At 41.2% G+C, this 122,435-nt stretch overlaps 3 protein-coding genes across 19 annotated transcripts; 1 reads left to right on the forward strand and 2 right to left on the reverse strand.

Annotated features, from left to right (window-relative positions):
* Positions 1-63,052: 63,052 nt before the first annotated feature.
* On the reverse strand, positions 63,053-68,502 carry nasp (nuclear autoantigenic sperm protein (histone-binding)). Of its 6 annotated transcripts, none has more exons than XM_076088391.1 (15): positions 68,330-68,502; positions 67,869-67,913; positions 67,644-67,757; positions 67,303-67,383; positions 67,082-67,188; positions 66,426-66,764; positions 66,127-66,167; positions 65,979-66,049; positions 65,722-65,795; positions 65,191-65,379; positions 64,914-65,065; positions 64,627-64,716; positions 64,464-64,538; positions 63,865-63,984; positions 63,053-63,399 (listed from the first exon to the last, which is right to left on the reverse strand). In XM_076088391.1, exons 1-15 carry the CDS (start codon positions 68,365-68,367, stop codon positions 63,136-63,138), a joined length of 1,800 nt encoding a protein of 599 aa, XP_075944506.1. In that variant the 5' UTR covers positions 68,368-68,502; the 3' UTR covers positions 63,053-63,135. The 6 variants fall into 6 exon arrangements, with proteins under 6 accessions (XP_075944506.1, XP_075944509.1, XP_075944507.1 ...); XM_076088394.1 differs by having other exon boundaries at positions 63,053-63,251; positions 68,330-68,498; XM_076088392.1 differs by lacking the exon at positions 68,330-68,502 and adding an exon at positions 68,124-68,218.
* A 5,166-nt stretch (positions 68,503-73,668) lies between these two features.
* Positions 73,669-77,526, reverse strand: LOC142946831 (WD repeat-containing protein on Y chromosome-like). The gene has a single exon (XM_076088397.1). The coding sequence runs from the start codon at positions 76,553-76,555 to the stop codon at positions 73,745-73,747; it is 2,811 nt and encodes a 936-aa protein (XP_075944512.1). The 5' UTR covers positions 76,556-77,526; the 3' UTR covers positions 73,669-73,744.
* Positions 76,775-121,515, forward strand: LOC142946832 (glypican-5-like). 12 transcript variants are annotated; one of them, XM_076088406.1, is made up of 16 exons: positions 76,775-77,049; positions 77,173-77,232; positions 77,327-77,348; positions 77,752-77,943; positions 78,658-78,824; positions 79,560-81,280; positions 83,734-83,895; positions 87,535-88,082; positions 89,505-89,687; positions 90,913-91,067; positions 91,248-91,307; positions 91,903-92,025; positions 99,516-99,636; positions 105,389-105,533; positions 119,110-119,219; positions 119,317-121,515. In XM_076088406.1, exons 6-16 carry the CDS (start codon positions 81,103-81,105, stop codon positions 119,410-119,412), a joined length of 1,881 nt encoding a protein of 626 aa, XP_075944521.1. In that variant the 5' UTR covers positions 76,775-77,049; positions 77,173-77,232; positions 77,327-77,348; positions 77,752-77,943; positions 78,658-78,824; positions 79,560-81,102; the 3' UTR covers positions 119,413-121,515. The 12 variants fall into 12 exon arrangements, with proteins under 12 accessions (XP_075944521.1, XP_075944524.1, XP_075944518.1 ...); XM_076088409.1 differs by having other exon boundaries at positions 77,783-77,943; XM_076088403.1 differs by having other exon boundaries at positions 76,775-77,232.
* The last annotated feature ends 920 nt before the right edge of the window (positions 121,516-122,435 follow it).

Genomic DNA, 122,435 nt, shown 5'->3' on the forward strand with positions numbered 1-122,435 from the left:
TTTCTGACTTTTGTTATTCAGGGTTATCATGTATAAATGTCCCTGCCATTTGTGAGTGAGTGTCTCTTGATAGAAGGTAAGAGCCATGGTCACACACTTTGAAAGCCCAACCATCCACATTTAGTCTTGCAGTAGTGACGGCAGAAAATGACGTCATCACGGCTTGCGCGCCAAGAGCGAAGGCTTTCGTAATTTGTCGCAGCACTTGGTCGAGCACCTCTTAATTTTTCTAACTAGGCGTGTGCTGTGCACGCGCTCCGGGCTTTTCAGACATGACTGTCACAATTAGCTCACTGATAAAAGCACTGGTAACATTTTTTGAGGTTTGTCTTTAGAAGCTTCAGAAACAGGAGGTCTTATACATTTACATTTAAGTCTATATTTCGCAGGCCAAATCAAATTGTTTACAGGATATTCAACCTATATTTCTTTATAATACATTTAATACTTGACGTGTTTCTTTACAGGGCTTGTATAAAGGCAATAAAGTAGTCCTTGAATATGCGATATGTGTTTACAGTTACCTAAAATTCCTGCTTGGCATTGTGGAGGTTGGTTTATGGCGCTTTGCCGGTAACACTCATTGACTTCTTGCTTCTTCACAGAAGGCCTACTTTTTTTTTGCACGCCCTCTGGCGTTTCATAAAATACTGCAACGAGCCGCGCGGTGAGCATAGAGCCTGTGTGCGTACTCGTTGAGTGGGCATCTCCTGTGAAAGACAGGGGGAGCCATCCACCTATGCTACTGAGGGAATTACTCACAAAGTTAGAAGAAAATATAACCATATGCCATTTTAAGTATTTAAATGACAAATACATTATTTTTCCTGGTGAGAACAAAGTCTCACCAGGAAAAAGCACACAACTCTCAATGAATCACGGTCCGGGGCGTTTTCACACTCGCAGCCTCTCCGATCCGTCTGCCACAGTGGCTCCAGGTGGCATTTCTGTAAAACTCAATGACCCCTTACATCACTGACACTAAAAATAACAATTCGACTGACACAACAAAACACAGAGCAGCTGACAATTCACCCGCACCCAAAATATGGGAATCAATTCCGCTCAGATGCACGAATGAACAAATAAAACCGAGACTCCAGCCCCAGAATGACCTGAAGAAAGCACTTTCACTCTGTACTGGAAAGTTGTGACAAATCCCAACAAATGACAGACAGAAAGTTAGACAGACAAACAGAGGGATGTATAAATAGAATGCAATAAAGGCAAATAAACAAGCAGTCAGGCGGAGAGAGGCAGCGTGACAGAGAGTCGTGCCGACAGAGACGAGCATATCTGGGTTATTGCAGGGCTTTTGTGTTTGCGTCTGTCAGCTAATGAGAGTATTCCTGAAAGGATTCATTTACTTATCAATTAGCTTATTGACACCTTTGCCCTGTTTGGGACTGTCAAAAGACTCCCACTGAAAATATTGGGGAAGCGGCTGTGAGCTGCACTTTATCAGAGGTGGTGAAGTTATTATTTGTGTGGACAAAAAGCCACACAATGGTGAGATTCATGCCTGATCAGAAGTGTTTTTCTGTCTTTCTACTTCTGCAATAAAGACAGAGGCGTAGAGCAGTGTGCATCTGCTGCTCTAAACTTTGTCTGTCAGAAACTACCACATCAGCAGAGTGCAGAGCAAACGTCACGCACAGCAGTAGAACAAGTATTATGACTTTATTCTCATCAAATTACAACTTTATCACTGCGGGAATTTGGAGGGGCCTGACCCATAGGTTGGGCACCACTGACCAACAAACAGTATAGGTAGTTAAACCAGGAGCTGAAATACTGCTTACTCACTGACGCATCAGTTTTTGCTTTGAAGCATGTATACTTTTGAAATGTTAAGTACATTTCATCGTACTTCTGTACTTTTACTCAAGTAGGATTTTAAATGCGGGACCATTAATCATAATGGAGAAGTTTGACATGAATGTAATGGTAGATCTACTTAAGTAAAGGATCTGAATACTTCTTCCATCAGTGAGTACCAAGGGGCGTGCCTTTGCTTTGAAAGAAAAAAAATGGGCAAAACAAACATAAAACAAAAACATAGGATCATATAAGACGTTGGAATTACCCTTTAAATATCAGAGGAACTATAAAACTGTATTAGGTGTCAATGTTAAGTTATTGTCTTCATCAACAGACAGTCAACTGGCTGTTTGTCATCTAAAGGCTTCCCTCATCCAACTGTTCCTCAGTATCTGCCAAGCTCACAGAGGAGAGACTTTATTTGAGCCTCTACTCTCCTTCTGCCGTCTCTCTCTCTCTCTCCCCCCCCCCCCCCCTCTCTCTCTCTCTCCTGTTTCCAGGCCAGTATTTTCTTTTTTTCTCCTCTCCGTTCTTACAGGGTTGTGCTCAGTGGCCCAGATCTGCCTGAGACGCCCCGGCACATCTCCTCTTTCTGTCCTCTCTCTCTCTCTTCCCTTTCAGGCTTCTCTTGCTCCGTCTGTCTCTGTGTTTAACTTTTTTTCTCCTCCTCCATCCCAACCCCTAGCAAGAGACAGAAAGGGAAGCCATCTTAAATCTAGCACTTTTTTCTTCCGCTCCACGGGAGCGTCTCGATCTACATCCATTTTTAAATTCTTTGGAAAGATGAAGTTATCATCTTCTGTTTGAGAACGAGGAAATCTCAGCAGATTGTGTGTTCCGGTCTTAATCATCAGTTTGCCAGGAGAAAAAGTAAACAATAACTTTACTCGGGCATTTTGCTAAACTAAAAAGTTTGTCTTTTCACGTTGACCAAACTCCTTAATCGAGCACATGACAGACGCATTCGTATCTTCACGGTGACCTTGTTAGTGCTGTGCAATGTATAAATTAGAGGTCTGCAATCTCCAGGTCATGTTCAAAATAGACATTACTTTTATAACTATTAGAAAACATTGCTAAGTACATTTTTGATTATAATACATACATGTGCAACACGTTGTGACTTGCCAGCTCACCAGCTACTTCAGTGGTGTTTTGGATGGTTATTCTTGGAGAAAATAAATGCTGAAACCTAATAAGAGAGCACTTTAGACATTTCTTTATCGCACCGTGAGCCCTATGGACACAGTTCCACATGTAAGAAAATAAAAGAAACAGATGAACTAATCCTCGTTTTACTAATCTGTTTCTGTAATAGTCCCAACTAGGACAAACTGTCCAATATAAACTTATATCACAAATGTTATGCTTATAAGTGTAGTCAGGTGTGCTGATAACCAAATATTCAGAGGTGACCGACTGAACTGAAAAACACACTTGAAGATATTTAAGATGTTTTACGAAGGCAAATTACACTTTATAACAGATACACAGTATGTCTGTTGATCACACAAACACCCTCTGAGGAAGCTAGTAATGAAAATAACTAACTGTTGCTTTCAAGCAACTACTCACTGTGTTCATTTGTAGTTTTATAACCAAACACGGATGAGAAAACATCATCACATGAAAGGGAATTTGGATTACTATTGATGACTAATCTGAAACAGACAGGACGGACAATGAGGCCTTTAAATTGACTCTGGATGTCAATGTCGGTCTGTAAGAGTGTGTTTCTGTGGGCGTGTATGTGTCGGTTTGTGTGTTATTTAGCGGGTTGAGGTCACCTTGCGTTGCTGGTGAGCCAGCTGCTTGTCCAACGCTCAGAGCCCCGAGGAGAGAAAAGCAATAGAAGACACACATATCTACTATTACAATGTCACGTCTGACAGCTTTTGACCTAGAAGCTTTGAACTATTCATAGATCATACTAAGAACAGAGGGACACTAGTTATTACAAGTTTTAGGTTAATTTGGTTAAACATTTGGAAGACTGAATATGAACCCTTTGTCCTCGAGGTACAACATACAATGTGCCAGTTCATGTAGAGTACAGACTGATCCACATCGCTTTACAGCGTCGACCATGTTTACCTCTCCAATCCATGTAGCACATGAGGTGTAAACCAGTGGATTTCCAACGTGACTTCGGACTCAGCTGTCCACTTTTATTATGAAATACTAGATAGTTTCACTACTTCAGGCCTCTGAAAAGAATTAAAATGGAAAAATCTTAAAAGGGAACATCGCTCTTCAGTCCCGCCTGTGACGCTGAGATATTGTCAGCAGACAAAAGCCTACTGTCTTGCATACACAGAATAACTGTGACTTTGTGTTTCTTTGTGACTTTGTGTTTCTGGCCACCCAACTAATTCAAGTTCAATATTCACTCTCTTTTAGCTCTGGTTTGGTCTCCTGGGGGAGAATGCTCCACTCTCTTCACCAGCTACAGTCTGTTGTTTGGTGCTGGGCAGGCAGTGAACAGTAGGGGTTTTTTAGAAACATAACCGAGTCATGGTTTGAATCCTAAACCAAGGCTGAAGCCTTATGTAACTTAAAGTCCAGTTTTCTTCTCTTACAGCGTGATGAATACAGAATGCACAGCGTCCTGATTGCAATAGATCGGTTCACCTTCACCTGAAAAACTCTCTCTGTACACACTGTGAAACCTGCTGCTATCTGGAACAACCTCTCTATCTTTCTGTCATCCCTCTCTCTCTCTCTCATTCTCTCTCTTTCGCCCTGGCGAGGAGTCAATCTCTCTTTTTTTACTGCCAGCTAGATAGCTGTGCATGACTGTCTGGATCTCTATCCATGCGTTCGCTCCATCTATCACCTGCTGCTGCCTCTGTCAGCCCTCTATCGTCTGCTCCCTCCTTCTTCGTCCCCTCTCTGCCTCTTTTCTAAATGAAAACAGATAAGATGCTGTGGCTGTTCATCTCTGCATTGATATCTTTCACCTCATGCCCTTGTCCTGAGAGTGTCTGGTTCACTGTCCTGCTCGAGGTCACTTCAACGCTGAAGCACACTATCTGCTACAGGGATTGAACCCGTGAAGTAACACGGCCTCTCCTGAAGCAAACTCCGCTAGTTTGCAAGGTTTTAAAATGTTTTTCTCTGACTGCACGACAGCCTCCATTTACATAAACACCCTTTAGTAAGTTTTTATCCCTAAAGCCTTCCTTAACAGTCCGTGGAAATTGCACTGTGAGCAGCTGCCATGGTAACCGGGGGACTCAATTGCCCCAAATTACCATAAAACACTCATTAAAAAGGCCTGGCTAAGAGCACCATTTTGACAGCTTTATGCAGCGCTGCTGAACCAGTCCCTCAGGTGAGGAAAAAGGACTGAGAATGGAAATAATTTCAACCAGCCACTGCATAACATTTTGTAATTCTGTGGACTGACAACTTAGTGAGTCTAGGTGTAAAATGTGTGTAAAATATGTCAGCTGATGAGCCAGGTTTTGGGCTTTGTATACTGGACAATATTTTGTGTATGAGTCTATGAGCATTCTTACCAGATGTAAGAGTACACAAGTTGCACAGCTTCCAGCACACCAGCAGTATTGCATACACTAATGGCCATAGCCCACAGTTAACCTTGCATATCGAGAGAAAGTAGTTGTGAAAGTGCAGTAGCTGGGATGTGCTGATCCACAGAGCAAATGTCAGAGAATTGTTGTTTCTGGAGTATTGACGGGGTATGGGACAATCAGTGGGTGTCCTGGGGATTTAGGGGTTTAAGATGCTGACCATTTAATCCCAACATGGGGTCCTGTTGGGGACCTTTGTTGCACGGCATGTCTCCTCTCACTGCACATCTGTCATCTCTCAACCCTCACTATCAAATGGCACAAAGGCCTTAAAAAAAAAAACCTGCACAAGGTTTCTGTTATTTTCCTTAATTTGACTGGTTAAAATGTCTTCTTTTTAAGTTTGATGTAGTAGATATATCCGGTGTTGCTATGATAGCAAAGGATATTGCTCCCTAACAGGAGATCCTATTGATATGGGAAGGCCTTTGAGTTGTTCTCATTAGTGACCACCATTCGGATGCTGCTGGATATATGGGCCGGGCTAACCTGACTAGCATGGTTTAACTGACAATAGACGACTTGCACAGCAAGTACATATTCATCTTCACACCTTTAAAAAAAACATTGATTCACCTGAAGGCCAGTCACAGCGACTGACTCATTCTGATGAATTTTGGAGAGGTGATGCATCATCATCATCTTTTCACCTCCATATCAGCAGCAGTCACCACCAGTTATCATCAGCGCCAACAGGCCACAGACACCTTTCCTGTCTGGACGGAGAGAGAGAGAGACAGTGGGAGACCAGTCGGAGCGAGGAGGCAGCTCCATGACAACACACTGGTGTTGAGCCCACTAGTCACGACACAAAAGGCGCTCTGGAAAAATGTTGTAACACGATGCCTTCGCCACAGCGACGTGGGCTTCACAAGGCAAATTCAGGCCAGTCAGTCAAGGGTGAGACACTTCACTCCCACACACCTGGGCACCGTCGGACTTCGCCATCACGATTCAGAGCGCATTCAAAAGAAACACAAATCAGGCATTGTTCTTCGTCAAACTAATGAGGAATAAAGTTTGTGCTACTGCGGGAGCAATTAACTCTGAATCTTCACACTTAAGTTGCGAATATTCTCATAATTAAAAAGGAACAATACGTCATTGCCACAAATGCTCCGTGATACTGTCTGTACTTGCTGTGTGTCACTCCCCCACCCTTCCACCTCTCTCTGTTTCTCTGTCTTCCTCTCTGGCTTAAGCTTCCTTATATGTGGTTCAGACTTTTAAACCAACTACCTCAATGGAGAATTACATGCCAATGAGGGGTAACCTATACCCAGATGATAGAAAGATGGTCATCGTGATAACTTTTCCAGAGTTGAAAGATTCTCTCTCAAAGCATTCATGAACTCTGGGGCATTGTTATGGCATCGGATAAGCCTTCAAGCTTTTGTGGGAAATAATATTTGAGATAAAAGCCGCCAATCCATTATGAAACAATTTAAACCAATATGTATCATCATGCTTCCATCTGTCCGTCCATCAATACATAATCCATTTCTATGCCAATCTTTATCCCATCCCATTCAGTGCCACTACACATGGATAATACCAGGGTATCCTAGCTTACAAAACAACAGAAATTTCAATGAAAAAGTGCAACGTTAAAAGAAATTCTATAACAGTGGTTCCCAACCTAGGGGTTGTGACCCCTAAAAAGCGTCACAAAATGAACCTGAGGTGTTGTGAGATGATTCATGCATTTCTTTTTTTAAAGCAAAAAGGTTGGTAAGTGCTGTTCTTGATTGCTTCCCAAAACCAATATATGGCATTTGTGTAAAGAAAGCACAATGTTCAATCACATGGGATCCCTGACTGAAAACGATGTAGTGTATAGGTGCACAGTCAACAGGCAGAATTGAATTTCAAATGAGCCCTGCAGACTGCGTGTTTAAGGCAGCAGGACAGCTGCCATGCAGGCACTGAAATGGACACCTATAGAGCCCATAAGACCTGTGGGGGCTGGCCTACATATACTGATGCGATATATAGGCCCAATCCCAATCTCCACACTCACAGACTGAGGTGTGAGGGTTTAGTTCTGTCCCACTGTCAAATCATTGAGTGTTTGAGAGCTCAAAGACATTTTTGAGCCCTTTGTGAACCCTTTCCGTAAATTTGCCCAAAGGGAATTACTCACAATTTATAGCAATGTGATGTTAAACAGGGGCTATTAGTGGAAGCATGGAGACGTAAAAAAAAATTTAAACAGAGAGGACATGCATCACATGGGTGTTTAGTCTGGCAAATTACATTTACTCAGAAACATTAAGGATTCAAGATAGAACATAAAAACACATGAAATCAGAGGAATGGAAGCAGAGATTATAGTACACAGATTCATTCGTCAAACATTTCATTTTGTCATTGAAGCTGTTTGACAAAAGTGAGTAATTCGATTATTTGAAATGACCTCTCATCTTGTGAGGAAAGAGCCTGGAAGACGTTCAAATCAGGGAATACAAAGTATAAAATAAATACCCACAATTGTAACGTGATATGTTGCAGCAAAGTGCTGTCCCATTCGTATTTACACCATTTCAAGCCCTCACAGCCTCCCACACTCAACCATTTACCAGGTGACATTAGTAAGTCTCCGAGGGTTCAGGGTTTTAGGCCTTAGAGGGAACATTGGGATTGGGCCATAGTCTACGCTACGGGCCGAGAGTCAACAAGAAGAGGAAAGAAGGCAATAAAGAAGAAGAAGAAGACAAAGACGAAAGAGTGGAGATGAAGAGGAAGTCAATGATGCATTAAGCAGTAATGGTTTGGACACACACATACACACGTATATATATACTGTATATATATATATATATATATGTGTGTATGTATAGTCACATGCTGCTCTACACACTCATGGATGGGCATACACACACACACACAGTGACACAGTATGTTGCGCGCACACACACTGGTCTAATGCTCTCACGTGTTGTGGAGTGGTCTATCAACATTCTCCACACATCGGTGCCTACAGTGAGCTGGGGGACTTTGCTCTCAAATGTAAAGAAAAAAACACTGTCAAACAAAATTACCGCACCACATGTCATCCCCGAGATGAGCTCACGAAAGGAAGAGAATCATTAAATGGAGCATCATTCAGATCGTGCTCACTGAGAGAAAATGAAGCTCATCTCGTCGTGTCTCACAGCGCTTTCACATTGTATGCGTTCCGTTAGTAATATTATAGGAAGGACTGTTTGACCTGCTGTACTAAACTCTAAGCCAAAGAGCGGCGTGTGGAGCCAAAAATATCATTAAAATGTCACGTATTATTTCAAAGTAGTATCTTCTTTTCTCTAAAATAACAATAAACCCTTTTGCCATTAAAACGTAACAATAGAAAAATTCTCCGGCAGACACTTGTCAAAGCACAAGAAGTTTAATAATGATGGCTCTGTTCCATTAATGTTATTAGTCACACCTGAGTGTTTCCTGTTATGACAAATCAAAAAAGGTCCATTTGGGGGAGGCATTTCTTATTCTTTCTTTTGGGGAAAAGTAAGTGGTTTGAGGAGTTCCTTGCTGTCAAATCATTCATTACCGACTGCTACTGAAGAGAGGGTGGAACATAAATTTCCCTCCTCTGAGCCTAAAAGGAAGTGGCATCATGCCAAGTCACCACTTCCCCTTCTGATGCTGCTGGTGGAAGCAGCTCAGTTTGGGCAAAGCAGATGACCTCACTCTCGCCCCCCGTCTTATACTAAGCTGTGGTGGACTACCAATGTCAGCGAGACAAAAAGATCCTCGTGAATGCAATATTAAACAATCACAATGCAACAAAAAAAAAGCACTGTTGTCTGACAGCAAGAGGAGGCCGGGCGCAGTTTGCATGTCCTGTCCCCCCCGTCTCAGTGTGGGTTCCCTCCGGATTCTCCAGCTTCCTCATACAATCCAAAGACGTACAGCTTAGGTTACCTGATTACTCTAAATTGCCCGTATAGGTGAGCGTGAATGGTTGTCTGCCTCTGTGTGTTGTCACTGCGATAGTGTGGCGACCTGTACAGGTTGTACCCTGCCCCCCCTTTCCTGATTGAAATAAAGTAATTCAATTAGCCGCACTTTTACCAGCTGCAACATGAAAGTGATGAACACATTAATGCATCTATAATCACAGTTTAACCCAATAATATAATGTGCTTTATTCTGAAATGGACCATTCTGCACAATGATGTTTTTTGGTCTTGTCCAGGGATTTGTTGACAGTAAAAAAAAGTTAGAAAAATGCCAGACTTCCTCTTTAAGGAAGAACCTAAACACATAAACGAGGAGAGATGGTGATTACAGAGGAAAAAGCTGTGTTATTGAGATGATGAAATGGCGAAGAGCAGCGAACCCCGGCTTCCACTGACACAAGCCATCTCTCACGTCTCTTCCTGTCTTATAGCCCATGACAGCTGAGGCGAGACAGACAGAGCAGGACAGGAGGCAGATGCTGTGGATTTAGAGCGATTACTCTCTTGCTCTCAACTTATTCTTCTTCACTGCCTTTATTTGTCTCTCTGCTCACTCTGCTCTTCTGTTTTTTTTTTAAAGTTTCTCGAGTCGCAATTATCCCAAAATGCTAAGGAAAACTGAGAATGCTACTAATTCTAAGCACACGTTTTCCCATCTCATCGGTGCTCTTTCATTTATGGAGGCCGTGGCTATTTCTGCTATAATAACACGGTCATTATTAAAAGACTCAATAGCTTCAAATTACCTCCGTGATAAAAGCTATGACGGATGAGAGGATCTTAAAGACTCTAACAGAGGCCCGAGGGTCGCTCTCTGTCTCCCGTACTCAGAGTCGTCGAACAAAGACCTCAGACCGGAGGCCTTTGTCCCAATAAGAGGAGACTGGGTCGCCTACGGCAACACGTGGACCAACCAGCAAAGGATGCAGGCAGACCCGCCTCCTCCTGTGAGACCGTCACACTTTGCATCCCATTTCCAGGAATCGCTGGATCAGTTCCGACTTGGCACATGTTTTGGGAAAGCCAACAATTTTGTACTTGCATCAGAAGGAGTACTGACTTTTTACATAATTTAAAGCATCTGTAGTGGGCATCCTGACAGCTAAGAGGTTTTCAATAGACTGCGACAACGTTTTGCACCCAGTGCGAAACTGCCACTCAAACTCAAAGTTAAATCTGAGAGTGGACAGCTGTGTTCTACAAGGGACTGACTTTTCAAACATCCCAGTCAGCTACAGTACTTGTCTGCTGTATAAACACATTTGCACTGCAACAAAAATGATTTAATTTAGTTTTTTTTCCTCTATAACAGGGTGTGAGAAACCAGAAAGGGGATATATCGCTTTGTTTCAATGCTGTCTTTGAGCTCATTTTAGAGCTTTGATAGGAGTTATTTTAGTTTACCATCTACTTTGACGCAAAGCTTGTGGTTTCCATCGAACAGAAAGCTGGAATAAGAACACAGCTATCAATCAAAGCTAAGTGCGGTACCTTGGTAATGATTTATGACTGGACTGGAGACGGTGCACATTTCCCAGAAAGGTGTCATGCATGTCTGAAAGCAGCCACGGACAAGTTTTGGGCTTAAACCCAGAAGTCCTGCGCCTTACAGTGATGTCACGGCTATTTTACCAATAAAGGTTGTTCAAATGTAAAGACTTCTTGTTCAGAAGACTTGATGTCCTGCAAAATGGTGTCTTGAGTAACATGCATGCCTTTCTTTGAATCAACTTCCTGTCACTACTGCCTTTCATGACATTTTTGCGAAAAAGTGAAACAAGCAGAAAATAGATTTCCCAACCTATAGGATCATTGGCTACATGCACTCTACTTGGAGTGTCATCCACATCCACACACAGAACAGTACGTACTATATATGATGCCCTAACTAGAGTCACATGACGATTTCTCTCTTAGTGGTGAAAACTTGAGGCATGGAAAGAGAAACCTTGTCCTGTAGGCCATGGGGGTAAATAAAACTGCACACACGTACACAAACAAACCTCGCCGATTCAGCAGAAACACTGGGTCACACTGTGAGACACATTGGACAGGTGTCAAAGACTCAGCTATCCACACACACACACTGAGCCTATCGCACAGTGTTAAACACCTTGCTACAGTCCTGCCAGGTTACCTATGGTTTCTGCCAAACTGTTAATTTGTCCATTATCAACATACAAGTGCAAAACATACTGCCGCCACATTATGTGAATCCCAGCAGCGGCTCCTTGTATTTTCTATATGAAACAGCAGTGAGGCACATATGTTGCCACGCTGCCCCGCCACTGTCCCCTGAGAAGCTGCATTACCTCAGAGATGGACCCCTAACCCGGCTACACATAGCCTTGCTTGACTTCCTCCTTGTCAGTGACAGGTCCTTTTTGGTGTTCTTGGAGCTGTCACGATGGATAAGGAAAGACCTTTTGTGTGGCAGAGACATACAAGGGGCTCTGTGACCTGTCCCGTCACTGTATCATAAGAAAGATGCCTGCTGAGCCACAGCTGTGGACACTGGATCTTGAAGTGAAGCCTGAGGAATCACATGACACCGCTGCAACGGGCATTTCGAACTTCAGGGTACGACTTTGGCTCAGAACCACTCAAAACAACTGGGGGGAAAAATTATAATATAAGAACAATGACAATATAGGAGATTGTTAAAAGACTTCTGAACAATGCTGCAGACATAATATTTCTGGTATGTATTCCAGTTTGAAATAAAAATAATAGAAGTTCAACTATGATGCAACATATGAGTAATGAATCAATTCAAATGCAATGCAAACTGTTCAAATGAATATAAGAAATAGGGCTGCACTTATAGTGATCGATTTATTTGTTGTTTTTTTAATTATTAATTGACTGATCATTTTCGTTATAAAATGTCAGAAAATGTATATGATATGTTCCCAGAGCCCAAGATGATACAAGTCTTGTTATATCAGACCAACAACAACAGAAACGTGACTGCTACTGCGCTTTGTTTCTACATAGTTTACCTCTCACAATGGCCATTTCATTTTATTATAAATATAATTTATATTTATGTTAGATGTTAAATAGTTAAGAAGCTTATTCTCATTTGTAAATAATAATAATGTTGTACAGTTAAAAGCATGGTATTAATTTATGGAGCTGTCCTGCAAATATTTCCGGAATAAAAGTCGAACAAATGAAGGGATCCTGTCCTCAAAAACACTTTTTAAAGGGCTTTTTTTGAAATGGGAACAGCAAGTGTCTAGTTAAAAATAACTGGTAAGTGTTTCATGTCTGTGACATATTCCACAGATATAGACATTGAAGCTGTTGGCACGATGTCAATGGACTGTCGAAAATATCATTTTCACTGTGTTGTTTTTCAGAATTGTAACTTGAATACATGATGTAGTATAGAATGAACAGCCAGAGCAAAAATAGCACTGTTAGCATTGGATGAAGTACAATCCTTCTCCTGTTAGACTGTACAGGGCTGTCCATCCTCTCTTATTCGAGCCAAAGAATTATGTCACCCTGGAGAGAACAATGTGCATGATGCAACCATGGCAACACTGTCACGGAGACTGGAGAAGGGACAGAACGGATGCTCTCACATGAGTCGGTACTCACAGAAAAGAAGAAGTCACATTAAACCGTCTACATTAACAAAATGGATGAGATGAATTCATCCTGTGAGAGAGCAGCTTGCAACATGCAGCCTGTGCGAATCTACAATACAGTACGTGCTGTGACCAAGAGGATAATGTTTCTGTCTGTTCGTCCTCCTCTCCTCTCCTCTCTGCTTCTCTAAAAACCCTGCAAAGGTTCCCTAACATGGATTTGGAGGTTTTAGAAAATGCAGCAACATTGCATGACATTGTAAGCGTGTGGTTTCTGCCTAAACATGGCGCAATGCTTCAAGTCCATCATCCAAAATCGGACAAAAAATGCCGTCCCCATATCGGCTTCAATGGCTGTGAAATGTTTGCAGCTTTGGTCAGATGGAAGTCAAGTTACAAAGAACTTATGACAGAATAAAATATCACAATCTCTTCTCAGAAAAAATGTTGAAACTTGGAAAGTGGCCCGTAACTCACGATAGCTTTCATTATATCGATTAATCTGAGCATCATTTACTTGATTGTTGATTCAGAAAATACTGAAAGTGTCCATAAAAAAGCTCAAGCTGATGCTTTGGAATATCTTCTTTAGTCCAGACACAGGTCGAGAACCAAAATATATTCAGTTTATGATGATATAAAACAGGGAAAAAAGCTGACGTTTTTAATATTGGAGAAATTGGGATTACATCATTTTTAAAGTGTATTGCTTAAGAAATGACTTCAATGATTAATCGATTATCTCTCATCTCTATCATAAAAAAAGATCAATCAGCCAATTGTTGCCGTATATATTCATCACTCTATCCATCTATAAGTTCAGAATGTGCCAAACAATCAACGTTTTGTGAAAATATCCTCAATGCTTAATTGCTTCCATGTTGAGACGTCTCACTCTTCGAAGACACGACCATCAGAGACCGCTTTCTGTGGCTTCATTAATCCAACTAGACTCTTCAGCACCAATACATCACAACCATACCCTCCCCCCCCCCCCCCCCCCCACACACACACACCCACCCCGCACCCCCCGGTAACATCACATTTCATCCTCATCATCAGAACACACACACACACACACTGCAGAGGGGCTGGTATCTCTGTCCCCCTTCCCTCACTGGGTCTCTTTCCCTTGGCCCGTCACCATGGCGATGGGAGCCGATTCCATGGATACAGTCACTAGGCAACCAGCAGCATCAGCAGCAGCAGCAGCAGCAGCAGCAGCAGGAACAGCAGTGTCCTGTCAGAGCTACAGTGGAGCAGCACAGAGAGCGGCCTGCAAGTTTGCTCTTTGAAGAGGAAATGTTAATGCGTTTATCGTGTCTTGCATCTGAAGCCTCTTACATTCCTCTCAACACTAGAGGTGCTGACTGCCATTCAGACACAAGACATGAGAGGACTCCGACGAGCGAGTACAGCTATAGCTAGACTAAAATGGGTACAGTGTAAAAGAATATCCATAAACCTTATAACAACTTCCACCATCATTACTGTCTCACATATGGACTCTGCTTCTCTTTCTTAATCTCACTGTATGCTGTTATCTCACATAAAAGGGATCAACCAAAGACATAACAGCAATTGCATCCTACTTTCATTATTATTGTCTCGATCAATCAATAATCAGTTTGGTCTATAAAATGTCATGAAATACTGAATCACAGTCAGAGTCACCTAAAGCCCAAACGTTACCTCTTCAAAACGATTCATCGGACAAACAGTCCAAAACCCCAAAATATATGTTTTATATCCTCCTGGTTGAAAAAAATACTTTAACAATGAATCAATCATCAAAACAGATGCAGATTACTTTTCTGTCGATTGACTGATCAATCAGTGGACTAGCTACACTGCCAATAACAGCTGGCATCCGAACAGCTTCCTAAATACCACAAATACTCATGACAAGTGCCGCAGGGTGGAAGTGTCTTCCATTACAAGTAAAAGTCCTGCATTCAAACTCCAACTGAAGTAAAAGGACAGAAGTATATAATCAGCAAAAGTGCTTAAAGTATAGAGAAAAAGACGTTGACCAAATGCTGTTATGTATAGGATTTTATATTCATATTTCTTTTAGATAAATTTCTGTAAAAGATGAACTCCTAAAAACCTTATTTTTCAAACGTTTTTTTTTCATTTAAACTAACTTGTTTAAAATATGATTTAAGGCATGAGTGTCTGTATTTTGAATCATTAAAGACCAAAGTGCCATTGCTGCAATAGAATCATGAAAAAGTTTCAAAAATTCTTGAAGCAAGTTGATTGGTGTTGAAAGGTTGAAATATATTCCTCCAGCAGAACATAAGGGACTCAATTTCAGACTGAAATAACTTGATAAGAGGGATATCTTACCCACAGATAAATGGAGTAGACATTTAAAGTAGCACACAATAAAGTACCTCAAATCTGTACAGAGCTTGAGTAAATGTACCTGGTTGCATTGCCCCTGGAGCACACTTCTAGGTAATTCAATACGTTTTTAAAAAGTTGGTGGAGAGCACAGTCTTAGTATCAATTTAGAGTCTCCAAAAAGTAACTTGGGAGTCTGCCATGTCTATAAGCCATCAGAGGGCATACGGTTACAGACTGTATACATCTTGGAAAATGAGGCAGATTACACTACGTGTCTGAAAAATGATATGTTGTCCACACAGACTACAACCATGGACTTCTGGGCTCCTTGATGCCAAAGAAAGAGACCAAACACTGAAAACACATCACGGCCTGTTCGTAAAATGATACAAAATACGGCTATTAGCATGTGGCTGTAAACCCCTGCTCATCTTAGTGGCAACACAGACGGAGACGCTTTGAAATAGGTTGCATTGAAGATTGTGATTAAATATTCCCTTTGATTAGAAGAAGCCCTTTTTTTTTTTTGCTATGTTGCTTTAGTGCCCCGGCTGCAAGTCAGAAAGACGCTCGCTATGTGTGCTGTTTAGCGATAAGGCTGGGCAGAAAGAAATTACAGCACATCACTCCGAAAATTATGATCAGACAATAAAAGTGTTGAATCTCGTACAGGTGTATAACAGCAGCAATAAAGTATTTAGCCGAATGGTTAACAAGCATTTGTCATTACAAGCGTGACTGATACAGCTAAATAATGGGCAAGATATAGGCTAATAAGCTACAACACCTCAGGCTGCTGGATTTAACAGGTGTGTGTGTGTGTGAGTGTGAGTGATAATGTATTATAGGATGAAGCTATCATAGCAGAACAGCTGGAGGCTACATGTCAAGACAGGAGGGTATGTGACACTGCACCATATATCATCCTTACATACTCACACACACACACACACACACGCGCACACGCACTCCCCGCTCTCTCTCCCTCTCTTCCTGCAGTCATGGCTGTTTCATTAGCTCATCACAGAGCTTGAGAGGCCCTTAGATGAGGGTCTATGAAATGATGTATAGGGACCATTTTTATGGAAATGAAAGTGGGGGGAAAAAAATCGAAATGATTATATATAGCCTGTAGAGAAAGGAGTTGTTGCAAATATTAACGAATGTCATTATTTGTCGCATGAGCCTAATTAAACATTTATAATCAGGAGAAAATCATGTGTATGACAGAAAATCGATAGGATATGTTGGATAATAAAAAATGTCATTTTATGCAATACGGTCAGGATGATGAACCACAGATTCCTTATATGTCGATATGAATTCGATTATTCTTTAAGGGGTCATTAACACACACTGAATGACGAATACTGCAGCAGGTATAGTCAATGCCTTACGTTGTAGAGTAGAGTAGTTATCCATCTGGCAAGCTGCTGGTGGCGGATCCGTTTTTATTTTATTTTTTCTTAAATCACTCTGGTTGCCCCCGTGGACACCGCAGCACCGGACTGGATCAGTCTACCGGGGCGAACCGAGCCGGTGTGAAACCAGGACAGGTACCCGCGCGACCAGCAGCATCTTTAGTAACCCCGGGGCCAGAAAACGGAGGAGGTGAGCACATGTCAGGATCGCTCGGTACGGTTTAAATCCAAGTCGGTTCCACAACGTTTTCAGTCAGATCTCTTCGTTGCAAGATGCCTCGCTCCACCTCCATGTAAAAAAAAAAATGCCAAGATGCGGGCACTCCAGGTAAGAGAAAGGTCAGTGTGCGGTTATGAAAATCACACCGGGTGAACGGATCCGTGAGCGAGAGAGGAGCGGGTGCCCTTCTTCTTCTTCTTCTTCTCCTTTACCGTAAACCCCGCTGCAGGGAAAACACATTCAGCAGGAGCGTCTCCTCCCATCTATCCCCCGTAGAGAGAGAGAGTGAGAGAGCGAGTGAGAGAGAGAGAGAGAAAGGGGGGGGAGAGGAGGGGAGAGAGAGATGGATGAAGATGGAACGAGGACGCCAGAGTTTGCGCGTGCGCATGAATGTGCGCGCCAACGTGTTGTAAACCTAATTGTGCACGCGTGTGTGTATGTGTGTGAAAAAGATACACAGAATGGAAGTCATCTTCTTAGCTCATTGTGGTACCTCACTCACACACTCACACACACACACACACACACACACACACACACACACACACACACGCACACGCACACACACTCACAGAGCGTGTCCCTGAGACTGTTGCCATGCTGCCTCCATCTTTTCCTGTGAGAAAAAAATGTTTCTTTTCTATGTTCAAAAATAGCTCAATGTTGAAAAAAAAGAGTATTTGAAATGATTTGCTTTGGTTGTTGGATATTTTACGACACTCGTTTGTTATTCTAAGCATAGGCCCTATGCAGACTATGGGGCTGTTTTCATTATCGACTAATCTGCTGAAACAGTCACAATTTCCAGATCCTCCAAGGTGACGTCAGCTTACTATCCCATCGATCCCTATTTGAGAAGCTTACACAGGAGAATGTCTGGATGTTTAATTGTGAAAAATGAAATAGTCGTTTAATCAATTATCAATATAATTGCTGATTCATTTTCTGTCCACTGACTAATCAGTTAATCAACTTACCGTTGCAGCTGAGCTCTATGTAATAAAATGACTGCAAATACTCATATGTCATGTCTTATTTTCCAGCCTCCTGTTAAAGAGTTTTGAGGTTGTTTATTAGCAAAGTTAGAAAAAAAAAAGAATATGCACTGTTTCTATATACATGTATTGCACAATTGGGAGTCTTGCAAGATGGTCAAAATCAAAGCTTGAGAGGCAAAGATATCCAGACTTACAATCTCCTGGCGTATGAGTCCAGCTCCAGACACGTCTCACACAACTTCACAGCGTCTTTCATTGTGCCACGTTCATGTCATATCAGAGCTATCGAAGCATAATAAGCAGTTTCTGACTTGAAGAAGTCACATCGACATCAGCGTTAAAATTATGACTGGGAACGTTTGTTAAAGTTGGCGCTAAACAAAAACAGAAGTCCACTGAAAGCTCAACTAACACAGGTGTCTGTCATTCAAGATAATTAAAACCTACATTTAATGAATACAGTGTTAAATTCCAAATGCACAGTACTTTTTTAACACTCACACGTCCAAGTCTGCAATTATACAACCGTCTTCAGATGTCCAACAATTTGATCGCTTGAAAGTCTTACATTTTTCCAATCTCTGCAGAATCAGACCCTCCCTGCCTCGTAAACACCCATATCTTTCAAAAGTCCGCTCAGTAACGCAGGCTGTCATGGTTATTAGCGTCTCCAGAGCCACAGAAAGACCTTATACAACTGTTTGCAAAGGCCAGATAGTACTCACGATGACAAATACACCGATCTTCAAGTGTAAAATCTGTAGAGTGCCCCTTTTAGTGTCAACTTTGTTTTTTAAATGGACTCCGCAAAGACATGATCAACCCTGCAGGTCTTCCAATCTGACCAGCGACAGCAGCAGTGACACGTTTGGATGATCAGATGTGCGTTTGAGAGTCAGTTTGCAAAAACATCCCCGACATGATCAACAACTGTCTCCACTGCCAAAAAGACTCTAAGTGTTTGGACTCATGCCCAGGGTAAATGTGCCCCCCCCACCCGCTCCTCATCCTCCTCTTGACCGCGACACTCCAGCTTCCAAAATTAAATCTGAATCTGAAAGGTCATGGTGCCATCTATCCCAAGTGATGATCACACTGTCATTGAAGATATAGCTCATTAGTTGAATTTACAGGGAAGGACTCGGTGAATGTTGAGCAAGGTAACATATCATTTACTTGTCCAAGTAAATGATAGCGCTCTTCTGCAGGAAGGTTCTTGAAAATGTATGACCCGGAGGACGTTAACTAGCCTCAGGTGTACCACAGTTATGATTGCATACAGTGGTGTTGAAATGGGCATCATAGATGTTAGTGAACAGCCAGAGCTCAGAGTTCAAAGCATGCTGCTCGTAGTCAGTAGCCTATTGAGCGGATTGCTGTTTTGCGCCTTCCTGAGCCCAAATGAGCTCATCCCCAGCCGGCATGAGGCCAATTAAATTCTATTTGATGCCTTTAATATCTGTTTGCAAAGTAACAAATCCGCTTCACATACAGGTGGCCGTTTCTTCGGTGTTGGCAACTAAATGATTAAACTTCAATGTGCAGTTCGGAACTGTTTATCTCCTCAGCTCAGAGGCTGAATGTGTAATGTGTTGCCTGCAGTCTTTCACCTCAGCTAAACATTTTGGGTTGATCAGCAACTATTAGCAATTCAGACAAGAACATCAATAGATGTTGCAGATTAGGTCCAATTGTAACTCATTTTTCCACACCTGCACATGGTGACTACAGCGTTTAAATTCAGGGAAATATAGTGGTTACAGCAAATAAACTATTGTTATGGTATGGTTAGGGTCAAAAGTTGGACACTTACTTCCTGCCCTGCTTCCTGAATAGCACATTATTTCCTGCATTGGTACTGAGCAGCGCTGATGGACATAAATTGCATAGCATGAACCATTGCACCCCTCCCACAATGGTCCGTTAAGATACACTATACTCAACACTAAATACATACGAATCAGATCAAAACACAAATAATAGTGCCATGAAATCACCATGTTGCTCACGGACAAGCACCAGCTCATTTATGACCACATCACCGTTAAAACCGGTTTCAACTGGAGTTTGAAATGCTTGTAGTCATGATCCTTTTTAAATTGTGTGGAATCATCCAGTATGGTCACAAATCCCAGGGATACTGAGCTGAGATTACAGAAGTGGGCTTGTGGCGTGAGGGAGGTCATGTGTCATGACAACAGCAGTAGGGTTATAAGAGGAGCAGTCCGTCACCATTGTGTTACCGCCATCAGTGCCTAAACAGATGTTTATTTAAATGAAAATCTTCGAGAATGCCACTTTAAAGGAGCACGATACGAGAGAGCGTTTCAATTGCCTCTCAACGGCTGTCAGCGTGGTGATGGTGAGCCGGCGCTGGGACAACAACAACACACACGGAGGGAGAGCTCCTTCATTCTCTGCTCAGGAAGACATTACTCAACTATACATTTAGCCAGTGGCGGGCCGTGCATTTTATACCTAGGCCTTCACTGTTGTCCTGCAGCTGAAATACCACCTTATAACCACATGATGGCGCCACAGTTACTATTAGTTTGTAAGGCTGTAAAACTATGTACGTATTAAATGTACGTACCTATGTACGTACCGTTCGGTACGAGACTTGCAATACGTTTGAATAGTACTAGAGCATCTGGAAAATGCAGAAGCTTATATTCAGGAAAACATAATGTTTTCTGCGCTCATGGAGGACAGTGGTTCTCAGCTGGTCTGGCTGTGGGACCCACCATCATTCCTTAATGACAAGTTGCGGCCCAAAGAGATCGTCTTATGATTTTACTTTCACAACTTGAACGTTGAACGTACTCTTTCCTCGTCTCAGCCCCCTGTGTCATGGTGTGTGGTACATCTTACTCGGGTCAGAATGCCCATATTTGATTGGCTGAGCTGCATCACGTGATGTGATTCACTACCCGACTAAGCCTCTGCTGTTAAGTTTCGTTTCACGATAGTCACGTGCTCGCCGACTGACCAATCACAGCGCACTCTGCACCTCGCGGCAGAGCTGTACATGGACACTGAGCTGCACGTAATGCTGACGTCATTATAGGCCGGCTAGCAGGCGCTGACACGTCAAAGAATACGCCCAACGTGTCAAACTAAAGATCTGATTGGTTGAAGAATATGACAATCAACAATATCGTCCTCATTCACTTAAACTGCACATGGATGCACTTGTGAGTCTGCAGGCCTGGGGCCTCTGTTCTTACCTAGAGACACAGAGGTGAGATCTGATTGGATAAAAGCTCTACTTAAAACAAGCTGCACTGGAAGCAGAGCAACTGAGGAAGACAGTAGCTGTGCAATGAGAAAATAAGATTATGGGGAAAATATTTGTATAAATTATAATACATGTAGTGTATTTAAGAAAAATTATTAAATTATAAAATAGATATAGCTTTGTGATTCTGTTTAGGCCAGCAGAGAATGCCTTGCAGGCCCTGACGGCCCGCCACTGCATTTAGCTCATAGTTAGCTGCTATATTAATGCTCTGGATGCTAAATCAAGCCTCTTTAAACTGACTTCAGACACTTGATAACTAAACACTAAACATGACTGAGGACATTCAGCTCAACTTCATTCCACTGTGCTCAACTCCACTCATACAAATGACATAGTATCCTTATGCCATCTGTGCCAGTTGGCAGAGCCATGATGAAGCTCTAGTTAAACCCAGATGGCAGCACCGGGACTCTCCAAGATTGACTGAGTTTAACAACAGTCTGGGAGGAAACAGGAAGCTGGCCAGCCAGTCACTCTGTCACTCTACAACTCATCTCCCTCTCTTTCTCCCTCCCTGTTTCCTGGGTCACCTTGAGGATCGTCCAAATCCAGAGTTGATAGGACACCAACTGAAACATTCAAGTGTTTACTTCCAGGGATACAACTTCCTGAAACTGAATTTGAAAAGGTTTACATCGCCTGTTTAATCACGGCTGCAACAATTTAGAGGGGCCTTGGTGTATAGAAGAAGTTTGACTTTGAAACAATCAAACCTTTAGTTTTCGTACAAAAACTTGAGATACTTTTATAAAATGGTCGACGGCACAAACAGTAAAAAGTATAGAATTGTAGTGTAGGATGGTAAGTAGCATATTTTAAAGGCTTGTGTCCAAATGGATAAACGTGTGTATTTCTTGGAAAAAATGTGAGTCTCATCTGTTACTGACTGCTTATTTAGTTTAGACTGATAAGAGTTGTTACATTATATTGTGTAAAATGTTGAGGGATCCTTAAACATTCTTCTTTTTAAAATTCCTCGTGTTTTTTCTACATGCAGCTGTGCACTCTTGCACTGGCCCTCTGTTATATTACAGTGATGTTACCACAGTTTTATAAAAGCATTCGGCCACAAGAGGCCAGACGGTGATTTAAAATCAATAAGAGGAGCTTTGTGTCTTTTTCCGAATAACTGCTTTGCTTAAAGTCTAATCCCAAATGTAATATCAAACACAATATTGGCTCTAATTGATAACTTTATAGGAATGCAAATACTTTGCTGCATTTTTTATTTATTGACCAATCACTGTCAAAACATATACCAAACCAATATTCAACAATTACAGACTGTGGACGGTGAAGGAGAAATTAAATACTGTACAAGAAATGTTTTTTTATTCTTCTTTCAGGAGCAGAAACTCACGAAAGGCATTTTCACTGTAACATTCTCAGATTTTGCTCAAAATGTAAGCACTGCAAGACTAATAAGGCTCATAAGAGCCTCGTTGTCAAGTAACTCAGATGAGAAGTTATCAAATTCAAACACAATGCATGAAAAGCAGCACATTTTACACTCCGTGTAACACTTTGGTTGGCCAAACTCATTCTATGAGAGCCAGGTTTTGCCTACAGCTCCTATTTCAGGCAGCTCAGATTCAGCAGATTTTGCCCACAGGTCCTATTTTGGGCAGCTCTGGTAGAGAGAGCCAAGCATAGCTCCGCTATGAAACACAGGTTGCCCTGCTGCTGTACATTTAGAGAGCTCGCCTATTTTTGGTACCAAATTGCTGCTCCTTCTCAACACCTCACATCTATTCTGTAAGTGTTAGATGGAAATACAACAGTGATGCTCATGTTATCACAGCGCCAGGATTTCACAGCTGAAACTGCAGACGGAGTACATTTTGGCCAGTTCTCACTATACTCTGAAGGGCTGTTGATGGGTTGGACGTGGTTTTAGTGTTATGTTTGACTTAAATTAGGACTCGGGTTAGGTTGGGGTTTTGGCATGTAGTTGTGATAGTTGAGGTAAGGGTGAGGGGCAGTGACGGTTCTGAAAAGCATATAGATACAAACATGCGTGTCTCAGGGGAGGATAGTTGCTGAGAGAATTTTGTATTCGCAAGCAGCTTGAGAGACTATATCTTCAACACACACACACACGCACACGCACACACACACACACACACACACACACACACACACACACAGACACACACGCTTCCCAAAGAGACTATATGAGTTTGAGATGGTGCCCTGCAGATAGCAGGATGTCACGCAGCGAACTGACAGCCTGGTGCAGAGCCAACAAAAAGAGTTGTGTCATTAAATCACTGAAGCCTCAATAGTTGCTTCCTGTTAAGATGCTCACTAAGTTCATGTTGCCAAGCAACAATTGCAATTCTAGCCAGTAAGAGGAGCTTTAGCCAAAATCACTTGGCAACAGAAATTTGCAGGGAGATGTTAAAAAAAGGGTCCAGGCCTGCCAAAGAATGAATAGCTTTGCAAAGTCACATTATGAGGCCACCATCAAGGCCACCTGGGTCAAGTTCGAGTCATTTTAATAAGCTTTCTGTGTACAGGTCTATTATTTTTTTTAAACCTGAATATAACTATGACAGACTATTCACAGGGTAAAGAAACGTGTGTGGGACCAGGAAGAAAATTAGAAAGTACTGAATGCACATTATTCTGACACAAGCAACCGCTGTTTAACTGACATTGTTACATCCAACATTCTGTCAGATGTGAGACCAAACAAATATTCACAATCATTTACATGCCCTTGTTGGATCATTATTGGTATGGTGCTGTGTTATTTGAGCTGTTTTGTTGATTTTGCGATCTGTATTAATTAAGTTTTCCTTCAATCTGTCTGAGGCTAACGTGTCGCCAGAAAAACATTCTGAGGAGCTGAAATGTATTTTACTTCATTTTATTCTTGTGGACTCCGTGTGTCTTCAAGATTGTCCTCCAGCATCAGTCCTTTCAGCTAGTGCCCCGTAAGAACTTGTGTTGATGTCCATGTGAAGAAAGCAGTAGTAGCGGAGGGAGGTTCACCTGGCAAAAAAGTTCAATTGGCTGACCCTTTGCTGGACCACAAGGCCACATCATCCGGCAAAGCACTGGGGTGGCCAATCAGATACATGCAAATGTGCATTCCTTGTAGATTACTTTATGTGAGCGCTGTATTTCTTCTTTTAACCTTCTTTTTTTTCCCCATACCTGAAGCAACACACCCCCACCAATGTAGCCCCTCACATTGTTTTTCAAAGCAGGGCTAATCTGTTGTATCTCTCAAAAGTCAGCAGGTATCAAGCGAAACTCCCACCTCTTCCTCTGTGGTTTTGGTTTAGTTACACTGACTCATCAACAGTACACATTGGTTGCAGGATTGCAAAACATTTGTTCATTTTTTCAGATTTCACTTCCAGAGGGGAGACAGCACAGCAAAACGACTGTGAACATGGTAGTGATGGATCAAGTCCAACCACATTGTACCAAACCAAACCCCACAATACTGCCCACCACTGGAGAGCAGAGCAACGAGTGTTCATACAGTCCACACCAATGCACACATGAACCGCGTGACGTTGCATGTAGGTGAACGATTCATTGAGGTTTCTATAATTCATAGGTCTATGAATAAGTGATAAGAGATCATAATGTGATTCATTGGGACACTAACTCCATTCCAATCACCAAGCAGCAAGGGACACACACACACACACACACACACACACACACACACACACACACACACACACACACAAACACACACAGAGAGAGAGCATAGGCTTTCCCAGAGCTATTCCTGAGCACCTAAAGAAAAAGGAGAAATGTGTCTTTTTCCTTGCATGTGGTAAATTATAAATCAATGCCAGTCTCTCCCTTATATTTGCGTAATTGAATTTCTTCTGTCTCCACTTCAACTCCACTCACTTTAGTTGAAGCTGTGAAGGAGAAAGCCACTTACATGACAACACCAGCAATAAGCCTTCATGGATTAGACAGTGTCATAAATGACTATGAAAGATAACACCATGGGGTTGTAAATGTGGTTTACTAAGGTATCACAACAAACCTGTACAACAGCATTAAGGCTGTAGCTTAGGAGAAAATAAACTCAAATGTAAAAATAAAACAAAAACTCTTCAACGCAATCTCACTTTTATGGAAAGGGCAAAAATAAACATTGTGCAAAAAGGATAATATTGTGCAGCAACCGTAAATGCATCAGCTGCACCAATATGCAATTTGTGCTGTATAAGCAGACTTATTAACATTGTTGGTCAGAAAAACCCTCAGGAGCAGCTTTTGAGAAATATCTTTCAAAGTCCCTAAATGTTGCAACAAAGGTTGAAACAGAAGTTCAACGCCGAAAGCTTTGGAAATATGTATTTCATTCATTTAAATACATCTATTCACATTTGAAATGGTGGCATATGGGTCAAAGTACTTTGAGTGCCGGTATAATCTGTTCCTCCACAAGTCTGAAGCCGCGATGATCTACTGTGCGTGCAAAACAATGATAGATTAAAGCAGAAGAGAGAAGACAAGGGCAGAGCACCACAGTAGGCTGTCTTGTCCCACTGTCTTCTTCCTGCCAAATATAAAATATCTATGGTTGCCATGGAAACACAGTTTCATCAATCACTTGTGTTTTATTTTATTTTTCTGGGGCCAAAATCTGCAGTTTATGTCGCGGGTCTTGTGCACGGTGCTCGTTACCGTCTGCATTGTACGCCCTAAGATCTGCTGGGTATTAGGTGTGGGAAGAAAGAGACCAGGTTTTAGTCTGCTCCCACTGAGATGACTAACTGGCTGGCTCGTTGCTTGGCCGGCTGACCAGCAGGCTGAACGACTGACTGACAACGGAGAGACGTAATGAGGAGAGACGGGAGGTACAGGGGATCACATGGCAGGTATAGGAGCTGGTATTTGGATGACGTGGTAAGCTGCAACAGTACATGACAGAGAATACACAGGGTGGGATGCAAAAGCAGCTCCATCTTATGTTGGACTTTAATTGACTGTGTATCTTGCATCTCTGGACTGTTGTCAAGAAAGACAATAATTGTGGCGATGAGATAGTGTGACTGTTTTGCGGTCGTTAGACATGAAAGCTATAACTTGCTCAGTTACCAGGAGCCCCTAATGTTTCTTTAGAGGCCTCGACCACACAGTACATATCTTCACTTGTTTGTGATTTACTCTGAAAAGCCACGTCTCTCTAATGTCCTCTCCGACTGCCTCTCTCTAATTCGGAGAGTACATTCAGCCTCCACACTGCGATATGCCTTATATGGCATTTTGTGAATGGGTGTTGCTAGGTAACTGTACAAAGTGCAGTAAACCATGGCGACTTGGTTCTGGTATTTAGGATGATTAAGGATTAAGACAACAGCTTTAAGCACTGGAGCTGCTGAACTAACTAGAGGAATTGCATGCAAAGAGAAGCCGTGTTTTTTTTTAAGTTTGAAGTTTTACTTTGGCACAAAACAGATTTTTTTTCTTTCCTCGATGGCAAAGCATCTCAACATGTGTAGCAGTGTTTGGTAACGCATCAGAGAACGTTCTTAAATTAATGATAACTCAGCAACTACTACTTACTGGCAAGATTTACTCAATCCCAGCTCTGCGGTTAAGTTGTATGTTGTGTTCAATCTCAAGTGAGACAAAAACTAACGGGAGTTAAACAACGAATACTGTCCTGTTAAAAGTTGTTTATTCCTATACAGTATAATCTTCAAAACAACGTCCATCTCAATCCATCCTGCTCATTTGGAAGTGTTGCAGCTACACACACACACACACACACACACACACACACACACAATGGAGAGAATCTTGCATAAACCAATAGGAGCTCTGACAAACTGTATTTACGAATGCATTACATTGTCCTTATATTATAAGTCAATCTCTAAATTATTAGCCTTAATAACTCAACTGACTTCATCTGTTCCTTACTTGTTACGGAAGACTTTGAGACATCTACTATGAAGTGGGACCATTGCTCTATTGCAGTAGTGAGCAAAGGCCTTCTGTTGGAGTTGTTGGATAGTGACCTCTAGTCATACAGCACTGATTCACCCGTCAGCTCCTTTGGCATAGACGTCTACCTCGGCACGGGAGCTGGATGGGCTCTGCACTTGTGCTTGTCCAGACACACTTCCTGAAAGTGCATTGAAAACCCACTGAAACTAATAGAGAACGCCTCCTCAAGTGAATGTTTTCACCTGCTGTATGACTTCCAGTTCTGTGCAACTTTGGTTCATGTGGAATAAATAGACAGAAGCCCCTCGCATGTATGTTCCGGAAAAAATTTAAATCCCTACATGCTAGGACGTTTTAGTGTGCCCAACGACTTATGGTAACAAAATGGATGTATCTCAGAAACTACAAGGAGCACAATCAGGTATTTGGTAGCTATGAACTCATATCAACTTGATCATACATGATATGCACACAAAAAAAGAAAACATATAATAGACACAATTTTAGCGTTTTTCAAAAATTCTGACTTTGACCATTGACACAGTAAAAGTATGACTTTTCATGTGATCTAAACATTTCTAAGCTGTACTGTTAGATACTAGCCCAAAGAATATCCAGACCAAATGGCAAGACTTTAGACCAATCAGAACAAATGTTGTGGCCTTTTGACTTATCATACTTGTCTTTGGGTGCATATGGGTTAAATTACTTTCCAAGCACACATAAACACACGTACAAACTAGACACCCCTGTATACACAAACCCATTAACACACCACACACACACAATATCCTGTGAGCATCTCCATGTCATGTTCACTAAGTACCCAGCACGTAATCTTCTTGTTAATACTGTACAACAGCCCTTTACAGTTGTAAAAAGACGATGGATGTCACACCTAGTTAGCCGTGAGATTCAGCTAGCTGTCCACAGTATGGACATGCTCCTGATGAATTATGGGTAGTGACTGATGCGGTCATAGGTCAATAATTTGTCCCGTCATCCTTTTATCCATCCTCCAGTTTCTATCTCATATCCTCCCCTTGTCCTCATCTCTTGTTTCCATCATGTCTCTCTCCTTTGTTTCATTTCTCTCTTTAAGTTGTCAGCATAGACACAGCAGAGAGCTGGGTACACTGTGATGTAAGCTTGCAAGCTCAAATGCATTTGTGGACAGTGCGAGTCAGTATTAACAATGTTATTTTGGTCCGCATTTGAGGATTTATTTGCCCGTTGATCCAAAATAAATGTTATAGAAATAAAACTCAGAGAAGAGAAGAAAAGGGGAGTGATTTTCCCTGACCTCTTTTCTGAATGTCTACATCCCCACATTCACTATTCATCTATGTGTTGTATGTTTAATGTCTACATCAAACATCACTATTAGCACTCTGGATGGATGGATGGATACATTTCTGGATTTCTTTCTCCTCTTCACTTTCTGCCTCTCACTTCCATGCCTCCTCTCCCTCTCACTTGCGTCAGCACTTCTGCCTGCTGATGAATATATGAATGAGATTAAAACAGACACACACACATACAGTATATATACACACTTTTGTTCTTTCTCCAGCGCAAAGCCTACACCACACATAAACATTTTATCATTTCCATTTCGGCGGTGAGAATGTCCACTGACTTTGAGGTAAAACCTTAATCGCTGTTACTTATTTAAGAATATCATAGTTTTCAGTGGATTTCGCCTTTAAGGAACTTGAAATCACAGGATTGTAAGTATAACGAAAGCCACCTAAAGATGAGACAGCCTCCCAGCGTGAGACACCCTGTGTGACTTTGATTCTCTGCTTTAAATCAACCCCACAACATCGCAAACAAGTAAATGAATAATGCAGCTAACAAGCACTTTTTACCTCAATCAAGAATCTCATCCTTCCCTGTTTACAATGGAGGAGGAGTCTTGCTGCTTATACACACGCACACAGGAGGGAGTGTAGTTGTGTATATCATGTTTCTTAGACCCAGAAGGTATAATTGGCCCTTAACTCAAGGACACAGAGGAATAGATGAAGGATTAGAGTTAAAAGGTGCAGGGATAGATGAACGAAACCTCCAGGAAACCAATCTATGTGAAGACGAAAAGAGAAGAAAACACAGATGTAGAGAGACCGACAGATGCTGTGAGGCAGAGATGGATGAAGTGCAGATTTAAACCTTAAAGTTCCCCCTTTCTCCTTCTTTCCTTCCTTTTTCAATCTCTCTCTTTTCCCTCTCACTCACTCTTTTCTTTCACTTCACTGTAGGCTCTCTGTTGCTATGGCGACTGTTTCTACCATCGCTGAGGAAGAAAGGACACCTGGAGAGAGGAAGAGGAGACAGCAGAGGATCAAACCAGAAGATGAAGATGGATAGAGGTGACGTGGATGAACACACTTCTGTGTAGATTCCAGATCATGTTAGTATGTGCACAATAATCACAGTTGGTGATGACTGTTTCCCAATATGTTGTCCAATTTTGTTTTCGGGGGGGGGAAATATGCTCATTCACTTTCAGGCGGCGGACTGAAGCTGCTCTGCTGACGAGCAGCTTTCGTTACACCAATTGGTGCATGAATGACACGACAATTTGTAAGTCATTTTGCGTGCTTTTTGGTGTCATTTGTACGCCATGTTGTCTGCACAGAGTGCAATGCAAAACACATCCGCGTGAATACGACCAAGCGATGTAATATTAAATGTGAGAGTGACGAGAGCGGGAGGGGAAGTGAATGGGTCAAACAAAGACAGGTCTTGCAACCAGGATACCAGTGTTTGAGACCAGTGTTGGGTTTATTTTTTTAAGTTAAGTTTGTGACGTTAGTGATGTGTTTTCCTGTTATGCTGTTTCCGTGTTTATTTTACTTTTAAGTCCAGTATATGTCCTGTCCTGTATTTATTTATTTTTCCAGCCATGATGCTTTTTCCTAAACCTTACCAAGCTGTTTTGTTGCCGTTAATGTTTCTCTGTGACAACGTGGCGTTAAATGACATTGATAATGACGCAGACATGTCCCCGCTATTTATACGCCTTCCCATGTGATCGTGTTGGCAGACAAGGTGTTAGAGGTGCTATTGTTAAATTACACGAAGGTAAACGTATAGTCTTCAAGGAAATCATCAACACGTCCTCACTTCCCCAACTCCCAACACTGCTGGAGGGTAACAAAACAGGTTTAGATCAAATTCAACGAGAGCTGCATGTCTCATTACAGGCCACCCTGCAGAGGATCACATAAAGACTGACAAACCTCTTCAAATACCGGTAATGACAGCCGAGTGTACAGAATTTAAATAACTGCTCAGAGCTGTTGGCTTCATCAATGGCCCCTAATGGTCGCACAAGGTCAGCAGCAAAGGCTTTGTAGAAATGAGACATACATTTCCTGGAAAAACCTGAAGCAATAAATACTGCGTTCAAGAGCAGCCTGCAATAACATGGCACCAGTATCAGCTGGACAGACAAGGGAACAAACTAATATATAAATGAAAATGAATGTAAACAAAATCTGGACAACAGTACACTCAACCAACATACTGTTTGAACAGTTTTAATTATCGTATTATCTAATTGTTTGTCCCCTGACTCCCTGGAAAGCAGTATTGAAACTGAGATGATTATCCTGGTAAAAATACAGTTTTGGGCGACTACATATCTACAGTTTTAAATTTGGTTGAGAGACTCTACTTCATCGCTGCTGCTCATCAAACCCTTGAAAAATAATTTGTGCAAACTCCAAAATCCATGTGGGCCAAAACAGTTTTTTTCGTTTTACTTTAACGGGGAACTTTCCAGGCACTAGTTGCCTATAATCTGGCAAAACAGGGAATTCCCTTAATGATTGCAGGTAAGCCAATAACAGCAGGCAGCTCTGTGTCCCAGCCCTTTACTATCACACCCTCTCTACCGTGTTAAAGGACTTCTCCGCACCGCTTTTCCATTAATTTCCATGCATGAGCTCTGCCGTACGCTCCTGCAGTCCAAATAGGCTTTGAGGTTGTTGTTTTTTCATCCTGTCCCAGCAAGTGTCTTCTCATGCAACTGTCACTCAGCAACAACAATACGTTATTTGATTATGCTTCTACTTCAACTAAGCGCATAATCACATTACCCCACTATCACAGTATGATAACAATAGCTACGCCTGACCCACGTTGTTCCTTTAATCAGATTACAACTATAATGTGTGAGCCACATCAAACATGGCCATTCATCAAGACATAACACCTTCTGCTTCATGTCGTTACAACATGCAATAGGATAGCATCACTATCAATAAACACTGGTATAATGATGCTTATATTATGTGGAAATTCACACAGTGTGTCATAGAAAAGTTCTGCTTATGTTTGGTTGTTGTGTTGCAGGTGTAAATGGACTTAGATTGGGCATTTACCGTATAATCTACATCTCTGCAGTTTCCACTGGAAGTCAGACTGAAGTCAACGTCCTGGAGTAATGCCAAGGGAATTGCAAAATACTATTACACATAATTGTGGCATAGCGCATAAGCGACTATTCACACAGCTCAGTAAAAGTTTCACACATTCCAGTTTTAAACAAATGTTTTGGAGCATTTTGAAGATGTTTGCAATTATGAGGCAAATCATGACTTTGAAATTCCTGACAAAGCAGTGACAGGTGCCCAAATAGCTCGGGGAGAAGTCAGTCTTTGCTATCAGATGAAGTTATCTGTCGCCTCTGCAGCAGATTGAGGGTGATTTACAGATTGTTACATTGCAGCATGACTGACAACTGACATTGAATTCAACAACACCCCTTCTGTCTTGGGAAAAAAAACCCTCTAAATTGCTTTCTTAAGTGGGATTAAGATAGGATTTTCTCATTCGGATGTTACTGTAACGTGGCCCGGGAAGGAATCGCACAAGAGTTGTTCACAAAAGCCATTTGCTCCGTTCAGTTCAGCTGAGACTGAAGACACAGTCCCATGGGATTCATTTGCAATTGTTTCAATTACTGTGGCCTTGCCCAACTGTTCTCTGCGTTCTACTGTCCTCGATGGAGAAGAAACTGCAATCACAAAGGTGTCATTATTGCAAATGCCACTCACAAAAAGGAGCTATTTAAAGCAGCAGTCTGCCCAAAAAAATACAAATATTGCTAATATAATCTTGCACACACCCCATTGACTCTATGAGAAAAACATAGTTCCCAAGGGATGAAGTAGTTGCATACTTTTTTACATTTTTGTGGCAAAATAAACACAAAATATGTTTTTCCAATTTTTTCCAAAATGTTGAAGTACTCTTTATTTTGAGGTTATTTCACATCGCATGGTCTCGACATTTAATAGTAATGGATTCATAAGTGTAAGCCAGTGGGATATAAATTATGGAAATAAAAAAGGAGAATGATATATGATGCAAAGAAAGGGGGGGGGGGGGGGGGGCTGTTAAAATATGTATGATGACTCAATTTTGACCCTATGTGCAGTGTGAGGACACTACTGAAGAAGCAAAAAGTAACAGTTTTCCTGGTTGAAGTGTCCATTTCATCTTTCATCTTGAGATCATTGAAAAAATGAATATCCTGGCATAGCCTACATTATAGAATATAGAAATATAGGAGCTACAAGGACAAATGAGACATCAGTGGAATGCTGCTTAAGGGGGGGGGGGGTCTTTTCCCTGAAAACAAAAAGCCAACCAGTCTTCCAGAGTGATTTCACAGCAGCTAGATGCTGTTTGGTAGATGGGTCTGAGATGCCACCTAGTGATTCTGATAGGACCACCCCAGTCCAACGATACCCTCCTTTTCCTGACTCAGCGAACAGGGATGCGTAGGACTGGTTTCCATGGCAACAGTAGACAGAGTGAGAGAGAGAGAGAGAGAGAGAGAGAAACACAGTGAGGCGGCTACACTCACATGACCATGTACGCCTACAAAGACATCCACTGAGAAACACACACACACACACAAAGGGTGTGTTTGAGCGATACATATCGAAGATCACAGTTTAATAATGACTCTGTTTTTAATTCCTTGTTGGGAGCCCAAAGACTCATGAGGGTAGAGCATGTACTCACTCAGCAAAAGTCAAGCAGGAAGAATCCATAGTTCTGAAGTACAAACAACTTACACAGAGATTCTTGCCCTCTGTTTAGCTTAGCTTACAGCAGACTGCTCTGAACCATGTGAAAAGAGCAAGATGGGGAATAATCTTTCATTTGTCAGACATCCAACTGGTGATCGACGTTGTGGGCAATGAGCTTTATTCCCACAGCTGACATTTGTAATTTAATGAGTAATTTAACAAGAGTAAAGTAACGTACCTGTCGGGTTGAGTACCATTTATCATTTCACGGATCCTCTACTGAAAATGTGTCTAAATCTTGAGCAATATGTACATATTACAATAATATAAGCCCACCATGGTTTGATGGCTAGTTGGATAATTATGACGAGTGTTTGGTCTTTTACAAGTTCTTCTTCATGCTTTCAAGTACCTGTTTAATCTTTTGAGTGAGATCTCTCACCCATAATGTGGTAGAACTGTCTTTTTTCATTTATTTCATAACTGCAACAGCCACAACCAAAGTTGTGACCCTAAAACGATCGCACACTTGCTAAGTACTGAACCATTTCCAAAGGCAGCTACGCTACTCTTATTACATATGCATCATCAGCCTACAAATATCTATTATTCAAACATCACATTTGCAACATTCAGGGAAATAAAAATGATACAGATAAAAGCAGTGGCACCAAAAATTTCAATTTTTCAGAGTCCTCCTAAATTGTTAAAATGAAGCTTTCTGGGAAACTAATGTCTCTTTCAGGGGAGCCGAGCTCCCCGTAGCTCCCAGGTATTTTAAACCCAAAACCTTTTAAATTTTGGGCACTTCATGTGCTTCTTTTATGGCTTAAACGCATTAATGCTTCCAATTACGAACCGTTTTAGTATTTTCCTCAAGTGCCTCCATAGAAGATTTGTCCTTGTTTAACAGATTTGAATTTGAAAAGCGTTCCAAACAACAGATAATCCCCATTGTTTCAGCATTAACTCTTTGCTTTCACGGCTTGTCTGATTTTAACCGTTATCAGCATCCTAGTTTGTGTTTGAAATGTTCTCCTGTGCCTCAGTGCCAGCTGCTTCTGGTGCCACAGCTGCAGTTTCAGTGTCACCAGAGTACCTGCATGCTTGTGCTGCTTATCATCACGTGGTGTGATGTCGGTCACAGGAATCAGGGGGAACAATAGCAGCTTGGTGATTCATTCAAATTACATAGGAACATGATTTCCATAAATCGTAGAGCCCTAAGTTCTTCTTCTTCTTTGCAGAGTTTCTGCCAGTGGTTGGAAACCCTGTTGTGCAATGTGTGCGTTGTTTTGTGTATGTGTGCGTGTCTGTTCTGCCACCAGCGGTGGTTTCAGTTGAACATTCTGTTGTTAGCAGCAGTGAAACTGACATAATTACATCCAGTCTTTTGTCAGATCTGGGGCCAAACAAATATTGAGAGACATTGTTTTTATAGTCTCCTAAAATGTCCTGGTTGGAGCCTTATCGGTAGATGCTCTTTGTAAGATGATTTGTGATCAGTTTAGTGCTAACCAAGCTAGCCATTATGTTAGCTCTCTAAGGCTAATACTGCTAATACAACATTCTGATGCTGTGTTCACACCAAACACGGCACCAAATTATTTTCACGCGAGCAGATTACATACAAAGTCAATGCAGAGACGGGAATGGAGTAAACGTAAATTTGTGCCAGGCGCAAGTTAAAATTGTTTTCACTGTGATGCTGTGTCATGAAAGCCTTTCAGCGTTGAGATGCTCCTCCTGTCATCACCCTGCATGCTGTTGTTGAATCAGGAAAAAAATATTGTAGATTAATCCATTCAGAAAAACAATTATTTTAAAAGGTATTTGCTTGTCGTCTTGCAGAGACAACTAACACAAATCAATTCAGATTTTTTACAAATCGGCTTCAGTATGTAGTTATTTCGGCATCCCTTTTTGTCCTTGTATTGCAATTAAATCGCAGCAAAATCTGTTTATTTTGGGTTCATACAGCTGTAATAAACCAGCCGACGTGTGGCTTGATAGACACAGTGAATACAGCTCGATGAAATTCACGGAGATGAATGAACATGTTATGAACCCAGACAAGACGTCGTTTAGTTTCCCGGGATATCTGGGACTTCTACAACAAGTAGCACAAATGGTGGTTATTTCTTCCATGTTTGATAGCGGAAATAAAGGCTTGGTTGATAACAGCTTCCATGGAGATAACACACTCCTCCTCTCCGACACGTCTAGCGCGAATGAGGCGAATAACCACAAATGATCCCGCGAGTAATGCAACGCGACAATTCGCTTCGCGTTTGGTGTAGACGCAGCATGAGGAGCAGTTCACGGTCCACGTTTTTTGCACTCTCAAATCCATTGTTGTCAAATAAACACGCGGAAGCTCAAAAGTGAGAGTGAGCGCATTCGGGTGCGACGATATCTCAAATATCTCAAAAAAGTTATAGACAGATTGTAACATGGGCCACTGATGATGCTGAGGGAACATAGGCCCGGGGAGCCTCAGTATGCTCCAAATGAAGTCTGAAATCTCCTCCCCCCCACACCTATACAACATCCACATTGGAAGGACTGTGTCTGTGACAGTTTTACTTTCAAAAACCAAAAATCACACCCACTTCAAACTGAATTGTGTAGGTGCAGAGGTGAGAAAGTATGCAGGGTTATAACTTCTAAAGCTTGATTCACACTTCACACAATTACTTTCAATCCCCCTTTTCTGTGTTCAACCGAGTGCAAAAACCATGAATAGCCTACTTTCAAGGACGCTGTCTGAAAGTATGTGCTATTATCCAAAGTTTTATGACTGCATTGAGACGAGAAAAGACAGAATTTGTGAATTAAGCTCAGGGAGGCAGTGGGATGCAGCCGTGATTAGGCAAAAGGTATAAACACTTTTGCTTTTAGATGCGGTCGACACCTCCTTTCACCCTTATTTCCTCCTCTTTCCTCAACAAATATTCATGTCCCATTTACCTTGCTTTGTTAAACCTCTTTAGCCACTTCACCCTATTCTCTACCTTCCACACCTCATCATCCCCACCCTTCAGCTCCCCTTTCCATCACCCGTCCTCCAGCTCCATAGTCAGGGTGATAATTAGGAAAGAAGCTGATGCAGACAAACAAGTTTGAGCTCTTCCGCTCGTTTCCTACCTGTACTGTTGGCCAATGAAAGTTGAGATGCCGACGTATAAGGCGTTGGTCCAGTTGTCAGTTACCCTGAAGATCAGTGGTGGGTGGAGCTTATATCCCCAGGTGACGGCCTGTGGTTGGTCAGGTTCATCTCTGCCTCCTTGTAACCCCACCCACTGGGCCCCTGCAAGGCCTTATGGGTACCAAGCTTTGCTGAACATGTTTGAGTCGGTTTGTCGTTCGGTTAAGCAGTCAGTAGCAGTCTTCTCGATGAATCTTCTTGTGCCGTCTTCATGTAGGTTTCCTGTGCAACCAGACAATAAAGAAAAAACGTTCCTGTGAATCAATAGCCTTTTACTAAGCCCCTTTAATAACCCCTTAATAACAGTTGGTACAAGCCTTCTCTTCTACCTCACCACATGAGCAGAGTACAATAATGATGGTGGAAGAAATTCGTAGGCTTGAATTTGTTGCTTTGTGCTGACTCCAACCCCCTTTCCTTTTGTCACTTAAAAAAAGAAAATACTTGTCTCTCATCATCATTTACATAATCAGGATAAAACACGCATACAATCTCAGTGTGACAATGTTCGGCTGATGCTTTGTCACATCTGGGTAATAAAGTGACTGTGTTGATACTAATAGAATACAATAGGCGTCTTCAGTCAAGAGTAAAATTAAGGGTTATACTAATGATATTCTGCAGCTGCATCATGTGATTTCTTTCATCAGCCCTCTGCATGCATGCTCCTTAGACTATGATACAGTTTTACAACACTGATCACTGACAATAAAAGCCTTGTCTGGTGGGATTTTTGCACTGAAAGTCAATTAGACTCAGTAATAATACCAATAAATCATTGTGCAAGTCATGGATTTTGCTATTTTCTTCTGAAGTAAATTATTTTACATTTTAATTAGGCGTAATATCCTATTCTATGCTTCGTGCCCCCTGTACTTCATGTTGGATATATTGCAGTTCTATAGGTTGCATGCAAAGTATAGGAAGTTATACTTTGAGTTCAACATAGCTAGATCTAGATAGTGTGTTTGAATATATCTTAATTGTTCATGAGACTTTGTCTCACTCTAGCTTAGACGTGGTCTCAACCCCTAAAGATCTTGGTCTTGACTAGAATACTAACTTACACAAACTAGCATCTCTGGTCACACTACATGATGGTGTTATTTGACTGAAGAACAGATTGAGAATATTATTGAAACTGGACTCTTTACATTACATTATTGTGGACTACAACACAAACGACACACACACCACTTGCTTCCTTTCACACGTGTGAGGCGCTCCATGACTACTTGTGCCCTCAGCACAGAACTCACACGGCGTTCTTCCTTGTTTACAGTCGGTTCATTAACACCAAACTAAATCTCCACAGAACACAAAGGACATGGAATTATTGCTCGGCAACATAAAATAATTGTTCACTCGTGGCCGAGATTGAACAGAAACTTGAACCGACGATGATATAACAACCACAGCTGCCTGCGCGTGTGTCGGTTTGTCTGTCCAAGCAATCCAAATGACACCCGATTAATGTGGGGATGCTCGTCACCATGGCGATGCAGCATGAGTCATAGTGACGCTCGTTATGGAGACAAAGGCCCGTGTTGAATGTATGATTATGATTAGAGAGAGAGATACCGGCACACACACAAGTATTGTATATAAATAAATTGTATCAAATAGTCACAGCCGACTCTCAGCTTCTCCTTTCCAACAGGCAATTCAACACTTGTCAATTATACAAAAGCCCCTTTGCAGCCTAAAATTGCATCTGTATACTCTCACTCTTCGGTATCTCTGTTACCAGCCATATCCTTTTGTTGTAACTATTTGTTTTGTTACTGCTGCTGTAGCAGTCTTCTCTTCTGTCATAGTGGCTGATGCAACCCGTCGCCTGAGGGATCCATTTTTTAATTCACGCTGGTGACTCTTCTGATTTTAAACATTATTTTACAGTCCTTGAAATCTCTCACAGTCATGGTATGTGTCATTTGTGATGAATAAAAATAAGAAGATGGGCTCAGGCCCAGGGGCGTCGTTAGGCCTATTTTAGGGGGGCTAAAATAGTTCTGGTTTGTATGTTTTCTCCCCCTTCAAATTACAATCCAATAGCCTATCATACTTAACGATATAAACCCCGGGCACTAGGACCTTGGGGAGGCTGCTGCGCTGGCTTTCTCACTCTGCCAAGTAACGTCTCTCGTCAACGACAGCCAGGATTATAGCCAAGGAGTTTAGCTCAAAGTAAATGATGCACGGAGTGAAATTGTAAGCACAGGTAGTTACAGAATGTGGCTATCTGTAGTTGTTAACGATTGTTACCTGCTTAAATTTAGGTTTACTTGAGGCAAATGAAAGGGAATATTGTAGTGGGCTATGTTATGTATTTTTTTTATCTGCCTCTAATGCTATCCTAGATCTAGTCCTATAGTGTTTTTCTCTGTACATTGCAATCCTAGTTGGACTTGATTATAGTGAATGCATTGGGTGCCTTCCATTTCAGCCCATCATACAATATTTATCATTCGATAATTAAGATGTACTTGAAATGTGTTTTTTTATTTTTGTTATTCATGTTTATTTCTCCATTGAATGGTATATTTGACACTGAACTAGTTCATCTTTATCTCAGTGATAGTGTCCAAATGAGCATAAAACATCACTGGTATGTAAAAGCTACACGGACAACAAAACAGATGTAAATGTTGATCAAAATCTTATTCCCTTCTGCTCATAATAAAACAAGTAAACAACTCAAAAGTTGACACTGTCAGGTCCATTCTCCATCCATTGTGCGGTCCCTTTAAGAATTAGGATTTGGGAGTGAGGCGGATATGAAAGCTAGTTTATCCGTCTTTCCTTTACAAGCAGGAAAATTATTTCTCGCTCTTTATTTGAGAAAAGTTCATATTTGTGTTGTCAAATTTCACTATGACCCTGAAATTCTGTCTCTTGTGTTATCATATACTGAATGCAAGCAAAACTATAGAGCAAAATCACCCTCTTTCTGATTGAACCAATCTATGAACTGATCCAATCTATGAACTTTTTGGGGCCCCAAATGGGCCCCAAAAAAATTGCGCAACCATGACTCACTCCCCTTGGGGCTAAGCCCCCCCTTTCTTTGAATCCTAGAAACGCCCCTGCTCAGGCCCATAATGCTTCAAAATACAGGGTTTCCTCCAGATGTTGGTTAGTGGTGGGAAGTGAATGTACTATCTGATTGATCAGCCTATACATCACTATAAATGTTGAGCTGAATTAGACACACTTGTTATCAGTGTAGTGTCTGTATCATGGTATAAGCATTGCTACCTGCATTAGGACCAGTCACTCCAGTTTCAGATCTTCTAATCCTGTTTTCAGTTTTCATACTGAGCGTAACTTCTTTGGAGACATCTTGATTGTGCCTTAAGCTTTATTATGCTACGTTTATGCTACAAACAAATTCAAGAAGAGCTTAAAAAACTGATGGAAATAATAATCTATCATTTTGGAAAAACCTCATTGTGAAAGCTTTACAGTATGTTGATGAGATGTATGTATATGAGATTTCAAATTGTGCAGATTTTCCTAAATGAATAAACACTTCATTACATATTACCCCATTAACCACAACAGATGCTTGTGTTTACTTGTGATTCATTTATTTGTACAGGCGTGATAATGGGTGTATTAAAAGGGTGGGAGGATGTTACATATGTACGTGGCCCAGATTTTTGTTCTACGGCACTGGTCCTTGGAAATAAATTTACACCGACTTTGGGTAAAAGCCTTTTATGGCATACGTTTCACCAATGCACAAGGTAAAAGTAATTACGGAGGTCCCCAACAAACTTTGCAGCATTGAAGCAAGCATCGTTCCTGAACGTGTCCCTAAAATCTCCACATTTTACACCAAATAAATGGAGCAACAGACAAATGAATGGAAGAAAGTTACTCTGTGGTCCTTCACAGTTTTAAAAAGCTCCCACAGACAAGGTCTTTTTCTCTCTGAATATTCCGAATGCTGACTCTCCTGCCCACCCACAGTCTGTTGTGATCCGCCCTGTTCTTATCTGTGGAAAATAAAGAAACAAAGCCAGTGCCTCACGTTGAGGCATGATGAAAAGCTGCAGTCTCTCAAGGACGCGAGGAGTGATTGGTGATGAAAATGGGTCGCTTTTAAAATAACCACAATATTCAGAGTCTTTCAAAGCCATGCCCTCATGTCTAATTTTGACTTAATATACTGTAATTTCTGAATGCAAGAGAAACATCAAAAATGACTTCACTAGCTTTCTCAACTCTCCTTTGAATTCATTCACTTGTCCTCCTTCTCATTTTCTCTCCTTCCATCGCGTCCATCCAGGCAAACAGTGTGGGAGCGAAGGGTGAATTAATAAAAGGAGTGAAAGTGGAGCACAACTCCCTCAGGTCCGCCATTTCTGGGACGCTGACACAGAGAAACACAGAGGCACACACACACACAAAGTGACACCACAATCTACATGATGACCCTGACACACACAAATGTAAGGCAAAAAGCCACATGCATTCTTCTCGTGCATCACTGATGAGACGGGGAAGAGGAGACAGAGAGAGAAAACAATCCATACATCACATCATCTGCATGCCAATGCCTTAGATTGGGAGGGGCATGAAGAGTGGAAGAGATTGAGGAAGAAGGAGGAAGAAGAGGAGATGGGAGGGCAAGAGCCACGTGAGGAGGGATGCATGTAGAGTGTCGCCCAAGGCAACGAAACTTACAATGGTCCCATACTCCCTGTGATTCCTCCTCTCATCTCCTCTTTTTTCCCCCTCTCTGGTCATATTTCCTTTCATCTCCCTTTCCTCTCTCCTCTATCTTTTGCATTTCCTTTCTTTTTAATTTAACAATGATCCCATACTCCCTTGTTCCTTCCTCTCCTCCTCTCTCCTCCTCTCCTTCCTCCTCTCCTCGGGGTGAATAGATGTACAGTGTATTGCATGTTGAATACAAAAAAAACCTTTTAATGACAAATTGGAGCATGATGTTTTGGGTCCTCACTCATTTAAGCAGCAAAGGGAAGTCTTGCATTGATGCTACAGTTAGACTACAGTTACAGTGTTGTCAGACAAAGCCATCAGTAGAAATCTGACAGCCTGAAGTGTTAAAAAAAAAAAGAAAACAAGAAAACAATTGATGTAAATGTGGTGCACCAAATTCGAGTCTCTTTTCCTGCTTAAACAAAGAAGAGATTTGTATTGACAATCAGGAAGGGAGGTATTGTTTATTAATGGCTTACACTAATAAAACCTGTTACTAATTAAGCCTCCTTTAGCGAGGAATAAAAAGCCTCCCTCAGGAGTTTCGTTGTGATTCAGAGTGTTGTAGCATGGTCAGGCACTGGGGATAAAGCCAGCAACTAAATAGATTCCCTAACAGATCTGCCAACCAGTGAGCTTTCTCCCTCTACTCCATCCATCTTTCTTTTCTCTCTGTCCATCTCTTTGGTTTCATTATTTTTTTCCTACAATCAGCTGACGGAAAAAGAGACAGAAAAAGAGGAAGAAAGGAGCACATGCGTGACATTAATTGAATGAATCACTTAGTGAAACTAAACTAACGTATGAATGAATGAATGAATGAGTAAACGTTTAGGGTTACAAACGCTTCAATGACTTTACTATCTGCTCTACTGTCGAAAGGAAGTGAAAGGTGGATGTTTTTTAGTTAGTAAACTGCTGTGAACTGTTGACACATGTTGACACAGGCTAATGGTGGCAGAAAAAAAAAGATTTAAGTTAGTAAAAAAACAGACACTAGTTAGACAAAGCAGCCCTGGGTTTCATTTGTTCCATTCTGAGAATGATTTTACTTTACATGAAACTAAATCAGTGATATTTTGGAACATTTGTTTTAAGTTCATGGCATTAACAACCAGTAGTTGTTGACTTTGAATGCAGTGTGCAATATATGACTGTTACAGATTTGACACAAGCACACATGCCCCCCAGTGGTGGAAGAAGTACTCAGATCATTTTTATAAGTAAAAGTAGCAATACCACAGTGTACAAATACTTTTGTAAGTAAAAGTCCTGAATTCCTGCATTCACTTTAGTCAACTTAATAAAAAGGAGTAGCATCAAGATTAAGTATAAAAAGTTAAAAAGGTACTTATTCTGCATAATGAGTTTGTATCAATAATCTGAATCTGTAAAGTAACTAGTGGGCTAACTAAAGGTAGCAAAAGAAAATAGAGTGGAGTAAAAGTAGAAAACTGGGTTGTGTAGTGGAGTAGAAGTAGCATAAAATGGAAATACTTTAGTAGCTCAAAACTGCACTAAAGAATAGTACTTGAGTGAATGTACTTACACCACTGGTGCCCTCTGAAATGATTAACATAAAGTACCATGCTTATTTTCCAGTGAGGAAGTCTGAAGTGATGAAATCACCTGATCATTAAATTCTAGAGATTACATGATAAAAGATCAAGACATTTCTTTGAGTATTTCATCCCAGAGAAGAGAGATAATGTCTGTCTTGACTCCGCATAGTGGCAGAGACTGGAACAAGAATCTTACAAAATGAATGAATGAATGTAAAATACAGCAGGGAAAGAAATCTCACCAAGCTAAAGGTAACAACATTTACAACAGATTTAGATATGAAACTTTTGAGACTCTGCATCTGTTTAAAAAAAACATCTTCATGTGGTATGTGTGAGGGATCACCTCTTTTCTCACTTTCTCTCTTCTGCACATGAATTAAAGCAGCGATAAAATCAGTGAGGAGGAAGAATGCAAAACACACAAAACACACAAACAAGTGAAAAGAAAGAAAGAGAAGCCGCGAGAGGGAGAAAGAAAGAGAGCCTCTTGCAGAAGCCCAGGGGGTATCCTGCTATCCCAGAATGCTTTGCTCTAACCTACTTTGGTATTTCTGTTTCTGTCTTTGTCTCTGCAGTGCTCTGAGTGGGCTAGCTACCACACACACATCATATTTAAGTTTTGTGCATGTGTGTGCTCCTTCGATTTCTATCCTTCCGAGAACCAACTTGATAGGAATGTATTCCTGCCTGCATGTGTCTGCGTTGGGGACCACACGGCTGCCAGCATCTGACCCACTGGTCTTACTATTCCTAAAGACTTGTGTCACTGCTTGGGGGGAATATATAGACAAACACACGAAACTTCACACCCAAGAATGCGTTCAAACACACACACACACACAATAAAAGTGATAAGGGTTGCCTTCTCACGGAATAAAAGCCTTAAAACAACAAAGCACTTGTATGAGTTTAGCGTGTGTATATATGGATGTATGTGTGTCTACGCAACTCTGGCATCATTGTGTTGTGTGTCCTTGAGTCAATGCAACTGTAATACATATTTGTAGGTATCTGTGTGTAAGTGTATTTACGGGTGAATGAGTGTGTGTGTGTGTGTGTGTGTGTGTGTGTGTGTGTGTGTGTGTGCGGGCTTGAGTGGGCAGCCTGACGACCAGCTCAGCAACACTCTGTTACCATGGAAACTAATGAGCACAGCACAAAAGTGTGATGAAGAGAGGAGAGGCAGTAGTATCTACCTATCTCTCATATCATATCCCATAACCTGCTGTATTTATTTTAAACGCCGTTCGATTTCACACATCAGATGACGCTCAAAACTATCAAAGGTCCCACTTTTACTCCATGTTCACGTGAAGTAAAGATGCCACAGAGATATTGATCACTCAGCTAGCAAGTTAGCAGGATTGCTCATAACATCATGACAGTAATTCATCAGAAATGTATGGAAACAGGCTACATATGTAATGTTATCTATTATTTAAATGTTAATTAAATCCCTCCCGTTAACTCTTAATCTTAACTTTAATCAATGAGATATTGAGCACTGGAACCAGGGCTCCACCTGCTGCATGCATGGAAACACACACACACACACACACACACACAATATAAAGCCTTCACTCTGTCACAATCATCAAACCTTTTCCTCATGACTCAATTCATAACAGTGATGCATTTGAAGAAACTTCACACAACTGTCATCCGCATGACTCACAACTGCCCACACAAATCCCTCATCTCATGGTTCCTTTCAGCTGCATGTTCAGAAGCTGTTTTTTGGTAACCTGTTGTAACCCGTGAACATTAACGCCTAACTCCTACCCTCACACTCTCCATGCATGCACATAACTTTAACCACATCAGCAAAGAAGTAGCTGTGTTTTCAACTTAGCTTGCTGGATTTGATTACACATATTTCCTCTCTACCTACCGACACCTGTTGTGTTTGTTTGTGCTGAACAACTGAGCAAAGCTCCATTAACATTCTGACCAACGACAGCCCACGCCACCTCACAGCGCGTTTTACATTTGCTGTTAAAAACACCAACAGCATAAGCCTTCGTGGCCTAAACTGAATCCAGGATGTGTCACTGCATTTAATAATCAGGCTCAAAACTGACAGTGACCACGAAAAAGAAATACGTGGCAAAGAAAAATAAACACATGATATGATGTGATTGAAAGGTATATTTATCGTGTTTCTCACTAAGCGTGTTGTTTCCTTTAGATCTAACCTTCCTCATAACAATAAAGCCAAGTTTGGTTTTGTTTCCAGAACTGCCCAAATAAAAAGAAATTCAACATTGAACCAATGATCATCAGCAGTGAAGCATCCTGCTGATCGCTATAGGCCACATAGATTATTTAACACAGCGAATACTGAATGGAGCAGACAGCAGATGGTATTCTGAAAGATCACTGGGAACACCATTGGACCAGTGGAAGGACTGCCAGAGCAGGCTGGTTTACTCTCTTTTACCTCACGCCTTTCCTCTAGTTCTTTGTCCTCCCCCTGTTTTCATCTCTTTCCCCTCACTCCCATTTATGTTTAACAGAACTCCATGGAGTGACTTGGGAACATCTGTCAGACTTTGCGTATCTTTTTACAACTTACGCAGTAGCACATGTAAACGGACTTTGATGTGTAAAAAGGGGGAGTCTCCCTTTTAATATAGAGGCTGTTGTATGTTGCATAAGTTAAAAAAAACACCCATTTGTGATGTTGGGCTATCTGACTATCACTTATGCACATACAAGCACGTCGTCCATGTAAAAACTGGCCATGACACAATAACCGCAGGCTGTCGTTCAATCGCAACTCCAAACCGCCTCATCTAATTGGCTAATGGTTGTCTCTCTCTCTCTCTCTTTCTCTCTCTACACACAAACACCAACCTTACAAACAATGACGCACACCAAATGTGCAATGAATGCCGTGTCAGCAATTACACAGACGCAGTTACCAACACTTCGCTATTCAGAAAGCACTAGATAGAAACAACAAGCAAACACAGAAAACGGAAGATGTCACACACATTAGCGGCTTGTTCTAGCTTGCAACTGTCAATAACTTTGGAGAGTCTGGAGGGCCCAGTCAGAGCCCACTCTCTCCTGTGGATCTAGGAAGTGTGTGTTTGTCTGTGTGTGTGTGTGTGTGTGTGTGTGTGTGTGTGTGTGTGTGGGCGGACAGTGAGGCTGAGTTGTCATGTTGGGCAGAACATAGCTGCATATTCATACCCAAGCATCTATGCATATAAGCCGGCACACACTCACTCACTCAGGTGAACACAAATGTCCAAAATTCCTCGTGAGATGTTAACAATATTATGGCGTCTTGGTGAGGAGAACAGCAGGAGACAGGACAGCGAGAGAGAGGTGAGGTAGACAGAGAGAGGGAGAGAGCAAGAGGAAAGACAATGGCAGACTAGAACGAGAGAGAGAGAGGAAGAGAATGAGTGGTAGGCAGGAGACTCTGTGTGGGTTGACTTTTTCTCTCTTGGGTGCTATGGTAACCTACCGAGCTGCAGCTAATCATAGGAGGAGAGAGGAGGAGAAAGAGGAGAGGAGAGCAAAGAGGGGACAAAAGGGAAGGATGAGCAGAGAGGAGAGAGGAGGCGAGGAAATGAGAAGGAAGGAAACAACAGGGAAAGGAAAGAAAATGAAAGGAGAGGAGGAGCAGAGAGGAGAGGAGGTGAGGAAAGAAAAGAGGAGAGGGAAGGGAAGGAGAAAGAGGAAAGTAAAGAGGAGATGAACAGAAAGGAAATGGGAGGAGAGGGGAGGAAAGAAGGAAATTAGAAGAAAGGAAAGGAGATAAAGGGGAAGGAAAGAGAAGATGGCAGGAAAGGGAACAGAGAAATGAAGAGAGCGGAGGAGAGGAGGGTTTCACTAGTTTTATGTCTGAAACTAAAATAAAGCTGATGGAGATAAGACCTCTTTGGAATTAAAGCCTTACATTTAAAGACATTAATAGTCCTGATTTATTTCCAAGTCAAATCTTACTTCAAGTAAAACCGTAACTAAGCAACCATCACTGAAGGACAAAACACATCGTTTTATGCTATGCTGTGCTATGCTATGCTATGCTATGCTATGCTATGCAGCGTGGTTATATGGACGGTAATGCCATTCTGTCAGTTGGTGCAGACTGAAATATCTCAACAACCGTTTGATGGATTGTCACAAAATGTGGTGCAAAGTGTCTATGTCTCTAAACTTTAGTCATTATTAGTCGAGTGGGTTTTTGTTGGCAGATATCAGATGCAGAGGCGCACACACTTGTCAGGTGGATTTCCGCCCCTGCAGCTTTATTTTTAGATCCTCAGTGAAGGGTTTTGATGGCTTGTCCTGATCTAAAATATATTGATTCTTCACAGAGTTTGATTGTCTCCACTGTCAACAGGAGGAACAGGCATTTAACAAGTCATCAATCACAATAAAGGATTTTTTATTTAACCAACATGAAGTCAGTTTATTTCCTTCATTTCTGTCCTTGATTTTCTTTTCTGCACATCAAATCAAATACCAAAAAAAAGTGTTTGTGGGCGGACTTGCGTTTTCTTGCTGTAACAGTCGATGATATAAACAAAGAAACTGTACGGCTGTAAAATAAAAGCCCTTTGTTCCATAGCCCGCTGTATTATGTTCGTCCTGGAGCACAATTACTGCAATATTAATCACAACATGATTCAGCCTCATGAAATAATGAGGTGAGCACTCTGTCAGCCCTGATGGAGAGGCACCATCTTCTCACCTTCATACGGCAGAAACAGGCACAGAGATAACTAGGGATGAAAAGTAACTTCGTATACATTCACTGGATTACTGTACTTAATTACAGTTTGAGGTACTTTACGTATAGGGCTACTAAAGATTTTTGCTCCACTACATTTATGTAACTGACAAAAGGACTACTGGCCTTTTATTCATCTTAAATTCCTTGTTAAAGAATCAGTGGTTTTGCCGAATTAATCATCTTGCGACTGCCTAAGATTAACGTGTGACCCTCCTTAAGCTACGACTGTAAAATGTATGTATGCACAATCTAATTATGTCATATATAAAATGATATCAGTCGCAGGGGACAACAGTGGTGCTAAAGTGGCCCTGTGGAAGACAACCGAGAGGACGTTTGCTCGAAATAATACAATTTGTGAGAGTCAGTGATGACTGAAAAATAGTTTCACATATGTGAGATTAAAGTCTTTTGTCTCTAAAATGTCAGAGCCAAACACATTATAAAATCAAAAGCATATGGATTCACCAGTCCAATGATGGAACTGATTCCTGATTCTGGACAGCAGTATTTGACAGACACTGGTTATATCTGAAGCTGCAGGACAATCATCACAGACATTGATTATGAGCTAGTTGATTGCATTTTAAAATGCTTTCATGTTGTCTGATAATGGAAACAGGACATAGCTTGTCCTTTCGGTGAGTCACTCTCTCTGAGTCTCTTTACTGTAGTTGTGTCATCATTTCTTCATGCTGTTTTCTTGATTTGGGGTAGATAAAGTAAATATCTGTCAATGTTGCCATCAGCGTGTCACGAAATCAGTGGAAACGTAGCAAGCTTTGTTTATCCATCTCATCTCTTTCTCCTCTCTGCTCGTTTCTCACCACTTCAAAATCCTACCGAGAATGATGCAACCATACAGTAACTATACAGAAAGACAAACAAACACACACACACACACACACACACACTCTCTCTCTCTCTCTCTTTAAGAAATATTCTAGACTTAAAAAGATTTCTATTTGTGAATGAACTCAGACTAACAGTTTTTCTCTCTGTCTGTTTTTGTACGTCTGTTTTTTAACCTGTCTGTCTGTACATGTAGGTCAGGGTGCCCCACTTGTTACTGGACCTACTTTAATTTGATTGGTTTACAGATGTTTCCTGTTATTCTGGCTAATTAGACCGTTGGTATATCTATGCTGGCAGTTCATTGGTTTCATACCAATCTCCAACAACCATAAACAGGCTCATTCGAGATGAACTGCGCCTCGCCTGGACAGTGGACGACATCAGGGAGCATTGAAATAAAAATTATAAAAATATTGAATCGTACACTTTCCACCAGCCTTCAAATAACATGAAGCAAGTCACAGAGATAGTTACAGCCTGGTAGATCCTATTTGTAGGATACTTGTAGTTTGCAGACTACGTTCAGATAGTTTGGAGTACACATATATATATATATATATATATATATATATATATATATATATTAAAAATGTATCTGCATTGTATTCTATCCTTTATTCTTCAGCCTTGTAAAGTACTTTGTAATTGTTGCTGTATAAATAACCTTGATTATTATCCATTTGATTAACCGCGAAGGATATGCTTGATAAACGATTTGACCTTCATTGCACAACACGAGACTAATAGCCAACAATATAGATTTAAATATTACAATTACACAGAAAATTCGAATTTTCTACAAAACGTTTGTTGTCAAAACTAAGAGCCAATCATCTCTTTGATCATACGAAAGACAGGCGTTTCCCATCATGCCCTGGGTCTTGCATTCGGTGGAGAGCAACTGCAGCACCTGGCTCTAAAAACTGCTGACGCCTCGATCTCGAGAGGTTATCGTTGCCCACGTGTGCAAGGACGTCAGAGCAAGTCAGGATCAAGTCGGACACAAATCGAACCGCCATGCATTGTGCGCCGATCGCCGGTGATGGATTCTGCGCAGGCGCGGCTCATCTCAAACAGGCCTAATGTGTATATTGTCCTGGCCAGACAGGTTCAACAGCAGGGTCACATTAAAATCATACTTATCTCTCTAAAGTCGAGAAGGTTGTCGATCAGCACTAAAGGAAGGTATATCCAGTATCAAAATAATCTAATCTGATTCTCGAGTTGCAACTCCGTCTCATTATCCCTCCAAAAAAAGACGGTAGCTGCAAGCGACATCTCCTTCTGCAAACAGGCCTTTTCCACTGCAAACATTTTTTTGACTCGTCATAGCAGGAAGAGCACAGGTGTTACTGATAACAGTAATGATGTCTCAGTGTTATTTGAGAGTGAAAGTGACCCTGAACCCGGAGCGGCTGGTCAAAATTCCTTCTGTGGAAAATGGCTATTAAATGCTCACATTTACATTAGTCTATATCAATGTTACTTTCCATCATTTCATATTTGCGTATTTCGTAATACTTGGTTTTTGAAGGACCACCAGGGACATGTCTCACACAGGAGAGGCACAAACTGGGGTTAGTTTGATCTGCAAACAGCCAGGCTGTCCTTAGAGCAGGTCTAATCAGCCAAAAGTAGAAAACAAAACGTGTGTACGATGTGTGTGTAGGCACTTTAATCAAGTTGTCCTCCGCACCAGTCATATCCCTCCACCTCAGGAGTCCCTAACCTTTTCCTTCATAGTAAAATATTCTGTTGTAATCAGAAACCATCAGACAGTTCTCCAAGAAAGAAGGGAAAGACAGTTTGATTTACTCCTTGTATTTACTGAGGCTTTTAATGAGGCTTTTTGGACAATATGATTAATGATGTTACTCTGTTGCTGGAGTGATGATTATTATTTGCAGATCTATGGGATGATATCAGCTGTCAGTTGCAGTCAAAAACATCATTGCACTTCTTCCTCAGGCAGATGGATCAAATCAACTAAGTAGTTAAAATACTACAAACTGCTTCAGACTCTATTGACACAGGCGGGCGTGACATGAGTATTTCCCAAAAGCAATTAAACTGCTGCCCAATAAGGACGTTCAATCGGCAAACGTTGCCAGGAAACAATTTCAGTGGCAGCGTCCATGCCTCATATTGCTTAGCAACTACATGCGTTTGTAGGATGTTAAAACTGAACCTCAAAGTGCGCCTTTAAAAAGACTGTGTTACCTTGATTCCAGATGGGATAATCATGTGGAAATACTACACGTACACAAAAAACAGGTACATACACATACTGGACATCAGTTGATAACAATATTTTACAGAGACTATTTTCTGTATCTGCTTGTAGAAGCTTTTTTTTTTATTTGCTACACCATGACATCACTTCCAACTATTCTAGATGTCTTCTGCATCATTTTCTATATTACAAGCAACTCCCCATGATGCACCTCTCCTGAAGATGGACCAAATACTGTGTCAGTGTCAGGGTCTAAAGCCACATTTTCACAAATCCAACTCATTCACAGACACATGTATTTTCTATTTAAATATATTAGCTTTTGTTTTTGTTTTAAGTGTATTGTTTGATGCTCCTGAATTAAGGCCATGCTTTGACAGATCTTCACATGAATATGATTAAGATTAAGATATAGCTATGCAATTAGAACAAATGTATGTGTACAACTTTCTATTTACTCCTTATTGGGCATTTGATACCTATTAAATAGTCCTCGTATGACTGCACTAACAATGCCATATTGTTGAACATTAAGATTTTTATCCTACAAACAAGTCATTTCCGCGTCATTTTGCGATTGAATTTGGCATTAATTACAGTTTAGCACCTCTTGTTGACACATTGCAAATGACAAACTCTCACTGATACACTGCCATCCTGTGATCTTACAGGCTGTGCTAAAACATGATGGATTCCAACGAAACCTTTACCAGGTCCAGGCAGTCAGGAGAGATCCCTGCCACCACTCTGCATGCAATCTAATGAAGCAGAAACAAATCCCACAGCTTTATACCTGCAGCAGACAGAGCTGTGAAGATGAGATGTTTCCTCCTACGCAGGCAGGCAGACAGGCAGTAGCTCGAGAGACCCGAACACCTCCAACTGTATATGTTATGGAACATCTGATTAATTCTCACTGATAGCGAGTCTGAAGCCTCCATCTGAGCCGTTAGCTACACTGATGGATTCATATCTGCAGCGAGGATCTGCTTTCATAGTGTGGTAGTGTGATATCAGACCCGTAGTCACTGTGCGGCTTCATAACAAAATCAACTGTATATACAGAATCTCTTTAGTTTACCTATGACACATTCTGAAACCTGTTAGGCTGCCGTGTTAGTCAGTTCTCCGCCAGTTGACAAGATGGAGCAGAGTTTCGTGAGCAGAGTGAGTCAGTTACATCAAGATTGTTGGAAGGAAAATGTCTCCATTGAGGAGGAGTGCGTAATCACAGGGAGAGAGAGCACGCCATCTTCTTCAAAAACACATTAGAAACAAGTCAGTTCCATTTATTGACTATCTATATCATGTTTTTGTTTGATTTTATTATTTAGATATGTAATAAAATATAAGATTTTCAAGGGTTTTGATGGTAAAATAGTTTGCTTTTTGGGAAGCATACATTTCTGTTTTAATCAGGAATAAGCTAGGCTCATGTTTGACTCAAGATTTTTAAATTCCCCATAGACGTTTTGGACTAGCTACCAACCAAACTGGTTAAAAAATAACTTTTTTTTTACATTAGATTTTTAACTTAAGTTTAAGTTTCATATTCTCTGTAAAATGTTCCTTCCTACATTATTGTATAATTATATTTTTCAAAGCCGTCTCTACACTGCCAGGTAATTCTGGTGGATAAATACCTAATCCTTTATATTGTCTATGTTTAACAGATAATCAAAAGGTAGAAAAATAATCCAAAACTAATTATATTTTGGATTGAATTATCAGTACCTTCCTAAATCTGTGATACTATTTAGGAGACACACAATGATTATATTTTACAGAAGTACAAAAACACACCTGTGAGTGTGCATTTGTAACTTTCTATGAGGTCTCAAACTTGTTCCCTACAGGATACCTCAGCACTAAATCTCATTTTCAAATATCGGGTCTCGGAAAAAATGATCTGCGGGTCAGCTTTTCTTTCTGTAGCCCAACACCAATCTCACAAAACCCAACAGGAGAAGACAAACAAACAAAAAAAACATTTCCTGCAGATGAAACTTTTTCACACCTGATTTAAAAACAGCCTAAGAGTTTGAGGGTCCTCAGGTGGCCGGAGAGAAAACTCTCTGCGGGAGAGCAGCCAAGCAGAAAGCCATGTCCCCTGATTGTACACAGCTGAGTCCTGTGGGCCCAGAAGAGCCTGCTGTCGCCTGACCCAGGGTGACTAATGGAGGTTTTAGGGAGTCCTGGTGGCACACAGGGCTGGCACGAATGCCATTTCACTGACGGCCATTTGAACCCAACGCGTGGCCTTTGCCTCACTGTCTCTTTTTATGCTCTTTACAAATTGCAACACAGACATGGGGCATCAAAAGAGTTTTTCACCTGCCCACTTGTTAACTCACACACCTGTCCACACTAACGAAACTCTTAAAATCCTCCAGACTACTCCACTGGAAGCATACAGCCTCTACGTCTTTCCAGGTTAGAGAACAGACAGCTACACTCCTCAAAACGACAGTAGCAGTGAAGCTTTTCTGGTCTAGCGTGATGCTGCACAGCCCTGATACAGGGGTATAGATGGAGCATTATGTAATTAATACTCCTCCTCCTATGCAGATACAGTAGGCAAGCCTAGAAATCCTCAGCTGTAAATGTAGCCCCAAAATGAATGACACAGCTCATATGTACGGTGTCATTTTGAATCACTCTGGCTCCTATATTACCGTATAGACAATCAGCTCTTGACTCAGCTAAAGTCTTTAAAACAGGCATCCGATGTAATACACAGCAACACCAAAACCTCCTCTATAGCCACGCAGCATGCAGAAAATCTTTCTTTCTCTCTCTGTCTGTCTAACCCGCACATTTATATATAACATACATACATGTATATATAACATACAGCCCAAAGAAAACCCCTGTTTACCTGCTATCCCATAATTCACAGTGCTGGCACGGACAGGTGACTGGTGAAGCCAAGACAGCCAGAGAAAAGTGGTGAGGGGCTTCTCTTACCAACAAATCCCCCTTCTTCAGCTGGCTTCTTCCAGCGCTCCAGCTTTCATCTTTCCAGTAAAGAGAGCGGGAGGAAGACAGCGAAGGACTTTAAACAATTAGCATTCCTCCTGCGCTTGTGTTTTTCTCTCCGTCTCTTCCTCTCTCCCAGATTTCTCCACAGTGTCCGGGGGGGAGCAGGAGCATCAGTGATACACTGCTGCGCGCTCCGCTGCAGGAGGCTGAACGTCAATCACGCAGGTAACCTAGGGAACCGCTGGGCCCGCCTCCTCCCCCCCCCACCTCCCCTTCCAGCCAACACCGATTGGTCGGCTGACGGAGAACCAGAAGTCCTCGCAGATCCACAGATGGTAGCCTATACTGAGAGCTGTGGTGGGATCATGGAGAGCCAAACAAACAGTAGTGGATTGCGGTACTCGTGAACTCTTTCTCTCCTCTCGGTCTCTCTCTTTCTCTGACTTCAGAGCATACAGCTTTATTTTACAGTTGCTTAGCAACAGACTGGCGTGTGTGTGTGTGTGTGTGTGTGTGTGTGTGTGTGTGTGTGTGTGTGTGTGTGTGTGTGTGTGTGGATGTGTGTGTGTATGTGTGTGTGTGTGTGTGTGTGTGCGTGTGTGTGTGTGTGTGTTTCGGAGCATGAGGAGAGATGTGGGAGAGAGAAAGGAGTTCAAGTCCTCGACTCTCTCTGTCTCTCTCGCTCTCTCTTTCAGAAGTGTGGATGGATGTTGAATATTTCAGCTCTCAGCAGCAGCCCGTCTCTGTTATGGAGGCTGATGTTGCTTCAGAGCAGCCTGATGGTTCAATGCGGCACTGAGAGTTAGTTGACAGGGGAAGCTTTGGAGTGAAGGAGGTGATTGAGAGAAAAGTTAGTATTAGTGTTATTTGAGATAAAAGGGAAAAGACTCTCATTTTAGTCTTTAATTATGGTGCATAACATCTTTTGGCACAGGTCTGAGAGATTGAATACTCCTTTGAGTCCACAGTTTAAATTCATATTCAGACCAAAATCAATATTGTTTGACCCAATAACTAAATTCACATTTGAAATCGCAAGTGAATCTCTATGGTTTCAGTTCTATAGTTTCATCTCGGATGGATGCCAGAAGTTACCCTCAAGTATCAAATAAAGACAGCTGGGGACATGTACTCGTCGTTACTGCAGCGATGAAGTTGCCACTACCTTCCGTATAACAGTAAAGTCAAGCTTGTAAACACTGCTGTCAGCTATAGGAGCAGCCTTTTAACAGACTTGAGTAAAGGAGAGATGTGAAAATGTACAAGACAGTTACGTTTTGAAGGTGCAAATTGATGGTTGAATGTTTTTATTCACAGCTAAAGACTTTCTCAGATATATTCTGAGATATATTCAGATATATTGTGTGAAGTCTATATATAGTGTGCAACCCAAAACAGATTATTAATATTGTGTGTTGGGTTCTGAATGAAGGCCGTACAACATTTAAAATTTAACAAATTGTATTTGCCTGGGGTAGAAACAGACCCACATTTTATCTGCCTATTATTGTTATATACCAATACTATATATATATATATATATATAAGTATATACCACTTGAGTTTGTTATGAGTTTACAGTGTCACATTTACATGTTGCAATGACGATGAGCTGATCGTGTCATACTTTTGTGAGACGCAAGTTTGCCTTCTAGCTCGTGACACATTTAAAAAGAGTCTGCAGTTAGATGTGAGAAAATCCTCTCAAAGGAACTGACCTACTAGTCCTTGTAGAGTCCTGTACTAAAAAGATGTACAGCCAAGACTTTCCATTACACAGTCCTGTTATTGAACGCGACATACTACATGGTATGGAGTACACGGTGACAGGTGAGTTTTGTCACGCAGGTCTTTCGTCTTTATACGAGTTGTGAGAGTGAACATGCTCACTGAGGTCAGGGCCTTTTTCTCTGTTGATGCTTTGGATGCAGACGTCCTCTGCACAGCTGCAGTCAGCCTCTCAGAGTGCTCACTCGAGGGTGAGAAAACATCAGGCAGTCTGAGAAGAAAAAAAGAAAGACATGTTGTGAATTTTCAAATGGGTAGAAGAAAACATATGGGTAGTGTTAATGTGGCGGGAGTGGAAAGTGTAGAAAAGGAGAGCTTGCTTCAGACAGAAAATCCAGTTTCACTGTTGAAACACATTGGTGTACAGTATAACGTGACATTGTAGAATAGGCAGGGGTAATGGGTGGTATGTTTCGAATAACTCATCACACCCCTGCAACAAGCATGGCGACCTGTGTGAGAGGACCCTTTTATTCATTTAGAATAATACAATTGTTGGATTTGTGTGGTTATTTTCCCCCCACAGTATTTCAGTCATTAAAAAACATTTTCAATAGATTTGTTTTTAATCTCGATAAACACCAGCTCTGATACCAGATGGAGATGGAATTGATCTGCGCAGACTGTAACATGGTGTTTCGCTCCACTGAGCTGCTTGAGAAACACAAAGCACTGTTCTGCATTGGGAACGAGGTGGGACACCTTCTGGTGCGAAGAAGCAGCTCTGAACTTCTCATGAGAGACAAACCTGAATGGCGGGACCCTGAACAGACAAGAACCCCGGATCTCCCTGAGGTAAGGAAGTCATACTGATCTAGTGTGGGAGAGCAAGGTGTTAGCAGGTGGATAACGTGAAAGAAGGAATCCAAAGAGGCAAATTATGTGAACAGGAAGTGTTTTAACTTACCTAAAAGAAATTGCTACATACATTTCTCATGATTCATGCAGGAGAAGCCCATGGAACTGTATTATATATTGGTTAAAGGATGGAGTCATAAGCTTCCTGTAAAGTTGAGAATTGTTGATTAGAAAATGATGAAATGCACTAGAGTTATAAACACCATGAATTGTTATTTCAGACAGATTTTTGCACATTCCTTATTGTTGCTATTAGATTTAAGGGCCATCTCTGTCATTGCGAATTTAAAAAACGGAAGTGGTGGCAAACGCTGCATGTGACTTCATGTGTGCAGCTGAGAGGTCAACGAAGGAACATCACCAGGTGGAGAAGAGCTGATGACAAACCAAAGTCAGCGAGAGCACAGGACTTACCAACCAGTCAGACAGGAAGCGCTGTTCTGCAAGATCTCACACATGAGGTGAAACTGAACCGCTGCACGACAGCTATATCAAAGTCACTATTGTTTTACCTCAGATAATGAGAACGTTTGAATATCATTAAGTCAGTCAAGATACACCGTAAGTGCAACTTCAAAAAGGGAAGGAAGTATGATATTACACTATATGGATATGGAAATATACACGTGTGCGTTAAAAACGAATACATATCAAGGATATTAGGAGTATATGTTAATGTGAAATACAAAAAAAAGACTCTTACTTCTGACTTTCAGTTTCACAAGTTGAGGATGTCCATTGAAGAAAATCTGCAAAAGTGGTCAAAAAGGAGCACAGACACTGAGGTGGGGTCTATGTTTCTCGGTGGCGTTTGTCACTCTTTTCCCCTCTTACCTCTCTAAGCCCTTCATGTTGTGGTACCTGGCGAGCACTTCAAAGTATGTCAAGGTGTTAAATGTAAAGTATGCATTTTTCTATTCAAACGTTTCGTCCCAATTCCAACACAAAGCTGCAACGCTTTCCATAACCGTCACAAGTCTGTTAAATAGATTATGTGTCGATTTGACCATAAATATGATGACGTTATAGTCGGTTGTTGTATCTTTACTAGTTACCGTGGTGCTAATGCTGCAGCTAGGTGGATCACGCAAACAAGCAGTGGCTGCGCTCGGGTCCCCCCTACACTACTCTGGCTCAAAACGACGTCCAAGTCTCAAGATGGCAGCTCCCATATCCGGGATATTTTGGCTTCACTATTGGTCCAGAGCATAGGTGTATAAAGAGGGCCAAAGCCATATAAATGCCTGTCCTACTACTACTATCTGGCTCTGCTCCGTTGACTTCCACATGCTGCTTTTGATTCTTAATGATTGTAACAGTGAATACAGTCCTATCCGATTTTACAGGAGCAGTACTGTTTGTTATTTTCTGTGATCTCGTTATCTTTTTAACTTGTTTCCGCTGCTGATTTAGTTTTAAATCCTGGATATATCCTTCAAATACAAAATGTAGACCCTTCTGTCTGCTTCTCTCTGAAATAGCTTCTCTTTTATTTTTCATAAGTTAGATAATATTTATCCAGAGTTCAGTTAGTGACAGTGTGGGCTCCATGGTAGCACCGACAGCTTGAAGGAGTACCAGCGGGGCCTGGGGCCAAGCGAAAGGGTCGTCGTGCATCCAACAGCCTATCATGTGAAAACATGGTTTATGTCTCCATCCGGTGGATGAATCATCCAGCGGGTTATGGGTTTCTTTGAATGGGAACACACATAGAGGTCTGTTTGATTGATTTTTCAAAACAAAGCCAAACGCAGTTTTATTTAGATGGATTTTATTTGTGATTGTAAACACAATAAAATGAGTTTTACAGTTTCCGGAGAACATTTAAAATAGCACAGATGGTATCCAAATGACCAATTTGAAGATTCCGCCTCAACGTGCCTCTCCTAAAAACCTCACCAACTTTGCTCTGCGTCACTTAATTAGCAACAGTCTGTGCACAGGTAATGCTCAGATGTTGTGACATGGTTTGCAGGTTTTGGCTTCAACTGCATTATTCCAAAAGGGATATTCACTCTAAAGGTGTAGGTTTCTTTAGGCGAAAATTAAATCTTGCATTTTTGCTGTGTTCCATCTTCATTTAATCTGACCCAGTAACATGTATACTAATGCTTCCACCTCTGCAGAAATCTCACACATTTGACCTTTATGATGCCATATAGATTTAGTAGTTGCAGATATATATACTCGATTTATGTTGGGAACGTCATTTTTGAGCAGGGCCCCGAGCCAGAGGCCTATGGTTCATGAGGTGTTAAATAATGGATTAAGTCATCAGCCAGTGGTGTCAGAATGAGTCACAGGTCACTTGATAAAGACAAAAAGAAACAAGTCATTTGGCTCCAGGTTGTAACGTGTTTGAGAACCAATTCTATGCATGACTCTATTCATTTTTAAACATGGTCTTTAGACGAGTGGGCGTCAGTTGGGTTCCAGTGAGAGACTGGAAGAGATGAGGGAAATGTCGACGCTCCACGAGCACCAACTGGCCCTGATACATGCTCACAAGCAGGAGCTGGAGCAGCAGAGAGACGGTGAGGGACAAATACAATACATCTCTTGAGACCTTGTAATCCGACTATCCTCTTCAGCCTTTGTGCAAAATGTCATCCTCTCAGATTTACACTCAATGTTGATGTCAGAGATTGCTCTAATACAGTGTGAATGTGCTGATGGAGCCCAGAGAGCATGAGGAGAGAAACGAGGCGATACTGCAACAACTCTTCCAACGTCCCTGTGCATCAGTAAGTGTGTACTATATATGTGTACTGATGTTAATGTGTTACATGTCAGGCTTTTAGTTGTTCTTGTCAAAACATGACTGCTGAGAGTTCAGCACCGACTGTTGAATTGTGATAAAACCTGCAACATTTCAGTGTGTAACCACTAACTGTTCTGCCTGAGCAGCAATGGATACAACAAAGAGTTTATTTAACGTGTAATTGTTGGGGTAAATTATGTCGGATGGAGCATTAAAAAAAATAAATTACCGCTTCTGTGGTGCTCTGCCACTAAGATGAATATTTAGTGAAATACATTTTTTTGTCCTCTAGCTGCTGGATGACTCACAGCATCAATTATGTATTTTATTATGCCTGGTGGTTCCTCGTTGCAATATTTGTGGTAGAATAATTTCCTATTGTAAGGTGAATTACGGATGGTAAACTTTCAATAGATGCCACAATATTATAAAATGTAGATGATCTACTGCGTTTCTTTTCTTTTTTTTAGTGAGCAAGAGGTCTCTGTACATGCTAATCAGCCGGATCCACGCAACAGTAAAAAGATGCATCATGACAGCTACGAGCTCATTTCTTCTGCGGATGGCCCTCTCTCTACCCAGATAAAGTACGTAACTACATCATTAAAGAGCCATATCTATTTGAAAACAAAAAACACCATATTAGAAAGGAAAAACAATCAGGTTATTTAGGCTGCGTGTGATTACGAATTAGTTCTACTTAGCTGCCTGGTTATATGAGGATATATCTGGTCTCTTTGTTGCAGAGCCCCGTGGCAAGCATACATGCAGTCAGGTGGGTCGGATCCAGCCATTGTGGCACAAATGATTGACCTGCAGGCGGAAGCCCAAAGTCTGGAGAAAAACCAACCAGCTACATCCGGCGAGTCCAAAGAGAAGAGTGAGACTAAGAGTGAACAGCTTGCTAGTGTCAACACAGCTGTGCTCACTGGAGCCTTTATTACATTTACTCACAATAAAAAAACTGATTGCCTACACAAAGTCCATGATTATTAGATTCTGGTCAAACACTTCTTTTCACATGATCAGCTATAGCATGCAAAATGCAAAACATACACCCCGAATTGAAAGTAGATGATTTGAATTCTTGGTACACTCTCCAGACATAAAACTGAGGATGAATTACATTTTGGCCCTGAGCCACATCACTGTTGTCCTCTTGTCCAGAGGGGAAGCCTCCTCGGTGGAGTCCGAGCAGGGAGCTGCTGGCTGTGGAGCAGGGGAATCAGAGACTTGAGGAGGAAATCCTCCGAATTCCAGCTGGTCAGGCAGCGACACCACACATGCAACGGTCAGAGAGTTCTCACAAATAAAAGTTGTTGTTTTGTTTTTTTAACTTTGAAAAGCAAACTACTGACTGATTAGCTCAAATTAAGTAGTACAGTCAAAACAAATTATTTTCTACTCTACTCTATATCATGTTTTAATTTAAGTAAATTAAGAAACGAGAAGTGAAACACAGAATCCTCCAACAGCTTTATAAAGCCTCTCAAATCCTTCCACCCTGTGTTAGGAATTGAACTCGTTTCTAATTACTATTCATTGTGTGATATGTTGCTCATACGTTGTGCTGTGTACCACAAACACAATCAGGGTGGTGGTCTCCTGAGCTTGAGCTGATTCAGAGGGAGAACCTCCTGCAGATTGCCAGTTTACAGGCAGAGATGGAGAGAAGCAAAGAGGCTCCCAGGCACAGGAAACCGCCTCCTCCTCCGCAACTCCAACCCCAGACTCACATCCATGCACCTCTTTCACTGGTAGATAATTTACAGTTGTAGTCACTCAGGTAATTTACATTTTTTTGTCTGTGACATTGATCCAGATACTGTACCTCTACATGTGTCCCTCAGCTCCAGGCGAGATCTCTCTCCTCTCCACCAGGAAGATACTCTCTGGGTCCCGCCCCCTACGACCCTGCGTCAGTTTAATTCACCACAGCGTATCGAATTGGAATCGATTTGTATCATCAAAACCTCTCAAATAGCCCATTGTGAGATCTAAGTACTAATAAAGTGACTGTTTATCATGTTAAATCATCTACTGCTCCGTCACCGTTTTAGTACCTTTCTTGAAATGAAATGGAGTCGCCTGGCGTTTCAGAGCTGGTTTCGTGGTTTTCTACGACCTGATGCTGAGAGTTGATGTCTATCAGAGGGCGCTGTGCATGGTGGCAGCTTTCTACTCAGGTCAGGAGGTGGGACCGCCAACTCCCCTTCCACCTGTCCAGTGCCTGTCGGGAGTGTCCCTGCCCAACACCCACAGCCTCACCCCTAGAAACTACGCCCTCCTGTCGGTCAAACAGCGTGTGCCCAGGTAGAAGAGATATCTAGAGAAGAAAAGCTGAGTTGACTAATATATAGAGCAGTGCGGTCACTTAAAACATCTGCGGACAAACTCTCCAAAACTGGGATTGGCAAATAAGCAAAAAAAAAAACTGCAAAAGATCTGTTCTGTGTGTTATAATTGACCATATAAGCAACCAAACATGAGACAACTCTACCCGAACGCTCATGCATGCCTCCTGTAAAGGGGTATCTATAGTGGCCTATAAACTCAACCCCATAAAGAAAATGAGCAAGTGAATGTTTTTGTCACAACCCATCATAGTATGAAATGAGTACACAGCTATTTCAAGGTGTAGAAACGTTCAATTAGGGTTCATTTTCCTAAGAAGAATCAATCAGTCGGCCCTCATTAGCACACAAACAACTCAAAGTGCTCGTGAACCCTTTTCCCCTGCAGGATCCTGCCGTCACCCTCCCTCCCTCTAGTGCTGGAGGTTCAGGCAGCAAGACATCTGGATGTTCCCAGCCAGCAGATCTTCAGACTGGCGTCCTGCGGCTGGACACGCATGGATCACTTTGACAAATACAACCAGGTAGAAAAGTGAACAGCTGATACCGTAAAGAGAGTTCACACAGTTTCGCCTCAATTAATGTTGTTCCTTTTGTTAAATCAAAAAAAACAGTGTATAAAGGCTGTGGGTCAAAATGGAAACATCACTGAACTTCCACTTCATTCAAGATCAAATGCTCAAACCACTGCACCTGCAGGGATAATTAATACATTACTTGCGCCATCTGGCACCGATATGTTTGCATAGTGTGCAATTATGTCCCATTGAACCATTACAAAATACTCTGCTTTATTGTAAAATTTTATTATTTTCTCTCCACAAACAGCTCCGTAGTGGCCACTGGAGGGCGACAGTGTGCAATCTGCCAGTTAGATCCGCCTGGCCCAGCTCAACTCAGTACCCCAGGTAGAAAGACAGACGCCGGTACGCAGTAGATGCTACATCAAAGGATTAAGTTAAGACCTTATCAGGTGTCCCATTTCAGGCTGATGTCCTTTTTTGGTAGAGGATGAAGCAAGGAAGTCAATTACACAACCGACCGTTTCTGTAAACTTAAGGTGGGCAACATGGAGCTGTGTGTACGTTTGGTCAACGGACAAGACGGAGACGTTCAGACTCTGGCAAAGCCTGACCCGACCAGCACCAGTCACTATACATATCCAGCTGTGGCACGGTGCTGAACATGGCCTTAGAGGGAAAAAAAAAAAAAATGTGTTCATTGCCAGGTTTGAAGCATAATATCTCCCATTCTAACTTTAAAAAAAAATTAAAAATAAAAAACGACTTTACTGTGGTGCTGTTTGTTGACCAGGACAGGAATGCCATGCAGAAGACATCTCCACAATCAGGATGCAACGTGTGCACTGTTGTGGCAGTTTGAATGAAGGCTCCTCACCCCGCATTTACTTTTTGTTGCAGTCAAAATATGCAACTGTCTACAGTAGAAGCCTAGTTATGAAAGACACACGTGTAGCAGCACATTGCTGGACAATAGCACAAGGATGACGTTAATGACACATTTAGCTACAACTAATTAACATGACTTTATCTACAAATTGCTTGGTATTTAAACACTTAAAGATATTCAGAGGTGTGAATAAAAGGAGTCCTTTTTCAGTGTGGGAGCCCAACTATCACAGTGCATGCGTCAATCCTTCTAAATTGGAAAAACTGACAGAAATGAAAAGAATTCAGTGATACAAACTTGCATTTGCAATTCTTTTTATTTATTAATTTTTTTACTACAAGTATACAAAACTGGACAGACAAAACTCTATGAAAATGATCTTATTTACAAAAAGTAAAGTGTTGAAGGGCGGTTGGGCTGGACAGGCATCCTGTACTGGTTTCGAAGATCGGGAAAGCGACGAGGATGGTCACGCTGAAGACCCGCCAGAGGCCGGCTACAAGAAACAAGCAAGAAAAACACAAACAAACACTTAACAATGACAAACAAGGATTCAGCGCTGCGCCCATCATCTCAAGAGAACACGATGGCTGGTTTGTCCTGCATGGCTCTTGTGAAGAGCTCTCACCACTGCAGGTTGTTTTCTACTAGAAATTAAAAACACTTCCAGTTACATACTGCAGAAAGACCAGTTCACCTTTAGTAACAGCAGTGAGAGCCAATGCTGCAGATCTAGTTACAAATGCTCTGTGAACAGTATTTGGGTTTGCTTGTATACAGATAAAAGCCAGTTCAAATTCATTTGAGGAAGTGATTTTTGGAAGAAAAAAAAAAGAAAAATTAAAGCCTGATCATTTTCAGCTCTTCTGCCGAGACCTGCAAAGCGCCAAATTACACAGGACTCCTCCCAACTTCATTGTAGGCTTTTTCAGATGACTTGCATGTGCTGAAAAACAACCAGAGCCAAACTTGAGACCGGACCTCCAACAAGAACCGTATGCAAGTAGCCACTACTGCACATCTGGCCATCTCCTCCCATCTAAGCAGGGCAGTCTCTCTTTGCCGTCTTAGAAACGCAGCAGTTCACAAGACATGAGCCTATCACTCGCCTCCTGTGATTTTCCCTCCTGGACTCCATTGCTGGCACTAGAGTCAGCGCCATTAACTGTGGCTTCCTGTTTCGCTTGTTTAGCATCAGTGTCCTTTACTGGGCTCTCCTCCGGTTTCCTCTGTGTAGAAACATAAAACCAGTCAAAAAGGAGAGGAACGCGTCTGTGCACGACTGTATCCAATACAACAACCTTTAACAAAAAACATGTTGACATTCAGAAGAGGGGAATGGGGAGACGTCACGGTCAGTTTTAGTCAAGCATGCACACAAATCTGATAAAGCAGATCGACCCAATGCAACCACCTACACACGCATGCCACAACTACAATAAGGTAACCAAAAGCCACAACACAAGCTAAAGATTAACAGACAAGCCATAACCAAAGCAGGCAAGCACATGGACCTTGCAACATAAAGTACACAACCAGTTCCAACATACAGAGGATTATAAATAAAGTATGGAGTATGCCGTTAGGGATTATTAAATTGTTGCGTTTCCGTAGGTGGAATGGTCATGTTGGGCCTCTGAGCCTTCACTAGTGTGAAATTGGCAGCAATTAAGAGGATAAAACACACACGGCGATTAGTGGGCGTCACCTTTTTCCTGACGAGATGGGAGATGTTGGAGACCGCTTTGGAAGGAGAGGCACCGCCACACGACTTAACTGGGATCTGAAATAGAAAAGTTATGTTTGTAAGTCATGGATAACAATAAACTGGGTATGAATGGTTTTAAGATGCACTAATACAATGTGCTTACCTGGCTGGCTGAGGCAAATGCTGAAGATGAAGAAGGGCCGCCATTTTCACATAGGAATGCTGAGGAGGCCGAGGAGGTTGAGGCTCCGCCCTGCAAGAGGATGGTTGGTTACCCAGGAGCAGATGATGTTTTTAAGCTTGTGTGGCTTCTATGCTGCGCTACAATAAGCTCAAGGTGGATTTGTGACACGGAAACATTTACCGCCAAGACTTACAAAAATGCTCTTTAAATGTTAAACTAGTTGTAGCTCTGGATCGAGTTACATCTCGTTTGTCCGGTGTACTCACTAGTGTCTGCTGGATGGCCTGGGAGGCAGCGCCAGCTGTTCTCTGGCTTTCCTTGGCATCCTCAACCTTCTCCCTGATGTCAGGAAGAAGCTGCTTCAGCTCTTCCATCTCATTCTTCTCTTCCGCAGCCCCAATCGCCTCCTGCAACATGGCTGTACACAGACAATGACTGTCATTTATGCCAATTTAAAAATGAAACGGCACTTATGACAAAAGAGGTTAAGTGCACAACAAAGCGGCAGCTATGAAAAATGCTCCAGAGAAAGGAAACTGGTACCCAGGCGGGCCTCGATGACTGTTATGGAGCTGTTGTAGTGCTGGATGGCCTGGCTGTACTGATCCATGTAGCAGAGTGTAGTGGCCACATGGTAGTGGGTCTCAGCCAGCAGGCGACTGTGGGGAGGCAAGTGCTTGAGCTGCAGGGCCAGACACTCCTGGAAGTCTTCTAGCGCCTGGGGATAGTTACCTGGGGGAGGGAACATGTGACAACTATGTCATCATGTTTATCTTGCCCTGAAGTGGCACTGGGAGCCACTCCAGTGATAAATGTTTCATGATAATGACCGAGACATTTTAAACACTGAATTGTTTTTTTTGTTTTTTTAACTGAACGTAAATCATTAGACACTTATACAAATGCTTACATTCATTAAATGAGGACAAACTTGCATCAAGTATTAGAAGGGTGATTAACAGAAAACCTTTTTGATGGGCCAACGTCAGATACCACAAGACGCCATGGTAGAATAATGTAGAGTTTAAGTCAGAAGATAGTCTGAGAGAAAACAAATATATAATTAAACCTTACCGGATTCAGCACTGACTTCTCCGAGTTTCAGATATGCCTGGGCTGCCATCAGCTGGTCGTCTTTGCCTTCCTTCCTGTGGAGATAAATAAGAACAGACAATTTAGTGCACATCATCTCACATTCTCAAGCAGCACCCTCATTAACTTTATAGAAATTCAAATTTGTCTCAAGTGCCTGAACTCACTTGTTCAGTATGAATCAGTCACTTCATGCAGAGTGACTTGACTTTGTGCCATTAGCTTCATCTCGTCCCTACCTTTTGTAGATTACTTTAGCAACCTCCAGCATCTCCCACGCCAGCTGCAAATTCCCAACTTCATCTTCCTCCTGATGAGACGAGGACGGCATACATCAAAATAAAACCACTCCTAATAATGTCAGAGACTTCCATGCAAGGCCCTTACCTTCTCCTGTCCATCTTCATCCTCATCATCATCTTCTTCATCTGTTGAAGCAACAGGAGGACAATTACAGAGGGCTAGGTAATAATGTTTCTATGGTGTGACTGAGGCGGCAACTAAAGGCAAATGTTCTTAAAAAAATAAAGACAGGTTTCTCTGATGTGCAGTGAAGGAGTGCTACAGTGAGTGTCCCCTTTGCCTTTCTTAATACCCATTAATGTAGCCTGGTTTATGTCACGAAACACCGACATTGTGCACCACCCTTCAACACAAACGGTGCTCTGTATGCAAAGATCTACTGCCCTCTGATTCAGACTCTGGCTCGGATTTCTCGTCTTCTGAAGCCTTTACCGGCTCTAGTGCAGCTTCTTTTACAGGAGACGCAGTAGGACTTTCCCCCAGAGCAACGGGGCTCTTCTCGTCTCCATTCACGTTAGCCTTCTGGACTGAACCATTTTCTTTCCCATTTGAAGATTCCTCTGATCCACTCAGATCACATTCGCCTGCCACACTGTTTTCCTTTTTCACCTCAGTGTCGCCCTTTCCATCCTCAGACTGCAACTCGTCGTCAACTGCCTCAGTATTCTCCCTCTCTGCCATCGCATCATACACCTGCTTCCGTAGGTCATCTCTAGTGTTTTCTGCACCAGAGTGGCATGAGGAAAATGCGTTCACATTAGATAGTTGAACCGATGTTTGTGTTATTCTAATGCCGCATTTGTAAATTGTTGCTTGGCTTCCTCCCCGCGCTGGGATTTAAGATGATTGAAGACACCAGAAACAGACAAACTTGCAATAAATGCACAAAACAGTCATGACCCATCAAACTAGAACCACTGCTTACATGTGCCCCATAGGGAGTCAGAAACATCACACAAACAGTCTAAAAATCCATTTGAAATAACTTCTGATCCCATCCCCTTAATCAGGCAACCCTTTATATAAACACTTTACTGACCATCAAGATTGTTCGCACTCTGAATATTTGAGCTGCTGGGCTGCTCCTCTTCCTCCGATTCTTCTGGGACTCCCTCCAGGGCATTACCGAGGACGCTGTTCTCCATCCTAACCAAAACACGCGGAGGAAAAGAATTATGCTGAACTGAAAGTGCCTGATTCAACTTTGTTTCAAGTGTATGACTAGGTTTTAATAAAAGGTGAGCAATGAAGTTCACCAACCTGGCCAGCTCCAGCAGGGACTTCCCACACAGGAAGAAGGCCTCGCCACACTCTGCTGCAGTGTCCCCGTACTTCGCAGCCCTGGCAGATAAACACACAAGTGTTGAGGAGCAACTTTTGTTCAAGGAGGTGGTGATCAAGGTACAGACTATGGTCACATAATCAAAATCCCAATACTGGAATGCAGTTATGAGCTGAACAAAAGGTCATTGTGCATCTCAGCCTGAATAGAAAAGTATAAAGAAAGTGTGAATACATTGTCACAGCCTCAGGAGACACAACAAGTGAATGCCACAGATTAATAACACAATTGAGTGAAATATAACTTTAGTTATACTCACAGCATGCTGCAGGCGTCCTGGAAGACACTCACAGCAGACACTACATCTCCCATCACTAGATGCCTGTTCCCTGTGCCAATCAGCTTCTTTGCCTCCTCCGCGACGTCAACGGAGCTGCAGGAAAATAAAATAGACGCTTATATTTAAAAAAAAGAAAAAAAAAGAAATCCAGCGTTGAATAATAATCCCAAAATATGAAGCGCAGTTTTCTAACTGGATACTCACCAGTCTGCTGCTGCTGCTGAGGAGGAGCATGGCCTCTCCTCCACACTGAGAGTCAAGGAAGACTTGAGGTCAGTCAACAACACAAGCGAACATGACCTGATTCTTAAGTACAACACTTTACTTTTTAAGGTGGACCGATATCATTTTGGCTACGCGTACAGATGTTTTTGCTGGACTTTATTGTTGTTAGCACTGTAACGACTGTTAGCTAGCTAGCTACCACCGACAGAGTAGGAGGATAGTAGACTTTGTTACCAGCGTTTGCAGCCAAGTACAGTTCAGCGTCACTTTTAGTTGCATAGGCAATGCCATTGACAAGTACGCACAACCGAACCGTCGTGCAACCTGGAACGTTACTAACCACGCAAGGTCGTCGGCGTTAGCCGCGTTATCGAGCTAAAGGGTAGCTAGCCGCGTTTCTCCGGTGTACGTTGCAGTGAGAAAATACAAGAGAGTCTTACCTCCCAGAGCCTGACGCAGTGGACGTTTCCTCTGGCATTTTTACAGGACGATAGTAGCGACAACACAGACAGCCTCGAGTGCAGGTGTACCTCCAGTCTTTGTTAGCGCGCTTAAATAGAGAAAAGAAGGCTTTCTACTTCCGCTTAACTTGGAACGCGGGAGATTGGAGTTAAAGGGGCCGCAGCTGGTACCGTGGTGCATTCAGGGTCCGTGGGAAAAAAGTTAAAGTGGCCCACGAAAACAGAATGGTGTTAAAGCTTAGACACACAAAACATATTATCTGCGCACTGATTGGCAGACAAAAGTCCTACACAATCACAAGTGATTATGTTTGATCAGTGGTGGCTGGCCCATAGAGGGCGCTCGGGCGCCGCCCCCCCTTGAGCCACAGAAAATAATAATAATATATACAAATTGTCAATATTTGTGTTTTTGAAATATGGAATGTACCCAGTAATATGTGTAAAATATGATATCTGTGCAAAATATATGCTTTTCCTGCACGTCCTCTCCGCCTGTCTGCATGTCTCAGCAGCTCTGGGGCGCTGGAGAAATGGCCCACAGGAGGCGGGTCTATGAAGCAGTTTAGCCAATTGCTGATTAAAGATATGTGTAAGAGCCATATGAGATTTGATAAGATGTCTTAAGTGATTTGTGTAACAAACATGTGGAAATGCTCCTTTAGTTGCATTACTGACTACATCACAGCCAACAGCCCTCAGTTGAGGTTATTCAGTCTGCGGAGCAACATAGTTTTTTGACCGTTGTGCTAACGCTGTGACAAGTTGAGCAAAGAATGTATCTTGTAACTTTAATTTGTTGAGTAAACCTTTTTAAATGAAGCTACTGCCTACGAAGATTCATTACGCGTCAAGCTTATTGCCAAACCCAGACTGTAACAGTAGTGGTAATGTGGACTATCGGACGGAGGGAAGATTGCCGCTACAATATGAATGAATGACATACAATTTAGCCAATCAGCGTTCTCCAAGACCCGTTTGAGAGGAGAACTTTGGCGGAGAAACTACAGTGAAAGAGCTGATATCAGATCAGCCTGACCTCACAATCAGACAGCAGACTAGCGGGAAAGGGAAGCAGTACATGCGAAGCTTCTCTAGTAGCTGTACACCAAAAAGGTTTGGCTAGCTGGATGCAGTCATGCTAATAAATTATTTAGCTTTTTAAAACAACGGGGACAGATCCAGCACGGACAGTTAGGGAGTGAGGGATGAGGAAGTAAGGAAACATGAGAACATCAGGGCACACATGGAGAACTCTGTCAAGCTACCATATGAGGCAAAGTGAACATCTTTTCTTCTACATAGTTGTCCTCTGTCTCATTTGCTTAACTTGGTCATGGAGGCATCAACATTTAATTGAGATGGTAGATTAACAGTGAAAACTCATCAGTAATTGCGCTTCATGTTTACTTCTCCTGATCTTTACCTCCCTATTGGTTTCCCAACAAACAAGGTCCATTGGGGCATCTCAATAAATAAGCATCTTCTATTATATTATATATATGTGTGTGTGTTTTATATTATACTGAATATTATTATATGATATATATATTATTATATTATACTGAATTGCCTGTGAGGGTGACAAAAATAAGATGTCCTGACGTGTTTGTCAAAGTGTTATTTACTCCTTTCCGTGTTGGAATAAATGTTAAATATCTAACTGCAAAGTAGTAATGCGTGTTTGATACCTTAATTCTTTTGCATTAAATCATACTGGGATGTTTGCTGAAATTGATTGGATGTGGCACAGCCCTACCTAAAACCAGTGGTGGGCCGTCAGGGCCAGCAAGGCCTTCTCTGCTGGCCTAGACAGAATCACAAAGTTATAGCTTTTTTATCATTTAATACTTTTTCATAAATACACTACATGTATTTTAATATTTTTCCCATTAGCTTTATTTTCTCATTGCACAGCTACTGTCTTCCTCGGTTGCTCTGCTTCCAGTGCAGCTTGTTTTAAGGAGAGCTTTTATCCAATCAGATTTCACCTCTGTGTCTAAGAAGAGAGCCTCGGGCCTCTCTTCAAAAAACAGTGAAAAAAACACACTTACAAGTGAATCCTTGTGCAGTTTAAGTAAATAGGGACGATATTGTTGATTGTCATAGTCTTCAACCAATCAAATCTTTAGTTTGACATGTTGGGCGTATTCTTTGACATGTCAGAGCCTTCTAGCTGGCCTAGCCATACGTGATTGGTCAGTGGGCTAGCGCGACATGTTGGGCGGTGACAATGCCAATATCTGCTGCCTCTGTCGAGCGGACATTTTCAGCCCTCAAACGCATTAAAACGTATTCAAGAAATAAAACTGGGGAGGCTCGACTGTCTTCACTGGCGTACATGAATCGAGAAGGACTTGTTACTGTAACTAAAACGCACGGATGTACTGAACAACCGTGAGATTAAACTCTTTGTTAACAAAGAAAGGAGGAAGGACTTTGTCTTTAAATAGTGAACAGCAGCTCTGGTAAGTTAACTGCTTTTGTTTTTACATCAATTTAGAAACACAATGGTCCGTGCTCTTTAGTGTGTGGTGGAATACGTGTTTTAGCTCCGCAGTTGTGCTGGACTGATTTTGACTATATGCATTGTCCGTTAATGACGAAGCATCCCAAGTACAATTTTTAAGTACTTGTTCTTTACTTGTGTATTTACATTTTATGCTACTTTATACTTCTAGTCCACTTCACCTTAGAAGTAAAATTGTATTTTTTAATCCTCTACATTTTTTGATATCTTTAGTTACTTTGAAGATTAATAATACAAAATATAATACATTTTCCACCAATGCTTTAACATAGGCCTACTTAACATTTCTATGTTATTTTAGTTGCTGACATCCATATTTCGAGATGATCACGAGTTAGCTTCCTGCTGGTCAGTAAAGAGAAGTTTTAAGACACTTTGGCTTCACTCAGCAGAACCGGAGGTTGCCACCTTGGTACAGCTGGAGCGTCATAGCCTTTGTACCTTTGTACCTTGATTTTTTTAGTCAATGAAATCAACAAATTATTCAAGATTTTACGTTCATTTATCAAGTAAATGTGCCATCCATTCTCTGGTTAAGGCTTGTCAAATGTGAGGATTTTTGCTTTTCTAAATATGTACCTTTTAGATTTTGGACCTGTGGTTGGACAAAGCAAATAAATTCCCGATATTATACAGACTACAGAATTTGTCAAAAATATAATCAATTATCCAAAATTTAAAATAACTGTAGGTTGCTGTCCTAAACGAGGCCTATTGTAAACTTAGTGTGATTTAATGTCAAAAATGACAAATTCATACAAGTTTAAATAAAAGATTATAAATCAAAATGAAACTTTAAATTACAATGCTTTTATATTGATTGTATCAATACCTCAAACCGCATGGCGTACAGTTCACATTCACAGGTCAACGTCGTAATGATGTCACCAGTATGACGCCCTCACAGACGCACTGAGCAGGAAAATAATCATAACTGTAACCCTAGGTACCCAGTATTTATTAAAACACTTACAGTAGAACTAATTTCTCCTTTCTTCTAACATTGCTAATTGTTATTATCTTGTTCCTCTGTACCTACATTTAAGTAGCCTACTTGGAAGCAGTAAGTACTTTATCTGTAGCCTAATGATTGAAATGATGATCTTACACCGTAAGATCAGAGGACTTACACGGGAAATTACAGTAAATTACACTATAAGGCGCGGGCTGTGTTATAACATGTTACCCAAGTAATGTATAAAGAGTGAAAATTGTGGGAGTCAGAGCAAGTTTTTGAAAAAGTTGAAGAAGAGTTTGCAGCTTCTCGACTCTTCGCTGTGTTGTCACCCACTCTCACTTTTCATTTCATCCTATACACACCCATTATAAAATCTGAAACCATCTTTAAAAAAGGAAAACAATTTAAACTGTACTTTCATGAAAATCCTGATGGCTATTAAAAATGCCCATTCAGTGCATTAAAGTCCCAAGTGTCCTGCCCTGTTTAGGTGTATAATCATTTTACACGTTAAAGTATGGTGAAGTGATATTGACCCAAAGAGCTTTGTTCATGCCAATTTGAGGAATACCAAGCAAGGTCATATTAGTTATGAAGTCATACAGATTGTTATTATTTTTAAATGTAAACATTTTTTATTGTGTAATATTTGTATTATTATTGTGGGAAGAACCGGAGTACCCGGCGAAAAAATGGCAACAGTCCATATTTGAATCACATCACGTGTTTTAAAATGGTGTTGCTTGTTGCAGAATGTGTAAGGTCAGCGCCACCTCTGATGCGCGGGGTCTGAGGCAGTTGAGGCTTGAACTGGGTCTGATGATGTGTGACCTGAACCCTATCAAGGATGGGTGGAAAGCGTACATGCTCTGATGTTTGCTTTGTCTCCTGCTTGCCTGGCAAGGTGTTTGGTGGACATGGTGTGAGGACGCTGTCTTTGAACGTGTCTCCCTGACGAATCTTGAGCATACTGTCTGATTTGGACCTAGTGCGGTTTAATGTCTGTTTGATGTTTGCTTCATCTTGGTTACTTTTTATTTTTTGTTTTTACATTTTAAAATTTCTAAATGTAAATTTTTTTTGTTGTTTAATATTAATATTATTATTGCGTGAATAACCGGAGTACCCGGAGAAAAAACGGCAACAGTCCATATTTGAATCACATCACGTGTTTTAAAATGGTTTTGCTTGTTGCAGATTTGTTTTTACATTTCAAAATTTCAAAATTTCAAAATGTAATTTTTTAAAATATTAATATTATTATTGCGGGAATAACCGGAGTATCCAGAGAAAAAACGGCAACAGTCCATATTTGAATCACATCACGTGTTTCAAAATGGTTTTGCTTGTTGCAGATGTTTTTACATTTTTAAATTTCAAAATGTAAATTTTTTTTGTTGTTTGATATTAATATTATTATTGCGTGAATAACCGGAGTACCCGGAGAAAAAACGGCAACAGTCCATATTTGAATCACATCACGTGTTTTAAAATGGTTTTGCTTGTTGCAGATTTGTTTTTACATTTAAAAATTTCAAAATGTAATTTTTTTAAATATTAATATTATTATTGCGGGAATAACCGGAGTACCCAGAGAAAAAACGGCAACAGTCCATATTTGAATCACATCACGTGTTTCAAAATGGTTTTGCTTGTTGCAGATGTTTTTACATTTTTAAATTTCAAAATGTAAATTTTTTTTGTTGTTTAATATTAATATTATTATTGTGGGGATAACCGGAATACCCGGAGAAAAACCGGCAACAATCTATATTTGAATCACATCACGTGTTTTAAAATGGTGTTACTTGTTGCAGATGGCGAGGGGCTCTCGTCTTGTGATGTCTTCCGCTGCTTGCGACACCTCTGATGAGCGGGGTCTGAGGTGGCTGTAGCTTGAGCTGGGTCACGGATCACGGATGGGTGGAAAGCGTACATGCTCTGATGTTTGCTTCAACTCCTGCTTGCCTGGCAAGGTTTTTGGTGGACATGGTGTGTCTTTGAGTTCTTTGCATATCTTGTCAATTTTGTCATAGATATTTTTAAAACTTGGTATTGGTGATGGGCACAGTAATAACTTTTGGACGATTGTCTTTTCATCGTTTTTCATCAATGTTGTGGCTGATCCTGCTGCCTCCTCCTGGTCAGCATTCTTCTCAAAGCTGAGATCTGAATCAATCCATTTGTCTTTCCCAAAGACGCCTATGTGGGAGCCTGTGTTGTGCCAAAGGTGGAGGTAGCGGTCCAAGCCCGCAGTAATGACCTTCTTACAACTATGGTCACACTGAACACTCACCACCTCTGTAAGGTGACATTGCCAGGAGCCCAATACAGGAGGTTGAGCCAATGACACGTGCCACCCATTTCTATCCTCAAATGGCTCTTCCTTTGCCTGTTTTCTGAACCCAAAACTTGCAATGTCCCACTGACAAAACTTGCCAGTACTATCCCAAGTCATTAATATCTGTTCTTCGAGGTCAGTCGACATGGTGTTAATGACGGCACCTTCCTTATCTACTGCCCTGAACTTTCCTATCAAACCTCCGTTGATGCTCACAGACCAGGCACATATGTAGCCATCTGAAGAAGTCAGCAGTGTGGCTGTGTCATTTTTGACCTTCCTTTTCTTCAGACACACAACAAGATTGTCTTTCTTGTTTCCAGTCTGAGATTTTTGGGGATTATTTTCATCAGGTCGACTCCCATCAGGTCTTCTGTCTACACTGAATGTTCGAGGGCTCTTACTGTCATTCATCCAGCGGAGAGCCTTGCCGTGGTCATTATCCCAGATAACAATATTTCCATTGCTGGAGGCAGTAATCAGTGTTTTTTCATGAATACCCATTGAGGAAATGTCCTTTAAATAATGGTGGCTAAAACACCTGTCGTCGAAGCCCTCCATATCCAGGTCATAAATGATGTTGGAGTTCCCTCCCGACACATACACCCTATTTTTCAAGCAGACAATACCTGTCAACTTCTTTGGCAAGGTAACGGGAAGAACGGAAAGTAATGATCCGCTGTTAAAGTTCCAGAATTTCAATTTCCTATCCTGAGAAACTGTGATTAGTTTGCGCTGCGTTTCATCAAATGCAATGGTAGTGTGCCCCACATGCTTATCTGGAGTTACCTTGAACTTTGAGGCGACCTGTCCTGTTGAGACGTCCCACACGGTCACCACACCATCTTGGCAAACAGAGACGACCTGGTTGTAAAGTATGTTATAGAGAGCACAGCACAGGGGCTTGTCATGGGATGTTATTGCATTTTGAAAAACATCTGTTCCTCTTCCAAGATAGGATCCTATTTTGATGTTAGCCAGGACTAACTCATTGTTGTATGTGTTATAACACATACTGGTGATGGAGCCATTTTCCATGCCTTGAACCTGGAAGCTTTGCAAAGGCAGCATATTTTCGCACCACACACGAACATTCTTGTCCTTAGATAAAGTGACGAAAACATTATCTTTGTGATTTAGGGTAATGTGGGTGATGGGTTTGACGTGTCCTTTGACGTGTCCTGCCATTGACTGTTTGCATGACATTGTATTGTGGAGATGCCACTGACGCAGTAAGCCATCTGTACCACCCGTCACCAGATTCCCAGTCAAAGGGGAGTATTCAACACAGGTGAAAAACCCCTTATATGAAGGGCTCCTATAGACGGTTTTTGGGAAGTTAGCTTTCTCTTTCTCGGGAACGCAAACAACGACCATCGTCTCGGATGATCTACCGCAGATGGCCAATGAATTAATATTTGGAAAGTATTTGATCTGATTGCAGATGTCTTCGAAGATGTGGATTTTAACACATCGAAAGTCTTTAGAGCGTTCTTTTAACAGCGTTGAAACACAAAAATGTTGAGAAGACCGCTGACAGAATTCATTGTCTGATGTTCTTTCGCCGAAGAGGCCATTTTTCTGTACGTTGTAGGAGATCAACACATACAAATAACCTTTTACATCCCCAAATGATAGCACTCCTGTAGTGTCCTTGGACCCGTAGTTTATGGCACTCACTGTGTCGTCCTTTACAAATAAACTGTGACTGGCTGTGAAGAAAGTTTCTATGCAAGAATAGAACATTATTTCCCTTTTAGAAGTGGAGATAGCCACCTCTTTGAGTTCTTTGATGTATGCCATGCCAGTTATGTGCATTTTGTTACTATGCGAGTATTGAAGCCCCTGTTCTTTTCTTTTGACTTCAAATTGGCATGGAGTGTCAAATCTGTCAGACATGTAGGTGAAAATACCACCCGAGCTGATGGACATGTATTGACCTCGCTGGTAAGTCCTGATGGATCTTGTTTGAACAGCAGATTTACATCCAGGTTCTTCTTCTTCTTCTTCTTCATCAGGACAGAATATCATTTCAACAATCGCTGTACCTCGAGGCAAAGATGTCATTTTGATATCTTTGGGAAAGATATCATCGAAGCCTGTTGAAACCTCTTTCTTACAAACCAGGTAATCCATCAACTTACCAAGGTCCACAGTTCCTTCACAGTTTGTGTCAATCTTATGGAACAAGTCAGTGAGTTCTTCTGTTCTGTCTGTACCGAAGACATCATTCAGCCCTTGACAAAATTCCTCTATGTCAAGTCCTCCACCTCCATCAAGATCAGCCTGCTTAAATAGCTCTATGATTTCAGGAATCTGTGCAGCAGTAAATATTTGTGTTTCTAACACCACATCATGTAGATGCTGTCTTTCCATTATTTCTTCGATATGATTAAAATACTTATTAACCAGTTCTATAAGTGGAGAGAAATCTAATGAAATGAGGTCCTGAATGAAGTCCTCAGAGTTATTATATGTGAAATATCAAAGCCAGAAGAACATCAAAGCCAGAAGAACATCAAAGCCAGAAGAACATCAAAGCCTGAAGTGTTCCGATGACGTCACGGAGTGCCAACGCACAGTGCCATGCGCATGCGCTTACAACACCGGTGTTACGGTTTAAGTCACAACATGATGGAACTCGTCCCCATGTTACGAAGGGGATTTTTCAACTAAATTGAAAGACTTTCCTGCTATCGAGGCGGTGGATATAACGTTAAGCAACTATTGTCCTCCAGACATCCTTCTACTCAAGAAAACAAATGAAAGCATTCAAAGTATTGAGGCATACAACTCTTTTGTCAGCCGTTGTGTGCACGACCTCGGCTGTAAGGTGCTTTTACAAGAGCGGTCGTTTGGTTTTCGCCAGGGTGAGTGGCTTTTCTTTTACTGTCCTGTGAATCAACGTGAGGTAGCTACACTGCAACAGCCAATCCACGCCGCGGTGCCTCTCTATACGTTACACGTTACGGTTGTTTACTTTACGTTACTAGATGCGAGATAAAAATGTCCTGCACATCGGAAGAGTGCCCGATGCTGTCACATGTGAGAAGGTGTGTAGCGTTAAATGTAGATGTCATTGCTTTTGCTTTTGTATACGGTGTATGTACATGGAAATGACTGCAACTGTCCATTTCTAAAACACAGGTCTGCAGATAACAAGCAGAAAGTAAGATCAAACACTGCGACTAACGTTACAATTTCTACTGTTTGTGTTAGACTAAGACAAGTGTAGCCGAGGGTTTACGTTGTGCCTATACTTTAGGATAATAATAACATCACAAACACGGGGCTCCGTATTCGGCACTCAGAATGGCCGCCACTTTATTTCTTCTCACCCACCTCTTTCTCTCTCTCTCCTTCCGTCTCCTCCTTCACAATAAAAGCACACAACACATATACAGGAACCCTGCTTCTTAACATACTCAACATAATAGCTTACACAAGCAACACAAATTGTAGTTGCAATGTCATATCTTAAATTTGCCATGTTATGGAGAAGCGTGTGTTAGAAACAGTTACTTGCATTTCCCTTAGTAGTGCAGTCATTGATTATCTGTATGCTTTTTCAGTTTCCTGTAGCTCTTATATACTTGTCCTCAGCAAAATCCCTAAAACTATAAACTGGGCGACGCCATCGCTGGGAGGTCAACTGAACAACTTAAGGTTGAGAAACCAGTTCAATGTCCAACAGTGAGGAAAGGGCGAGTGCTAGGTTTTTGGATTCCTGACGCAGAAACCGTCCAAAGAGTGCTGCACCAAAGGTAACAATAATTCAATACGATAAGTAATCGTCGTTCAATAGAATTGTATCGTCATGAAATCCTACACCGAGATGTCGCGATACACAATTACGTTGTCTAAATTGATAATAGCAAGCACATACTGTCTCAAATTACTCCGAAAATCGGATCAAATTGCGTTAAATCGAACTATTGTCTCTGTATGTGTATGTAAACAGCATGTAAACAGTCAGTTTCTAGCTGGAAACATCAGGTTTTTCGTTATACTTTCACTTGCAACTATTCCTGTATGTTAATTTGTCACTGAAGTTCTTAATACAATTAGAAAATACTCAGTGCTTTTCATTCCTCATCAGTATTTAATTCACTCACGAGTATAAAAAAAAGGCTTTCCGCTGTGGTTGTTTCATAAGGTGATAGAAGATTTTGGCCATATTGCCCCTCCTGCACTGATGGCTATAGGGAGAATTACCACAAGGAACTTGTCCCCAAATCTCTCATGCTGCTTAAAAGTCTCCTTGAGTACAGACTAGCTCAGAGATCAACATCAGGTCTAGGCTGATAAGGCAGGTGTGGGGTTACTCATGGGGGCTAGGAAAATAGTCAATATTTAAACCATTGAACCGTAAAAATGTCGCCCACAATACTGACCCACTCTCAACGTCTCTAAATTCAACACGGAATATGAATTTACCAATTCGGTTTTTGCTTATTGTTTCTGTGTACCGTTTACAGTCACAGATACAGACATGAGGCACAAGCCAGATGAGAGTATGAGAAGCTGATGGGGTCCGGCGCACAAGGGGGCTTCTCTGGCTGATTCCCAGGGGGCCATACGAGGAGCCTCTCCTGATGGGACGGCCGCTTGCTGCTGTCATGGAACCAGCATTAGCGAGACGACGGTAATGTTACGGTTAATTATAAACGCTCTAGAAGAGATGAAAGCAGTCAACTAGATTCCATCTTGTGAAGGGCTTATTGCATGGATGGAACATTGTCTCAAAAAATATAAAATGCCAAAGTAATCTAAGGAATAGTGTGTGTATATGTGTGTGTGTGTTTTACATTCATTGGCCTATTACTGTTATAATTATTCAGGTGTGGGTGTTGTATCTCAGAAAATTAGGTGGATGGAGAAACAGTGGTTTGTGGACTCACTGAGGCCATGGTTGGATACCCATATGGTATTTGGTTGGATATGGTTGGATACCCATTTCATCGTTCCTTGAAAAAGCAAATGCAGTTTCGTCAGTTGGTGCGCCGATACATTAGAGCCAGTACCAGTTGAACAGACGACATCAGAGCTCCAACCTCAGTCTTCCACTGATCCAAGGCATCACAATGAGGTTATAAGAGGCAGTTACGGTTAAGTTGGGGTTAATGTGCTGAACAACATAAAAAATTGTGAATGAATGTTTTTATTGTTGTGGTTGTATGCCAATTTGCATGGTGTGCGTGTCTTTTCTTTTTTTTGCTTTTTTGAAAACAGTATCTGAAACAGATAATGTCTGGGATTATTTAGTTTTATATGCTTCAATATATGCATCATTTATTCTCACGTTTTTACTTATTCTCCTAGTGGGAGACAATATGAGGCAGATATTATACGTATTCCTTCTTTTCTCCTCTCCTCTCAGGCGTGACAAACCAGCAGCAGAGTGCATCTCACACCATGACTGACAACCATGACTTTCAGGTCGTTGTACGAGCCCTGATCTCCTCAACCTCATCAGACTACGGGGTGCAGGATCTCCTGGGGGTCTGGCACCTACAAATAGGTCACCCAATGCAAGAAGTTAGGTGGCTTTAAAAATCCTCAGAAACAAGAGGTGCATTGAGCAGGCAAGGAAAGGGTGCAACATAAATTATATCTATCAACATTTCCCTTGTGTAGTATTTCAAAAATGCATTAGATTCACATGAAAACTCTGCATCATATCATGCAACAGAAGGTGATCCTTGATCAAACATGAAAGAGCTCGACTCAGAAAAGTTGAACGTCGTCATATGGAATGACTCCCTCGTGTATAAACGCTGTTATTGTCTTGAGAGGCTAGACTTAAATCTGTTTGAACTCCTGCAGAAGCATCTTTTTAATTCACTCAAGTTGAAGGAGATCCGTCCCACGGTGCAACGAGTTTGTTTTTGAAATGCAAAAGTTGTCACACAACTTGACTGTTCTTTATTTCTTAAACGCATGTAATCCTGGTTGCAAATTCCATCAAAATACATCTTTGTTCTTAAATTACCAGAGTTTTGAAATAGTTAAACCCTAAACAACATATATATAGATATGTAAAATCCTCAAGGTGTCGGATGCCGAGGCTAATATTTGTGACCGGGCGAGTTTCGTCGATTGTCTCACTAAGATGCTGCGGGTGTATGCTGCTCAAAGTATTCATCTATGATGAGAAGTCACCTATATCGACAACATCCTCCAGTAAGTGTGTGCTTAGATGCTGTGTGTATCATCTCCGTGCATATTTTTCTGTTTTTATTCTTGCATTTGTTTTTCTTTACTTTTCCTGTCCTTTGATGTTTTGTTTCTGATTGATTTAATAATTAAAAAATGTTGAGAAAATTTGAGAAGAATATTGTGATGGTTTTGAAAAATGACTCTGCTATGACTCCAAGTGACCAGCAGGTGGCGCCCGTGTTCCACTATCAAACAGCATTTCCCTCTTATTCCACTTCACTCAGCTATCAGTCAAGTTTAATGCACCTATCTGCAGAAGCAGCTGCTGTAAACTATTATGTGAGAGAGCTATTACGTCAGTAAACAACAACAACACAATCAATAAACACATGGCTCATGACCACATCATTTAGTGAACTGGGAGTAAATTGCCTTTATTCCTCATGATTGCTATGGCAGTTGTGCTTTTATTGTATTATAAACATGTTTTCCCTGTAATAAGTTATTGTTAACATGACAATAGTTGCTAGACCGACATATGTATAAGTATTTTGAGTGCCCAAGTCAATTAAGTAATTGCGCTAGAGAGAGAGAGAGAGAGAGAGAGAGAGAGGGAGAGAGAGAGAGAGAGAGAGAGAGGAGGGCGCTGAGTCGGACAGTGCGCTCCAAACAGACGTTACTGTCTGCAGATGAAGTTTTTCGTCGGACTTTTACGATTTCAAATTACGCATCCAGACTCTCTATCCCCCGACTGACATGTTGCGATGTTCCGTGCAGCCTTACAAAACGTGGACTTGCTTTGGGTGATTTTGTTTTATTTTGTTTTTCTACCGGATACTGGCTGTAGATCAGCCGCTGCAGACAGCTGTCATGAGGTGAAGACAGCCTACATGATGCGCCAAATAGGCCCGGTGGAGCTGGTGCCAGACAGGCCGGGAACAGGTCAGTCAGCCCCACTGGAAGTATCATGTTAGAAATACTACAGGAGGTGCAATGGAAATGAGTACATTTACAGTATCAATATGAGGTAGACGAACTTTCCTTGACTATTTCTGTGCTGTACTTTACTTCTCCACCACATTTCAAAGGGAATATTGCACATTTTACTCCATTACATTTATTTGATACACAGCTATTTACACATTACTCTGCAGAGTGATATTTCAAACCATTTAAATAACATTGCAGTATGAATTGAGCGGTACTGAGCAGTATATAAAGTAGTTAAAAGTAGCTCAATCTAGACCAGCTCCACAACATCTAAATGTTAATAATCCAATAATGTAATGTATCATAACTTAAAGGATACATAGGGCTATTTTGCTGCATAATGACTGCTTTTACATAGCATTTTGCTGTTAATAGGCCTAATAATGTGAATAATGATCGAAGGACTTGTAATTGGATTTTTGTTTTTTACACTTACTGGATACATTCAAGATCTATACTGGTATCCACAGTACAATGTAGTATTATAAAGATCTCTATCGATAAAATATATAAATGCTGTTGACTATCACACACTTGCCTATTCATTTAATATAGTCAGGCTGAACTTGGCAGCTTTCCTGAGCTCAAAATCATGTCAGAGAACCGCTATGTTCTCCTTTTAAATGACTAAAATGAAAGTGAACAAACTCTTGTAGCGGAAAATGTAATTCTAAATTAGTATCTCCTGCTTTGAGATCATTACTCTGATGTTACTTGTAGCCCACGCAGGGTTTAAACCCTTTAGAAATAAGGTATCTTCACTGCAGCATGCAGATAGAGAAGCTATTTCTGTTGCAAACTTACCTTCACCGTCTGCAACACTTATATAGAGCTCTTGAAAGCATACTTGGCTATAAGTGGTGGTGTTAAATATGCTTTTTTCTAAATGTAAATGCTCATGTGAGATGTCGTCTGATTCACGAGAGCCTCTCTGCATAATATTGCAGTCCTCCAGTGATTAACTGCAGGACTACCAATATATTAATGTAACTCATACACCTATAAAACCTATAAAAGATACCACAAAAAGGTGATCCCTCGGAGTCACTTCGTTGGCAGTAACTTCATATTCTCCTAGATAGTGAAGACAAGTGGTGGATGATACAGAAATTGAGTTAACGTGCTTTATTTTCTTATGTTGACATATATGAATTGTCTCCTTGTCATAATTATATTCATGAAAATGCATATGAATCATATGTTAACACAGTATAATCAGCCGACATAAGGGAATAAGGAAAGATCGGCTGAAAAAGAATGAACGATCTCTGCTTTATCTGTAAAACGTTCCGTTGGGGATCAACAAGCCTGTGGTTGACAACGTTTCGTTTTCAGGAGCTTTTATCAGCCAAATTAGACATAAGACACTAGTGATCCTACAATATCACTGTTGCTGCAGGAACTGATGTGAGCTTGTTAACGGCGAATTAGCGATAGTAGTGACCTTTGTCAATTTCAGCCAGAGATGTCTGCTCATCGTAGATGGTTACACCAGTTTTAACACAACATCGCTGTACAACACAGTCTTTTGATCATGGCCAATGAATGAATTAACTTGAGATAGATGCCATTGGGCTGTGTAACAGTTGAATAGCAGTACTCACCTTGACGGACGTATTCAACACTAGTCATGATTGCACAAATGCACTAGTCACTCCTTGGCCTTTTCATTGGTCTTTGCTTCTAATATCCAGGATGAAAGAACAAGGTGGTTGATCTGAAAATGTTGTCAAACATCCTCCTAAACTACCTACAGAAATCAGTTTATGAATGGTTGAGCTTTAAGTTACATTACCTTACTGAAAGATTAACACAAGGTCCCCTTGCCGGAAATTTCTGAGACAGGGATTACAATGTAACCCCCACATATACTGTACGAGCACCTGTTCCATACCAATATCCTGTGATAACAATGGACCCAGCTCTATGACAACTGAGGAAACTCCGTCAGCGGATGAAAGCCATGTGAGCTGAAAGCTCTGGAAAATCTCAAGTGAATAGACCTTGTGCTGAGATTTTTTTTATTTTTCAAACAAGTATAATAAATAAGTAAGAGTCCAGGAAATGAATGTAAGTCAATGTAATATCCCCTAAAGTCATGCAAACATGACTGTGTGTGTGTATGTAAGGTCAGATATAGGCGAACAGTCCAATCCTCTCATCTCTCTCTCCCCTTTGATCTCAGTTAGCTACTTTACAGCTTGGCTTACAGCAGTCTACCAAAGTCAGACGCCCTCACGCCACACACACACACACACACACACAGGAAAAACATGGAGAACAGATGTTGTCACCAAAGTGTATTGGTGGAGTTAATTCTGAGCTTCTATTATTTAACCTCTCTGACTGAAAATGTTGGTGGCTCAACGGTAAATATGACCCTTCCTTCTGCCTCTGTCTTTCAGATGAGTCTCTGCGAGTGTGTGTCCACCCTGGGCCCAGCTGCTGTACCAGTAAGATGGAGGACAGCTACATGGCGGCTGTTCGCAGTGAGACGCAGCAGAAGATGCGATCCTACAGCTTTGAACTGAAGTATCTGATCGCGGGACACACCAAGGCCTACCGAGGTGAGGGAGAGAAAGGGAAGGGGTGTACACAAGAGAATACGACACGTTCATTTAATAAATGCATTACTGAAGAGAAAAATTGGGGAATTGAAAAAAAACGTCTGTTGTGGGATGAAGGTGTAAAGGGAGACAAATGTACAGTGTACATTTCTTATTCCTCAGTCAACTTTTAATTTTTTTATTTGACCAATTTCTAAAAGTCAATTACCCAGAAGTTTGTCAAACATAACAATTCTGCTGCTGTTTTGTTTTTTTATAATTGTAATCAGATATCTTTTGTGTATTTGTGGACCCCTGGTTGAACAAAACAAGTAATACGAAGACCCCACCTTGGGATTCGGGAAATTGCTTTTGTTGAGATTTTTGGTGACTAGATGATCAAAAGAATAATAGCAAGAAGAAGAAAAAAAAATTCCAAGATGAAATGAAAATAATCATTAGTTGCATTTAAAAAATAAGAAGCTTCTGTTTCACATAATGCTACATTAATAACTTATCTTTATTATGATTAACAAGCACTGACAATGTCTGTTGGGGATTCAAGAACGTAAATCAAAGTGACTTTAATAGCAGTGGTGGTTTTGGTGTTTTAACAGTTCTGTCAAGTGCCTGTAGCCCCCCTGCCACTCTCACTTTGTGTGTTCCTCATGAAATAGCTAGTTTGTGTCAGGGTGGTGGTGCGAGGCCAGTGTATTTTGTGAGGCGCCACAGTGGCTAGCCAAACAAACAACTGATGTTCGATCGAGTCTTTGAGAGAGCAAACTCTCAGAGGGGGCAGCGGAAAACTTTGTTACAACTCCCCGCTCTCTTTCTCTTGTCTGTCTGTCTCTGCGATAATCAGGTTTTGTTCTTGACCAATGAGAGAGCGAGGGACGGAGAATGTTTACATTCAGTACGTATCCGCAGCAAAGTGTTGTTGCCGTGGGCAACAGCCGGTCCCTAACGGCCTGCTCTGAATAGGAGGAAGAATACTCTGCTTGTCCACTTGTCTCTCAACGCTATTCACCAGTCTGTGTGAGGCATGTGTGTGTGTGTGTGTGTGTTTGTGTGTGATAGAAAGAGCCTGTGTGTGTGTGTGTGTGTGTGTGTGTGCGTTTGCGTGTATGAATGTGTGTTTGTGTGCACACCGTGCACAGATTATGAGACGGGTAGAGTTGATGAAACCCAGCAGACAGACATGGCAAACATGTACCTCTCTATCTCTCACTCTCTGCTCTCCTGCTACATCTGAATGCATTCAGGCTCCGTTTCAGCTGCTATTTATGGCCGACGGATGGCGAAACCATCCATGGGTAAAACGAATGCAAAACACCCGTACACAGAGAAGGGCTGAACAAGGCCAAAGCTGCAGCAAGTGAGAGGAGACAAGTTTAGTATTTTCTGCATTTACCTCAAATGTAAACAATACAATTTAAACATTTATAGAGTCACTTCACGCGTCATATTACAAACATATTAACCCCAAGAAATATCTACTCGTGCAGATCATTTTATTTGCTTGTGATAGATATTATTGTCTGAAAATACTGCAGCCACCTCAGTACAATGGAGGTATATGAAGTGTGTATGTTGTTGCTCAAAACATTGAAAAGTGACAAGTAATGTTCAAAGCATTTACTCATTCGGGTATAATGGTGTAGACATCACAGGATGACAAAGCATACATTAGTTGCCGATGGGTCTTTTCAGCCTGTCCTTTTTTATACAGAAGATCAAATTTATCATATAAACAGTGGGCTGGATTCTCAGGAGAACACTTTTCAGAACAGTTATATCCTTGCAAGAAAGTAGTGCCTTATATCACAAAACCTGGACAAATAAAAAAAACTGCCAGCACAGCTGAATAATTCGAGCAGCAAGTGAGATGTTTTATGTGTTTTGGGGCGAACCGACCCCTTTTAACAAATTAAATTAATTTTGCACGACAGCAGCGTTCTTCAACAGCTGTGCTGAATCTCAAAGGTTCTCCAAAGCACAGTGATTAAAACCCACTAGAGAAACTGAGACATGCCCAGAGCGGTTGTAGTCAGGCTCTATTTACACCCTGGGGATTACTTTACTATGTGTGTGTGTGTGTGTGTGTTTGTGTGTGTGTGTGAAAATGTGTCTGCATGCTTGCGTGTGTTTCTCCTGGCACTGTAAGTCCCCCGTGCCCTCTTCACCGTGTCGCAGCTGTCATCCAATCACAGAGGGTAAAGAGCTAATCACATGACCCCAGAATAGTCTTTGCTGTGTCACTCGATGCCGTCTGTATTTGTGTTGCTATTGCCCGGACATGGGTATGCAAACACATAAAAGTGAGACATTCTCACTCAGTAGTGCTCTACCACTCTTCCCCCGAATACAATCAATGTCATTTTTATTCAATCTGTGTGGGTGAAAATTCGTTTGAGTGTACAACACTGAAACAAATACCATGCTGCCTCTGGAGAGTGATATTTCTTATTCAGTGAATTTGTGAGTTACAGTATTTGATAAATTCCCTAACTTGGAGAGCCAGGTGGCTGCAGCTGTGATAGTGAAATAAAAAGTTGTAAAGACACACACACACACACACACACACACACACACACTCTCTCACACGCAAACATGCACATGGCTGACTGAATGACTTAGTGAAAGTCACAGATACCTTACTCTCTCTCTCTCTCTCTCTCTCTCTTACTGTTTGTGTGTGTGTGTGTGTGTCAGGATGCCATCAGATTGACATCACCCTTTTTACTTGGGAACTTTCAAACATAGGCTCACACACTGTCACACACCAGAAGCCTCTGTTATTTAAACACAGTAGATCCTGAGATTGGGCCTCTAATTATCGCCGGACTATAGATAACAGGGCATAGTGAAAACGAGCTCAGGGATGAATTACGTTGTGTGCTATTCTGGCTCACATGCAGCAGGATAAAGTCAATCCAAGGTTAGTGAGACAGACACCGTTTAACAAGGAAAACTACGCACAGATATGGATATGTGATATCTAACATGTGGAAATGATAAGTACCAATGTCAGTTATGTCACATCGGAAATTGGAAACATTTTATATAGACACACTGTGTTTACTTTACATAACACTGCACATGTTTGCTTCATATATGACCATTTATGTAACATATATGACAACCTCTATCTGGTATAGAAGCATATGATTGGATACATTACATATTAAAAAGCGAATACATATATGACAAGTTATATGACAAGTATTTTTTGGTTGCTGTGTTTATTTTCTAGTTTTAAATATGATACTAATGGCACTTTTTTTTGTTTATTTGGTGTATTTATTCATTACAATGCCCAAAGCTAATTGCGTCAGAGAACTATTGGTATCAGAAGCTGTTTAACTGGCAGCGAGGGGTTGAAAGTTTGAATCATGCTATCATGCCAAATACTGAACCAAATGAACAAAAAATAGTTTTTTGTTATTCCTTTATCTTTTGTTTTCTTTTGCTTTGTAATTGTCAAAAAACTTTAGACTGACAATAAATTAGCTCACTTTGGTAACAGTTAATAATTATGCAAATATTCCTTTCAGTTACATTCTTTACGAATTATCATGGATGTTTTTCACTAGTGCATATGGTACAATAACATGTATCTTGGTCTCACTCCCTTTCTGTCTGTCTTCTCTCTTGTTCCAGAGACCTTTGAGTCGCTCGTGTCCTTCACATCTAACCTGACCAGCACTCTGTTTGACAGCGCTTACTCTGCTCTTGCGTCAGACTGTCGCCCCCTTGTGTTTCAGCTGTTCAGCGACATCAAACGCCACGTTTCTGGAAACTCTAATTCCACACTGGACAACACTGTGCGTCGGTTCTACAATGATCTTTTCCCGCTGGTCTACCGCCGCCTGCTCAACCCTGGGATCGGCCACATGTCACCCAAGTCCTATTCCTCCCCCTCCAACAACCACGACGACTGCCTGCGGATGACACGGCAGGATGTCAGCCCCTTCGGACCCCATCCTCGCCTCCTGGTCAGCAGCTTAACCCGGGCCCTTGGGGCGGGCCGAGCACTGAGCCGACTGCTGAGACTGGCTGGAGAGGTTGTGAATGCGACCGAGAAGGCGACGTTATCCAGAGAGTGTGGGCGAGGCTTAGTGAGGATGCAGTACTGCTCCCACTGTAGAGGGATGACGATGATACGGCCCTGTACCGGACTGTGTATCAACATTATGAGAGGATGTCTGGTAAGTGTTTGAATGTTTGTGCTTTTACTGCTTGTATGTGTATGTCTACATGAGAAAGATCATGTCTGTGCATTCAGTATGGGGCCAGTGGCAGGGGGAAATTAGCTTAGCTTAGCATAAAGACTTGAGGTAGGAGGAAACAGTTATCCTGGATTTGTCCAATGTTTAAAAATACACCTGTACCACCACTTCTCAATTTTACAATTTACCACGTATGTTATTTATTTTATCCATACACAAAACAGAAATATAAACATAACAAGGTGTGGTTTCACTAGGAGTTATGTGTTGTAAGAAAGCAAATAAGACTTTTTTCCAAAGTGTTGAACTATTCTTTTGAATTAACTTTCCTTTAAACCTGCAACTTAAAAAAAACAAAAAAACATTTTAGATATATCATATCAGTAATGTTTTGATTCTTTCAATAATTTGTTATTTTAAATGTGGTGACTCAAAGCCACTGAGGGATTGCAGACATTTCTTTTTAGCTTGCAAGACTGTTCATCCTAATGATATAACCATGCAACAAACAATAGGTCCTTAGCAGCCATTTTGACATTTTATTGTAGGGTAAACACAGGGGTAATAATACAATTAATTATGGTCCCTATCAATTTAATGTGTCAGCCATGCACAGGCAGCTTTCATTCCACCTTCAGAATGAGGAGGTTAGCGAAACCTTTTCAGGTCATGTGTTTGTGTATTGTAGCTGAAACGGTTTTAGATGCATGGGAGGCCTCCGGGTATTTGTCTCCTTTTGCCTCTGGAGAGGCGAGTAAAAAAATGTCTTAAAGCTCCCATCTCTCACATTCCTGAAGCACTCATTCACAGCATTTTATCATCAATAAATCATTTCCACATTAAGTTTTAGACAAACATTGTCAGGAGAACTGGCAGGGTCTTCTGCGCATCTTTTTGGGCTGCTTCGAAATTTGCTGGACGGCTTTAACATCGGCCACAATAGAGAGAGAAGATGGCACTGTTCATACCCCTTGAGAGTTTCTTGGAAAAGAAAGTGTGGTGGTAAATCAACTTCCTTTATGTTCATCGTCTGGATTAAAGGAAAGAAAAATGCACACAGCAAAGTCAAGGAAAGGCAGATGGACAAGTAGGAACAGCCTCTCTGTGACAGAAGACAACTTGGTTTATGGAAAATGTTGTCTTGACTTTACTGAAACTGAAAGTTGTCATCTCATTGATTGGCTCATTTTCAAACTTCTGTTTTTTTCCGTTGATATAGGGAGCACACCTAAGCCTATTTGCCGTCTTTGAAGAAATATTTAAGACGTAACATTAAACATGTTCTTGTTCTCCTTCTCCTCATCTTCTTCCCACATGTGTCACCTCTGCACCCCTTGGCTCCTCATCCGCTCTTCACTGTTCCCATTTCTCCTCTTTTCCTGTCCATCCTCTCTCTTCTAGGTCGGCGTATCAGAGCTTGGCGCCCCCTGGGGGAGTTTGGTGGTGTTGCTCCAACGGTTAGCTGCTACTTTAGCAACCAGCAGCAATCACAACAGCATGGAGTTAGCTCTGTTAGCAGTCCGCAACCATGTGAATGATGCTATACTGCACGCTCAGCTGCACGGGCCACACATTACCGCCACAGTAAGCAGAGGGGATGATGGGATGGAGGGGAATGCTGTCCAAGTATATTTTGCTTTACACTCTCTATATTTAAAATTGTTACGTAAAATGTATTTTGGATTCTGGATATTGATGCCAGTCTATTGAAAAAGGTTTCAATACTAAAGTAATTATGCCCCTGTATAATACAATTACTTTAAAGGGATCAGTAACAGATTGCTAAACCATCCCTGATATGTCCCAATAATAAAGTCATTTGGATTTTGGACACAGAGTGAGGAAGGCCGTGGCTTTTCTTTCAGCCTGGCAGTTGGATCTCCTCACAAAAGCCTAGTTGGGCTAAAAACAGCCTCATTCTTCAGAGAATCTGGGGTTCCCCTCAGTCTGTGTGTGTGTGTGTGTGTGTATATATGTATGTGAGTGTGAATACAGATCCAGTGCCAGACAAAGACTATGGTTGGCGGGACAACCAATACCCAGAATGCAGCTTGGTTCTGAGTGATGAGAAAGTTTCTGTGGCTAATCTCTGGACAAACAGACGACACACAAACACATGCATGCATGCACACACTATTGGAGGAGGAAATAGAATATCCATCCAACTTTGAGAGAACATTGTGGACTCAGTAGAGTAGATTCCTGAGAGGTAAACAAACATACACAAGCATAATCACACTGCTAATTGTGGCTTACACGAAAACACCCATTAATTGAATATTTGATCAAGCTTCTTATTCATTAGACACATCACTAAAGGCTAACCCCTAACCCTTTAACAGTGTTTATGTGCAGCATTCAAAGTTAAATGATGATTAGCAACATGAATTTTAAGGCGGCAGTCATTGCGTTACTGCTGTTTAAAATGCATCGTGTGTTGTGCTCCACCGTATTGGATTTAGAGGTACACTTGTCAACTTAATACTGCTATATTTAGACCAAATTATTATTTCCCTAGTGCAAGGTGCAGAGCAAATCTATGAGAACCCAAAACCCAATCAAAGAAAACCCTGCTAGCTGGGAGAAGAGAGAGCCAGAAGTGACATATACAGACCGCTTAAATACAGCAGGAGGAGTTGATTCAGGTGTGGCTCATTCTCCTGACACAGCTCTGCCACTCTGTCTGCCGCCGAAACAGGAAAAACACACATGGAGCCCAGGATAACACACTGGTGTCGAAAGGGTGTATTTGAGCTCATCTGATCACGTAGCATACACAACACGACCCCCTAAACTGTCTCCTCCTCAGGTAGAGAAGGTGTGTGGACCCCAGGCAGCTGGTCCCATGATGCAGAGTGCAAATCCTGCTACCTCGCATATTACATCTCTGAGCCCTTTTCCATCAGTAACCTCAGAGAGGTCAGATGTGTCATCGCCTCCTTCAGTGGGTCCGCAATCCCGGAGGTGAGTTACATACATCTGATGAAATGTTTGAGTTCTGGTAGGAATTCAGCCACAGAGGGTGAATTAAATGTGGAAAGAGACGGAGTAGAGGTTCTTTTTACATTTGACCTTCAGTCATGGCAGAAGCAAATTAATTCAAATGTGTTTTTTTTGTCTGTGCTTGTTTGTATATCCCACCAGGTCATTCCTTCTGAAAGGCTCCAGAGGAGACAAGAGTCGCAGCTTGAAAAAACTGTCTCGGTAAATTCAATTCACTTTGAAATATTAGTTCATAATCAAAAAGGAAAATTACAGACATCTTATCACATGTTAATGTCTCCATTTAATAGCCCTTAAAGAAGAGCCAGTGTCAGTAGATACCTTGTTAGGAAACATCAGAGGTTTTACCCCTGAACCAACATTTTACAAGTATTTAAAACATCTGTTAGAATGATTAAGTGAAAACATTATACCAATAAAGTACAACACAGCTGTTGTCAGTGAACTTGTAATTCTTTGTATCTTAAGTGGCTTTAGAATAAAAAAAAATTTGTGTCATTCCTCCTTACGGATATAACCACCCCCTAAAGGTGGGACTTTGAGCATCAATAAAACCTGAGATCAGCCAACTCATTAAATGAAATCCTCCATATTGGATTTTCATTATGCAGTCATTATCAAAAGTGCTGTGAGCTTGTTTCTATTCCCCATGCTGTCAGCGAAGGTCTATCAGAAAGGATTTGGGAGAGAATTGAACGTGACGTGTCTAAATTGGAACAAATAAAAACATATGGTACATTGGTCTCACTATTACTAACAACCATCACAAATCCCTCCCTCTCTCTCTCTCTTTCAGGGAGTTTGAGGGCTCTATCCAGCGGTACCAGTGGTTTTTCTCAGAGCTGCCAGAGATGCTTTGTGAAAGTGAGATGGAAGTTGAGCAGCACACATGCTGGAGTGGCCAAGACGTCGTAGAGAGGTATGTGTGTTGCATTTTTTCCCCCCCAGGAAGAAACTACCAAAGAACAATCATATAGAGCAGATGCTCTGGCACACTATGTGATCCTGGATGATTAATCAAGTTAAACGCTAATTTCTGGCATTTAATGTTCATATTAATTCACAGCCACATTGGCTGAGTGATGAAAATGCAACGGCTTTGGAGAGAATGTGATATTTTGTTGTTGCATTTTTAGATCCAGTATCCACGAATACAAGGCTAAAGCAACAAAAGCAAAGGAAATACATGCTGAGAGAGAGTTTTGATGTATACAAATACTGGTTCTGGACTTTGGCCAGGTTCAGGCTCGGGCTAAAATTCCAGGCCTGTTCAGTACTCAAGAGAGCCATGTAAAATCCAAGTTGGTGCACAGGTAATTTGTCCATCGATGACTGGAGTGCTGCCTCAGTATTGAGCACTGCTCTCCACTGCCACGTGCCCAGAAGCTTCAATATATTGCAGCAATGTAGATGTACAGTAGGGAGTATATTTGTCCCAGTGTGCTGTAGCATCCAGTCACAATCCAGTGTTTACTGACAACCCAGTCAGTGTGTGAGACAGATGTTGAGTGCCTCCTTTGATTCTACTCATCTGCACATCACTGGTGTAAATCATGTGTTTGTTACTTTAGGTAAGCCTGATATCAAAGTGAAATCTCCCGAGTTGTTGTTGAGAAGCTCACCTTACATTGGTGAGTTTGTGTTTTCTACATATGTTTGAAACACAACTTTATGAGCATTAAATACCAGTGATAATTTCTTCACTCCGGTAGTCATCCATGACTGTGTAATTCTTAGTCACAATGATTTTTTTATTTAAAAAAAGGGGACAGAAGTGAAGCATATGAGAGTGTGTGTGTGTGTGTGTGTGTGTGTGTGTGTGTGTGTGTGTGTGTGTGTGTGTCTCCTTATAGTTGCCAGGGTGGGCGGGGTGACAGGGTTGTGAAGGTTAGAGAGTTTGTTTCCAGAGTCTTTCTCATGGTGATTACATTGGCAGCTTAAACTGGTAACAAGACAAATGTGCACACATACACGCACCAAGACACACACACACACTTTCACGGACGTGCACACAAATGCACTTCCAACACACACGTTCATACACACATACCAACACAGAATATGAGATCATCTGACATCTCACTGCACACGGCCCTATCTCAACACACACACACACACACACACACACACACACACACCATCAGTTGCTGTGATGGAGAAGGTTTCAATTAATGGTCTATCAACCATATGAAACAGGCCATGTAGTCTTGCAAGGACATCCGACACAAACACACACACACACACACACACACACACACACACACACACACACACACACACACACACACACACACACACACACACACAGATACACTCAATTTGTTACGTCACCAGTGCTTCAGTGAAGGTCAGTAAACCTAAATTGGAGGTCAGTTGTCTTGATAGTCTGTATTCAGTGTGGTTCAGCAGTGAAGTCCTGGATGCAGGTTAAGAAGTGAAAAGTTGTGAACCCTTCCACATATTTCTAGTCTTTTAACAAAATGCCAAGGATAAAAGTTGCAAAATGATGATGAGGTGAGGTTTCTGAGCAAGTAAAATATTCAGAGATCCTCAGACCGTATATTATTTGTTTTTGTTTTTGTTTCTACTGTTTTATTAAGAGGAACAGACGAGATGTTACACTCCTCTGTTTTGGAGTTCAGCCAGTCTTTGCCTCTCTGACCTCTTTACATCATTCTCTTGCATCTATCCACCCATCCACCCGTTCATTCATTAATTCAGCCATCCATTCATCTCTCCTTCCTTTTATTCAGACCTCCATTCATCTCCTCCGCCCTCTGACCCACTTCACTCACAAATGTCTGTGCTGGTGAGAGTCTATATATGTGAGAAAAAAAGAGAGGCAAAACACACAGAATGATGAGAAAGTCTGAGAGTGCTCGATGTGCTGTCTCATACGGATGCAAGCTATAGCATGATGATGACGATGGTTAGGCCACTGTTGAGGGGAAGAAGGGTCCAGCATTTCCTCCCCCGTCCAAAAAGCTTTGCCTCAATAGAACCGAGTTGAAACAGTTATTCCTACGGGTATCTTAAACAGCATCTTGCATGAATGTTTATCATATTGAAGGCGAAAGGAGATAGGACTAAAATACCGCTTACAATTAATTTACTACAATCTGTTTGTAATATTTAAAAACGTTAAGTCAAAGTCTCAGTATGCAACTACCAGTGAGTAACCTTGAATAACTTCAACATTTGGAGACCGATGAGTAAACACTGCTATCAGCTGCCAGCCCAAACTGAAGGCCCAGACGGTTTATAATATAAACTGGAGGCGATGGCAGGAAACAACTGGCAGCAGATTTTTGTCCAGTCGCTCCTGGCCAGTCCTTCATATCCATTTACACAGATGGGACATTCACGTATACACACAGAGCAGAGCACAGAGCGAGTTATTAGAATAACCATTAAAATTACAGCATGTGACAAGCACAATGCTTTTATTTTGTCAACTAAACTGCATATAGAAATAATCTCATGACGCAAAGGCAATGCGTTAGGCCGTATACAACACGCTACAGTAAGCACATTATCCAAACATCGTCATCTTCACCATTGTGTTTGTTTTTCCATCACAATAGACACAATAGTTCTCAAAATAATGGTTAAAAAACTCAATTTATCTGTTCTAGATAATATAAAGAGACATTTTGGTAATACAGTGACATTTAAAGTGACAGCGGTACTGAGCAGCTTCTTATCCATCCTTCCTCTCTTACTGTCACAGGCCCCATCTGTAGACTATTTACAGCAGGCATTTCTTCCTCTATGGTTGTTTTTAAATCAAGCAGGGAGGGCAAGTGGTACAAACGAAATCCAGAGTGTGTGATATGCAGTTGATTATTTCTCTGGACGCTTGATTGACTGGTCTATGAACAAGCTGGTTCAAGTATGACGCTAATGAATTGGTATTGGGTAACTGTGCTGGTATATTCATAACAATTCCAGTTAAACAATAACAGTATATGCGTTTTGCAGCTGTTTTAAACTGACTAAACGTTTATTGTTATGTGGCAAGTTACAACTGTAATAGCTGATTTTAACCAGAAGAGGGAAGCATCTTATCATCATCCCAAACAACGAGAGATTAACTCTGCTTCCACCTCTGAAGACTTGGCACACCCGATGTTCTAAACTATTTTGCGTAATTTATTTATATATTCTTTTGCTTAACATCTGTTTTTTTATCAGCCATTGATGCTTCACACAATCAGGGAAATGCTGTTAAAAACAGAGGAAGATTTGTCCGGAGGGGATGAAGAGGAATATGAAGGATATAGAATGTCAGACTGAGAGCAATGTTTACAAACCTATCCAAACCACAGCATATCGCTTCCATGTCAGGTATAAGTGTGTGTGTGTGTGTGTGTGTGTGTGTGTGTGTAAATGATTCCACATGAATGCAGCTATTGAGGTTGTTACTCCTTATAATTACACACCTCCCTCAGATTATATCACTCTCTCAGGTGATTTCATTTTCACTGTCTTCGTATGATTGTGTGTGTGTGTGTGTGTGTGTTTCCCTGCATGCCACAATCGCTTTAAACATTACCGTTAACAAGCCTGCAGTAACCGAGGGCAACCGCAGAGCAGCTTTGTCATCATGGCGCCCTGGTGATTTATGTCTCTCGTTCTCCAGATCTTATTAAGTGTCACTCTCCGCGTCGTCTGCAGCACACTTTCTGCAATATTACCATCTCATCAAACAGACAGAGAATCCAGACAGTCTGCAATCTGGCCAGTAGCTCATCCGCAGCACTGGCAGCTTCCAATACGTTCAGCAGGACGGCAGTTATTGGACGTGAAAAAATGCTTAAGATGTGCATATGCTGTTGATATCTTCCTCTCCACTTGAATATAAGGCACAATCCACAAGATGTGATTTATTACTGGAACAAAGGAAGAAGATTTGTCAAATGGTAATTACAGATAATTGATCGTACATTTTTTTTTCTGTAGCTTCACTAACCTTTTGCACAGAATACAGATTTTTAACAGCCATGACTCTTTTCTTTGAAGTCAAAAGATCTGACGTCTAGGTCCAATTAACGACACTAACCCTTCACTGCGTTCATTCGGCTGGATTTATTCGCTCATTCTAATGGAACATAACACATTGTAATTGAACTTAACAATACTAAAAGGCAGTCAAGTTAAAACAAATAAAGCCACTTCTTCACCTCCAGCCTCACTCAATGTGATGGCTGTTGATCATTGGGTGGAATGATATCTGTTCAGCTTTCAACAGATGTTTAGTTGCTGCTGGCAGAGAGTTTTAAGAATGTCTCATCCTGCAAAAAAACAAATAATTGCATACAGCCAACTCTGGATCTCTGTTCCCCTTTTAGCTTTACACTGCAAGGCTGTATATGAGACAGGTGACATGAATCCTTTCTTCTTCCTTCTATTGCACCAATCATTGCAGAGCATAGCCCATTAATAATTGATCTTTCCATTACATCTTGCATAGTCATAGTCATGGAAAGTGCCTCATGTAGCCCCTCTGCAATTTGCTTTAGCTATTGCAGTGACCCTCATACATATTGTTGTCCTGCCTGTCACTTATACTGGAATTGCTAATCAATAACAGCTGGAGCCATTTCTCTTGGAGCACTCCACGTCAATTCCAGCCTCACCCTCCGTGTGTGTGTGTGTGTGTGTGTCATCATGGCCCAATGGGGTCCTGGAGACACCTAGGGTTGGAAATTTCATGTTTGATTATTAACAACATCTTCATGCAGTCGATACATTATTATACTGTGATCTGCTGATTCTGTTTAAGCAGCTACTGTACAGATAAATTACAAATCCTGCAAATAACTCATAGAGGTGCATTTTTTAATTTATACTGTACTTATTAATCTGTAGACATGCTCTTGCCTCCACCTTTAGGTCCTTAGACTGCATTTATCATGAAGCTCTAGGATTAATTACTGGAGATAATTAGGATACCCGCCACAGCATTGTTCACGTTTAGGTCGGTTGGTTTTCCTTTACTGAGAGACACAGTAGCCATTGGTGATTACTTATCTACAAACGCCTCCTCGGAAAATCACCATCTTGCATTGATGCTCTGAAAGGAATGACTGCTTTATTGTTGGTGCAACCCAGACACTTTATACATCTTTGTAACTTCTAAAGGATAACGGTCGGTGGTTCATACCTGTCTGCAGTGCTCTAACTAATTATGTAAATGATTTTGTTCTCTTTGTGTTTGTTTATTTACACCAGTTAGTTTATTTGTCGGTGCCACTTTAATCAGGTTGTTGTGGTGAACCTTTCATCCTGTGTTAATGCAATACATGAAGCCCAATATCCTGTTGATATTACATAGGTTTTACCAGCAGGTTGGTGGAAATACCCATTTCTTACAGGAATTAACAGGGATGCACCTTATGATCTTTTGCTCTTCACTGGTGTTTTCTTGTAATTGATGAAAGAGGTTTCCATTGTGAAATGTACCTATTGTGTTTAATCCTTTACAATGCAGTTTCCCTCCAGTAATCTTCTCCGCATTGCAGCAGAAACACCATAACTGTAATAATGCATCTCATCATGAAACATAAGAGCAAAGCTGTTAGTAATTACTTTTTTCCCACACTCACTCTGGATCACTGAATATGTTGAAAGTATCAGCCGTATCATGTTTAATTTATTTTTATTTAGTTCCGTCTCTGTTGATTTTATTCATTATAGCTCTTTCTCAATCCATCACATTATTTGTGCCTCTCTAATGACCTGGTTTCCCCCATGAGGATCCGTAGTCTCACCCTCTCTTGAATTAAACATGCAGCTCTTGATCTGTTGATGTCGTAAGCGATTGGCTGCATATTTAATGTGAACTTGCTCAAAGCTGGATTGGAAAATAATTCTCAGAGACAGCTCATAGGCAATTATGTGAGAGCAGTTATAACGGATTGCCAATGTCAGGCTCATTGAAGCCAAAACACAAAGACTTGCTTTGTGAGTCAGGCCTCAGGACACTTTGACTTAAGTAAGACTTTAACCAGAATATGACCCTTTTATCAGGAGAAATCTGTGTGAGAATAAAACAACCATTTGAGAAAGTTAATTAGAGACTTTCTGCGTCGGACTTAAGTTTCTGGTGGGATCTGATTCCAGACCAGCAGGGGTTAGCATGGCTCCAGAGGCTGGGGCCTTCACCACCTAATCATCTCTTGGCATTCGTAGTAGTTTTTTTTTTTTTATATTCGGTTGACATCCACCGTGCGTCTGCTCGCTAGTTCCCACGACCCTTGTCCCATGTTGCCATAGCCACACATAGAGTGTGTTTGTGTTTTCGAGGGCGGTTACCGAGTTGGTGGCTGATTGTATACGCTACCAAAGCTGGTTTGTAACTTGGGGGACTTGGAAAAATATGACTCATGAACTGTTGTTTCTTCTTCTTCTCCTTTTTTCTCACATCATCTGCCATTTGATCAACACACTGCGACCCCCCCACCCAGACAAAATGATGTGATCCTTACTTAAAACCCACTACAGAAAGAAATATTTAGGATCAAACTCAGTGATGTTCATTTGCCACATCCAGGCCACTCTACCCAATTTGTCATACTGAGTTGATTATGAAGTTCTCACATGCACGTATCTGCCAAACAATATCTGTCCAGTGACAAAGAAGTCAGAAACCAGGATACATCCCTCACCCATTCACAGCTGGTAACAGGCCAAATTACATTTTGTTTAAAAAGCCCATATTTTATAGAATAAAAGATCTCACATGCCTGTTGCAACCTCTAGGGAGGTAAACAATCATGGAAGCACAATTGACACATTGTATAGAGGTTGCTGAGAGTCCAGTAACAAAGATGAGATTCAATTTACAACCATTCATATCCATCACTAAGATTAAAGTATCAATACCACATTATTTCAGAAGAATACTGCCTTTGACATTGTGCTCAATTAAAGTCAAGAAGGATGGGCAGTCAAATGTTGTTAATTTTTAAAATGGCAGACGCATTTAATTCATGGAGTCGAATGAATCATTTACAACCTGTTCTTAATAAAAGTCGATTAAGATTAAGATCAGTCTGCCAGAAGACGAACTCATGTCACCATAGCTGAATGTCTCAAGTGACTCCTCTGCTTGAATACAAGTCTGTGTTTCTTTGTTTCATTTGCCAGGACAAATATTACAATATGGGTGTGTGTGTGTGTGTGTGTGTGTGTTCGTGCCCGTGCCCATGCACATGAAGTGAATCACTACGCCCTGACTGAACACACTACTATAGTGGCTGTGGGGAAAGTGGGGCAGGAGAGCAACACACACACACACACACACACACACACACACACACACACACACACACACACACACACACACACACACAGAACTAGGACAGAAAGTACTTCATGTCTCTCTCCTGTTCTGTCTTTCTGTAGTTATGCAGGTCGTGTGGTTGGCAGCAGTTTTAAAGCACAGAAGGAGAACCCAGAGTTGACTGTCCGTAACACAGATCCTGTCCTGAAGGGGGCGAAGCAGAGGCTGGAGCAGCTAACACAGGTACACACGCTTCAAATAAGAAACATGGGTGAGGTGAATGTGTTCAACAAACCCTGGCATTATTTCATTTTAATTCCAGTTTAGCCAGTTTATGTTTACAGGTAATATTTAGCAAAAAGCAATGCTAATGGTAAGGCCTGCAAATTGCAATATTGATTGGCCGTCTTGAATATAACATTGATAGATACATTTTTGGTCCTCAGGTGATGATTTCGATTGTTGGTGACCTCATGATCTTTGAATATATTTCTGTATCTACGTATTTAAATCCTGTCCATGAATAGTTTCCCAGAGGATGACTCCCATTGTATTTGGGGACCCTCTGACCTTTAGCAACACCCGGGAAATATGTCCTTTTAGACACACACACAATCTGATGGTCAGACGGTGATGAAAATGTCTTTCTTTCTCTCTGCAGTCTCATCATCAGGCCAAAATGTCAACTTTGCATCAGCAGGACCTTTGTAACATACCTCATAATCTTATAAGCATTGCAGCATGTCCATATCTGACATGGCCATTGATATATTGAGTTTTCTAGCCATGGCCCACACGATGTCTCAGTGGCAGTGTCTCTTTCTCTTCGTCTTTAACCATTCCACAGTAATGTAAGCTGTGACTTATCTTTGCATTGGGTGTTCATTTATCACACTGTGCAGTCTCTGCAGTATAGCCTCTCTTGTAAAAACTGTATTTTGGCGAATCTAATTGTGTTGGTGTGGATGGAGATAAAGTCAGAATAAGAAAGAGGATTTGTGGGCACAACTCTTCCATAGAGCATTAATATCTTCTGTAGTCACCTCGACACCATGACGTATGACGGTGGTTAGCATTCTGCACAAATGTGTCTACCTGCCCTTAATGAACTGATTCATTCATATCCATTCTTAAATAATGATGCTATTGTTAGTTTGACTGTTATTATTGTAGTGAAATATTAAGTTCAGCCTCTTGGTGTTTCTCTAAAGTGTGATGTAGGTGTGATACACGGCTGCTGAAGAAAGCTGCAGGGGTCTGGGTTGTGTGCGTGTGTGTGTGTGTGTGTGTGTGTGTGTGTGTGTGTTTGTAATGTGTCCTCGTCCTCATCTGCCTCTCAATCATTCATTATCACCTCATGTGTGAACCGCTGCTCAATATAATAAACTTAAATGTCAGCACAGAACAGATGTAGATAACAACATGCAATAATAAATTAATTAATTCAACAATTAAACTGGATTTATGCAGCACTTTGCAAAGCTCTGAACAGCATGGTAATATGAATGATTCATACAATCATGTGAATATCATTCCATGAAATGATGCATCAAGGTTATCCATGATGATTCATTATTTGCTCAAAGGACCATGGGGCTGTTTTTTTTGGGCCCTTTTGAGACAGTTGGACAAACAGAAAAGAACAGACAAGTAAACGGAGAGAAAGACAAACGAGCGAAGAAATCAACAGCAAAACATATCGTACGTCAACCATTACAGGATAAGGCTGGTTATATTATGTACTTATTGACAAATGAACAAACTCCATGATAAGACCAAAATATCTGGAGTCTTTCCAACATTCTCAGCCAGCCCGTAGCACTTGCGTGTCATGAATACATACTTTCATTTTTTTAAAGGTTTTATAATAAAATGAGAATATATAAGAATAATAAGAATGTATATATAATATAATTAATTAAGCTATTTCAAGCTTTGGATACACTGACAGTAGGATCAATTTATTCTTAGTTTTATTATTTTTATGGGATTTGTTAACTATGTTAACTAACTGAAATACAGAATATCACCAGATTTATCCTTATATAATTATTTTTAGCCATACGAAATTGATGATGACATAGATTTCAGACTGTGAAATCAGTTTTAACTGAACAAGTGATACCAATGACATGTTTTGATGCAGCAGCAAGTTCTTTCAACGCTGACTATCTGAGTGCATTATTGTAAGTTCGAGAGTGGAGATTGTAGTTTGCCAAGAAAATCTGATAAATTCCGTTGAAGTAAGTGTTGTTTGGTTTTTGAACATTCATGGCAAGATCATGGACTGTATGATCTATGTCATACAGTCTATGTATGGGACATGCTATGGTTTATTTTTTATCTTTATGCTGTTGAAGCTCTTTCTGTGCTCCGTCTAATTTTGTTGGTGACTCCATTAATCATGTTGCATTTACATGGAGCAAATGCCAAGTCAGCAAACCCCCCCCCCCCCCCCCCCCCCCCCCCCCCCACCACATCCACATACACCATGCAATCACTTATGTGTGAGATTTGCTTTCTCTGGCCCATTAACTCTACGTAAGCCTCACATGTCCTGTTATTCTTTCTTTAAAGACCTTTGAAGCGTCTGTGAATCTTCTAACATGCACACGAGCACACACTCAAACACTATGAGGATAGGAAAAGTAAGATCAATGTTGTTGGACTTGTAATGCATGCCCGCTGAATTGATGATGGTAATGCTATCAGGCCACAGCAATGAACCAAAGAGAAAAGTCAGACATAGCAACACAGCTCATCTGCATTGAAAACTATTTTAAGTTCCAAAGGGTGTGCAGTATTTTGGATAAACAGACAAACCCAGTGTGTAAGTACTACACACACTATCGTTTAAAATCACCGTTGGAAATCCAGGACCTAGGCTGTGCTTCTTTCATGCCAGCTGCCCCCGTGCTTTTTCTGTGGGGGAGGCCATTTATCTGAGGCACACACATTAATGCACACCATTTAATAATAGCGGTTCATGCCTGTCATGTGTGCCATGTACACACTCACACATCTAGGATTAGAGGAGGAACACAATATGAAATAAGACAAATATTGCTATTATTTCATCAGCACTGTTTTGGAGGTATGTCCTTCTGTCTGTCTTTCCCTCCGTCTCTTCTTATTGTACACTGTCCTAATGAGGTGCTATGTTGTTAGATCGGTGCATCAGTGGGTTTGCCCTCTAATGGGATTCTATTAGTGTAGCCAGTTTCATATCCTTATTTGATTTCTTGTTAGAAGATAGATGAGATGATAGATACCATTCTAATATTTGTGTGTTAGAATAGTGAATGAAGCTTACAACTGGCAACCAATGAGCTTAGTTTAGCACTTAGCATTGAAATCAGCTATATTGCTCTGTGCAAAGGTAACAAAAACTGTCAACCAGGATCTTTAAAGGTCACCAATTAACACGTTATGTAAAAGTGTAAAAATGACAAGTTGTGGTTTTACAAGGGCCAATAAACATCTGGTCACAGTCATTTCCTGGAAGTCCCTGAAGAAGAGTGTAGCTACCATGCAGCGACTCAGTGTTATATTGCATCTGGTGATAAGGTGGCCTAGTGACCAGCATAAAGCAGCAGTGGCTATAGTGTTTTATACGGTTCATTCTAATTGGCTGCAAATATTATTTTGTGCAACAGCTAGACCTGTGCATATACAACTAGTTTCCGAGCAACAAATTACATCATTCATCGTGTTGACAGATGGTGAATGTACTGCCCACCACTTATTAACTTTAAAAAATATCGTGACCAAATAATGGCACCTTACCATTAAAGTGTTGGTTGTTTGTTAACTGGAATGAGAAGTATTGCCATTCCATTATTTGTTTGTTTTTTGTATTTATTTTTGACCTCACCTGAGCCATAACTGAGTTCTTCTCCTGTCATTGAGACCGACACACTCTGGAGCTGTCACCCTTGAATTATTTGACTTGTAGGTTTATTGGTTTTATTGGAGAGTTTCAGTGCCACATGACCCACATTCTGTTTAAACTCTAGCCTTTGCACATGACCAGGAACAAAACCGCCGTGGTGGAAACATTGCTGTAATGTGTTTTTGTCCTCCCTCAGTCCGCATTTGAGGTCCGATGACATGATGGTGAATCACTGCAGAGAGTCGGTCTCAATGTCCCTTTGGACATGCTGTCATATAATAGCCTTGGTTCACCTTGTTCCTACGGGCTGCTCCACACTTGCTGTCGAGTGGAGGCCAGATGTCCCTCCTTATGTATCCAACTTGAAAACTTATTCTAAAACAACAATTGCTATTTAAAAACTGTTAAAACTGAGCACTATATCATGCACTTTTTGGTTATTTATTCAAAATATGAACACATGAAGTATTGTCTGTTTGCATGACATATTTTCGTCCATTTAACATTGTTTCCTCTTGTCCCAGTTAAATACATTCATGGAAAGTGCAGTATAATTATGTGTAGGTCTACAGCTGCACATTTTCAGAAAAAATATATACAGTTTGCATACTCATTCAGTGTGTGCGCATCACATTATGCCTCACAATATACAGCAACAGCTTATACCATAGTTATTGTGTTATGGGATTATATTTGCGGGACAGAGTTAAGCCAATGTTTAGATATTGGACTGTAGAATGGATTTGGTTATCAAACAACAAGCAACTTAGGCCTGGAAGCATTGCTGTAACTACTCTTACCCTGCATGACAATGTAGTTGTAAAAAAACTATTGTAATTATAAAACTCAAAACAGTTGACTCTCAGTTTGGCCTTCGAAGTATTTCATTTGCCAGACATATTTCAGCGTGAGCTATAACTCAAATCATTATGATAGATGTTACAATCGTGGAGGCATCGTGCAGCTTTGCTCTATATAAATATTATCTAAAATAAAGTAGAATGAAATGTCAGTATCAAATATCTGTTTCCTTTATAAAGCTGATGGCTGTTTGCCTTATCTCTGCCCTCAGCTGGAATTTATTTATTACCCACCTTGACTCTCTACAATACACATTTTTCATACTGTGAACCAATTAAATATGTTCTTGTATACAGTATGTGTGAAAACCTACTAACCCCCATTTTGGTGTTTTATAGTTTCTTACTTAGACAAAAACTTTGTGTTGTCCTGTATGAGTTAAAAAAAATTCGAAACCTAAATATTTGATTTTAGAACTGAGTGGATGTTTTTCTTTTAAATCCCTCATTAATTGAACTCTAGGAGAGGTTACCATTCGGCATCATAATTATGTAACATGCCACAGCATCCACGCTGTTACTTAACTGAGACAGCGTGACCTCAATCACCCTTTAGTCTGCTCTCTGACTTGTGTGTGCATTTGCGTATTTTCTGTTACTCGGTGTTTGTACAAAAGGGTTTATGTGGTCATTTAGTGCTTTTATTAAAAATATATATATTCTCTCTCTTATTATTAATAACGATACATTTATTTTGTATTGCGCTTTAAAAGGTGCTCAAAGGCACTTTACATAGTAAAAACAGAATCAATAAAAGCAATAACAATGTAAACAAGGCAGATAGATGACATAGAAACAAAACAAAAACATACATAACTAGCATCACAGGTTGAAAGCAGATTTAAACAGGTGAGTTTGAAGTGCAGTTTTGAAAGTGCACGAGTGATGGAGAATGTCTGAGGTGTTGGGGGAGGGAGTTCCAGAGGGAGGGGGCAGCAAAGGAGAAGGACCTGTCCCCCGAGGTCTGATGCTTAGACAGAGTAGGGGGGGTAAGGAGGTTGGCGTCGGCGGATCTGAGGTTGGGAGCGTGTCGATGCAGGAGGTCCTTAAGGTATGAAATGGCAAGGTTGTGAACGGCTTTGTATATGTGATGAGAAGACTCTTGACCTGTATCCTTTGCTGTATGGGGAGCCAGTGGAGGTTTTAAATGATGGCAGCTGAGTTTTGGACGTATTGTAGTTTGTTGATGAATTTAAGGCAATGTATAATGCCCCCAAAAGACATGACTGTGTGTTGTATTTAGGAGCTGTTAGTGGACCTCGGCTGGGCGAGCAAAACCAGAGGAAAGGTGGAGGAAGAGGAGGGAGGAAGTGCACAGACAGAGAGAGGCAGCGGTGACGACGACTGCGATGATGAAGATGGCTGTGAAGCATCTGGTGTGGAGAATGGTGAGTCATACACACACACACGCACACAAATGCAAAAAAAGAACAGCAAATATTAGCAAATATACACCCACACATATAAACACATGAATTGATGCACACTGAATTGATAACACATGAGCATATACTGTATACACACACGCACACACGCACACACACACTCACTCACACACACAGTTCATTGGCACGGTGGAGGTTTCAAAATGCTGCAGTCTCCACACATCTTGTGCCAGCAGGGAAGTGCCCAGAGGGAGGGAGAGTACTGAAGGATGGATCAACTGCCCTCTCTCTCTCCCTCCCCCCCTCTCTCTCTCTTTTTTTTTTTTTTCATCTCTCTTTCTGCTGGTCTCAGCAGTTTATTTCCACCTCGGCCGGAAAAAAAGGATGCACCAACAGGTCATCCCAAAAACAGAAATGGAAAAAAATAAACTGTAATTATCTATTGACTTATTCACCGGGCTCATGCTTATACATAATACATGGGTGTCACAGGGAGATCTAGGGACCCCTACGGGCCTTGGCATCCCACAGAGTGAATGTAGTTTAGATTTGCTGTCATTTAAATTGTTGATGAGAAAATGTTGCTCTATGTTGAGGTTTATTGACCAAATGTAATATCGTTCTCAAATTGTACCACCCTTTTCAATGTGAGAAGTCTGTTTTGGAGCACTTTAGTAGTAGCAGTAGTACAAATAAACAGAAATCCAGTCATTATAGAGCCTTGTAAAATATGAAAGGGTTTTAAATTGTAACCTGCACTCAAGCGCCTTGTTTTGGTGTTTCTGTTCTTTTTCAGTTTAATCAATTTTCACATTTGTTTGTGATATTGACATGTTAGTTGAACTATCGATGGTATAGAGCGGTGGATTGGCATAGCAGAATGGCTGGGGAGGTGGCGGGGCAGGCTGGTGTGGCTGATGAATGCAGGGAGGCAGAGAACCGGTTTCTGGAACACAGGGAAACTACTCCGGACACACACACACACACACACACACACACACACACACACACACACAGGGAAACAGACAAAAGATGGAACAGACAGGGAGAAAGAAAGACATGGGAAAACACAGAGAAATAAACCCCAGAGTTACGGCCGTGACTGTGACAATATCAATGTCATCACCAACCAGAGGTCTGAAGGACAAACAGTCTTCAAAGGCTGCTCACCCTACATCCTTCTCTTCACTCTATGGAAAGCTTTACTGTCCATGTCTATCTTTAGCTGGAAAAACACATACGTTGATTAACCGGTCAACATAGGAGAAGAGCCCCATAACCTTTATGGTGACGGAACTTTCCATGACACCCAAGTGGTTTGTGACTGGACGTTCTGTGGTCATATTGGTGATGACCCAGGCCAACAGTATCAGTGTAAACCAGGGCTCATTCTTCTGCAGCATCACCACAGTGTTTCCCACGATCAGAGGTCGTGTCACCCACGTGAACACAACACTCTGGTGATGCCATTGCGTGGTGGGGTCTCTCTCCCCGGGGGCAGGATGTAAAAGGGTCAAAGATCACTGTCACACTAATTATCCTTCCACTGTCCGCGTCATTTACTGGAGTCAAGAGTCTGTTTCCATACAGCGACACAAAGCACGAGTGTAGCTTGTTAAAATCCAGACAGTGGTTCCCAACATCTGGGCCGTGGACTGGTACCAAGGCCATGGGGCATTTGCTACCAGGCAAGAAGAAACAACTAGACATCAGACTAAAAATGTTTTTATCTGTATATTTAGCAAATTCAGCTAGTCATGATTGCTTTTTATCTCCTGTAGCTTACTCTTACTCTTACTCTTGCAAAACTGAGTCTTGATTTCAATGAGTTGACCTGATAAAATAAAAATTATATTGGTACGCTGTAGTGAGGTCGAGCCAGATGCAGGACGCTGACAAGAGGTAGTGAATAGATGAGGAAGTGATGAGGAATGTTTATTGACTGGTTGCAGAGGATGAGGATGGGATGAGGATGGATGGAGGCAGAGGTTGAGGGGAGCTGGTGGATGGTGAAAAGAGGCAGAGGGAGAGTTTGGGAGCACCCAGCTGTTGGTTTGTAGTGATACAGATTGCTATTGAAGTTAAGGGATTTGCTATAGCGGTGGCCGATTGAGGAAACTAATCTCAATATAAGTATCCAACGTTAAGCAATTTACTAGTGTCCAAAATAAGACTTTAAAAATAAGAGTTTGTGTGTGCATTTTACAAGTACAAAACTGTATTCAAGATCTTGTGCTGTAAAGCTTTGGTGAAAGTAATTTAGAGAAATTGTTGTTTGTTGTGGATGAGATGAATGATCAAACATGTATGCCACCTTAAATGTTTGTTATCTTGTACTGCATCACCCCCTTATCTAGCAGCTGTAAAAGTAATATGTTTGTTGGGACATTTGTCATACCTTTATTAACCCTAATGTGTCAGATCGGTGGAAACTCCCGCTGGGCCTGAAACTGGTACATTGGCTATTTACAGAGAAAATTGCTGGTTATGATTTACAGAGCTGGTGGCGGCGAGTGGGGATCGTGTCTCTCGAGCCACAATGAATGCCTGCAGAAAGAATCACAATAAAGAGTGACAAAAGGGGATTTTATGCATGTATGCTCGTCGGCATCTCTGTGCATATAAATAAGACTCACACGCACTGAAGCTGAAAGAGTGATGCAGCATCAACCAGACCACACAAATCACAGGGATTCATTTATTTTTTGAATTATTGCTACCTCTTATGCCTATACTGTATTAAATCAGTAGTTCTGACTTAATGTATAAATAAAACACCATCAAATGAATAAATTCAGGCCGCTCTGACTATATTTTGGATAGATCTGCCACTAAATCAGTTTGTCCACACTCTGACTCTCTCTTTAAAATTCTGCCTACAAGACATGTCTCTAGGTCTGAATTGCTGAAATGTGGAGCTTATTATTTCACGGCCGAGGAAGAGAAAGAAAAAGGAATTCTGCTTGCGTGAAAAAGAGTGTTCGCGGGTCTGTGGACGTGCATACACAAATGAATGTTTATGGCCTCTTGTTTGTCCCTGTGTGCTCGCCATGTGCTTCACGTGTACGATTTAAGTGTGTTTGTTTGTACGCATGGCGGTACATCTGTTACTGCAATGTCTTTGTGTGTAATCCACTATGTTTTATGGATGGCCCAGTTCTCTGTCTGACTGTCTGAAACGGATCCAGTCGTGTGCTGCTTCTTGACTTGTAATGTCTCTCTCAATATCGAGCCGCTGTTTTCTTTCACACACACACACATGATTGAGCTTAAGTTCTCTCTCTATCCCTGGAGTGCAGATATGAACAAAGATGAAAATGTCCTCCCAGTCCTATAATTAATTCTCATGACATTTGGGCTTTGTTGAATACTGAAGAGAGAACAAGAAAAGTGGAGGTGGGTTGCCAGGCGATATCAGCCAAGAGCTGAAATCAAACCTCAAAACTCAAAACGCTTCATTGCCAAGCCTGTGCTTCATTTATGTGGGACACAACAGTGAGAAATTATGTTAGCCACGCTGAGACAGCACACAGCCTAATGTTGTTTAATTTAAGTCCATTTACAAGTTGAATGTCGGCCCAGAGAGGGAGAATTACTTGGTAAACATTGTTCACAGATCAAAAGCAAAGACAAAGGCAGACGTATGAACATATGAGCAGTTAAAAGCAGAGAGCTTAAGTTAGAGCTATTTGTGCCATTTTAGAAAGAGGCAGTGAAGTCCAGCCAGAAAGGACGGTACTATAATTGTCTCCCTTACATATTAGTCATTTGTTATTTGGAAATCAATGTTATACTGAAGATGATGTACATGCAAACGAGTATATTTTATTTGAATAGAAGAAGATACATGCCTGTAGACACACGGGTCAAAGGTTGCTTTAAAAAGGGTTCACGTTGACTAAATCTGTCTACAGACCGACACATAAACACCTGGCAAAGTATTCAAAACTGCTTCTTCTACACAGACTCACAAGGTGAATGTTGCGGACGGTACCTCTGTTACAGAGGGTTTTTTTCTTCTTCTCCTTTTTACTATTCCTCTTTCATCGTTTAGTCATTTGTCATCCTCCCCTCCCCTTGAATTCAGAGATTAAACTGATTGATTTTCTTTTTTCAAACCAGCACAACCCCTTCTTCAACTGCCCCTTCTCCGATCTCTCCGTCCCCCCAGACATACACAGGTCCTATAATGTCAATAATGTAAATGTAATCACAGCTCCTCTTCTCGTCTCTGTAACAAATGAAATTCTGCGTCATTACAATTGCTGTGCTTTAAACTGGAATGTGGTGGTGGGTAATAAAACCTCCAGTTGTCCATGAGTCACATTACCACCACGAATGTCAGCAAAGTCCGGGAAGCAAATCCCGTCCAAGGCTTTATATCTCACAGATTCATTCTCTCTCTATATGTACAGTATATATTCAGGAGCTCTTTGTACCTTTAACAAGTGCAGGATGTTTTGTGTGTAAGAGAATGTGAACGTGTACTCGCATGGGGCACTCAATCCCTGTAACCATGGTGACCAGGTGGTCTGTCCTCCCATGGGTCCTTATTTCATGACAATGAAGAAAGAGAGAGAGAGATGGAGAGAGAGAGAGAGAGAGATGGAGAGATAGAGGAAGAGAGGTGTGGCAGATTGTATGCCATCTCTCTTGGCCAAGCAACACAGGCTATTGTGTTTTTGCATTGTGCTTTCTGTAACCTCGTTTCCTCCTTTGTGTAACAGGGCCTTGGGATCTGGTTAAGCATAGTTTAATTTGCAGTTAAAATGCTGTCAGTATTGGGTTCTTATCATAACCCTAAATAATGGACATACAACTGGATACATTGCTGAACCATTTTCTATTTATTGTCTTGCCTCGTCCAAGTATCTTCCCTTCATCGTCTCTGCCTTGCTCCTCTGGCCTCTCCCCCACTTCCCTGGGGCCACACTCACTAAGCCTTTAGAAGGCATTTCATCTGAAAGGGAAAGGCCAGTGTTTTCCATGTTGCTCCTCTGCCCGAGGACGGTTTGATCTGCATTCGTAAGCATCTGTCCAAAGGGAGCCAGAAAGAACAATAAAAGGCCCGGCGAGGCTCCGAATCTGCACCCGTGACTATAAAAGTTCCCAGAGCGAGCCTTTGGATTGGTTTGATCGGTGCAATAAAATGAAAGTGCTTTTCTTTTTACACGCATGCACTGGAGAACACGAGGGTGTAAAATATGCTATGAATGCAATCAGTATCCCACCGATACAGCAGCTTTACTCTGGAAATCCAGACTGAAGCATTTTCTTCCTATAATGCTTTATTCTCACATTTAGTCAATAGAGCCCGTCTGGTTCTTACTTATATACGAATGAAGGATATGCGTTAGTAAATACATTTAGTAGGAAATGTAATGCTGTCTGTTTTTAAAAACAAATGTTTACTATACATCGAGCAAATCTGTCAGCTGTTAGCAACATGTCCGCAGCGAAATGTTCACCATTAAAATATCTGCTCCTGGAAACTAAAGCATGGTGGTGAGGGTCTTACTTACACACCGAACAGGTCAGGGCTGCTTTTGAAGCACATGACTGGACGTGTACACTTTTATAAAGATGAACATGGGCACTTTAATTCATTTTCAGTCAATCCCACATACTTACTAGCACTCTATGGCTGAAAATAGTCCAATGTTTGCTAAAAGCAACAGTGGCTAACTGCTTTGGGAATTTATATCGATTTTTTGTTGTTGAAGTAATCGTAACCTGTTTTTTAAGAGGGGGGGTAAGGTGGTGCAGTCTTTGGCATTGTTGCCTCACAGCAGGAGGGTTGGCTTGGGCCTTTTTCTGAAGACCTGTTCTGAGGCTCAAAGTGAGTGGCTCCGGCTGTCGACATCTCGGCAGTGACGACACAGCCTAACTCTACAAATGGGCAAAGAGGTGGATCTGCGGTGAAGCTGAGGCGGGCCCGGGAGACGCAGCAGAGCAGGCAGTTAGCGACCTGAAACGTCAGTCCTCTAGTGGCCATTCGAGGAACTGCAGTTTTGGTAGTTCCACTTTGGCTTCATTTCTCAGCACCGGAGGTTGCCACTTGGTGTGGAGTTTGCATGTTCTCTCCTGTTCTCTATCAGGATGGGGTCTCCGACTTCCTCCCACCGACATGCAGTTTACAGACATATAGATTAGGTTAACTGTTGACTCTAAATCTCCCGTATGTGTGAATGTGAGCGTGAATGGTTGTCTGTCAGCCCTGTGATTGACTGTCGATCTGTCCGTGTCAGTAACAAATGGGCTTGGAGCTGACAGATTATGGAAGTCAGAATGTGAGAGACGGACTAACACATTGTTGGTTTTGGTCTTTTTTATGGATTTGTCAGCAATAACACAATTGCAGAAATATATCTCTCTTTTGGGAGGTGAGAGGTTTCCTGGATGGTAAAAAGCATTGCCAATGAAGTAATCAAGGCAGCAATTGCAATTCCACCAAAATGCATTTGGCAAATCAATTGCATTTAAATGAAATGTCTGCAATCGGTTCTTTGGTTTTATTTTGCTTTTGTTGCCAAAACTTCACAGCTAGGGGTATATGAGTAGAGCTGGTACACACACACACACACACACACACACACACATGGACATACACCCACATAAAGACACACACAAAGAGAGATCAAGGGTGGGAGACGAAGGAGATAGGGAGGAGCAGATACGCAACGGGCGATAGGGGGTAACAGTGGGTGCCAGGAGAAAGGGAACTCACAATGATAGAGCTCACGTACTCTGTGTATGTGTGTGTGTGCGTGAGAGTGTTCAGCATGTGGCGATGGTTAATAAGTAGCAGTAGAGTTACAATGATAGATCCTCGGGGCAGGAGATGCGGCTCATTAAAGAATTACACATTCACTTTGCTCTCACTGTCTCTCTCGTTCAAAGCGACTTAAGGCTCTTTCTTTTGTTCAACTCACCCCGAAAGAGATAAAAGTATTGAACTTCATATGAAATGCTGCACGTCAGAGATTATCTGCTGAATAGCTACGTGCACGGTTGACTCTCTGCACTCAAGATGTCAACATACTCGTAACTTCTATCAAGCAAAATCACTATATTCTTATATATTCATCTCCTGTTCGCTCTCTGAATGCCTGTCTATCAACCTGTTTCCTGCCTGCCTGTGTTTCTGTCTGACTCCCCGCTTGTCTCTACACTTGACTGAGTTTGTTCATGCTAATCTGATAAGATATCATCTGTTTATTAGTCCTCCTCTCCACAGTGATGCCGTTATCCCCGCACTTGACCTTTTGAAAGAAGCCCTTGCTTTGTCTCGCCTTCTCTGGCTGCACCTCCAGCTTCACTCCTCGTGTATTCAAATGAGCATTCACATGCCGCACACAACAGCACACAACAGCACACAACAGCACACAACAACAGCCCCATTGGCTTGTGTTGATGTACAACCTTCAACCAATCCCTCTGCCGTCTTCATCCTTTCATCTACCTCCAATCACAGTCCCCCGCTGCATTCAATCTTCAGCTCATTTTTCCCCCTGTGTGTTTCCTCCAAAGGTTTTATGATTCCACTGGAGGCTCTGTTCAACCTCAGCGAGCATGACCTTGGGAAGATGCTTCTCTGCAAGTCAGACCGTTAACTGTTTTATGAAAACAAGCACTAGCCATTAACATGGATGTTACAGTTTAGACTATGTCACCGCACAATCCATTTTGGAAGAAAGGAGCAGAGGACGGAGATCCAATGTCGATTACTTTTTTTTGGGGGGGGGGGGGGGGGTTAGCCAAATAAATAACTTGATTATGAAGTGATTCACTTTAATTTGCAGTATAGTAAGCAGTTTACAAAGTAAAAAGACATTTCTGTAACATTCATAACATTTTCTTTAGGTTAAATTATATTTATATTCGTCAGTGAGGGGTGTAAAAACAGTGCATTCATATTTCAGGTGAGCAACTGTGCATTGATTGATCTTTCTTCATAAATAATGCATCAACACGTGCCTGTTCTTCTATCAATCCAAAGCAACTAACCATGCAAGCAGCGTGGTTCGAGGGATGGTCAGATGTCAGTCGGTTGGTCCACCACTTTGGTCCAGACTGAAATATTTCAACAACTGTCAGATGGATTGCCACGAGACTTCCTTCCATTCATGGCATTCATGGTTCCCCGAAGATGTACCCTAATAACTTCGCTGATCCCCTGACTTTTCCTCTAGCGCCACCATAAGGTTAAAAGCCTCTCACCATATGTTAGCATGGCTGCAGCCTCTTGTTTAAATGAAGATTTAAAGTATAGTGGAAACACAATGTATTTTTGGATAACCAGTTGGAAGGAAAAACCAAAGAGCCTTTCAAAATAAAACCCCACATTTATTTTCACCTCAGAGTAATCCCTTTAAAATAAGTTATTTTGTGCGCAGCCTTGGAGCTGCTAAAAGAGATAAGAAGCATCACTATCATTCAAGTACAATAAAGTATAAGCTGACTAAAATGCTGAAAACATTGCGGCAAATTACCCACCAGGGACACATTTGATGATTCTAAAATCGAATTCCCGTCTAAATGATTAAGTTGACCAGCAGGCCAATATCATAATACTCTTTCTTTAAGTCCATGAATAACAAGATGACAGAAGTGGAGAATATTAGGAGTTACAGTACAGTTTGTTGGAAGGCTCACTGTGTGCTCAGCCACTGTCATTGGTATTTGGATATATTTCCACTGTGGATTTACTATGATGTTCAAATCACATAGCCTGTTATTTATGTCTTTCCTTTCATCGTCTTTCTTTCCTTCTCAGCTTTTTTATTTTGCTATCATTATATAATTTGATTCTGATAAGTACTTCCTGAGGGTATAATCCACAGTTACCTTTTACCATGCTGTGTGTGTGTGTGTGTGTGTGTGTGTGTGTGTGTGTGTGTGTGTGTGTGTGTGTGTGTGTGTGTGTGTGTGTGTGTTTCCTCCCTGGGGATTTGAGGCTGAAGTAATGAAATGCTCATTACTGATTCAGCTGGAAATGCTGGGGATACATTTACACACCTACACACACCAGCTATCCAGACGCTGTTCAAGGTCACCCTGCATAGTGTGTGCGTGTGTGTGTGTGTAGAGAGAGAGAGAGAGAGAGAGAGAGAGAGAGAGAGAGAGAGAATGAATGTCTGTTGAATACATACAAATTGAGGAGCAGCAAGATTGGGCATAATTGGGGCCTTAATTGACAGTTCTGTACAATACGCCACAGGCATCTGACATCAAACACGATCATTAACGCACATACTCACACACACACACACACACACACACATACACATATTCACTTTTGCTGTCAGTTCACTGTTCAACTCATCCTGCGTCCCTGACAACCTTTCATTTCTCTAACACGTGGACAAACATACACACAAATACCTGAACTACCTGAGGTTACCTTCTGAAGCAAGACAAGACAGTATGAATGCTCCTCTTCTTTGTTTAACACATTAAAATGCATTGATTCAGTTCTGCTTTACACACAGATCATTCTGATAAAAGCATAACTAACATGTCTCTTTGGCGCACAGTGTTTATGGACACACACACACACACACACATGCAGCACACTCACCGTATTCAGCCGGGTTTCGTTTCAGACGGCTGACTGCAGGAATGCATGAAAGAAAATGAATTGAACACAGTAATGCTGAGGTTTCTTCTCTGGAATGTATGTTTTGTGACATTTGTTAAAGGTGAGGCAGGGATGCTAATGTCTGAACATTATAATGGATTAAAGCACCACAGGATGGTGATTTTGGCTGATAATCATTTGGAAGATGAATGTTTTGCTTCTATTATGCAGAAACATCATCAAATAAAAAAAAAACACAAATGATAAATGAATGATTGTTTCAAATATGCTATAATGTGTTTATTGTTTACCAAAGAAATGCTGCTTCTTTCATAGTTGACACAGATGAATGTGCATTTATTTATCCAAATCAAAGTTACAATAAAATAGTGGAGCCATACCGATCATTGTAAAACATGTTGGATATCAACTATAAGACATGTTTTTTTCTTTTTTTTGGCATAAAAAATCTTCACCAAGTCCTTAGAAACCTGTGTATGTGCAGAGAGAGAGAGAGAGAGAGAGAGAGAGAGAGAGAGAGAGAGAGAGAGAGAGAGAGAGAGATTTCCACTGGGTCACCACAGCTCTGATTTACGGCTCTGCTCCACCTGCTTTCCACCCTTACTGTCATCCCTGGGCGAATGCCTCGCTTGAATCCAATTATTTTTATGTTATTATGTCTGAAAAGTATCAAAATTACAAGTCAATGGTGGAGAGGACATGTATTTGCTTGGACTGGAGTGGATGATGTATCACTGTCGCTCTCCTCTTCAGCACTACATGGTTGGCCTTCCTTGTAAACTCTCAGTTCAGCTCCTCTGAGGATGCAAACTGTGCATGAATCGAGGTGTAAGCTGCTCACATGCTGGATGTCAATGAAGAAGGCTGAAACTTTGGGCTGATCCGCAATTGCACTGACCTGGGGTCTGCATCTACCACTGCAACTTCCTGATGCTCCAAATGTCACTCCTGCATTCTTATTATCACACACACACACACACACACACACACACACACACACACACACACACATACACTCATTACTCATTCTAGTAAAGGTTAAACTACCCCATGAGTATATGACATTGTTCATCACTCATCTCTGGCTGTGTGTGTGTGTGTGTGTGTGTGTGTGTGTGTGTGTGTGTGTGTGTGTGTGGACGTATTTGTTGGCAATCTCCAACATGTGACATGTTCTGATTGTTGCTAAGAGACAAACATGCTGAAGGGCATGTAGGAGGAGACTGTGCTCTGCCACCTGTTTTCAGAACAAACACACACACACACACACACACACACACACGGACATGCATATGCACATACAAAGCAGCCTTTGAAAGTTCGAGTGCAATGATTTAAGACATTGAACCTTATCGTACCGTTGTGCTTTCATAGTCAATACATCACGTATTAAGCAAAAATGTATTTGCTGCATTTGGACGTTCTTTGACTATTTTTTAAAATGTTTTGACTAAACAATTAATTTCTTAGTTGGAAAAAAAATGAGCACATTAATTGCTGCCCTGCTACTATTTGTAGTAAAAATGTGGGGTTGACTATTGATCATTTCATTGTTTAATCATTATTACTAATGCTTTAATGTGTAATGTTTTATTGTGGTACTTTATATACTGATAGTTAAATCTATTAAAGCCTTTTTGTATGTTTAAGTAGAAATTAAGTTATTTATGTAAAATGTTGATGTACAAAGTAAATATAGCTGTCAGACAAATGTAGTGGTTTTAAAGTAGTATATTGGCAAGTATAATTAGTTATTCATGTTCTACCTCTGTATTTACTTTTGTCTGCTGTCATGCATATGACACAGACCTGGATCTTCATTCTTCAACAGCAGTTGGCTTAAATGTGCGTTTTGCCTCAAGCATCTTTTTTTATCACAAGTTTTAGTATCATTTTGCATTTAATCCTCTCAAAACACAATTTTGCAGCCTAATTTACCTTCAAATATGAGAGTAACTCACTCACCTTGCTAATGCTCTTCAGTGCAAACTATTAATGAAAATGTTAAGCATTGTTTGATGTTCCTATTGGACTAATTATGGAACAAATAAAACAACTTTGTTCATCTAAACCAGCTCCCAGCAAAAGATATTTTTTTACATAATTCCAATTTCTTGAGAGCTGTGATGACAGAAGTAGCAGATATTGTGCAGAAATTGTAACAGCAAGAATAATGCTATGCTGTTCTGTTCCTATAAAAAGTTCAAACCAAATGCGACACAAAGGTTTCCAGGTTCCACACAAAACAGTTCACGCATACACACACACACACACACACACACACACGCACACACAAATATTTGCACAGCCAAGATCCGAGGGTCCCATATTGCTCCATGCATCTATCTGTCAAGAGAGCACACAAGAAAGGACAGATTCATAATTGGTAAACATTCTGCTGTGAGTAAATCATCTGAATCATCACCACAGACGCTCAAAAACAAAAATATATCATGCGTCTTTGAAACAGATTTCTGTCTTTCCAGAAGAGTGTCTATGTCCGTGGTTTGAATTTCTAACGCTGTGTGTGTGTGTGTGTGTGTGTGTGTGTTTGTGTGTGTGTGTGTGTGTTTATAAGGGTGTTTTCCTGCCTTCTTCATGTCTGTATTATTATGAGATATAATATTTGTGTGAGTGTGTGAACATTAACAACTCACCTCATTCCTCAGCGACTGAAAGAGGCTCTTTGTCTATTGTACTGCAGGACAATGTGTATTGTAAGAGACAGAATCAGATTTCTGCCCAAGCAGGTGTGTGTGTGTTTGTGTGTGTGTCTGTGCCAGGACAGAGCAGGTGAGTATGAGAATGTATCTGGGTGATATGTGTGTGTGTGTGTGTGTGTGTGCATTTAGCCGCCAGCACAGTCTGACTCCCTCTTGTCCTAATCCCTCATTTACCTGAGTTCCTCCCACGAAATGCTGGAGTACTGCCAACACACATAGACACACACACACACACACACACACACACACACACACACACACACACACACGCACAGAAACACACACACACACACCTACATACATGCATATGAAAGCGTCAAAGCAGCTGGTGAAGTCCGGCCGTATGCCCATTAAATGAAGCAACATTTCACACATCTGTGTGTGTGTGTGTGTGTGTGTGTGTGTGTGTGTGTTTTTGTAAGACAGTATTTGTACAAAGCTGCGGATCGGTAGGTTGAAATTCATAAATCTTTCAGGTCTAAACAACAACAAAAACAGCCATAAATAATGCAAGATGTTGTGCAATCATGAGACTAAAAACAGAACCAGAAATTACTTCCACAAACCTTGACTCAGACTGTTGATTTATGGATTCATTTATTCATAGGGATACTAGATAAACTAGATTCTTCAAAATGATTGCAAAGCCCTAAACTTGTTTGGGTTCATTTAATTGATCTTTTCAATGAAATGCGCTGATTGCTTGTAAAATTAGATTAATTAAGTACTGCCTTTTTCCTATCCTCATGTGGTATAAAACATACTTTGTTTTGGATTATGTACTCTACTTGTAGTGCACTCAGAGCTTTGAACTTAAAAACCAACGATAATACAAGTAAATGGAAAAAAAATATTTAAATGAATTATAAGAAATCTGAATTTATACTATATGAGCCCATGCATTTTAAGTATAACCAATTAACTACCAGCTATGGTGAGCTAACTGCATAGGACGCACTTCTAATCAATATGAGTCAGTTGTAACAAACTAACACTACTGGCTGTTATTAAGAATGTGTGAAATCTAGTTAGTAAGTGAGCAGAAAAGTCTAAATCGATAGCTGAAAATGATGAATAATGCTACAGTAAATTAAAGAGAGAGAGAGAGGCTGACGTGGATATTCCAGGATCATTATGTCTCATGAAAACATTAAATAACAAGGACAGGCAGTGCTGATGAAGGGGACGTAAGCTCGTCTGATAGGACAGTACTTGTGTACTCATGCTGTTATGTACTTTCACTGCATCTGTTCAGGTGACCAGACAGGCGATACGTCCAGCGGTCGTAGTCCAGTAACAAAGGACATGGCTCCTCCTCCTCCTCCTCCTCGGCCCGTCCCTCCTCACCACCTCTCACCTCCACAGGTAGGTCATGGCTGTCCCTCCTTTCACATCCATTCTCTCCTTCCCCTCCTCCTCTTGTTATTCTTGTCATATAACATCATCGCACGCTCTCTGTTAGGTGGTTGTTCGAGGCTCGGCCCACACGTCGTCTGTTGAACCTCTGACCCTGGCGACCCTGCTGCTGCTACTGCTGTCGTTATGGGAACACCGCTGATGATGGAGAGACGGTCTTACAGAGACAAAAAGACTAAGAGACAACCACGAGAGCTCTGTGGTGAAGTTGAGTATTTGTAATTCCTGTAAGTACAGGTCAACCACTCTGATTGTTTTTGTTTTGGGTGGGACGAGCTGTCGATTCATCACAGTTGCAGGTGCACTGCATGCATTTCTATGTTACCTGTACTGACCTCCACACGTGTTTGTCTACGTGTATTTAACTCTGATAGGATAGACTGCACAGCACTACTGACTTTTTTTTGAAAAGAGATGTAAATACAAATATATCTATATTATATATTTATATAAAGAATTTCTATAGATAACAACGGCTTGAAGTGTAAATAGAGAATAATATAGAATTGACCAGATTGACTTAGACGTTTAGGTGTGTTTTGTTTAGTTTGACATTGTGTGTCCCTCACAGAGATTAAGATACATGACAGCTATGGTTTAAGCTGAAGGCCTCCTGAGGACGTATTCATTTTGAAGAGAACTCAGCACTCGATGGCCAAAACAATCTATTATGCGACACTTCAGACCACTTACAGATGGCCATGTAGCATAATGACGAATTGGACAGTTTGGCCTGTAGGTCTGTGCAGCTTGAAGCCCATCCGGCACTTTTTCCACATAAACAACAAAACGTTTGCTCATGCAAGCTGGCGATTTTTCATTTTTTTTATTTCTGCAGCAAATATGCTGAGAGATTTAACTGTGTAGCACTTGCTCAACATTTTAATTCCTCAAAAAATGACTCTTTAGTAGTGGAGATCTCTCCTAAGAAACCGTTTCTTCAAATATACCACCTTTTATATTAGTTGAGGGAAAACTGAGTTAACGTTGTTTTCTTCTTAAGCTGCACAGCGTGCAGTTGTAGAAGCACCAGAGGGAGGGATGTAACAGCTTCCATTTCAACTTCAATTTCACTGCCCCGGCCATCCTCGGCAGAGAGCTCCGTTATAAATAAAAGTATCATAAACAATAAAATGCACCTTATACATGAGAAAACTAAGTATGGACCACATGTAACAGCAACAAGACACAATTATCTGGCTGAACTGTCAGTGATTTCCCAAGCTGACATGGTCTCCAAATGTATTAATACAATGATAATATTTAAGGCATCCAACAAAACACTGCATATTTATGGCATGTGTGATACATGTGTTATGAGCTTGTCTCTGTATCCAATGTAGACAAGAGGTGTAGTATCAGGAGAGCCCGGATCCAAACATGTGAATTAACTGTAATTCATGTTAATTATGGCTATAAAGTCCTCCCGCCTCGCTGTTGAATCTCAAACCCCCCAAACTGCACAGCAGGACGGACAACTGGAATACTGATTAATACACTCGAAATGGAGCAAATGAACCCGCTGAAGGACACTGTGCATTTCTGTCTGATTGTGACTGACTTTCTCCTCGGAATCTTCTCACATTGTCCTTTGAATATCGCAGAATTCTCATATAAATCTATTATTTTGCCGAAGAAATGTGACTGACAGTTGAGACGACATAAATATAGCCGACATGTGTGAGTTATCTGGCAGTGAGCCCAAATACCGTGTTAGCTAGCGCGATGCTCTTACACCGATATTTGTCAAACAAGTGTGCTATTATTTGATTCATATTTAAACGTCATACCCAAATGAGATGAGATTTTGGATTTGATCCCACCCCTTCATCTCTCACAGCTCTTCCTATGCGACCTGAATGAACGAAACACCGGATGGGCTATTCACAGACATATTTGAGTTTGGGAAATGTTAACAGAAATACAGCTGTGCTGTGTGTCATTGTCAAAAAGATTTAATTAAATGTACTTTGTCATGGTTTAACAGGGTTTTTTTTGTGTAGAAATCTTAATGTTGTTGTAGCAGTATGCAGGAACACCAGGATGCAACAAACAGCCAGTTAGCTACAGCAGTATGGTTTCTCTCCCCACGCGCTGAAAACCACTGTGCTCATTTAATTTGACTTAACCAGTGACTCTCGTGTGAAACAGAAATAAACCTGCTGTATTACATTGTGTCCTGCTACTCTGCTGTGTCATTCATCTTCAGCTTAATATCATCAGTAATAAATTGTTTTCAAATACATACTGGACTTTGTCTTTTATATGTTGTGTGACGGTCTTAGTGTAAGATGAGCCGCAAATAGGACTGAAATCAGGTGTAAAATGGAAAACATGATTTGTAAATAATACTAATGATAACACGAAACTTCTTTAATTGAAAAATTGTATATGATTGAAAATAAAATATGACATGGAGTAGTGGTCCTCGTGGAGTTAACAGTGTGGTTAAAATTAAAACGTGTTGCTGTAAATATAGGTTTCATACTTCAAATTAAAGATATGGTTGTGAAAAATCTTTAGATAAAATAAAGACTTTCAAATATGTATACATTTTTTTTTTTTTACAGTGTCTTCTACGATCAGAGCATTTCTGAGTGGCAAACATGTTTTGAATCATATAACGGTTTGGTGCCATTACAGCCTGAGTACATATAACGCAGCTGCAGCTCTCTGGCCTCTGGCCCTTTGACAGATTACTGTGATTGGATTGGCATGGTCAGGACGCTGGCACAGATCGCTTGGTTGGCAGAGGGAACCTGCCAGGGGATGATGGGAAATAAAGACATCATTGAATGCAAATTTCTACGGAGAGGAAGACAGAGAGAGAGAAAGAGAGCAAGAAGGAGAAAGACTGCGAGAAGGAGGAGCGTTCCCATTACTCATCCTGATGTTGGCACAATCTCGTCCCACCCATACCTTCTGTTTCAGGGTAAAAAAAAATAGTTTCAAGATGTATTTAAATGTAATACTTAAATTTTTTTGATCATTGTTGTTGCTTTGTCTTTTTGCTGTGCTGTATTGATTAACTACTTGGAAGCAAACTTGCACCAATCCTGCACCAGTATACTCTGCACATCCCTGAACATACAGTAAGAACATACAGTACATACTGAGAGGTAGACAACAGGCAGGAGGAGAGGTGAAGAGGGACCCATCAGAGTT

This window comes from Anarhichas minor, unplaced genomic scaffold (assembly GCF_050575085.1).
Source record: "Anarhichas minor isolate MPS153535 unplaced genomic scaffold, ASM5057508v1 ptg000010l, whole genome shotgun sequence".
NCBI lineage: Eukaryota > Metazoa > Chordata > Actinopteri > Perciformes > Anarhichadidae > Anarhichas > Anarhichas minor.

What these genes read in the sequence shown, in the direction of transcription:
- nasp (XM_076088391.1), bottom strand. Translation starts at nt 68,367, where the DNA reads ATGCCAGAGGAAACGTCCACTGCGTCAGGCTCTGGGAG. An exon ending in TCCCTGCTGGAGCTGGCCAG is followed by an intron (nt 67,189 to 67,302) that starts GTTGGTGAACTT and finishes TGTTTTGGTTAG; the next exon opens with GATGGAGAACAGCGTCCTCG. An exon ending in GAGTGCGAACAATCTTGATG is followed by an intron (nt 66,765 to 67,081) that starts GTCAGTAAAGTG and finishes ACTCTGGTGCAG; the next exon opens with AAAACACTAGAGATGACCTA.
- LOC142946831 (XM_076088397.1), bottom strand. Translation starts at nt 76,555, where the DNA reads ATGGAAAGACAGCATCTACATGATGTGGTGTTAGAAACACAAATATTT.
- LOC142946832 (XM_076088399.1), top strand. Translation starts at nt 81,103, where the DNA reads ATGTTCCGTGCAGCCTTACAAAACGTGGACTTGCTTTGGGTGATTTTG. An exon ending in ACATTATGAGAGGATGTCTG is followed by an intron (nt 88,083 to 89,504) that starts GTAAGTGTTTGA and finishes TCTCTCTTCTAG; the next exon opens with GTCGGCGTATCAGAGCTTGG. An exon ending in AGCATCTGGTGTGGAGAATG is followed by an intron (nt 105,534 to 119,109) that starts GTGAGTCATACA and finishes GCATCTGTTCAG; the next exon opens with GTGACCAGACAGGCGATACG.